Consider the following 144,179-nt stretch of genomic DNA (forward strand, 5'->3'; position numbering starts at 1 on the left):
CAAGTAATGGTGTATGTAAAAGAAAGAGATATATGCACGGGCACAAACATATAATATGAGATATCTGCATGGATATCTTCTTACTCGTAGTATACTCGTAAAGGTGGACATCACTATGAAACAGCTAACTAAGTGAGCAAAATAAAGTGCTCTTTCTGGTGATATAGCTTTTCCCACACTCCTCAGCTATTTTTTTTTAATCTTTGTAATATTATATAATCAAATATATATGTATGTGAAAGAATACCTTGTTTTTGCCTTATTCTGTTCAAGTGTTTGCAAATTGGTTGCTTTTTTGTTTATGTCCCAATTCATCGAAGAAGACCTGTAAAAGGGACGAAAGCTTGGCAGCAATAAAGGGCAAAGTGAACTCCTACTAGCAGCCATATTTCCTCTGTAGTATGTATGTGAAGAGTTTTAGAGATGCAAAACAGAGTATTTTTATCAATTTGAGATGCTTTGATATTAAAGCTGCTGAAAAACTACGTAAACAGTATATTCAAAAATATTTCTTGTTATTCGATCATTACAAATGTGGTATCATTGGAAAGAATCAATATTTCATTATTTGATGATGACCTTATTTAAAAAAAAAAGATGAAGATGGCATTCATCTTTTGTTATTTTTTGCATTAAAACTCTTTAAATAGTTACATACGTATATGTGGTAAAATTTCACAGTGTCTTCTGGAGTAATATAGGTTACACTCCGACAGTCTGAGGCAACAACATTACAAAGATGTTTAATCTTTGTATGTTTAATCAAGTATGTGCATCAGTGCCTTTCTTTCTTTCTTTTTTTTTGTTCAACTGTTGTCTTCTTGATCGAGTGCAGTTCCTTATATTCAAACGAATGTATTTTGAATTAAGATCCAGCAATCCAGCAATAGTGGCATAGAAACTTCAAATAATAATAAGTTTTGAACCGATTGTACAATTGTTTCCGTAAACTTTCAGTGATGCATGTGTTCTAATGACATATCTGCATTCACTTAATCCACATGTAAGGTGAACTTGTCAGTATTCTCAACATTTTGCACATCCTTCGTCTCCACTTTGTACAATTTATTAAGTTTGCATCATCATAGCAGTATTTTCTTTCTAAGGCTGTACATACTACTTATTCTTCTGGGGCATCTATTAAAGGGTGTGTACAGTTCTGGTCGAGGCGAAAATTTAGCCTTTAACATTTTGCAAGATATTCAGAAACCACTCTATGAGATGTCAAAGAACATGCAATTCTAAGGGGTATCAAAAGTTTATTTGATGAAAATCGGTTTTGAAATGGCTGAGATATCCAAAAACAAGGTGAAACAAAGAGATCCTAATAAAAGTGTGGCATGTCGCCTTTTATTATTATCACTTTTTTGGATATCTCAGCCATTTGAAAACCAATTTTCACCAATTAATAAACATTGAATCCTTCTTAAAATTACATGTTTTTTCATATTTCAAATGAAGTCTCTCATTATCTCACTTAGGAATGTTCAAAACATGAGTCCCCACCTCAACCAGTACTGTACAGTCCCTTTAAGATGATAATGGTGACTGTCACATGTGAGTCAAATGATACTCACATGACCAAACTGAATACAACAGAAACTCATTGTAAAGAGATGAGATATAACAAAATATCTGATATAACAGCTGATTTCTCCAGTCCCAATGAATTCATTTCCTTTTTTCTGTGTTGCTCAATGACTACTGATTTAACAAAATATCTGATATAAAGAACAAATTGTCTTGATCCCAAGGATCTTGTTATAGGTCCTTACTGAGTTTCTACTGTACTTTTCGAAGCTAGATGAGATGCTCATTCCTAAAACACTGTATGTTGTGTAATTTTGTGACATCAACATGGCATCCACCACTTAATCATCTATCCCCATTCTGTGCCAATGTTGGTGGATACAATGTATCCTGCTCCAGTGATGTGTATATATTTATGCTCTTCTTCAGAGCAGCAAGCTTTCTTTATCGAGTAAAATTACCAATTGATGCTCCTCTTCAAACAAAATCATCAAAGTTGTATTAAAAATATATATATATACAGCTGTATGACAGAATTTGCAGGGTGTTGTTAGCATAGAAATGGCTTTCTTTGCTACATATATCATTTAATTACAGTCACTCAACAGATTAAGCTTTATATGGCCTATACTGACGAGAGCATCTCAGATAACAAAATGACCACAAAAAAATTAAATAGCTTTAAGATGTGATGCCATCTTTATCTTCCACTTCCCTATTTAAACTCTATGTTTTAAAACATCATTTATCACTTGTGGAATGAACACACACATGGAACAACAAATATTATTTTACTATCATTTCATCTTTTATTGCACATAACATTGTACATGGTGTACTAATGGATTGTGCTGACTAACAGTAAACACTCACAATTTATCAATTTGTAAAACTAACCATCAGTATGAAAATCAAACATTAGCTTTCATTTGAACTGCCATAGATCAGCAAATTCAAAGACTCCTCTTATAATGATGAAAGTTGCAGAGAACATAATATAAGATTTTAAAGGAAATGAATTAATGATTTGTGCTATCAAAGATGATTTATGGTCATCTACTATAAGATTAGAGAAAAAGCTTCTACCTTTAATTGCAGTACAATTATACATATACCGCTGGTAATAACCCGAAGATGAATCATTAACACGCACTGTAATTATTTAGGTCTGAACATTTACATGGGATGTACATGTACTTCATCTTTAACAAACCTTTGACCTACATACATGACATCAACTCATGCAGAGTTTGCTGTTGTCTATTACCAAGTACAAAGTCATATAAAAAGAAGATTTGTGAAAAGCAAACAAGCACAAGGAGTGCATTTCTTTTCTTTTGCAAACCAGTGAAAACATTTACAGGCCAGTGAATATGAATTATTGTGTGAAAGTTAAGGTGAAATGTCATGCCTTATCGAAGAGGATGATTTTTAGCATATGCTAAAATATGATTTCAATACAGAATGAACAAACAAACGAGAAGAACGAATGAAAGATCACAAATGGATATTTCTCATCTTTCGAAATGTTTGCCAATGTCCATGTCACCTTCTTGCACAGACATAGTGAGCATTAAACTCAACACTCGGTTGTAACTCATATATAACTATACAAGGTCACATGCTCATGAATGCATATCTATTTTGTACTATACTTGACAGTATCAAACAAAAAGTATGAGTGGTTGCTAAGGTATCTCCAAACAACAGTCATCATGATGGAACGGTAATACAGTATGTGTGATTTGTACTCTTACAAACAATCGAACACTTCAAAACTTGGAAAAAATGTCAAACGTATGAATTGCTTTCATAAATTCTAGATACAGTGTACAATGGAGGGATAAGTTTCCCATTAAATTCATCCAACAAAATAAGAAATGAAGCACATGAGGTACATTTAAGCTATCAATTATACCCCAGTATTACACATTTGTATTATGGATATGAATCTGCAATAATATGCTAAAATTGTGTAAATGCATATTTATGTGTATTATGTGTATGTACGTATATGCCTACTTATTGGTGCATGGGAAAGGTGACTTTTACTCAATAACTGTGCTATTACAGTGAAAAAGGAACAGTAGGATACATGTGAGACTTATTTCCATATTTTTCAAACCCACTTAAGAATTCAAGATGGGGCTTACTCTGCTGCATGAAGCTGCTACAATGAATTTCCATCAAACAATGAACTGAAACAGGGATAATATGGTGGAAGTGTTCAAGAAGTACGAGTAGGCCTTTATAATGAGTAAATAAGTACAGTCATATTCAAAAGCTTACAGAAAGATAAACACATCAGGAAAAAAGCCAGTTAATCATTCTATGAATTTAGTGGAGTTCAGTTCATTCATTATATGGATTCAGTAGTTCAGTTAATCAGCAGTTTGTGGCCTACTGGAAAGGACTTGATTGCAACAGAGATAAAGTCCTCAAAAAGTTTCCGAAACATTAAGGGCCAAATCAAACCAGAGAAAGCATGCACAGACAAGAAAACACATGTCACATGCAGGCAAGCTGAAGAAAGCTGAAGCAGACAAATTTATAAAATTTCTGCATAAAGGATGTTCATTGTAGGGTCAGTAAGATCAGGGAGGTGAGACAGGGTGTGCTCATCAAGAGCAGGGATGCCAAGTTCAATCTTTTTTTACGAGTGAGATTTTCATGACTCGGCATCTCAGCAAGCGAATGTGCGCGCGAGCGAGGGTGTGGGCGGGGTTTTTCCCCCTGTGGCCTCCCACGGTAGGGAGCTTTTTCAATTTTTAGCTCATAATGGTGCGATCAGGTGCATTTTAAGTGACTGTTTTTTACTTATTTTGAAAGACAAAAAGGAAAATATACCTTCAATTGCAACTATCACTTTAATTTTTTTAGGTATGCTCATTATCATAGGCCCAAGTTGCAGACTTCGCCCGATACGTGAGATCGTGAGACGGCCCCTAAATGCTTGAGTCTCACGCAGAATGCGTGAGACTTGGTAGCTCTTCAAGAAGTGCAGAAATCACCAACTGGTATCGATGCACCCTCAAAGTACATGTAAATGAAGCAGTTAAACATCGCAGAGGTATTGGAGACAACTAGGGAAGTACTGTAAAAGTGGAAATTTTCGCACATTTCGCGCGACCAGAAACTAGAGCGAAACTGAAAGTATGTGTGTATTTTTGGTTGCCATATGTTCTAGAAGTTGATATCTTGATTCCACAGAATTAAAAACACTCCCAGCGTGAAAAATTAGTCGCGCAAAAATATCCACTTTTACTATAGTTCCTAACAGTTGGCACAATTGATCTAGGCCTACATATAAAAGCTGGGCAACAACATATTAGGACTTTGTTACATATAAGGACACACTACATCCATACTCCTAATTCTGGTTGCATACTGCACATATATAATTGTATATTCTTGTCCACTTCTCCAATAGGGGTGTTAGTGCAAGAAGACTCCCTATTTGCCTGTTATTTCAGTTGAAGTTGTTTTTCTTTTTTTCATCATCGGTCACCACAAATACAATGTAGATGAAAAGAGTACAAGTGTATAACCACTACCTCACCCATAAATACAATGGATCTCATTTCATTATAAGAAGGATCTAAAAATCATGACAATTACCCTGTTATATCAGGATTCTCACTATATCAGCATACAAAAACAATAAATATAAAGGGGTGGGACTTGCAAAATAACCTTGATGTAAGAGGGTTTTGTTCCAATCATATATGACTTTTATATATCGAGGATATACTTTACTGTAATTACACTGTACATCTACATAGCTCGATAGAAAACAGTAAGGTTGTATCGAATGGAAGCTGAAGAGATGTGGTATTAGGCTAATCATCCTCTGATTTATCACTGTTGCTATGTACCATTAGTGTTAAACGTGTTGAAGTAACTTCTGTTTCATCCTACTACAGGCTCAAGTCTAATCTCTCCTCAATATTGTGTGCATGAGTTGCACAGAAACATATTCCACACACACATACTGAATCAAAAGTGTGAGAAAATGTTGAACAAAAATATAGATGGTGTAAACACACTCAAGATCACTTTTCAGTCTACAACAGTGAACTATATAAGGAAGGCACATTTATGATAGAGTACCACTGTAACACTTTTCTATATGACATCTTTGTAAACATATGAATTTCATATATGAATATCACTTCAGTAAAGTATACAACTGTAATAAATATGTGTACATGTAATATAAAACACTGTGTATACCGGTATATACGCTGTAGTCTGAAATCGTGCCTATGATAATAATTTCAGGCATACAGGTAAACTCTTCACTGTGCATATTTGCAAGAATATCATAATTTCTGTCCCCTTACAAGTCACAGCAAAATTGATTGCAGAGATGAGAATCGTGATATGCTAACATACTGTATAGATACATATACACTGTAATATATATATAAAAATTTCTGAATTCTGTTACAAAGCAAAAGGATCTGATTTCCTTCTCTGAACAAATATTGGATTAGAAGCTTACAGTGCCTGTCAAGACCTGGCAGATTAATTTTGAAGGACAAGTTGATGTTTTGGTGAAATTTACATCTTTATGTGAGTTTAATTGTGTTGTACTGATTTTTTTTTACATCATCCATTGATACAGTATCTTAAGTCAAACTATGAGCATATTTCTGCAAGAAAAAGAGTACTGTCAACAAAATTACCATTACTTTAGCCAAGGTCTATTAGAAATACAGTGTACGTGTAACTCTTAAGATCTTGAGAAACTTACATGGAATACAGCATCAATACAAACTAAAATATATTCAAAGATAAAAAAGCTTGCTCATTACATTTTGATGCCCCTCGCTTTTTCAGAAAACAATGAAGAACAATCTCTTCCATCTAATCTTATCTCATTAAAAGACCAACATGCAACCTGCACTTCTATAATATTGCTGAGAGCTTCTCAACTGATTTTCATGTAGGCTGTCTAAGGTGGCACAGTAAGGAAAAGTTTTATCTAGACAATTTCATGTGTTCCCTACGCTGACCACAGTGAGATGCAATGCACCAAAACTGAGAGTGCTGTTTCTAGCAATGCTCTGTACACCTCACATAATCTTTACATCCATTATAACAGCTACAGTATATGAAATTTTCACTTTCAGTGTAGTTTTAGTTCACGTATACTACAAAGTAGGTATGCAAATAATTATGCAACGTGGAATAAACACATTACAATGGTGTATTCATACAATTGAAAATTGTAGAAAGAGGAAGATACGTTCGTGATGACTACAGACAAACTAAATTTAAGAGCTATCAGAAAGGTGGAAAGGTCACAGTAAATTCTATTTGGCTATTACTGATTAGAGTAACAACACAAGGTAAAAGAGACCTTTGTACAATATGAAACTTAGATCTCTGGTGTATGGGACTGTCAAACATCTACAATTTAAACAGCAGAAACTTTTCTGAACAACTAAAATAATTGGTTTTGGAAATGTGATAGTCTGGAGGGTTTCAGTGCTAGAGAATGCAGACAGCTTGCAATAACGGAAGTTCATGCATTCTCTTTTTCTATATTCTTTTGTTTGAAATTACTACAGAATATGCTCTGAAACAGACTCTAATCTGGAAAAAGCTGAACAGTTAAAGTGCACCGTATCAGTGCTTGCCTGGCATGGTGTTGAGGGGCTCAATCCTGTGCATGCCAAATACACTGCCAGAAATCTTCCCAAGCCTTTCATCGTCCTGCTGGGGTCCTTCCCTGGGGTGCTCCTCTCCTTCCATGTCCTGCCCCTGTTTAGGGACATTGACATCCACATAGAAGGCACCTTCATCTCTACTCCCCTCCCCCCTTTCTTCTCCCTCTTTAGGACTAGTGTTCTCATACCCCTGGCCAACCTCAATGGCACTAGACACACTGCTCCTGGGACTGGTGCCGGCCTGCCTGGCCTTGCGCAAGTAACACAGGTCATTCTCCCTGGCACGGTACCATGGGAACTGTCTCATCTGCTTTTTGCGCTCCCTCTGCCTCTGCCGCTCCCGTTCCCGGTAACGGGGGTCCTGCCTCCGTCTGCGGCGCTCCAATTTTTGCTTGAGAGCATAGGCAGCCCTCTCCTCTGGCGTCTGCATGAGGCGTTTCAGTCGCTGCCTCTCTCTGTTTCGGGCTCTTTCCATCTCCCGCTGTTCCACGGTCATGTTGGCTCTACTCCTCTGAGTGGACTCTCTGTTTCTCTTCCTGATATTTAGCAGAAGGGCTTCTGAGAACCAGGGGGCACAAATCGGCTGTACCACCTTGGGAGTCTGTTGATTGGCGATAACACTTGAAGTCTGACTGTGTGTTGGAGCATCAAACATCATTTTGTCCTCCTGCATCATACCATGAGGTCTATCCAACTCTGACTTTACACCAGTATCTGTCTGTTCGTACAGTTTGGCTGGTATGGTCGGGCCTGTTCGCAGGTTCTGCTCATGTAGGTTGCCATGGTCACGCTCTTCCTCCACTGGTAGATCCTCAAGTTGTAATTTAGCTAGATAGTGTGTCCGGGCTTCCTCTGCAAGTTTCATCCTCCGTAACCTGCTCCTCTCACGGTTCTTCCTCCGCTCCTCTTCTTTTTCCTCTTCCGTCTGCATGGCCCGTTTCAGGCGTTGCCTTTCCCTGTTCCTTATTTTTGTCTCCTCAATTTTTTGCCTGGCAGCATCATGATAGATCTGCTCACTCTGTGTTTCTAGCAACATCCTCCCCGTACCCGGATGAATATTTTGGTTTCTGTGAAAAGTGAGGTCAGGTCTAACCATGGGTGGTTGATCTGGAACAGCAGTGGATTGTGCCCCAGGCTCAGTGTCTCCATCATACTGGTAGTTGATCTCAGCGTGACCTCTGTGACGTTGCATCCTCTTATATTCCCTGCTGTACTTCCTCTCCCGCTCTTTTTGTTCTGGTGAAAAGCCAGCTCTTCTCGCTCTCGTTTCTTCCCTCTGCTTGGCCTTCTTGAGTTCAATGAGCTCCGTGATCAGCCCCTCTCGCTGTTCTTGATCGAGATCTTGCTGCAAGAGGTCATAGTGTTTCTCTGTCATGACGCACCTGAAGGCCTGCAGTGGGTTGTTTCTTGCTTTACGCTTATACTCCCGACTCTTCCTCCTCACTTCCGACTTCTTATCCTCCGACAAACGAGCTCGCCGTTCCCTTGCTTGCTCTCGCTGTATCCACTTCCTGATTGCAACCAATTCAGCGATGATGCCTGCTCTTTTCAGAGGGTCCAGATTGGGCTGAAGCAGCGATTTCCGTTGCTCGTCCGTCATGATGCGCTTGAATTCAAGCAAAGGATTTTGTCGCACCATGCGCTTCCTTTCTCTGTTCTTGACACGTTCTACCTCACGCTGCTCCTCGGAGAATCGTGCCCTGCGAGCCCTCATTGCTAGACGCTGCTTGGTACGAAGCCGATCTTGCAGCTCTTCCATGAGCATCAACATGTCTTCATCTGACAGCCCACTTGCAATCATGTTGCGATGTTCTTCAGTCATGACAGAGCGAAACTCTTTGAATGGATCACATTCTTCCAGTCTCAGACCTTTAAGACCTGGAACTGACATAGCATGCTGGTTCCTCTCCAACAATTGCTTTTTTGACTGCTTCCGCTCTTGTGCCGTGGCTGCAAGGCCCAATCTCTTCAAATCCTTGTCCTTCTTCCCAGTAAAGTCTGGAACTCTTGTAGACCGCCTCTTTCTCTTCAAGGCTGTGACAGAAGAAGCCTTTTCATTGTCAGGCAAGACACAGCCAGCCCTGTTGTCATTTGTTCCACCTGAAAGAAATGAACAGAGAACTTTAGTAAGATGGTATACTTTGCCCCTAAGCCCAAATTACAAGCTTGCTTTGGCTAGGGTGAGGAGGTCTTGTAGGAGATGGAAATGTGGATTGGCATCAAATTGTGAATGGAGATCCTAATTGCCACCACATTCACATGTTCATCAATTCATGGTAAAATCATACACATATTGTTTTGGGAGTAAGAATATTTAACATTGAAGAAGGACAGAGAGAAATTGACTACGAGTCAAATGTGGTCATGAATCATCTTGAGGTAGAAGAAAATAATGAAAGCAATGATAAGGAAGATATTCTCTCATAACATGACCATAAGATGTCTTGTCAAATCATTAAAGAAAGTTTCATAACAAAAGCTGCTCTAAAGAACAGTGGTTACAAGAAAGCTAAATAAAGAATAAAAAAAAGGATAGCTCACTTCCTTCCCAACCCGCTCCTCAAACAGGGTTCAACCATATGGTGTAAAGGAAAGGAAAAGCCACAGGTAGAGACAACTTGATCCTGGCTAACAAACATATCTACAGTCAACCTCGCGTAAGTCGACATAATCGGGACTGAGCAAAACACGTCGACTTACGCGAATGTCGACTTACGCGTAAGTCGACATTTTGTCGACTTATAAATGAAAACTAATTTCCCCTGTACAGATTAAGATTTGGATCACGATGCGGATCGCCACCCAAATCTAACTCCTATTGCCGCCAAAACATGCCTACTGACATCAGCAACAATAATGTTTTAGTTCATGCATAAATCTCGCGCGGGTTAGAAACGACAACGCACAATTCCCAAATCTCTAGAGAGATTTTGTGAGAGCGGGATCGGAAACCTAGGCCCGTTTCTAGACACTTCACGTTTTAAACTTGATTTGAAATATCAAACGCAAATTCCCCAAAATTGCATTAAACTTTGCGATTTAAATTCAAGTGCGTTGCTGCGAAGATATGCGTGTGATTTCGCATGATTCTGTCGAGATAATTTTTCAGTGCCGACTGACTTGAAATATGTTGATTTTCCTTCCCTAAGTCGCCATATTTGTTCAGTTTAAATTTGTATTGCCATACTCTGAAAATGAATTGTTCTCGCGCTCCGATTCGCAACATTACCGCTCAGTACAACGCGGGCCCGTCTGAAATAAAAAGAAGAAGAAAAGTTTGTTTGAAAACGACATCTTTCGGACTACTATAACCTTCGTAAAAACAAACAAATTTCAATTGTCGGACTAATTTAACTTTGGACTGAGATTTAAACCTTCGGCATAGCGAACTTTAACAATAATTCGTTGTCATTTTTTCATTGACATTTTGTGAAGCAGCATGCGTTTCGGCAGTTTGAAACGTGTGAATGTTGCGATGTCTTTCCCCTGCAAGTGCAGACGAAGTTCAGTCACGGCGAAAGTTCCGTTACGAAATAAAAAAATAATGCGAGCCTTTTCAACCATAACGCACTTCCGTAAATTTTTATGCGTTTAAACGCATTTTCTAGTTTCGGACAAAAATCGCAAGTCTTTTCTGCAACGCTCTTGCGTTTAAATACAGCGTTACGTGTGATTTAATGGACTTGCATTAAAATTGATTTTTAGAGTTGCGTTTAAACGCAATTGAGTTTAAATTTCATTCAATTCATTTCTAGTTTCGTATGATTATCAAACGCAAGTCTTTTCAGCGTTCCGTGTGATTTGATGGACTTGCATTTGATTTTCAGAATTGCGTTTAATTTTTAATTTTGCTCACGTAATGAAAAATAATCAAGTCTTTTAAACAATAAGACACTTCCGCAGATGTTTAGAGATGCGTTTAAACGCAGTTTCTTATAGTTTCGTACAAAAACCGCAAGTCTTTTCTGCAACGCTCTTGCGTTTAAATACAGCGTTACGTGTGATTTAATGGACTTGCATTTGATTTTTAGAGTTGCGTTTAAACGCAGTTGAGTTAAAAAAAAGTTCCCTACAGTTACAATTTTCTAGTTTCGTATGATTATCAAACGCAAGTCTTTTCAGCATTCCGTGTGATTTGATGGACTTGTATTTGATTTTTAGAGTTGCGTTTAACGCAGTTGAGTTTAAGTTTCCTACAATTTTCTAGTTTCGTATGATTATCAAACGCAAGTCTTTTCAGCGTTAACATAAATTTTAAAAAAAAAGTCTTTTCAGCTTTCCGTGTGATTTGATGGACTTGCATTTGATTTTCAGAGTTGCGTTTAATTTCTTATTTTGCTTACGAAATAAAAAAAAAATAATGCGTCTTTTAAACAATAACACAACTCCGTAGATGTTTAGAGATGCGTTTAAACGCAGTTTCTATAGTTCCGTACAAAAACCGCAAGTCTTCTTTGCACCGCTCTTGCGTTTAAATACAGCGGCGTTTCGTGCAATTTGATGGACTTGCATTTGATTTTTAGAGTTGCGTTTAAACGCAATTGAGTTGAAAAAAGTTCCCTACAATTTTCTAGTTTCGTATGATTATCAAACGCACGTCTTTCAGCTTTCCGTGTGATTTGATGGACTTGCATTGGATTTTCAGAGTTGCGTTTAATTTCTAATTTTGCGTACGAAATAAAAAAGTAATGCAAGTCTTTTCAACAGTAACGCACTTCCGTAGATGTATAGAGATATTTTTAAACGTAGTTTCTAGTTTCGTACAAAACCGCAAGTCTTCTCTGCAACGCTCTTGCGTTTAAATACATCGTTGCATGTGATTTGATGGACTTGCATTTGATTTTTAGAGTTGCGTTTAAGCGCAATTGAGTTTCAGGTTCGTACAATTATTTTCTAGTTTCATATGATTATCAGACGCAAGTCTTTTCAGCAACGCACTTGCGTTTAAATGCAAAAGTTACGTGTGATTTGATACAAACGGTATTTGATTTTTTTTTAGTTGCATTACTAGTTGCATTGTAATAAATTTTCTAGAAAGGGCCCAGGTTTTAATACCGCTTCGGAATAATTAACGTCAGAATATTCGGATTTACAAAAACATTTCATGTTCGGATAATGTAAAATTTTTTTTTGCGTTTTGAGAAAAACGAGAGGGAGAAAAAGGGTAAAGTGAACTGCCTTGGATATTACATGTAATACTCCATTGTAAATGAGTGTATGCCCTTTCTATTCTGGCATACAAGACAATGGACGCATGGCGCGAACGCTACCGCGCCGTACACTATAGCGATTACCAAGAAGAAATGCTGCGAATCGGAGCGGGAAAACAATTCTTTTTCAGAGAATGGCGATAAGATTTTGAGCGAAAAATTATGTCGACTTAGACGAGGGAATTAACAAGTATTTCAGCTCAGTTGGCACTGAAAATCAGGTCGACTTACGCGAGTTGTCGACTTATAAATGTCGACTAAGACGAGGAAATTTTCAAGGAATAACAAAGGCAAAAATCGGGACTTTTTTATTGTGTCGATTTAAGCGAGTTGTCGACTTATGCGATGTCGACTTAGGCGAGGTCTACTGTATATGCCTTCCCTACGTCTGAGTATTTACCTTGTTCACACAGAACCATGGCAGTAATGTCTGCGAATCAAAGTTTGAAAATATCCAAAAGTGATGACAGGCTATGACATCACACTTTGGTACAGTGTACTCCCATTATAACGAACACAGTTATAACGAAATTTATATATCATGTATAACAAAATTTCAATATAACGAAGGAAACCTGCCGGTTCCGAGGACTTCGTTATAAGGGGGAGTCCACTGTATGATAGATAGATATCGTATAGAGCAAAGGTTCAGTACTTACCTGCTGATGAACTAACAGCAGGTGAAACAGAGCCAGGCAATGGCTGGCTCCTTGCAGGTTGAGATGATGAACCACTAGCTTCAGGTGCTGCAGTCATTTAAGGGAAACAATGGTATCAAATATTAAAGTGAAATCACATAATTTTGTCAATTTGGTGTGCATTCTGATACAGAAATTCAGACTGTAGCACTCTCCATCACAGCACTTCGATGTATTCTCAGAAGTACAGTCATGCACATGATTTAATTTTGTTACAAAAGAACAATATTCTAAAGTGTGTTCATTGTGTATTCATCTTTCTGTAAAACCATTGACATATTCTAGGTTTAACTTTAATACTAGTAGTCATTCTGTGATCCCATCAGGGTCATGTCTAAAATTATCACTTTGAAAAAAAAAAGCAGGGCTGCCTGGTTTTGCAGAAAGAAGAACAAATGTCATACTGATACATATAACAAAATTGCATAGTCTTTACCCAGTGTAGCCTCTTCAGTGTCAGCACTACTCATCCAGAGGACCCTGCCTTTTTTCAGGGCTGCACACTAACCCATTTTCTCTACTGGTCTGACCTCTTTGTCTGACAAATAGGTAGGCCAACCCAATTTTTTCATTTTTTACTGGTCCATTCCTGAAAAAGTTACTGGTCCGACAGTGATTTTTACTAGTCAGGGACGGTCGGACCAGTGCCAGTGTGCAGCCTTGCTTTATTATTACCCCTAAAATAAAACAGATATCTCTAAGGCAAAAAAATATATATATTTTAATCAAAAGATTAAGAAAGTGCACATACCCTACATAATGTGCAGTTGTATCATTCTATGAGCATGCTAAATCAAATTTCAGAAAAAACAAAAATATCATAAAAGATGCTTTCTTTACTTTTTGAGGAAGCACTGTACACATACACGTACTACCACACATATTGTAACTAGCAAAAATATTATTTGCTGGCAGCTCAGAAAAACCTTCCCTGCGCTCACCTCCACTGCCTTGTGAGTAGGGTGGAAGAGCTTTGCCCTGTGCTCTGGAACTGTCTGGCTGGTTTGAAGCAACAGACTCTGGAGCTGGCCAGTCTATTGGGGAGAAACAGCATCAACAAGACAAAAGTTTGTTCTCACTGTGGTATTTGATATAGGGTGAGCAACCTTGAATTTGAAAAAAAAAAATGTATTACAAATCACAGCAATAGAATACGGAAGTGATATATATATATATAATATCCAGTCATATGTTTTATATGTTGCTTGGGTTGGAACCAGGTGCACGCACAAATGCTCAGGCCAGGTGAGGTTATTTAGAACCAGTTTCCATGGCGATGAATGGCTATGACACCACACTTTAAGAATGAATGGCTATGACACCACACTTTAAGACTCTAAAGGCCTACTCAAGATGTTTTTGTCATTTTTTTCCCACAAAATTTATGACAGAATTTATTTCAAGCATAATTATGCTAACATTAATCTATTTCAGCCAATGAAAGTGAAATTAATCATATCTTTTTAAATAAGGTGAGAAAACTCCATTTGCATAGACTTTGTACACAAAATTGCGTGTTTCAGCCATTTTTTGGTCTGAAAATTATGTATAAAAGGTCGTGAAGCGTCTTAACGGTATGCCCGATTTTTGCAAAAATGGTGTCATATTAAAGATGTGCGAGACTTGAAAGTAAAAAGTCAGCGAGCAGAATGGTCGTGGAAAATGTCGAGGGAGGGGTGATTCAACACCCCCCCCCCCCCCTCCCGGCCATTTTAGGGTTAAAACAATGAGGTCTCGGGTAATTCCATGGGGTTGGGACTGAAATTGTGACATACAAGTTGAAAATTCAAGTTGGGTAAATTGAAATTTCCTTTTTCCCCCTGATTTGTTACTCCCATTCTTCAACATATTCCACTAGAAATCTGTTTATTACTTCGCACACTTTCAGTCAGCATGGGTAAACAGGTATGGCAAAATACCTATGTTACACGGACTTCATTTGTTGACATCCTTCATCATTTTGTGTTCTGAAATGATAACAATGAACACATCCACGTTTTTTTTTCGTCCATAGCACATCAACATGTTATTTAACAGGCGCATGAGATCATTATTAGTAAGATTGTATGTTCTGATGTCAACTGCAAGCCACTTTTATTAACATGTTTTTTTCTACAAACCATTAACAATTTCAATCAAAGGTTTAACTTTTTCATCAAGAGTGATACAATGACAATATTCTTAAAAGCACCACAATTGAAGCAAGTGATTTGTATGGGTATTCAAGTGAAAACATGATTTTATTGTTATAATCAGGGGTTTTCAGACAACAACCTCGCCTACGGTGTACTACCTACGTTACACGGACAGTATGTCTTTGTAACATAGGTACACTACGACATATCAACTGATTTCCTTTATTGTGGTGTGAGATGTTAAAACCTACACATATAGACTTTATGTATGTTCCCACAAATAACACTATTGTAACAGTTCTTTGGAATTGTATCTACTGCACACCTGTGGAACAATACCTATGTTACACAGACTTCAATTCTTTGTAACTCTGATATGAAAGAAGGCAGACTTAATCAGAAGAAGAAGAAGAAAGTGAAGCTTTACACAATTTGACCTAATATACACTAACAACATCATCAACTAGTTGTCAACTAACTAAGAAAACTAATAAAGAGAAATCAGACAAGTCTTCTTGTCTTCTCCATGTTCTTTGTTTGAAATTAATTTCTGCTCTTTTGTCCAATGTCCATTTAGCCCACGATTTTTGTTTTTCTTCTGTCCATTTTCCCTCTGTGCAGTTTTCTTCTTGTCTAGTTTGTTACATTCGCTCTTCTTGGGTGTTGCTTTGTCGGCTTCCTCTCTGTTTGTGGAGTGCTGTGGATGTGTCCTTTTCACTCTTTCATGTAGTTTAACACGTAGCGGTGGTAGAGGAGGAGCCATGGCAGATTCATCAAAAAACTGAACAAAAGGTGTAAAGAGAAATAGAATAAAAAAATTAAAAGAAAATTTTTATCAGGGTTGACTATATATTCCTGTTGATGTATCTGTGTGTTTATGAATGGAATTAAATAATTTTAACAATTTCGCTTACATTTCTACCTCTTGGCATACCCATTAGTTAGAGTTCCATGTGTACATGTACCTCCCACCAAAATTGAAAAAAAAAATGGGTTATGCTTAAAATGATGTAAATATTAATAATAATAATATAGCATGTAAAACATAGGAAAATATCATTTTCATACTCTATGCTAAAAACTTGTTTTCAGATGCAAGCTACACTGTAGGAAGGGCAGGTCGCTGCCCCCAGTGTCCTAGCTAAGGTTAGGGCTAGGGTCAGGGTTACGTTTACGGTTATGGTCCTTAATAGACTCCCAAAATAATACTAGGCCCTATTTTATATTCATCCCCCATCGAAATTGTCGCCCTCTTTTTGAATGATAGTGTAGAGCAATAATAGTCCAATTTTGATTGGGGTTCATAATTTTATTGAAGCCTTTCCTACCCACTACCCACCCAAACTGAATAGGACACTGGCATTTTAGCTTTGAGACTTCACAGTGGGTGAACATGGAATGGAAATGGTGAATCCTTGTGAAATGTTAACAACTTCATCAGAGCATCTAACAGGTCAGTGAAATCTTGGAAGGAAAACATTGACATTTTCGAAGTAAATCTGTTAAAGAGAAAGAATTTCACAGCTCCTAGTTCCCTCAATATCACCAGCAAAATAAGGCAAACTCTATTTCTCTAGTTCAGATGCAGTCTGGACATCTACGTTTTCCAACTAGTATATAGTGATTAATACTAACTCTAGCACGTCTACCTTGGTAGATACCTAATGACAAAAGGGTCCAAAAATTCACAATAATCGGGAGGTAAAACAATTTTATATCGCAGTGAAGATACACTGATATACTTTTGTATGGTTTTCTAAGAGAGGAATATATGCTCCTTTTGCAGAGACCGGCATGGACGGAAAATTTGGCAATCAAAATTATGAACATGAACCTGTAACAAATATCTCAGTATGTGGGACTACAGTATCATCGTCCACAGTATTTTTGGCCAGTTCAGAGGTTTAGATGTCGTTTCTTTTCCTGTAATAGAGTTACAGAATATGACAAATGTTATTATTTTCGTAAAATAGCGTAAAAGCTTACCAATTGACATCAGAAACATTAAAACTCCTATACCTACGTTACATGGACAACGGCAGAAAAACAGATCTTGCGCTGTCCAGGTAGGTGTATATTGGCTGTGAGTAGTTTTTCTGCCATTGGGGGAGGACTGCCAGTGACATGAATATGATTGCTGAAGTTAGTAGCTCTTCTTTTTATCGCGAGACGAGTCTTTCCTTACCTACGTTACACGAAGAGGCCGGACATCGCACTGAAGTACAGTGATATGTTCCATATTTTCTCGTTTATTTGGAAGATTTTGCTGCTAATTTTTGGATAAGAATACTCCTGAAATATAAATCTCATTATAGAAATAAAGTTTCTAATCATATTATGATTGGAAGTGTATGTAAAACCATGCTATACCTATGTTACAACAAAAATTGCCATGGACATCGTTTGTAACATAGGTATGAGGTTGCTTGAAGATGCTCTGGTGTTCTTATTTTGTGACAAATGTTTATGTGCCTTATAGTCTTTGTAGAAGTCACCTTGCCTCTCTTAATTATGATAGGCATAATGCTGAAAGGTTGTATATTCCTGTTTTACATTGCCATGAAAATGGCATATATTTATGTCACAACATAAACCACAAAAAACCATGGGACATCATTAGTGAAACAGTCATAGACAAAATACATTTGTACACAGGCTTGTTTTTTTTTCATCAAATAATTCTTCACACATTTCTCTCCAAGAATAACTGCAAACCACCGACAATTATTTGATAAATTTTTCAGAATATGACTTTTATTCCCTACACAACATGAAAATCTAGAGAAGACCCAACCCCATGGAATGACCCTCTCATATTGGTAGGTGCTTTCAACAGAGAAAATGAGCAAACAATCAAAATGTTTGAGTGTATTGGGTACGGCTATCATGCTTCTAAGATTTGATATGGAATGTCTTGATATTTTTCCTGGTATGAACGTCACCATTACATTTCCCAGACCTCATATTGTGTTGAACGAGCTCATAAAAAACCAAAAGACAAAACTTATGCAGAGACTCCAACTCTCCCACCTGTAGGGCAACTTCTTCTCGAGTTTGGATTTCTCCTGCTCTAGCTATGTGTCTTCCATCAGGACATTAAATGGAGGTCTCGCATACCTAAAAGATTCCACTACTTTCATTCATCGCAAAGAGCAGGGTGCTAACCAAGTGAAGTGAAAAAAAAAAGAAGATATGAAATCTAGAGCTTTTGTCATCACCTTCTGCAGAGTACACCAACAACTGTTCTGGCTGGTTCCTGGCATAATACTCAATGGCTTCTTCATGCTGGTGACAGTAAGCTGGATGGAACTCAGACTGAATGGCTTGATACCCACTGGGACCATTCTTATAGACTGGTGGTCCCAGAGATCCATGTGGGGCCAGGGCGGGGCCTTGGGTGTGGTGTGGCTGCGCTGCCTGGCTATGGCTTTGGCTAATGGCCGGAGGCAGTGGGTGTGGTTGATGGATGGATGACTGGGCAAGGGATGCAATGGAAGGCAGGGCTGATGCTGACTTTGGCCCAGCCATGGAATGTGTGAAGGACCCTGCCATTACTGGTGCCGGTATTGACTGTTGGATGAGGGGATTCTTCGCGTGCGGAGTTGGCACTGTACCAGCTGCCACATAGGCAGCTGCCGGAGACTGTTGGTGAACAGAGGCCGCATAGGGCGAGGACAACCTTGGAGAAGGAACAATTGGGACTGGTGATCCGGAGTGAGATGAGATGGGAATGGAGGTCACTGGTGAAGATGAAGGCACACATGCAGCTAGAGCTGAATGCGTGGAAGCGGAAGAGTGTGGCATCATAGACATATTGGATATCACTGGAGTGTTCACTTCCGACATTGGGGTTGTAGAACCACGAGTGGCTAAGTCTTCCTGGTCAGGAATATTGAATGCTGCCATAATATCCCTCAAGCGTGGGCTGTTACGATTCACAGAACTCATAGTCTCCTACACCTGTAAACAAGAAGAAAAAAAAACAGTCACAGCACTCCATTTACAGACATGCATGTGTTCAATAACTTTAATTACAGATAGGGCCTACTGTAAAAGTGGAAATTTGTGTAGTGTTGTTGTGCAACCAGAAACTACGTGTAGCTCAAGAAAAATAAGCAGGTGAATAATTTTGCTTGCCATATGATCCAGTAGTTGTCTTGATTTCGAGGAATATAAACACATGTAACTCATCTTACCAGGCCAAGTGTGAAAAATTACTTTAAGTGCAAAAATATCCACTTCTACAGTGTACCCTCTATAATTGGCTGATATCAGTAATCACGTAAAATAGAACGAGTACAGTGCATTCTAGACAGCTGTACATGTATGTCAGCATGGCACAGTAATAGTGTACACATGGTTTATCAGACGTTAAGAAAGTGTCTCCATAAAGGAATGATGAATTTTAATAACTAAACAAACAAATGAATGAATAAATAACTTTGTGAATAAATAAACATAATATGCTATGTATATACACTCATCAAAAAAAAAAGTAAACACTTTTTCCAGTTCATATTTTTCATAGAAGATTGTGATGAAAATAATTGTGTCGTATACCATTTGAAAGGTTATTGAATTGGCTTTCAACTTTGTAGATCTACACAAAGGGAAATTACAAGCATGAGTGAACTCATTCGTTTTTATCCTCCAAGGCGCAAAAACAAAAAATTGCAGAAATTGACATATTGAAATTAATATGCAAAAGCCCTAATAAAGGACAACTTCACCTTCATAGACATGTGGGTTGAGTGAATGCAGCAATATTAGTAGAACACATCAGTGAGAGTTTGAGCATTTACATAAATCGGATAATCCGTTCAAAAGTTATGAATTTTTGAAGTTTCTGCTCAGTCACGGCTGGATGAAAAGACTACTATAGCTTGTGATGTCACATGAGTACAATGATATAAAGAAAGAATAAAGAAAATTCAACATATTTCCATTTTTCTCGCATAACAAAAGAACACTCGACTTCTCTCTTTCAGAAGGCAGGGGAATAATATTACCCTTAACATACAAACCTGTACGTCAGTGGCAGGTCAAAGAAATGTGCACTTCATTCAAAAAGTAAAGTTTTGTGAAATTCTCTTTTTATTTTCCTTATGTAGTTGTACGCATGTGACATCATACACTGTAGTAGTCTTCTCTTCCAGCAGTGACTGCGCAGATACTTAAAATATTCGTAACTTTTGAACGGATTGTCCAATTTTCCTCAAACTTTCATTGATGTGTTCTACTAATATTGCTGCATTCTCTCCATCCTTGGACTTGTCCTTTAAAGATAACAATGATAACAAAAGACTAATCAACCGCAATGAGAGACAGGAATGAAATAGCAGTTCCTAAATAAGTTTTCGTTCCCTTGTTTCTCTTTGTATTCTCAAACAAAAAGATAGTGGGGAAACTGAACTTGGGGGAACATGAGAATTTTCTGTCAACTCAATGTTTAAATGACATAGGGAGTAAGCCGCAAAGGTTATAGAATGGACAGAACTTCTTTATTTCTATTTTAATTAAGAAATTTAAGAATTCAAAAGACAAATTCAAGAACCAAATATTATTTCAAATTTTCTTTATTTGGAATAACATTTCAAATCTCTACCATCTTTGTTACCATTCCTCCTTCTCTTATGTCTTTTAAATATGGATTTGATAGAAGATTCTTTATTTTTCCTCCATTATTTTTTGCCTTTCTTTATCTTATGTTATGCTTTGTATCATTTTCTGCCAGGTGTAGGTATACATGTGTAGGCCTACAATAAACTTAAAACTTTATAAACTGATTTGAAACTTTGATAAGTAATAAATTTTATCTCCACAGGTACATTGTAGGATACACGAAGAACTTTCTTACGTTTGTTTTGTATCTTATTCATTTTTGTACACTCAAATGAGGAAGACACATCAAGTTGGTATTTCATAGGCATGACTTTCAACAACTTCCTAAGAATTTAATCACTTCAATAATAATTTGGAGTCTTGAACAAGTTTAGGTTTGTGTGTTCCTTTGATTTGCACCACTTAAATACAAAATTCTTCAATTGCTATTTACGTCCTATAAGCATGATCATTATTGTTTGTATCATCATGACATCTTGTACCATCAAAAGGCAGAAAATCAATTAGCTACCACACTGGAGACCAAAAAGTACTAATGTGCCTGTAAATGACGGACAAAATGATTAGTTTTATTGCCACACAGTGTATGGAAAATATGTTAATATAATTACTACTATGAATGTTTGGTCCTGAAGCAATTGAAGACCTGAATATAAGAACGACCCAAGTCCAATTTTTGGCCAAATTCAGTTTGATATGGGAAATTGTAGCTTATGCATGGACTCATCTTGTGTATAAATGATACAGCCTATAATTACCCCCGGAAGTGCCTGAAATGAATGAGTTAAATCTTATATGAATGTAAGAAAGAAGGACTTGGGTCATTCTTACATTCATATTATAGCGCCCTCTCTCGTCCTTCTCTCATCTCTATGGCAGAATATCATGTATAGGGCTCACACCTGTAAATAAAATGGACTGTCCCAGACCCCTTCACAAATTCGTACCAAAGATACCAAAATAAATGAAGAAAAAAAATAATTAAAAATCAATGATGTAGTTTGTCAAAAAAAACTGAATAGCTGTAGATATTGAGTATGAATTCCTCTACAAACTGCATTTTGGTTGGAAGATGAAAGCTTTTCTGATGGAATTTGAGGGGACTATATTTCATTGGGTACGTGTACGGAAAATAGGTGATTTTTTGAGTGACAAGAACTCGTAGTCTGGCTTTGCGGACCCCTGGACAGAATTAGAGCAGAACAACCCACCCTGGGAATCTGATGGATGAAAGGTAATATCTCACTTATTCAGGTTAGTGAAGATGAAACACCTCATTTCTCCCACCTATTTTACAGAATTTTTTGAAATTTGAATTTTAACACACGTCTCTATGGGGAATTATTTACCCGTGTGAGCCCTATAGAGAATGCACGCAATACATGCAAGTCTATGGGAAGTATTCATCCCATACAAGCTCTGCTGGTTTATGTCGATCTTGTATTGTGTCAGATCTCTCTTCCTCCCTCCCCCTTCTCCTCCCTACTCCCCCCCCCCCCCTCCCTCTACCTCTCTCCTCTACTCCCCCCCCCCCCCCCCAACTCTATCTTGCTACAATTTCTTTTCTTAATATTATGTTCTTGTGGTACTAGATCTTAGTAAATAGCAGTCATCAGTACCGTATCACACAACTTTGAATGACTTTTTGTATTGTCTATCTTGTATTGTGTCAGATCTCTTCCTCCCTCCCCCTTCTCCTCCCTACCCCCCCCTCTCTCTCTCTCTCTCTCTCTCTACCTCTCTCCTCTACCCCCCCCCCCCCCCCAACTCTATATCTTGCTACAATTTCTTTTCTTAATATTATGTTCTTGTGGTACTAGATCTTAGTAAATAGCAGTCATCAGTATCACACAACTTTGAATGACTTTTTGTATTGTGTATCTTGTATTGTGTCAGATCTCTTCCTCCCTCCCCCTTCTCCTCCCTTCCCCCCCCCCCCCCTCTCTCTACCTCTCTCCTCTACTCCCCCCCCCCCCCCCCCAACTCTATCTTGCTACAATTTCTTTTCTTAATATTATGTTCTTGTGGTACTAGATCTTAGTAAATAGCAGTCATCAGTATCACACAACTTTGAATGACTTTTTGTATTGTGAATCTTGTATTGTGTCAGATCTCTTCCTCCCTCCCCCTTCTCCTCCTTACCCCCCCCCCCCCCTACCTCTCTCCTCTACTTACCCCCCCCCCCTACCTCTCTCCTCTACTTCCCCCCACAACTCTGCCTTGCTACAATTTTTTTCTTAATATTATGTTCTTGTCACTAGATCTGAGTACATAGCAGTCAGTCATCAGTATCACACAGCTTTGAATGACTGTGTTATCTTAATGTATTTCTTTGTTTTGGCTACCACTGAAACAGCTCAAAATACATAAAGTTAGTCTGTTTGACAAAACAAAGTCATATCAAGTACTTTGTAGGCTATAATGTGATGATGACACCCCATAATCAAGGATGACTGCCTGGATTTATGTATTCATCTTATGAAGAACTGATCAAAACTGCAAGATTTATTAAAAAAAAACCCTGAAGGGCATGATTTTCCAAAAGTGTCCCTTTGAGAAGCTTTATAATCCTTGAATGTGTAATTTCTCATTATGATGTAGGGGCAAATATCATAAAAAACACATTTATGATGTTTAAAATTCAAATAAGAAATATGACCTCCACTATAGGGCTCACACCTGTAAATAAAATGGACTGTCCCAGACCCCTTCACAAATTCGTACCAAAGATACCAAAATAAATGAAGAAAAAAATTAATTAAAAATCAATGATGTAGTTTGTCAAAAAACTGAATAGCTGTAGATATTGAGTATGAATTCCTCTACAAACTGCATTTTGGTTGGAAGATGAAAGCTTTTCTGATGGAATTTGAGGGGACTATATTTCATTGGGTACGTGTACGGAAAATAGGTGATTTTTTGAGTGACAAGAACTCGTAGTCTGGCTTTGCGGACCCCTGGACAGAATTAGAGCAGAACAACCCACCCTGGGAATCTGATGGATGAAAGGTAATATCTCACTTATTCAGGTTAGTGAAGATGAAACACCTCATTTCTCCCACCTATTTTACAGAATTTTTTGAAATTTGAATTTTAACACACGTCTCTATGGGGAATTATTTACCCGTGTGAGCCCTATATGATTCAAAGAACGACCCAAGTCCATCACACAAAATGGCCTCTCCACAATTAATGTACATGTAGGTAAATGTTAATTGTCATAATACTATATGTTCTAATTTGTATATCAACAATGTTGCCTTCCCATCACAGTTAAATAGATTATTGGACAAATAAAAAAGATATGAAGTTTTTTGAAGTTTACTCGAAATGGTCTTCCATGGACTTGGGTCGTTCTTATATTCAGATACTCAATTTCCTTTTACACTATAGCCTGGCCCTACCATAAGCGGATCCAGAGGGGGGCACCCCAGGCACGTGCCCCCCCCCCCCCCCATTTTTTAAACAAAAGAAATAAAAAGAAAGAAAATGAAAGGGGCACAGGCACCCCCTTTAATTTTTGAAGAAAACCATCTTTGTCAGCCGATTGTAATGGCAGCAGAAAATTGCGCTGAAGTCTTTTATTTTTATTTACCGGCATTTATTTATTTATTTTTTTGCTACAGTAGTCGACCAGCCGATGAATCCCGGACGTGGCAAGAGGAACGGAAAAATTGCGTGCTGAAGCGTTTTGTTGTTTGTTTGTTTTTTTTGTTTTGCTTGTCAGCCAATGAAACCTGGAAGTGGAACCAGAAATATTTTTGGCACACCCACTTTTCGGAATTCCTGGATCCGCCCCTGCCTACAGACCTACAAATGTAGGCCTACATTTGATTTGTAGGCCTACATGTACCTAACAAACCTACAATTACATACAATGTATCCCATGTTTTAAAAAGTGTGATAATCCGTTTCACTAAGTGAAAAACACCTGTTCTCCCTATTTCTTTTATCAAGAACTTTTTTTTGGCACAATGACTGAACAAAGCTCCACTATAAAGTCCCCAAATGTTGCTATGCTAGAGAAGCAATTATCAGTTTACAGAGTCTAGTGTCAAGCAATTAGGTTCTCTATTTCAGTATATTCTCCATTTCAGTATGTACATATTTCACTATTTCAGTATGGTCTTGCAAATACTTAATTACTCAAAATTTCACTATTTCAATATGGTCTTACTCTAGATCTAGTCTTACTCAATATTTCTCTATTCGATTTATATTTATTTGCATATCATTTGATCAATCTATAATTCTACTACTAGGAAACACTGAACTCATTTTCCACTTCATAGGGCAAGACAGATTATTATGTATATCATTCTAAGAAACATATATAGATTTTGGAACAACGAGGTAGTATATATTTTGTGCGGGGTATTCTGCAGTTAAGCCCAGATTTTTTAAGATTAAATTGTCTAGCTACACACTGCATTTTCACCATTATTTTTATCTTTATGTATTTGAATCAGCGACAAGTAGCGTCCGGAAACGAAGACTAGGTAGCACACCAATCAGCTGATGCACAATGCAAACACACACGACAGATAGAGCGATCTCGTGGACTGCCGAGCCAGTAGCTTACCCCCATAGATTGTGGAACACACTCACAGTACGACCGCTGCGTATGTGTTGGTGGTCTGAAGTCGAGCCTGCCAATGCTGTCTGTGCTTCGTACGTACGTACGTATGTTGTGTGCGTGTGAAGCGGGTCGGTCGGGACAAGAGTATGTCTTCCAAAACGGTTGGCATGAAGAAAACCGAAAGATCATTTGTTTTCTCCGACATGCAGATCCTCAGAGCCCTCGAAATACCTCGTAATCACCACGCTGTAGATTGCACAAGATGACAGTCATTCGTTCCCATCAAATTTGAGGGAATTTGAATGAAAGTTTTGCGGAAACTTGCTATGACGATAGTGCGAGACGGACCGACAGCTTGTACGGACAGACGCCATTGCAGCATTATGCTTACAGCCGGTACATAATGTCAATAGACCATTCAGACGTTACGTGCATACATTTGCGCGAGAGACGGACTGGGTCTCATTGCCTATGTGAGATGTGTTCACACGCACGTAAACAGACAGACGGACACGTCACAGGGGATTCCAACCATTTCCAGACATATCACAAGTTCACAACACATCATTACCAGCTAGCATAGCGACCTATCGTACAGTATATATCTACCCTTCACACTCTCAAACAGATTCAATCTGCAATAGGCCTATTAAATAGGCCTATAAAACATTGCATTTAGTCAATTGATAAGTGACAGACGAGGTGAAAGACGAGCTTATGACAGACACGAACAGAAACTGACAAGCGAGGAGTCGAGAGCCCCAACCCTATTAAACTGGTGCCATTCTCGCTTATTTTGTGGTTAGCGCTTGTTGTTGTTCAGCATTCTTTATTATATCCATAAACAATGTATACATGAAAGGCCTAGGTTGTCTCCTGGATTGAACAGGAGGCACAAGGCAAAGACGTAAAGGACAATACAGAAAAACATGTAAATACATCATAACATTGTAAAAAAAAAAACACACTCAGTTACAATTACGTATACTCACAAGCAAATCGACCAAAGATACATTTATACACAAACGAATTAAGATATGCAATACATATATTTAATTTCAAAACATACCTTTATTATTAAAATAATACAACTTCATCTCATTCTATTATTTTCATTTTCTTTACGTTTTATATAAATCATTCTCGTAAAACTTTTCTCAGCTCTCTCCCTCTCTCTCTCTCTCTACCTTCCCCTGCTTTTCTTATACCTTTCTTTTACTCCATTACCATTAATTCACTTTACACCTTCTTAACTTCTTCTCCAAAAACTCTACTTTAACTTTCTGAGTAAAAATAACAACGATTAACAACACCAAATCCATAACATCACATCTAACATATACTGCCAATGAACTAAATCTCAAATGCTTTTTTCCTTATATAAACCTAAACATAGTAAAAGTCCTTTTTTTTCTGTATGGTGCCTACTTCCCCACTTCCCACTTGATTTTTCTCATCCTGTCCCAGCCCTACCTTCTGAAATACATCACTTTCACTTATCTACTCATCTCATTTTATCAAATCATCTCATCTATTCTTTTGGGCGTTGTTCAACAAAGTGCGCTTGAGCGGCAAATCCCTTCACAACATCTATGTAATTAGAAATGTTCAATCTAACAAATAGTGACGGATATATGCACTTTGTAATGTTCCCATGACGTACGTGGTGACATGTGTAATTGCTAACTTATACGTAAATGTTTGTGAAAATAAACAAACTGAAACTTAACTGAGAGAATTCCATCGATTTTAGGTGATGCGTCATGATATAGGCCCTATATACACGACCATAGCTGGTTAGTGACGGTCATGACGATGAATATTGTTGGACACCTGGGGACCGTTTCATGAAACTTTTTGTCAGTGATTTACACTGACAACTGTTAAAAGCTACTGAAATCCTTGCGTCTGATTGGCTGATAGCAAATTTGTCGGTGAAAACCTCCGACGAACACGTTGATGAAACGCCTCCCAGATCGGCACTCCTCTTTCCACTGCGTGACATGACTGTTTTTTTTTCTTTTTCATTGATTTATGAAATGAAATAAGTTTTATCAATGTTATGTTTAGAACCTATATTCAGAAAACAAACAAACACCGATTCTTCTTTGGCCTTTTTTTTTTTTTTTTTTTTTGATTATCATACGAAGGATGATAATTCGAAAAGCAACTTCTACAGTCACGGACTTTCGCCGAATCTCCCAACCATTATTACGGTCAACGCAATAAATGGGAGCCGCAGGGTGAACGGGAATTGGCGGGTGCTTCTTGAAAGGATGACCCCTAACTTTTTGGAATGAGTGCATGCGCATAGTACTCTTGGCGTGGTGAGACAGTAAGCAAATCTTTTATAGCAAACCACCCAACCCAAACTTTTGTACGTACATGACATGCAGATCTAGGCCTACGGTAGTCAGTCAAGAAGTTGACCAGAAAGTACTGCACCGCGCGTCAATATAAGAGTAACTTTGGTAAAAATCTGGATGTCGGCTGCCGTTCCCCCCCCCCCCCCGAAATTTCTAAACTCTTCTTTTTCTTTGAATTTGGGAATTACTTATACTAAGACGCAAACGTGGAACAAAATATGATATATATTGGGAGTAGACATTATGGTTTAACCATTCGCTTATAAATTTCCCTAATTTTTTCCCCTCTCATTTCTATTGCGATTGGTTATTTTTTCCAATATTCCAACAAAAAATGTGCACCAAATCGTGGAACTTTACTGCAGTATAAAATGCAACATGTCCCTACAGTGGATGAAAAAGGTACATCTACCCCTGATAAACCCTCCACCTCCACACTCTCGGTACACCCTCATCAAAGACTGGCTTGGCACCCATCATCGCAACAGTGAAGACGCACATGAAGAACAAGAGACGACACTATAACACGATCGATTTAGATAGTCAACTCATATGCTCCTTGAGTATCATTATGTTTATAAATATTGTAGACTTTTTTAATGCGAACATCGAATAAATGAGAAATCGCAACAACTATCATGGGGCCCTTCAAACAAGAAATTACTTGGTCTGTTTTTGTTTTTATTTTTTTGCTACTTAAATGATTATTACTTCTTCTTTTTTTTTGATTGAAAAGTTTCTGAAAAGCACCCTTCCTATCCTAAATTGTGCATCAGATTGTTGAATTTCGATTCTAATATCATGAAAAAAATCCCTCGTGTGATGGGAGTGGAGATGCTCTCTTCCTTGCTTGGTTGCTGGGCTTAGACGGTAAAAACTGAAGACTTGTATATCTACAATTATGAGAAACGAGCAGATGAGAATCTTGTATTCTCGAATTCCCATGAAAGATTTAGAATAAAATCTGTTAACAAACTTGTTGTCTTTCTTATCATTCTTATTACACGTCTTCATTCCTTTTTCATTTCTGGGTGTATGTGTATGCGGTGGTGGTGGTGGTGGTGGTGGTGGTGTGTGTGTGTGTGTGTGTGAGTGTGTGTATGTGTGTGTGTGCGCGCGCGCGCGTGTTTGTGTGGAGGGATGTAGAATTATATAATAATCAGGCAACCCCGAAAGAGGTCTGCAAACATAACCCCAATCACTGCATCATGTATCAATATAGTAGCTCGATTTTTTTTTCTATTTGAGGTATTAGTTTTTGTATTGTTTTGTTTTGTTTGTGATTTCTTTTTATTTTCATTGTGCTACACGCAACTCATTATTAATCTTCTTACCTTGCCTATGAGCTATCTTTTTTTTTCTTGGAGGGGGAGGGGGACCCTGTCAGTGATTGTTTCCGATTTGGCATTTCACGAATTCTGCGACACAACTCGTCATTTCCCGTTGCCGAGGTATTATAGTATACGGAACCTGTTATTAATCAACTTTGAATTGACGTTTATTGCATTCTGCAACTGAACCCATCCCCACCATTTTTTCCCTTGCAAAAATATAGTCGGGGAAATCTGTCATTATGTCTGTGTATCATGTGCGACAGAAGAGTCTGGATTTTGAAGAGCGTTGCCATTCTCCTCGAATCGTCCGGCCTCTGACACGCTCTGATTCTAAATCTGGTTGAGCGCCATCTTTTGTCTTTTGATTCTCCGCATTATTACAACTGTTTCATGTTCCGGACATGTGAAAATGCCAAACTGCATTCAAGTCGACTCCTGAGCTGTTCGGACTTATTATCAAATCTATAAAGACTGTAAAATAAATGAATCATTGATTTTTAAAGTAAACACGATCTTACCGAAACACTGCATTGGTTGCAACGGTTACCATTCTCCAGGCAGCTAAGAGATTACGAAAGACGATTATCGTCATCATCTTCATACAACACTCCCGTTGGTTCGTAAAAACTTGAAATCACATTTTTGAAAATCAATCATTTAAAAACTAGTTTACACATTACTACCCCCTTTCTCCAAATTTGCATTATGTTATTGCGATCAACTTCAGTATGCTTCTTGAAAAAGAGATCATGGTATATAATTATTGCTTGAGATGAAAGTTATTGATTCAGCTTTTAACTTTTTGCGAGATTCTGTCTTAGAAACCATTTTATTCTATAAGAGGAATTCAAAGTTTATTTGATGAAAATCATTTTTGAAATGGCTGAGATATCAAAAACAAAGTAAAACATCGCGATCTAATAAAAGATGGGTGCCATCGATTATTAGGAATGCTTTGTTTTGGATATCTCCTATTTCAAAGCCAGTTTTCATCAAATAAACCTTGAATTCATTGCAACTGATTGATAAATTGCCCTGTATCGACGTAAATAAGCACTGAATATTGATCAGTGTTTAGTAGTAGCCATGATTAAAAAATCATGGGCGTACATACTCGAGCGGGATTCGAACCCACGACCTCCTGATCACCAGACAGGCGTCATCTCCACTAGACCACCGAGCTTTCGCCCGACAGCAAGGTTAGCGTTGGCTCTAATCCTAATCATGCAGCGGGTACTGCGTAATATTGAAATTCATGAAATTCTTCCATCGAGATGCTTTCATTAGGCGTTTTCACATCAGCCCGATAAAAATCCAAGCTCGAGATATTTTTCGCGATCGCAAACTAGCGCGCTATTTCATTACCTATTCCCATCAGCCCGAACATTATCAAATAGCGCGCTAGTTCGCATTATCCTGCTATTTCGGAAATTTCCCGAGTTGGACTCAAGAAATTTTCTCGATCAATTAGCGCGCTAATTTGTGTTCACATTATCAAATAGCGCGCTATTTCGTGATCGGGTTAATTTCCCAAGTCAGAAAATAGCGCGCTATTTCGAAACATCGGGCTGATGTGAAAACACCTACCGCAAATGATTGACAAATTGCCCTGCATCGACGTAAATAAGCACTGAATTGATCAGTGTTTAGTAGTAGCCATGATTAAAAAATCATGGGCGTACATAGATAGTACGCCCATGGTTTTTTAATCATGGCTACTACTAAACACTGATCAATTCAGTGCTTATTTACGTCGATGCAGGGCAATTTGTCAATCAGTTGCAACTGAAAGCATCTCGACCGAAGAATTTCATGAATTTGAACCTTGAATTCCTTTAGTAATATGATGTTCTTTCATATTCCATAAGAGGGTTCTTATCTCACCAAAAAAAAAAAAGAAGAAAAAGTGGGAATGTGAAGCCGGCCATGTCAACCAAAACTATCATCCCTCTACAAAGGAAATCTAACCCCCCAAATAAATAAACAGTTACTTAAGATAAAGAGAAAAATATTCGCTATACAGAACGGTAAAAAAATGAAAGATAATAGGCATACTGTACTTTTGAAATTTCACTTTTTTTCGGGAACATTTCTTGCCCAGTCCTTCTGAATACTCAAATGAGCGAGTTGACGATGTCATACTCTCACAATTTTTCATGTATATAATTGTGTAATATATGAAATTAAGAAAAAAAAATTGTTATTTTTAGCTAATACAAGTAAATGCATGTTCTCATACCAAGATATATCAGAGTTACATTTAATTTGCTCTCTTTATTTGGGGTGGTTTTAAGGCAAGTTTCATATCTATACACATTGTAGATTCTAGGCCCTATATAAATGTTTTATTGTTGTGATTTTGATCATTATCACAGTTCTGTCCCTATTTGTTAATAAGGCCTAATGGTGCAATACCATGTACCTCGGGCAATTACATGTCCTGTCATGCAGACAACAACGACAAAATGAACCAATCAAATCGAGAAAACTGTGCGGCAGTATGTCATATTCTCAGTTGTTTTTTGTTTTTTGTTTTTGTTCTTTATTGGCTGATATAGGAACTACAGACTATAATCAAATAATGATTCGAAAAAGTCAAGAAGTTTCACCTATACTAAAATAGAAACCCTTATATTTAAACAGGTCCGTGCTATGTGGATACAATATACTGAGTAGTAGACACGGGCAGTTAAATTGGAATTTAGCACGATTAGTTTTAGCATCCAAAAGTTTTTAAAAAGTTACTGGTTCACACGGCTAGCACTCCCATATGCTCGATGCGGTATACACTCAAGTTTGTGAACCCAACATTCGCAAACGTAAACATGCATGCATTCTCCGCTTATTATATATTGGCATTAGGGAAAATGCACTTCCTTCTTTCTCGAATCTCCCCGCTACTAATTCGACTGGACCTCATCGGCCCCTACGCTAAACGCCCGCCACCGCACAGAAGGACCGTACATGGATTGTAAGTCGGCGGGTCTCTGTTCTTGAATTGGAGCAAAATTTAGCGAGGTCGAGAAAAAAAATCAGCTGACAGGTGGTGGTGGTGGTCAATTAATTGTACAATGCCTGTACAAACGCGGATATCAGTGGTTGTGACGTGATACGTGGAAAGTTTGTGATGCGAAACACGAACAACGTTGAAGGGCGACACTTCGCGACATGTCAATCCTCTGCAATGCGCATTCGGAGATCTCACTGACATTGCTCGTACTTTTTCACGATTATATGGCGAAAGATTCCAGGAGAAAATCGTGAATAACGGTGGAATCGGAAACCTTGGAAACCTTGGATGGCCTAGAAACTCTAGACACGCCGTTGGTGGGATTTATTGTTTGGGGAGTATCTTGGATAAGGACTTGGTCACTTGGATTGAATGAAGGAGCTCGCCAGAAACTTGTGCCGCAAGTAGTAGGCCCGATGTTCCGTGCAGATGATTGTGTAGTAGCTGGATAGTGGTGGTGTTTATTACCAGCAGCGGAATGGTCTTTTATCTGGATTTGTAGGGATTTTGTGTAAGTTGTGTGTGAAGATGGTGGCCTGCGCTTCGTGGTAGAATACGGTTTGTAGCTGTTACCATTAGACTGTAATCCCCTCTTTGGTGTGGAAACGTGATTACATTCCTTTTTGTTTTGACCTCTTTTTTTCCCCTACTAACTTGGTACAAGCCTTTCTCATTGAAAGTTTAGCGATCTATCGCTCGAACAATACGCCTACCAATGGGGAGCGAAAAGGGAAACTACCTGTGGCGGTGAGGTACGGTAGTCCGTTTGTGTCCACTACTGCAGTGTCTCTGGGCTTGCACCTTCAGCGATCGCATGTGTGTTCACTCGTTTTACTCGACGGTCAGTACCCATCGACAGAAAGGGATTTTCTTGTCAAACAAGGGAGATATACTTCTGGACTTGCCCCTGCAGCGTTTCTTCATATCTCTGCTCGATCTGTAGACTGTGTACTCAGCTTGGATGATATATTTGATGTTGGGATTACCATAATTTGAGTGGGTACGTGGGTAGCTCAAAATGGCTTCACCTTCAGCAGTGGAACAGAGATTAGCCTATTGGCAAAACTACAAATATTATGAAGGACATTTGAGCATCAAAGTGCAGAGAACGGTAAGATTCAGTTCTTTGGTTTTTGTGAAGTAGACGTAGACATCTACATGTATCTAGTATGATTATCTATAGTCTATAGACTGGTCTACATGGAACTGTTTGAGTCTATAAAAGATGAAATGTCTTGCGAAAACAATACATTTCAACCTTTGTTCTGAATATCTTCATACTGTGAATAAGGTGATGTAAATTTTTATCGTTCACTCTGTCTCAAATACATCTGAATGTGTAATTCTTAGTTTTATTCCTAATTCTTTCTTTTTTTGAGGGGGGGGGGGCAGATTGCTAACTTTTAATTGATAGCCATGTTTATATAAATGAAGTTAATGTACAGATCTGTGAATTACAGTAAGATTTTTGTTTTAATGAAGAAACATGATCTGTACAAGTGTAATTAACTTAGAGTAAGATACATGTAAGTTGTCATCAACCACAACACAGTAATGGCATCAATGTGTGATAGACTGAGATTAATTCGAGAATTGACGTGAAATTGGACAAATTATATTAAATTTGTTAAGTGTAGATGCATATGTGCATTGTATGGGTAAGGTCACCCACATGCATCACAACATTGACGAAGCACCTTTTCCCTTGTTTCGTCTGATGAAGTGACTGCAAAGTATCTTTTAATTGCTGAAATGATAGTCATTTGTTTGCTTGTCAGGAAAGTTAACAATGCTTGGAAAAAAAAAAAGGTTTGTAGTCGCTCTGCTCAATGCAGATTTTATTTTAACCCCCCCCCCCCTTCCCCCCCAAAAAAGAGAGAGAGAGAGAGAGAGAGAGAGAGAAATAACAGAATGTGCAAACAGGATGTCTCCCTTTCATTCCCCTGTCGCAGTTAGGCCTAAAGCATTGTTTCCAATGTGTTTTTTTTTTTTAATGATGATTTTTTGAGATAATGAGAAACCTCTCATGAACGCAAATATAATTCTACTAAGAGGAATTCAAAATTTATTTGATGTTAATTGGTTTTGAAATGGCTGAGATATCCAAACAAGAGCCATCCTAATAAAATGTGGGACCCACCTTTTATTTAAAAATTTATCATTTTACTTTGTTTCTAATCTCAGCCATTTCAGAACCTTTTTTAATCAAATGAACTTTGAATCCCTTTGATGAACATGCTCTTTAACATTCCATAAAGTGGTTTCTTAGTATAAATCTCACAAAAAGTTGAAAGCTGAATCCTTATCTCAACCAGTCCTATATCATCCTTTTAAACTATAATACTGTATACGCTGTTATTTTTGCGCGTGAGAAGGTCACGGACATTTTCGCGAGATGTTGTTTTCGCGAATTGACACGGAGGCCTTCATAAGCGCACTACTACCCTAGTGTATGGTGACATTTTCGCATGTTGTTAAATTCGCGGTCCAACTGTAATTAATAACAGCTTATACAGTACCGGTACTCAGTTTTACTATACATGCTGTACTGATAGTCTTTGTCAAAGGCCCTCTGGCTGTAGTGATTGCAAGAGGATCAAGCAGAGTGTCAGTAAGTGAGACTAGTCAGGCCACTCGCAATCATGAGCCATGAAACATAGCAATAGAGCCTTTTGACATATCTGTCTGAATTTCTCTACCACCTACTCCATTGAATATTATCAGATTTTGCTACCAGTCTGTGGTAAACAGCAAAAATCATATGGGTACTAATCAACACTGTTGTCTATTTAAAGCTCATGCATGTCAAGACGTGTATGTTTTGCACTTGAACCTTGAAGTAATAATCCCTTTCAGCAGCTCCTCGGAACTACATGTACATTTTGTATCCTTGACACCTGTACAGCAAATTGAGCAATTTCATTGGTCCAGGGATGCATTTAGAATTATTTATTTTATTCAGTGACTCATCGGTGCAAGAATATGTATTCAGTTGAGTGTAGCACAAGTTAGCCTTTCTCTGGCCATGGATAATAATAGTAACAATCTTAGATCTCGTTATAATCATGAATTATTTCAAAACAAATCTATACCTCACGATGTAAGGATTATTTCCAAAGAATAAAATCAGCTTCAAAATGTAGTTGAGTCTCTCTCTAGCTCTTTTCCCCATCATACTCCTCCCCACTATCCACTCCACCCCTGGGATGCCTTTACCAGGGAGGCAGTGCATAACTCCGTCAGTGGTGCGAGTGGGTGGGTGATCATACTTTTAAACCATGACATCATACTGGTGGGCACCAGTAATATGTTGTTACACTTATATCATCCAGCTTTAATGCCTCTCCAAAGTTCAGATTACATTTACATTACATGATCAAAAGATTAATTCAGATTTAAGAGAATAGTGCATCGAAATGCAATTCCACACTATGTCCAAGTTGGTCTTCAGAGAAAGAGTCAAAATCAGATAAACAGAACATGGCGTTTAATCAATGGTGTTTACGTAGCGTAGGTTCATTAGAATTAGATACTGTAGAACAGTATTAAGATATGAGCCACAGCTGCATATGGGATGTACATGTACAAACTAGATGAGGTGGCGGTGCCAATGCCTTGAAAATTGCGTGTGCAATTCAAGACCTTAGCTATTGTAAAAGAACTTTTTTTTAATGCTCAAAATAAAAGGAAAGTTTCATCCTAACTTGCACCATTCAATACTTGGTATGATAGAGTATGTATTTGTAGAAACCAATGCTGTGGACTGTTGAGGCATTTTATTGCCTTTTTTTATACTGCATTATATTTGGTATTAGCAGTGAATATAGATTTGTTGCTCGAAAACTGTAAAGGTACAATGTACATTGACATACAGTAGGGAACTTTGAATCACTATTCTACACTTGCTGCATTTGATTCAAATTTTAATGCAACATTCGTCACTTTGTTTGCTTGTTTTTCTTCTTTTAAAGAAATTGACCTGAATAAAGAGTGAAATTATGCTTCTGAAATAAATTAAAATCACGCCTGAAGCACAAAGCATTAAAAGAACTTGCGCTAATCTTATGATGTACAAATGTAGGTGAACAAATAAAATGAAAAGTTTTTGTGTGCAAGTACTGAGATACGAATGTATTTTCTGGTGCAAAAATGGAATTGGATGCAATGATGTGCATATTTTCTCAACTCTTCTGTCACTGTAAAAAAAGGAGTGTTATCTCAAAGCAAAAAACAAAAACAAAGATAAAAAGTTGATAGAACATTTAGGAGGCAGAATGAAATGACCAGTGGAAAATGAGTTGAAGTAATAGAATATAGAATACAAATTTACTTCTAATGTACTTTGATACTGATGGTCCCATCAAACACCAATACATGTACAACATTGGTATGTCAACTTTTGACTATCTTCATACTGTACTTTTTCAAAGTGCTTTGGCCATGTTGTTATCTCATCATTTGACAGTGTCACACCATTGTTCATAAATATGTTGTATGCTCACATTTACAAGGAAACTTCTGATCTACCATGTATAGCACATATTTTCAATACAAGAGGAATTTCCCATATACATTACAGTGTATGACACCTGCATGTTTTTCAATGTTCAAAAACAGATTGGCCATTTTTCATTTGAAGAAAACTCAAACTGCCTCTTTGAGACACAGCATCATTGTACTGTATGAATGCACTTAGAAATCCAGGTTTTGAAGACACGACATTTTTACTCACTTGTTGGAATTTCATCTTTTGTCTTTTGCACTGTGCCTGTTTTAAAGGCTTGTAATGCTTACTTTTCAAATTTGCATTCTATATGTACATTGTACGTGTACACCATTTAAGCGTAGGCCTACAGTATGGTTTGCATGTACAATGTACATCCTACAATTGATACAATTGTAGGATGTACATTGTATGCAATCATAGTTCAGAAATACATGAATCATATATATATATATGATTCATGTATTTCTGAACTATGATTGCAGTATGTGCACTCTCTTGTAGGAAGTATCAATCTTTCACCCCACTCTATAGACCCTCAATCTAAAATGCATTGTAAAATCTCACAGGGATGACTCGTGCCTATTCAAGTTGCAGGAAGGATATTCTTCAAGCAAAGAATTTGTCACCAGTGCCTTTGATAGTGACTTTGGAAAGGAAGTGAAAGTACCACATCTTTGAATACATATTGTATGAACATCAAGGTTTTGGGGGTAGTCACTATACATCCCAGTGAATAGCACAAGAGAGAATAGAGTATTAAAAGTGAGTGTGCTGTTTGTCACACAATGACAAGTACTGAGGCTGCCTGTATACAATGGATTAGTCGCCCCCCAAGAAGCTTATAATGTGATGATTAGGACAGGAAGCCTGCCACCCCTGTCTGAAAGAGCATTCAACTGACAATGACCTTATTTCACTTTCCAGCTATTGCTACCAGTCTCGTGGGTGTTGTACCAAACAAAAAGTACATGGTTCATGTCCATTGTACAGGTACCTGTGGGCCAAAGAGATACCTTCTCCCTAATCCAAGTCGCTCAGTTGTTACTCCTTTGTATCTTAGTACAAACCTTTGTAGACTTGTGCCAAACGGCAGCTTTGTAGATAAACTGTTCACTATTGCAGCAAGAAATTATGTGTGAAACTCTGATTTTCCATGTGATATGAATGATTTGGTTTCCCAACTATTAGATCAATCAAATCACAAGTCTGTACAGGAGACTACAAGATCCTCTAGGAGCTTTCATGTTCTTGGCAGAGATTGTAAAAAGGCAATAAAAGTGACAAAGTTGCAAGTTGATCAGTCACTTACATGTAGAAACATTATTTTTTAAGAAAACTTTGCTATTGAACAGTCTTATCTGATGCTCTTCAGCAATCTTCTCTGACATCAAAGTGCAAAATTTTGATTGCATTTTGTTAAGTTCTGTTTAATAATAGCATGATAGTCATACACGTACCATGACAATATATGAATACACCCCATGGTGGCCTGTACTGATATGAGCAAAGAAGAAGAAAATTCACGAATATAAAGCAAAGGGACACTTTACTGAAGTATATTCTTGGTATCTATTTTTTCATATTTAAGCATATGTACATGTGTACTGGTACACAGGCCTATAAATTATGCTCAAATGTATCAAAAAGTGTATGCAGGTAGTGCTTTTTTTTTGCAATTATTGATGTGTAAAACTACTTAAAAATAAGATGAATGTTAGGCATATCATTCTGCTCTAGAGTTTAGAAACATTGTTTTGTTATAATTTTTTCTTTGTAACAATTAGTTACTTAACTTTGAATTAGTTTATAATGAGTTGAAAGTCATTTGAAAAACTTTCTTGTACAGTTTGTATAAGCTTTGACTGAAATGTTGATGCAGTACTTTGTACACTTTGGTCTGCACGTTATACAGTGTAATTTAAATGGTCAGACATTGGACAAACAAAATGTGTTGTATAATGTGAATGCTTTCTGATGTTTTGTGAATATGCTGTGATTGTAAAATCATAAAGTCCATCACTGTTGTATTTTGCCTATTGCTGATTCCAGGGCAACAACAATTTAATAGACTCTGGACAGATATCTGTAGTCATGCCCTGTTGCACTGTATGATCTATAGTCATCCCACGGGACCACTTAGGAAAAAACAAAACAAAGCAAAACAAAATAAAACTTTACAGATTTTCATGAATACGGGCCGTATATAGTTAAGGTGTACCGGCAGGGTCTACAGAACGAATCTGTGTGTTGGTATTCCTGCATCGTTCATGGTTTTGCTGTCAAAGATACAATGTATACATTTGTAGGCCGAAGTGTCATGAAACTTCTCCCTTCGTTGTACTGTACTTTTTGACAGAGTGTACCTTATGTACTCATAGCATTACTTATCACGTTTGATCAAAGCAAAAGAAAAGTCACAATGAAAGTGGAAATCCCCTTCTGTACTGCAAGTGGTTTTCAGTCAGTATGGATTTGCATACCATACTGTAATACAATGTATTCGTGGCATGAACGTTTCCCTAATTGGAGCCAATGGCCTTTCTCGCAGCATGAAATTTTCGCAAATTGCAACTGTCATCTAATGCATATTGTATCTACAGTTTTGCAGGCAAGAACTTTCGTGTGCATTTTGATTTTGCGAATGTCAGGGCTTGCAAAATTCGCGAAATTAAAATGCATGCAAACATTTCTTGTTTTACACTATCCACTTGTATTGTGCAAAGGGACACTGATGTAACATGTACAATTGTAGGTCCTACATAGTGTACTTAACCTTGAAGATTTTTCCCCTATGGGCCTTGATCAAGCTATATTAAGAGGAATGATTTTTTGCAAAATCAAAAATTCCTTGTCCACAGATGGAAAAATGCCAGATTTTAGTCTGTTCTTTAATATAAAAAAAAGAGAGAGAGAGAGAATTCTGCACAATGCTGTTTTACAGTCATATGACCAAGTTTACTACAATATACTGTAGCTCAGATACATTGTACCAAAGGCATGCAAAATGATATGCTTGTAAACATTGGTAATGTTATTCCTTTTTTGAAATTAATTTTTGTTGGATTTAATTTGAATTTGGAGGGTCTTTTTTTTTTAATTTATCTCTAAATTCATTCAAAACATGTCTAATTTTGTGGTTAATTCTGCGCTGTAAACAGCAAGGCCGCAAGTGGGTTCCTATGAATGCGAAGAATTTTGTCTTTATGTTGGGCCTTTTTAAAGCCATAGAGCATACTGTGCTTTTGCTCATCCTTTGTCCTGATAGCTATCTGTCCTTGAGTGGGAGGTTTGGATTCAAGCCAGAGGTACTACCACTGATGGAGAGTTACATTGTACAAGTAGTACATAGTACACGCATGACAGAATGAGAGCCCGATCTTTGTAGCAATCGCTTCAGTTGCCAGGTCCCAAAGCAATGTGGTCCTCAATTTTACTGAAGCTAAACCTGCTTTGTGTGAAAGAAGGTGAAAGCAAGGAATATGGGTTATAGATCTGTTTTATGCCATGTTACAAAGGAGTGTGGGCTTAAGTCTGTTTGCTTCTCTGCTACTTACTGTAATTTGTAAAACCAGAAATTTTTACGTTCACGAGACTTTCACAAAGTTTGTGAGGAACCAAGATTCGCAAAAGTAAAATGCTGGCAAAAACGTTTTGTCTGCATAATGCATTAATAATAATAAAGGCAAGTTTTTATGTAGTGCATTTTAGACTTGAAAGAATTTTAGTGCACTTTTATAAAACAATTTGTAACCATGTTAATGGAACTTACAATGTACAATACAAATTACAGTATACTTACTATCAATTATTTTACATCTTGTAACAGCTCAAAGTTGTTTACACATCTGACTTAATTATCTTGATTCACATCTAAAATGTACAGTACATGTATATGCTATTTTATCCATTGAATTTTGAGTTACTGTTTGCCATTGTCATTGAATGGCAGTACTTTGCATTTCACAAAAGTTTAATGATACGAAAAAGGTTGTCAGCTTTCAATCCACAAAAGTTTTGATAATGCTGTGTTTCTGGTTTTACAGTTAATCCCACAGTGAGCTGTTCAGCCTTTGTTACAGAATTTGTTGCTCCAAAATCCTTCATAAAGGTCAGAGAAGCCATTTGAAATTTTGAAAGCAAAGGTTTCACAAAATTTTGTATTTATATATAGTTATGATCTAAGGAGGTCATGTACATGTATTAAGAGTACAAATGTGATAGCTTTATGAGTACATTGTACACGTGTACCCTATTAGATGAGTTTTCTGAGCTCAACACAGAGACATCATTTTGAAATATCCAAATTAATGCAGAATCCTGTGTTCATTACAAGTGGCACTGATGTTGACATTGTGTAGCTGAGAGATTATTTTCTTGTGCTTGTGCTTTTTGATATCATCCCATATTCCATTTCACTAGAACCACTATACAAAGGGGACCAGCAAAAACAGTGATAATGGCAGTCTCTGATGGAAACAACTGCCCTAGCATTCACACATCCTGAGAGTGTTTAATTTCAAACATGATTGGATTGACACATCACTATAGAATCGCATTTCAATTTAAGCATTCTTGCTGTGTGAATGCAAACTGAGATCGCGGAGGGTGATTACATGATTTGAATCGTAATTACAATGTTTCAAATGATGGTTCGGAGGTGTTTTTGCAATCATGTTTCACCAGAATTAAGCAACAAAACATCTGTGTGAATGTAATTGAACTCGTGTTTTAGGGCAGAGATGACGATGACCTTGCAACAACTCTTGCAGAAAGAATGCTCAAGAGTGATTGATGGGAACTTGGACAGAAGCCAAACCTTCCCTCCTTGCTTTGAAATTAAAAAAAAAATTGTGTTGCCTTCCTCTCGTGTGAACGAACGATGATTCGAATCGTAATTGCAATCGTGTTTGTAATTCAGCACTCAAACTAAGCACTCTTGATATGTGTATAAAAAGCATGGACTAATGCACACAGCTGATACTACATTGTAAGTAGTGATTGCCAAGCTAACATTGTACAGTAGAACTTTGCCATAGAAGAAGATGGATATTGACAACACCCTCACAGTGTTGTAGCAAGGTGATTTAATTTGCTCATGAATCCAACTCCAGCATCTTTGTTTTTGGAGCCTGATGTAACAAAGTATTAAATCCAGATCATCACCGTTTTTAGCTTCTCATTGTAACAAGATTCCCCTGAAGCTTGAGTGTAAGTACTGGAAGCACATTGTAGCATCAAGGACGTGATGTCAGGGCGTTGTACAGATTGATAATTTACCTAAACTGAAGTTTGTTGGATTAAACATAGTTGAATATCAAAACCACAACACAGAGAAATTACTTCAAGCCGTCCTTCAAATCTGTGAAACCGAGTGATTGAAAAGGAACCTGATTTTGTGTTTTGTGTTTTGTTAAGAGGTTTGCAAATAGGCATCACAGTTCATGAGTCACAGGTTTCCACTGGTGTCGATGCTAGCTTTCAGAACTTCCTCTCTAGACGTGCACTTCCCACACATCTAGTGCTGTCACTTGCATTTGTTATACAGTATTCTTTCACAAATTTCCTTGTGAATTCAGCAACTTTATAGCAAGACCCTACCAAAAGGGGTTTGAGAGCATATTACTTTGTATTTTATGTCTCCGCCACAAATTATCGCCGGATGCATGGGGCCTATGTTTTTGGGTTGTCAGTTCACTTTTCCTTCTGTGTATGTCTGTTTAATACTTTAATAACTTAAAAAAAGTTTGAGGTGTCCTAGTGAAACTTGCCATATACTGTAACACACAATATTTTCGCGGCATGAAATTTTCGCGAATTGGAGCCGACAGCTTTTTATGCGGCATGAAATTTTCGCGAGTTGCCTCTCACATGCAATGCATTATAGTGTAGACAAGAACTTTCGTGTGCATTTTAATTTTGCGAATCTCGCCTCTCGCGAAATTTGCAAAATTAAAATGCACGCAAACATTCCTCGTTTTACAGTAGTGTGGACAGAGTTGTGTATAGGGTGCACATGCTTGAGGGCAAAGGTCAAGGGCAAAGGTCAAGGTCAAATTCTTAAAATTGTGCCATTTCCCCCATATTTACAAAGTATACAGTGCCATATTAAAGTATTTTCTTAAAACTTTGTACTTCACATGTGTTATCAGATAAATATTCTCTAGGAAATGTTATGGACCATGCAGTCAAATGTCAAAGGTCAAGTTTCAGTGCTGCCCATGCTGGATGGAAAGATTACACCCAATAGTAGGGAGCCTACAACTTAATTCAAGCCTAGGGCTCAGGGTCACCAATAAATGGAAACATTTTTGAACATTGGATGCAGCCACACATTGCAGCGCCTGAAAGAGCCATGTTTTTAGGGAACTTTTCTCCTTCAGTCCTTGTCTTTCAAACCCTTTCTGTGCAAGGGACTATGGACAGTATGTACAGGTGTACAAAACTATGGGGTCTTCAGCACTCAAAGCACACAGGGTTTACAAGGTGATTTGGAAGTAAAAAGTCACCACAAACAGATAGAACACAGAAAGTATAAAGATCAAATTACATAAAATTAAAGTCATGAGAAAAAGCAAACTGTTGTTTGCCTATTTTTATTTTATTTATATTTATGGGGGTGTAAGATTGTTTGCACTCTTGTGTAAGTTTGATTTTACCATAATTGATAAAGTTTATTTGAGTGTACATTGTAGAGTGGATTTTTTTTTCATGTGAGTACAAGGTGTGTGTGTGTGTGTGTGTGTGTGTGTGTGTGTGTGTGTGTGTGTGTGTGTGTGTGTTTGCTAGGAAAACCCAGGGGGAAAGACCACATAAATTATGTCATTAATCATAGACTATTTCAGTTAGACACCTGTTAAAGCATGCATACATTGTAGTACTGATACTAGTGCACAGCTGAGGAAAAGGTCATCATTCTGTGCATGAAATGAAAAGTGGTATGAAAATGTGTGGAAGTTGTCCTGGGTTGTACATTGTAGGTATGTTGTATAGCAAGTGCCCATGTCCAGTGTTATACTGTATGTCCCACAGGGCAGCAATTTGATTTTTGTGAAGTGTAGGCCCTACATGTATAATGGGCATATGGTCCGCCATGAGAAGAGTACTCAGTACGTCTCTGGCAGTCACATACACTTTTTATGTATGTACATCCTCCTGATTCATTCACACATACACCCATGATATACTAATTTTGTTTGATATACATTTTAAATATCACATGCACAGTACACATATAGGTTTGTGATGCCTTGATATAAGAGCACGTAGACAGAAATCTTTAGGCACACTTGTCCAATTATGGAAGCTCCTGTCTTTTGGGGCGTTTGCTCAGTAAATACGGTAACATTTTTCTAAATGGTACAGCTGTACATACTGTAGCTGTCAGTTTTCTATGAGCATGTTTCTACTGAGCGATGAAAATTTGAGATGATGTAATGTGATTCGCAGTGATATGCAGCGATGCGCGGTGACACCTCGAATTTTTCCTCAGTAGAAACAGATGGGGTAATGGCCGATGCGCGGTGATGCGAGGTGCTCCGTCGTCCACCTTTTGAGGTGGTCAATGCGCGTTGATGCGAGGGACGATTTTCAGTAGAAACACACAAGGTAGTGAAATTTGCGGTGTACCCAAGTCTCGAATTACTGGGAGCTTTTGCCCCGCGCTTTTCAATCGGTTCATCGCACACTCCGACACTTGTGTTTACACAGCGTCTGTAGTTTCGCAAGCATCATCCCTTGTACATTGTACACTGTACCAACTCCTACTAAATATATGAGGTGGTGGTACATATGTGAATTGCGTGCTTTCATCATCTATTGTTTGCGTGCCCAACAGCCTATTATACTATAGGCTCTACTATACTCTGCTCTGATTTTACACTGCGTTCATTTTCCCATAAAATCGTATCGTCTCGAAGTTGTAGATTCCCTAATTCGTTTTCGCTGGAATACTAACGTTAGTATGTCGGAGCCCCGGGAGAGCATTAACTGGACCCTCGACCTGCAACAATTTCTAATAACCAAGTGGCAGGAAATGTTGGTGAGGGGCATTTTGGACGAAAAGACTAAACGACATTCAGTGGCCTACCACAAAATGGCAGAGGCAGTGGTAGCGCAGGCAGGGCTTGTGATTACTGTGACCTGAAAATATGCGACTTCCGGATTCACCGCATTTTGCATGTCACCTCGCATCACCTCGTACTGTATCGCTCAGTAGAAACAGCTCGAGTGGTCGTAAAATACGAGGTGATGCGAGGTGATGCGAGGTGCTCTCAGTAGAAACACGCTCTATATTGTCACTTGGTGTGTTTTTTACGTGGTAATACAGTGATTTATGTAGCATACTGACTAATTTAGGACACCCTGTGTAATCATCAAGGTTGCAGTGAATGTACGCTTTATAATATTGACAAATGAGGAGATGGATAGAAGAGAAGGGTAGTGTATTGAGACAGGATGTTGACATCTTCCTTTAAGACATTAGCCCAATCTTTGGTACTTCCTGCTGGCAGACACTCTAAGGAAACTTGCGGAGGATGTAATTAATTTCTGCTTGGATACGCTATTACAAGTGTGCTGCGGGGACAGCTCCTCTGTGAGCACTGAAAGTTAAACACAGACTTGCGACAGTTTTGCACCGAGACGAAAGCTGACAAATTTATTGCGAGTATGTCAACCAGTTGAGTTTCATCACAGCAAAGTTCCTCGTAATCTTGTCAATGCGTACTGAAGACAACCCAAGAAATATCATTACGTTGTATGATCGACAACGACAGCTTTAATGGTACAGGCTCATTTAAATTCATGAACTAAACACGTCTAAACTACCACACTTGATTTGAAGGGATGCATGTGTACCTCACTTGCTTTTGACACAAGTTGACATTATGATATTATCTAAATAGCCTGCTGGTAGTAATTTTTTTTCAACCTTTGAATGAAAGTGAAAAAAAAAATGAAACAATGCCTTGAGCGGTACAGTGTATGTATGACTACAATGTGTATTTGATTCTTTGTGACTTTGCTCTGTAAATTCCCCCTCAAATTTAAACTATTGCACTTGGATTTTAAAGGTGTGTACAATTGTACCTCACTTGCATTTGACACAATATCCCATACAACGTAGACTATCTGAAATAGCCTGTACATAGCAACTTTTTTACATTTGAAAAAAAGTAAAAGATTTGTAAAAACATTTACTGATTACATGATAAAATGCCTCAAGTGGTGTGACTATATTGAATTCTTTGAGATTTTGTGCCATGAGTTTCCCCTCAACATTTCAAACCCATTACAACATGGTGTGAAAGCCATTGAAATATGTAATGAATAAAGTTCAAGTGATTATTATCCCTTGCCCCCAGTCATACAAAGTCGGTCAGAGCTTCACATAGACCTATTCTCTCAGCCACAAAATATCTTGATTATTTTCACTGCGATTTGAATCGCAACGCAGAAAAACATTTTTTTTTTTTTTTTTTAAATGTGTGAAGGCATGATAATCATACTGGGCCCCGTTTTAACGAAAGATATAATCGATTATAAATTCCCTTAATACCACACAGGCTGCCATAGACTTACCATAGAAATCAAATATAAAATCAGTTACAACTTTTCATAAAACAGGGCCCTGGTCTATTTGATACATGTAGTGAAACTGAAATTGCAATTAGTGCAACTTTAAAAAGTGTGACATTTCCAAAATAGTTGCTACTTTTTCTGAATAGTTTTGGATTATTTGCAGTGTGAAACGTGAATGGCGCGTGAATGGTGTGTGAAATTGTACCAGTTCTTGTAATATCTCATAATGCAAGGCTTGTGTTGGACATAGTCTGGTCAAACTCTCGAGAGTCACGTTTACAAAGTACAGTTTGGCCTCGCTCAAACCAGTGACAGTTGGTCCGTGATTTTTCTTCCTGAACCGATGTGACTTGGACCATGATTTATTTTAGGTTAGCATATTACAGGAACTCCCAAAAGCATGATATGATTGTTTGATATGTACATACAATACTACAGCTGCTGTTTGATTCATTGATGTTAAGTTCTGAGGCAAGATGCCGCTCAAAGTGACTGTTATAAATGGGGTAAAGTCAGTCAAACAGAATGGTAGTACTAGTTTAAAGTTTCGCTAAAATTGTATGAAACATTTTAATGAAACAGTGGTAGCTGTTTGCAACATTCATTTTTAATGGTAGCACTAGACTAAAAGTTTCGCTAAAATTGCATGTAACATTTAATGAAACAGTGGTAGCTGTTTGCAACATTCAAAATGAATTAACAGGGTAAGGATGTAAACCACATCAAGTTACTCCCGTAAATTTGTCCACAAAAAAATAGGATAAAAATAAATTTTGGTCAACAACCCAGCAACTACCACCTGTACCACCACCCATTGAGGACGAGTCCCGAGTAAACTCGGGTAGTAGTCTATGGGAAATGCTTGTTGTAGCAAAATCAGCCCATCCTCAATGGGTTAGCGATGTAGATCGGTCATCACAGCACTGGAAAGCAAAGAGTGCATACACTTGTTACTGTATTTATACATGAAAGGGAAAAAAAAATGTGTGTGCTACAATGGGCTATGATATCATACTTATCGTTTATGAGGCTATGCCATCATCATGAATTGCATACTATGAACAACTGATTGCAATCAGTATTCAGTGTATAATCATCAGGCTTAACTTTAAAATCCAACTTAAACTTCTTACATGTAGATTCTATGGGTATGTCTAATTGTAACAAACTTTGTACCATTCTGTGTGATATTAATCTCTTAGTAAAACTTAAATAGTGTAGTTTACACATTGTCTGATTGTGTAAGTCAAATAAAGTGAGCCTGAAATAGGTTGTCGAGAGCTTTTAAAAATGCAACTCCACTTCCTGATATAGTTGACTTTGATGAATAGATTGAAATCAAACATCAAATAAATGTAAACAAGCTGAGCTGATTGTGTGATTCATGCACAGATCACCTTTGAAGTGTCTTCGCAAAAAAAGATTGCCATCGTAAATCTGGTGACAGATTGGTCATTAATCTGGTAACATATTAGCTCATTATTAAAAATGTCTGAGATTAAAGTGCCGTCTGCTTGCATACCAGACCAGATAGAGAATCATTGAACAATAGTCAACATAATTTACTCCAGACATGCTGTATAGCTGCATATTGTATTTATATGCCATATTTACTGAGTCTAATTTTTCTTGAATCGAGACTTACTGACAGTTTCATGAGTGGTTAAATTTGCAATTGTGGAGTACTGAACTGAAAGGAGAAATGTATGTGTGCATGTCACATGTTATGTCGGGATCAGAGTTGATATTTTTGTGTGTTTTTAAATTCGCAAATAGCACCCGACTCGCGAAGTTTGTGACAATAAATACAATGTTCCTTGCAAAATATTTGGCATATCAACATTCTCATGACGTTCCTATAAACTTTTAAAGATTAGCTTGAAGTTTGAATCTTTGATGATTGGCTCATAATTAAGCCTTGTGTAGACACACCTAGAATTAGCAATCTTTTATAGATAAATCAATGATCAGAACTACAAGACATACAGTGTAGGGTTTACACTCTATTCCTGAGCCGTGGGGGGTCAGTACTCGTCATATACTTGTAGCATTGTGTGGACAGGCTGATTAACGAACTCGAAAGTTAGTTTGACCTCTCGGTGAACCCTATTCCCCCTCAACTTCGGTTCAACTTCCGGGTCAACCTCCAGTGTGTGTTGTACACTGCTGTACCATTGCACATTATCAGGTTTATTGCTAGCACCATGTTTGGTTCGAGTGAGACTCTTGCTAAAAAATTCAGTCTTTAAGATCAGGTGCCGTGTGGACGTGCATCATAGTTTAAAACTACATGCTAATCATTAAAGTTTAAGACTTTAAGAACACAAACATGGTGTCAATGTACAGTACCTGTAACTATTGTTACTGTACCTATGATTGTTTTTTTTTTTATTTGATTTTTGGCAAATTTTTTTAATGTAAATGCATTTCCACCTATTGAATATTGCTGCAATGAAAGATAGATGGTAAAATTCAGAGTTGCAAATTTACACATACAGTGTAGGCCAAGGTGATAAATTTCTGTGGCATAGATATTGTGTAACTTTATTGTTTCTTACTTTTACCAAATTTTTCATCTGTGTTGACTTTGCAAAATGCTGATGTTTGAATCAATGAAGAAACACCAAAGCATAAAAATTGTGATCAGCAAATCTGGTCACTCACTAATCCTTAGTTTGTTTGTTTTCTTATTTGAAAGCATTTCAGTAATTTACAGAAGAAATGATTAATCAGTAATCATATCACTGCACTACATATATATTGGTATCATATAAAATGCTTTACAACTCAGAATTAGTCAAGTGGAAATGATTACTAAACAATACCAGCTGTAAATTTTCTGTGTGTATTTGAAGTGGGAGTAGACCAATAAATGTAGATCCCTATATTTTTAATGTAAAGTTTGGGAGATACACTGTACACATGGTTTGATACAAAGTAAAGCAGTGAATCTCCTTTAAATACCAAGTAGTAAAATTGATATAGAACTCTTATTTTATGCCTGATTTTGATAATTTTCCTCTCATTCTGTGTATTTGATTTTGTTCATTTTGTTTAAGAGTCAATTTAAAGTTGATGTCGCATTGCACTTTAAAGGAAATCAGTTGATTTATCTCCTGCTTGTTTGTCACTTATCAGTAAAATTCCAGACGCTATGTTACATCTCATGCGTATCAGGGATGAGTGGTTGATATGAGCACAGCAAGCACCCTATATTGACCCTGAAGATTGTTCCACAATCACTGCCAAAGTGAAGGGAAAACCCCTTGTTTATTATCTTTCTTTTTTTTTCTCTCTCTCTTGTACATTACTTCGAGTCAACAGCACTGTGTATTATGGCCACCATCTACAATGTACGTGTATATTGTCTGTGTGTAAATGTTGCCTATTCCATCATGTTGGAACTTGGACAAAAATATTTCAAAAACATGAGGCATAGGTGAGGTACGTATGTACACCCCATGTACATGATAGAAGTTAATCACTGTAGCTTCTAGTGAACTCATTGCTGAGTTGTGCAAGTTGTATATGGTGATAAGCACAATCAGGGTATGCAATCATGACTTTCTCACTTTAAAAAATTGTAACTTCTAAAAGAATGCACCAACTGACTTAAAAATTCACATGCAGCATGCTAAGACATCAGTTATCACATGTGGTAAGACAATGGCTAATTTCTTCTCATTTACTGTTAATTATTAAAGGTTAATTACCAAAAAGTCCCCCAAAACCCACGTAATGCGTCAAAAAAAGCGTTTTACAACTTACGTAAAATCAAGATTTGAGGTCCATATTTTAAGTCTACCCCTATGTGTTTGGTATCAAATTAATGGATTTTTTCCTGGCATTGCTTGCATGCAATAAAAAACAGTGGTTCTTTCAGCTGGAGAAAGTTATAAGGTCTGAAGTCCCAACCTGGTAGGAGTGTAATGCTAGCTTATTTTTGTGACATTGTGACCTTTTAACCCATGCTGTACAGCTATACATGGAGAAACAGCTTATTTTTCTGCTTTTCCTGAAAGTACTGAAGACACACTACAATATGGTGCGCTGTTTGCCAATTAATGTTCAGCCAGTTTTGAGTTTTGAACCATTTTCAAATGCTGAGTAAAATAAGTGCAGCCGTTTTTCAGTATTTTCAGTGAGGTATATCCTAATTTGACTACTTTAAAGACTCTTTTCCCCTTATTGAATATCCGTGTTTTTTTAACCATGAATTGTACATATGTAGAAATCTATTGTGTGAAAATTTTAGCAAATTTGAGCAATAGGAACTTATTTTTTTATATTTTTACAAATTGCTGAGCATAAATAAGTGCGATACACGCCCATGTTACACTGCATGAAGGTCATATGATAAGTGCTCAGTGTTCATATTTCAATGCTTGTTCAATTTCTAAAGATATCATAAGCAAAAACATATTATTTTGGCTTAATATGTCATTGCTTGACTGTCACAGCTTGGATATCAACTCAAGTCATCATAAATCTCACATTCATTCTTCTATCTGTGTGTACAAATATGAGAATTGATCCAAACACTGTGCGCACATTCAAGGTCAAACTGTACAGATAATTTTTTGATGAAAAATATAATATCTTCCAGAGTACCAGCCCTAATTTCATAAAAATTTGTAATAATGGCCACTATATGTCTGTTACCTATTCCTGAAAGTTTCGCCTCTTCACTCTTTGGCAAAAGTGAAATATGATAAAATATGTAAAAGTGGTTTCATTTGAATTCAAAATAATGCCTACAAAATTGATCATCCATTTCGAGAAGTGAAAATATGAAATTCATTCATATTTTGTGATATGTCATGGCTATGTGCTGGTGGTGAATGAAAGAGATATTTATCAGGAATATCTAACAGCATTATCAGATGAAAAAAACATTCTCCTTTTTTTTAATGAATTTTTCAAATATATTAGTCATTTCAATGTAATTCGACACCCCTAATTTAAATGCTAATATATGCGCAGTTTAATGCAAAATTTTGACTCGTTCTTTACATGAAATGAAAATTTGAACACTCAGCTACATGTACAACAAACAACAAAAAAAGCATTTTCACCAAGTTTTTTCATTTTTGCCCTGTTACACAATTGCATACCCTGATTGTGCTATTGACCATATCATTATCAACTCTTATTTCATAATTTGAGGAAGTGTTGATATATATCAAGTGTAATTCTTTTAGGCCATCAGTCTCTATTAAATAAAAGTTGCCTTCCACACAAAGTACAATTGTAAATGCAAAGAAAATATATATATTTTTTTCTATATTTTGCTCTTGATAGTAAACTGGACATATCGTGTACTGAATTGTCCACACTCTTTTCTGCATACATGTTGAAAAAGTAGTACATTTCAAATGAATGTTTCTGCAGCCTTGATTCAATAGTTTTATATGACTTCCAAACTGGCCAATTTAAGAAAAATTTCATTGGTGCGAAGTGGTAATATCTAGTCCTGTAAAGTGCTGTGATTCTAATGCATGCAAAGCAGACGTAATGCTTATGCATCTACAGCTGTAAATGTTTCAGTCACTTTGCAGTTAGTTCTGCATTTGATAGATTTGATCAATAGAAATATTATCCTCTCTATCCATAGGAGTTCTAAAATATTGGTTAATGTTCTTTGTCAGTTATCATTGATGACAAAAAACAAAATGATAGTAGAGCTTTAATAGATTATTTAGTTTAGGCATTGCTAGTATTCTAATCATAAGAGAAATTTGCTTATAATATTATGTCTAAAGATTACACTTTGTAAGTCTGCAGTTTAAGTCTAATTTGTCATTAACCAATTCAGTGACCAAGTAGAACTGATATTTAGGACATACAGAGTGTTGTACCATCAGGGTGCTATACATGTATATTAAAACTCTTTTTTAGTACTTGCCTGGTCGGGCAAGCAGATTTTCAAATTGTTGCGGAACACTTGCCTGAACGTGAATTTTACAAGTCCCGAAAAGAAAGTGCAAAAATACAAGAAAATGATATATAAAAAAAATCACTTGTACGTCAAGGGCTTGATAAAACACAATCTACATGTACTGTATAACAGCACATGTTGATTCACCCGCTCAAACACATTGCTTGCTGAAATGAAATTGTGTATGTTGCATCCGTAAACAGTCATTATCATTGGGCTTCTGTATGGTTGACATTGTTGGTTTTTGGTGGCTTCAAAACTTTTTGCTTGCCCTATTCGGGCAAGGGTTTTTTCCCATTGTTCCAAAACACTTGCTCAACCTTTGATTTTCACATGCCCCGGCAATTGAGGAAGTGCGTATCACCTTGCATATATAGAAAACATTTCCAAATACTTTGTCCACACAAGATACTTTTCTGACAAGCCGCAGTGCTCCCAATCAAGCAACTGTTTTAATGCATGCAGTCTGATATGAGTCAAGAAAGTCTTCAATAGACAGATCGATTATGAAATTAGGGGGTCTGCACTCAGGAAGAGAAAAGCGCCACACGTTATTTTGCCACAGAGCTATGATACGTCCTCACCTCAGAGTGCATTGAAACTTCATTTGTGTGTGTGCATTTTTGTTTACAAACTTTCTACAGAAGATATGAATCTAACGTTTCAAGTCCTAGAACACAACATGAAGCTATTACACAGTCACAGGCCGCAAGTCATCATGCCATCAAATGAACATTTTATTCAGAATTCTTCAAAATTATTATGTGATATGTGTACTTGGTACTGTATACACCATATATTTATCAAGTCTTAATTTTTTCGTGGATTGGGACTGCCCACCAATTTTGCGAGTGGTTAGATTTGTGATTGTGGAGTACAGTACGGAACAGAGAAGTGCATGCATACACATCAAATTCTTGTCAGGATAGGAGTTAAAGTTTTCGTGTGCTTTTAAATTCGTGAATATAGCACCCAACTTGCAAAATTTGAAAAAATAAAAGCCTTGCAAAATATTTGGAGCATACAGTATTTTGATATGCAAAAAGATGTCAAAATATGAGTGTACCTCTTCCAGAACAAATCTTGCAACTCAGGGTAATAAGTTCAGGTAGTGTGAAGCTTCTTTGGCTATTTTATACCTGTTGTAACTTTGCCGTGCTGTATCGTGTAAGAGATGCATTCAGACTTCCCTGCCAGAGGCGCAATCCATGGGAAAATGCCAACATTTTGACATTTTGACATTTTGACAACATGACTATTTGACATTTACTGCACATGAAGAAAACAACAACAAGTTGAAATAGAAAAACAGGGTTTGTGGGTGCATATCTGAGCTAAATCTGAGTAGAGTTTACAAGGTGGCGTAAAAGTCTACGGTACAGTACATGGCGTTTTCATATGTTTAACGATAGTAAGCTAAATAAAGGTGATGTAGTAATGATTAACAGAAGAACTGACAGCCCAAGTGTATTTCAAACTAAAAATGAATCCTCATATTAATATTTCTCCACATGCCATGATTTGTTTTCTTTAATATCTTAACATTCATTTCTCCTCTTTCTTTCCACAGGGCTATGAGAAGAGGTGGGTGGTATTACTCGGCAATGAAATCCATCTGTATACCACCAAGATACCACAAAGGGAGCAAGGATCCAGTAAGGTAAGTTGGCTAATTGTGGGGAGATGCTAATCATCAATAATCAGCAGCTTATTTATAGTGCAAAGTCTAAACTTGTTCTCAATTGAAGTATTTGTCGAGAACTTGCTGTCTTTAGTGTTTGACATACCATCTACAACAACACTTGGTAACAAATTAACATGTTCCATGTACAATGTGTCTCCCATTTTTGATATCATGTTTAGGTTAATACTAATAGATAGTAATGAAATGTTAATATGGACCAAGAGAATATTAATTCTAATCTGTACTGTTGTGCAAAGGACAAGTGGAAAAGATAGGTCAATATCAGTTTATCATGGAATATTTGTCAAATGTCTGTCCTTTTTGGTGGGGCTCATAGGCGTGTTATGCAATATTGACATTACTCCCTTCTGCCACTAATAAACTTCCCTTCTAAAGAAGCCTTACAATATTGATATGTATTATCATGTGTTCACCGGAGTTTAATAGAGTGAGATATATTCATTTGTTTCTTTAATTCATCCATTTATACTGCACACAATGCAGGCCTCATGTGAAATATGTCTGGTGTGTTGTCAGCCTGATTCACTAAAAGAAAAGAGAGGATGAATAAGGCATGGAAAATGGTAGTTCCGAATACTGAGAGGGTTTTGGGTGGATGTCAATCATAATACTGTTCAATGCATGAAATGGAATGGGCTGACTGGTACTCTTTCAGCATACATTGTAGGTCAGTGGAATACATGGATAAAAATACACAGAGTGTTGGATGTGTCATGGTCCAGTGGATTGTACATAGTTCTTTTATTATAGAAGGTCCACAGTCCAAATGCAGCTAGGTCACGTGTCCTGAAGTGAGACACTGCACCCACATTTCTTGTGTAAATGCAGAGTGTACCTGCATTAGGCCAATGCTATATACTGTTGTAAATAATTTTTCTGAGATTTGTTTTGTTTCTTGCCGTGTGTGCTCATATTCAGAACATAATACAGTAGATATCCAGGCTCTTTTGTTCAAACATGATTAAGTTTCATAATGAATTGGTTGTGTCAACAGTATTTCAGTATGTCTTTTCTCTGATTTGCCATGAAATGTAGGTATACAATCCCTGCATTTTACATGAATAATTCATCTGTGGATGAAGTGTGTAAGCCAGAGGAAAGTAAACTCTTGTGCTGCATCAGTACAGTGTAGTTACTCGTGTATTTACAAGATTGTGATTGGTCGAATTACTGTGACATAACATTCACTGATTTGTACTTAGTTCAATATCTTGAACTAAACTTCCATCATTCTTTGCACAGGGAATCCCTTGTTAAACAATTCAGAAATCAATTCAGTGTTATCAATACTCCTTATATTTACTCTGACAAGTGGCACATGCTCTTTCACACACTATTTTAGCCAATATACACTCCAAATATCTCGCACTTGGTGAAATGGAACTGCATGTTGGCTCATTATGCATTTGTTGTGCATATAATAATAATCTACATAGTTCAGTGCATTAAGGATCTTGTACTATTTCTAAGGGCTCCACACTAACTTTTTTTTACATCTCTTGTGGCCTGTTTGGGCTATTCAAAGTTTTAAATCCAAAATTTTGGTGGCCAAAAAGAAGAAGAAATTTAATGGCCCCAAATGAAGGGATATATGAAAATTCAGTTTGAATTTTAGCTGCCCAATCAGGCCACCAAAAGATATCCTTTTGGGAAGTTTGGTGGCCCAACATCAGTTTTTAGTGGCCCCTGGCCACCACTGATGTCCAGCTTATGTAAAACAAAATTTAGTTCAGTGTAGTGTTGGTGTTGCATTGCATTGGGGCTTCTGCACATAAGTGTTGGAAAGTTTGCTGAAATGAAATTTCATGTGTTGCATCCCTAAACAGTCATCTTTTGGCTTCTGTGTGGTGGACATTGTAAAAAATGTATTCTGTTTATTTATTTATAATGCATTTATCTGTTGTTTTACATCATGGTTCCAGCCAATTCAGCACTACCCTCTACATGCGAGCACTGTCATCCAACTGGACTCAGACTACAAGATGTACATCAAGTGTGATCTCTGGTCCATCAGAGCTCAGGTAATACCAAAGCTATGGTGGAATTTGTATTTTCTCTTCTTCATGATGAAATGGAGAACAGAAATTTATAGGTTATTGTATGCTGCGGATGTAAGGAAAGGAGAAAATTATGCCTGATGTTGATACTTCCCCGCAAGTCTCCCATTGTCCTGGCTATAAATATCCTCTTGAAATGAAATCAGAAACTAGTCTACTTTATCCTTTGTTTCAAAGTATTATGATAAATTGGAAATCAAACATAGCAGTAGGGGACGTGAAATTAAACAGTTCTCATAAAATGGTGATTTTCAATTCACTTTGCTGATGTATTCTGATATTTTTGTATTCACTAAATCAACATGTATATTTTGGTTTAATTTCCCTTTGGATAATAAATAATGATAGACAGCTTTTGTAAAGCGCAAATTACATTTAAGTCTCTGATAAAGTGCTTTTTTTAGAAGCGAGAAAAGACAGATACATGTAAAAGAACGCACAAAAACAACAGAAAAGGAAAATTATATATCAACCTGAAACACATCATTGAATAATTTACATAACAATGAAAATTATTTTACAAACAAATGAGATTTCAATAGAGACCTGAACTGATCTAGTGATGAACATTCTCTGATATCATTAGGGAGCTGATTCCAAAGATGAGCTACTGAATATCGAAAGGATCGTTGACCTTATGATTTAGTTACTACATGATAAGGTGTTAATAATTGTTTGGTGCTAGATCAAAGTGGTAAGTGGAGAAGAGAAAGTCCACTCTGCTTTCAAGTTGACTTTTATGAACATTGTGAAATCACATGGACCAGCGGAAGTCTAAAGTCAAGTCGGACATATTAAAATGAAACAGTTTTTAACGAAGAGTGATGTCTGTGGCTTTTACACAATGCATTTTTTTTTAATGCGGTGAAGATCTCTGCCTACAAATCATTGAGAGATGTTCTCTTTCAGTTTCAATTTGATATGATTTGATTTTTTTTTTCATTTTTCCTTCAAAAGTGTACAAAGTGTAAAAGAGATAGAAATATATACTTTTGAAATAACATCTACAAAAATGTGCGATATCTACATAGAAGTCACAATTATTTTCAAAACATTTTAACTCTTTTATGTCAATCCTTCGAAATTAAAGATTCATTAATACAATTCGTTCCCATTTTAGAAGAAAAAAATGCAGGAGTCTGCCATCTTTTGAAGTGATATCAGGAACAAACAATATCCTTTGCATTTAAGTATTGCAGAGTTTTGATTTTAATTGAGTAAAGATAAGCTCACAAAGGAAGGGATTGTTCAGGATGACATATTGTCATCTATATAGGACATTTTTAATAGCAGTGCATTAAAAATGCATGTATATTCTTGTGCACTCTATTTTTACTGTGCAGTAGAGGACATATTGATGAAAACGCATCAGCCAATGTGTTAATTCCCCATAGGCTAACTTTGTTAGTGGCCGTGTAATAATACACAGTGTTTTGTCTCATCTGTTGCGCAAGCACTTATTGAGATTGCAAACGCTTGCTACTGTCCTAGGTGTGCAAACTCTTGTTACAGTTCACAAGTGCGCAAACATCTTGCTACATACGCAAGTGCAAGTTGCTCCTTTTTTAGTGCAGAGTTGAATCTAGTAGAAGTACAGCACATTTTACAGTTTGAGACTTCTCTAGATAATGATTATAGATTATAATAATTATATTGCATGGCTTTAATTCATGAAATACCAGGTAATATTACACTCATCTTCGATTCATGCAACATTGGCCCTAACTCATGCATGATTCCCTGGCATCCCATTCATTGCCATCCAATATAATATCAATATTTCTTAATTTGACATACAAACCCACCATAAAGGTGTGAATAACTAGCATTATTGCCAAATCTAATTACCATGCATGGGGGTTGTGATAAATATACCTTTTCATGGAAACTTGTTCAGCTTGAAAAACCTGAACTTCATTCATTATGCACATGTATTAACTGTATTGAAATTTCTGTCATGTTTGTTTGATCAATTTATTTTGCTGTTAAAGTCAACTTTAAAACAAAGTGGCATTTTATTGTGAAGACTGTCTAGCACTCAACCAAAACACTGATTTTGTGCAGTTTAATGTAATTACTGTCTGGCTCTCAACTTTTGCACTGATATTTTTTTGTTCTTCCAGTGTCACTATTTTTGCTTTATATCCACTGGATACACTAGATATGTACTGTGACTCATGTTCATGCAACAGAAATTTTCAATTTGAACTTCCTCTCTCATTTCATTTCTCATGTAAAAGTCTAGGTACGTACTCTTTGCACAGACTTGGCGATCAATGGTATCAACAAAGGAGTCATATTATTTAATAGACCATAACCCCCTATTTTCTTGCATTTTAATGGGTTCTATTGTTCAGGCCATGGCTTGAAAATCTCATTTTCACAACCATTGTTCCAATTTTTTTCTCTCACATCATACTGTAGATGTTTTGTGTGTGTGTGTTTGTGTGTGTGTGTGTGTGTGTGTGTGTGTGTCTGTGTGTGTGTGAGTGTGTGTGTGTGTGTGTGTGTGTGTGTGTGTGTGTGTTTTGTTAATTTTGCTCGTCTACAGTGAATATCTCTCTGCATATCATGCTGTACTATGGAATGGAACACAAAGGGAGATAGATGAATAAATAGAAAGAAAGAAAAAAAGAAAGATAGGTAAATAGCTAGAAAGGAAGATGGATAAAAAGGAGAGGAGAAATAATCAACATCTTTTCCAGGGAATATTTAGACCAATTATTTCAGAATGAATTGAAAATAAACAAGGAAAAACTCTGCTGGTAGAATTTGTAATTTGTTCTATTAATCTATAAGATACAATCTCTTAGATTCCATGTATTTTGAATAATTCATTTTGCAATTGCTGTATTGCTCTGATATATCCAGTGCCTGTCCTAAGACAAAATATCTCACATCTGGCATAAACAGATCCAAGTAGTATTAGATGAGCAATCATTCTGTGCTGTATGTACAATGCATGTACAGTATGACTTCGAAAGGGTCAATTATGTCCGAAAAGAGTATTAGTGAAGGGTATTGACCCTTCTTCAACCATCAAAATTTAGATTCCTTTCATAAACTGGTATGTTGTAGAGATAGGTAAAGTCAAACCTTTCATCAGAATGATAAAACTGGAAGCTTATTTATGGTTTGAAGAGAATTAATATAGATTTTCAATGAATATATTTGGACCCCCCCCCAAAAAAAATGCAACCATTATTATCATCCGTACAAACCTCCGTGGGAGCATATTCTCAAGTGATATATGGTGTTAGTTTTTCATTTCTTTAAAAAGTGTTCTCATATGTATTACCATAAGATTTCATACACAATATTGGGGGACATGATTCTGCCACAATGCAAAATTCTATGCCATTTGCCAAAGGGATATTGAACTTTAAAAGGTATGTAGCACTTTTCAGAGTCATCCTAAGTTTGTCTTGACCTTTTTTATGCCCTTTCTCTAGGTAACGTCAAATGAAGAAAGAGAAAACTGGAGGATTCGAATTTTAACTCTTGCAAGGGTGAGTAGCGCAAAATTACATCAGTGAATACAAAGTTTGTTCATGTGAGTGAATGAATCAGTGCCTGGTATTGTTTCTCCTTTGCTTGAAAAAGTTAAGAACTAGCATGCTATACACTGTATCATACATTTTGTACTCATGTTTTGCAGGGTTTTTATTTATTGGGAATTTCATGACCTGTGCTGTTTGCGAATTTAACACACTGATGAAAATATCAACTATAATCCCAACGTGAATGCAATGTACATTAATTCATTTCTCTATTCATTACTGTACTCCACGATCACAAATTAGTCCACTCATGAAATATCGGGAAGTTGCGATGCGTAAAAAATCAGGCTCCCTAAATACAAACTATATGGTATAGGCCTATACAGTATACCATGTGTGTGTGTGTGTGTGTGACAATTCGCACACATATGCACATACACACACAGTGTTGATTGTAATTTGTGACCAAACAAAACAAAACAGCAACAAACTGTATGATAAATGAGACCAAGAAACTGATACAAGATTTACAGTACTCTCCGCCTAATTGGGTACTTTGCTTAATCGGGTAAGAAATATTCTGCCAGACACTAATGGTATGGTATTGGTCGAGATGGTGATTCAGCTTTTGACTTTTTGCAAGATACCTAGAAACCACTGTATGACATGTAAATAGAGCATACTATTCTAGGAGGAAATAAAAGTTTATTCGATGAAAATTATTTTGAAATGGCTGAGATATCTAAAAACAAAGTAAAACAAAGCGATCCCAATAAAAGGTGGGTCCCACCGTTTATTAGGATTGCTTTGTTTTGGATATCTTGGCCATTTCAGAACCAATTTTCATCAAATAAACTTTAAATTCCTGTAAGGATTAGGCCTTCATGTACATGATCTTTCATATTTCAGGAGAGGTTTCTCATTATCTTCCAAAAAAGTTAGAAACCTGAAACCTCATCTCAACCAAACCTATACCATCCCTTTAAAGCGGAGACTACTGTACTGTAATGCAATATGAGATGCATGCTGTATATTGGATGATTTTGAACAAATTCGGTAAAGACATTATTGGCTGGTTTCACTTTGCATGTACCCGTAGGATTCATGACAGTAGTCATTTATCTTTACGTTGTACTCTCAGGTTTTCACAATCTTCTAGCTGTATGTGCCAGTGGGAACCAGTTTGTGGCATGAATTGTACACAGCTGGATATCTCTGCTATTGTTTGGTACCTATGCGTGAAAACTTGCTGATTCTCTCAGTAGACTGGGCAGGAAGTACATTGTACATGTAGATCTAGAAGAATATGTTGACACTGAACCTTGACCAAAATGACTGTTGGTTTTGTTTTGTTAGTTTTTTTTTTCCTTTTTTCGGAGGGCACAGTTTAGAAATCAAAGAACTAATATAATTTTCTTTGTGATGAAGTGGGTATGTAGGGTACAATGTAGTTGAAGAAAAAGGTGTCTGTTAACAATATGATCTAACGGTATACTCCTCACTTTATGTAAGCATTTTATGATAATTGTTGAATGGTTTACATAAATACTGGTCAGTGATTGGTCATAATGCAATCACATGACTAACAGTACTGCATTATGTTGCCTGCAGTGATGTCACTTCAGGCAATTTAGTTCCAGACTTTGACTGGCTGCTGACATGATGGGGCTAGAATGAATGCTTATATTACTTCAATTTTGTATGTTAAGCATATGATATTTATAGCAAGTATTGCCTTGTCCATTGTGTAATATAATGCTTGACAGTCCCTTGGGAGTTATATTTTCCCCTTGATATGATATTTTCCCGTTGAGACAATATTTTCCCTTAGCACTGTGTGGTTCAGGAAAATTAAATCATGTACTTGTAATGTATCTTGAGGAAAATATAACTCCTGTGGGAATGTGAAGTGTTTATATTATACTGTTTTTACCTCTGAAAAGGCAATATCTGTAGAATATATAATACATGTGGATACACTAACATTCATTTGCATTGTTCCATTGTTCATTGACCCTTTTTTCTTATCATTGCTGCGTGCCTAAGTATGGATTTGTGTGACTCTGCATTCTTTACATTATTACTTTACTGTATTAAAGCTCCATTACAAAGCTTTGTACCCCTCAATTTCAAGAATGGATTTGTATGTGCTGTCTTGATACCAAAGAATAATTTTTATGAAATGTTTTGGTTGATGCCTATTTGAAGGTGTCAGAGAAAAAGATCTGATATGTGAGGGAGGGGAAAACGTGTACGGTATCCCAAGCTTCATTGTACAATGTCCCATATGACATAGAAACTAGCTTGACTCATCAATGTTACTGCTGTGAGTAATTTCCATTAATGCTCCTCCTTGCCATCGTTTGAGGAGAAGGATATTCTATTATCAAATGGTCTGTCAGAAGTACATTCATATACTTGAGAAAACAATCAGCTTAATAGAACTGAAACATGCAGAAATTTCCGTGTTTGCTCGTGTTGCACAATTTTTGGCAGTTTGCTCAAATTCCAAGTAAAACCAATTCACTTACCCCGACTTCTTACAATGTCTAGGTTCATCACTTATTTTCTTTTGCAGCAAATACAATAATTGTTGTTAATTTGACAGGCCATTAAGGAAAGCTCAAATAATCTGTCCTTGAAATATGCATGCTTGCTGTAGATTTTGCCATACATAGATAAACTGTGTGGAAGAAGGAAATGCATGGTATTCATAAACCAGGCTGGTTTTTGACCATGTTCAGGGCAGTGCTGAAAACTTTGTTTACCTTCTCTGTCAGGGAGAACCACCTACATGGTACCTGCAGTTACACCCCAGCAGACTGTCCTAGGGTAATTGTACATGGTGAGAAAAGCACACACAATAGAGTTTGTGTCAGGTCACGAATTCCAACACAAACAAACTGTGGCAGTAAGTAGCTGTACACCTCTTCAGGGCTCTGAGGGGTTTACCCCCATGAGACTTGCGCAAGAAGTTGATTTTACTCAAGCTTTTGCTGTGTGTGACTAACAAAACATGTTACAGTGTCTGAAAGACACTGAAGTGAGTCTATTCAATGATCCCCAGCTTCCAATGACATTCCATGTAACAATTATTTCCCATACTCGTCAAACTTGGGATTTTGGCATAAATAGTCAATTAGTATTATGTATCTTACTGTATGAATGTATGTAATAAGTATGTATGTTCATAATGCTGTATCCAATGTTCCATGTGTGTATTTTATATGCCTGTATGCAGAAACAGTATTGCTACAGGTACATGTCAAACCCTGATGTGTATGTACATTGTTTTAATGTGGGAAAAGAGACTGCACTGCCAAGTTTTGTAGCCCCATCTCCTTTGTCGTGCTTACAAGATGGACCCTGTTCAGACTGCAAACAGGCATTTGGTGCAATGTGTTTCTAAACACATTCACAAATTAGACTTCTTGCCAGTGTGAAAGTGCTCTTTATGTTATGCATTGGAGGATGTAAATGTACTGTAACTCTCTTTTCTCTAAAAGTGCTCACTTCATAAACCAAAATTAAAGTGAGTATTTTTCATGCTCTTCAAATAGTGCACACCAGATTTCAGTAGATCGACCAACAAGTTTAAAGAGAGATTTTGTGGGCATTTCTTGAATTTTATTTCATTTTAGCATTAGAACGGATTCAGTTCAAATATGATCTAGCTGATATATAAGAAGTGGCAACTTGAATTGAATACTGTTGAAAAACTGTGCATTCAGCAAAGGTTGAATTTCACTTTCATATTACTTGTGTTACAACTTGTTGTAATGCCTCACACGGTCATGCTGTATCAGTGTTGACTGGATCCAAACAGGAAGTACAATACAATTGACGTACTCTTTGGTTATGGTTTTGTTTTCGTTTGATTGGTTTCCTGAGCCTTATGAAGTACAGATTGCTTTTGCTTTATGGCAAGACAGAAACTTCTTTGTTTTTAAAGAGCTTATAAAGCCATCACATACATTGTACTACCCAAGTGACCATTCTAAGGTTACGATTATCTGTCTTCCTAGCAACACATTACATTTGTAAAGACGTCACATATAAACCTGCAATTAGCATATTAAATGCCAAGCTAGGAACTGCAATTTAAAGGTGAATGCCCCCGGAAATGTGTTTTTAAAGTACTTTTAAAGAGGCCTAGTACAACTGTAAAGTTATAGTTAGAATGTTAGAATGAGAACAAAGAACTTTAGTAGAATATTTGGAGTTAATTCATCTGCGTATACAGAGAGCCCATGAGTGGTTGTGGGAGTTTCTGAAAAGTGAACATAAAAGTACACTTTGCCAAAGACTACATCTCTTTTGATATTTTATGCCGAAGGAAGTGAAAAAAACACCCAGTGATATGAGCAAGCGCTTTATTTTGTTTTGAATGAAACTTTACCAGTTATCTGGTTCCTAAATTTGATTTAAAAAATGTTTGAGTTATCACATTTGATGCCCATATCACAAAACATCTTACCATATAACATTTTGCAATAAAACCTAAAATATATGGAGATATCACTATCTTTCTCACTAAACCATAACTGTAGACAGTTAAGTCTAGAAACAATTTTATTGTAACTAAATTGTTCACATATTGTATATTTAACAATACTTAGCAGTAATTATAGTGATTAAAACTTTTACATTGGTTATTTCTATTCCTTAATTCACATTTAAGAACTATTTTGAAGCACTAAAGGTGGGTTTTTGTTTCATCTGCAAATGGTGAATGATGCCTTTAATGTATAGGTGCCATATTGAACCCTTCCATTAAATTCCAAGCTTTATTTTTCTTCTGTGTCATGGCAAAATAGATGGATAACAAGGGTCAACTTCATATCAAGCATTCATTTAGATTAAGGCAGCCATTTCTAGTTAACCATATTTGTACATGTGTGTTAGTTCATTACTTTGATAGCACGTATTGGACAGAATCCAGTTTTATGTTACAGAGTGTATCATAATGTGTTTTTGTCTCGCCCACCGGAGGTGAAGGCGAGACTAAGGGATCCAAATGGCGTCCGTCCGTCGTCCGTCCGTCGTCCGTCCGTCGTCCGTCGTCCGTCGTCCGTCCGTCGTCTGTCACAAATGTTAAAGTTTACCTGCAAGACTCTCTTATGATGCATAACTTGGCAACTGTTACAGCAATGGCAGCCACACTTGGGTGATAGAAGCACTAGGGGTATCTTCATGTTATGGTGTTGTCAGAGGTCATGTGATGAGGTCAAAGGTCATTTGAGGTCATATATTAAAGGGTATGTGCAAGACCCTCTTTTCCATGTTAAAGTTTACCTGCAAGACTCTCTTTTGACAAATAACTTCACATAAGTTGCTTGGATTACAACCTAACTTGGGTCATAGATGCACTGGGGGTACCTTCATGTTATGGTGCCATTGGAGGTCACAGGATAAGGTCAAAGGTCATTTGAGGTCATACGTTAAAGTTTACTTGCAAGACTCTCTTATCACTCGTAACTCGACACATGTTGCTACAATAGCAATCAAACTTGGGTGATGGATGCACTGGGGGTACCTTCATGTTATGGTGCCGTAAGAGGTCACATGATAAGGTCAAAGGTCATTTGAGGTCATACGTTAAAGTTTACTTGCAAGACTCTCTTATCACACATAACTCAGCACATGTTGCTACAATGGCAATCAAACTTGGGTGATGGTAGATGTCTCTTGGGAAGTTGAAGGTAACCACAAGGTCAAAGGTTACAGACAGGGGTCAACGAACTTTTAGGGCCCAGTGTTAAGTCTTTAGGGTGCATTTCGTTTATGGCTCATAACTTTTGATCCCTTTGTCCGTTTGTGACCAAACTTTAATGGAACATGTCTCTTGGGGAGGTGAAGGTCGTCACAAGGTCAAAGGTCACAGACAGGGGTCAACAAACTTTAGGGCGCGTTTTGATTGTGGCTCATAACTTTTGATCCCTATGTCCGTTTGTGACCAAACTTGGACGGTAGATGTCCCTTGGGGAGTTAAAGGTCATCACAAGGTCAAAGGTCACAGAAAGGGGTCAACAAATTTTTAGGGCCCAATGTTAAGTTTTTATGCCGCGTTTCGATTATGGCTCATTACTTTTGATCCCTTTGTCCATTTGTGACCAAACTTGGATGGTAAATGTCCCTTAGGGTATTGAAGGTCACCACAAGGTCAAAGGTCATAAGCAGGTCAATTAACTTCTGGGAGTTATAAAAAATATTAATTCCTTGTACGCGAATGGGCGAGACACAATTTGGCGATTGCCTTGTTGTACATGGTGAGCTTATCTTGGCCCTGCCTCACTCCATATGTTGTCGATGCAGAATCTGTGGGGTGAAAAAAAGTGTAATTAAAAAAACAAAAAGCCCACACGCAAAGTCATACTTGCGAAGCAAATTTTCATGCCAAATCTGAAGTCTGCGTCTGTTTGTAAAGGCATCAAATGTCTCTGCTTTGGTCAACTCTCAGGGACTGTGATTTCAGCAATGTGTGGACGAGAAAAATTGAAGTGAACTTTAAGGCATTTTAATAGCCTTGTGACAGAAAAAAAAGTTTCTCAAATAATTTTGATAATGACCTTGCCACAATTGTGCATTTTTGTTAGGTTTAAAACTTAAAATTAGCAATAGGCTGCATTACATTTGTACATGTTTGTTTGGTGATATTTTGCTAAACTTACTAGGAGCTGTCTTCTTGCTATTATGAATTCTTCCTGATGGTCTTGGGCTTATAAAGATCATAAATCACCTTGTTAAAGACCGGCTCATGTTTTGTAACTGCATCTATCCAAACAGGATTTGCGTGCAACTGTATGCAATTGGCTGGCTTCATACAAGTGTATAGAGATATCACGTGTCTCTGAAGAAAAAGAGATCACTTGATTATGGCAATGACACTATTGACAAAAGAGGCATGCAGACTCGTTTAAGGTTTTTGAGCAAAAGTCTCGCAAATGATAAGAACCCCCCCCCCCCCCCCCCACCCTGCGCGTAAATCACCTGATACATCAATGTACAAGTGTAAGGGTTCTTCAAGGCAGCCAACTTGGTCATGTGATTGTGACTCCGCTGATGTCAGTACCTTCTCAAATCAATCAGCAATCAACTTCAGGAGAAGTCAAGCACTGGTATCAGCCATCTCTGTCTTGAAAGATCTGTGAATGAATGGAAGTTGTAGTTTCCACCTTAAAGGTCCTTTTTACCTTTGGGAGAAGTGATTTTAAAAATGTTCAAGATGTTACATTTGATGCATATGTGTAGGTCAGTTGTATCACAAAACATACTACCATCTAAGAATTTTCGCAATAAAGCCTAAAATATAAGGAGATATCAGTATTTTTCTCATTAAACCATAACTGTAGACAGTTTAGTCTGGCAACACTTTTATTAAACATGTAAGTATTGTTCATATTAAATTTGTGTATTTAACAATACTTAACATTAATTATACAAATTCAAATTTTTATAGTGGTTATTTCTGTCCCAAACTCACATTTTGGAACTGTTTTAAAGCACTAATGTTGGTTTTTTGTTTCATCTGCAAATATGGTAAATTATGCCTTTAACATTGCTGTGCAGATTCAAAAGTGACATTCTTTAAAAAGCATCTTTGGCTATCTATTGGAAAGAAGAAAATGCAATGAACAGATAAGGAAGGTGATAAGGAGACAGTATGGAGATGTGATATGATATCAACATAAAAGTAGTAAATATTGATATGGGATCAATTTTACCTAGGGGATTTTTTGTCATTGAAGATTACTTTTGATGTGGTTCTTGCGCGGTAGTGATATTACTGTACGACAGCAGTCTCTCACCTCCGTGATGACAGCTACATGTACATGTAAGTCTGTATATTAAAGGCATAATTTACCATTTGCAGATGAAACAAAAACCCAGCATTAGTGCTTTAAAATAGTTCTAAGATGTGAGTTAGGGATAGAAACAACCGTTGTAAAAATTTGAATCTGTATTATCGATGTTGAGTATCGTTAAATACTCAAACGTGAACTATAGCTATGATAAAAATGCTTCCAGACTAAACTGTGTACAGTTATGGTTTATTAAGAAAAATACTGATATCTCCTTGTATTTTAGGCTTTATTGCGAAAATTTTATACGGTAGGATGTTTTGGGATACAACAGACCTACATGTGTCAAATGTGATATCTTGAAAATTTTTTAGATTACTGCTCCCACAGGTATAACTGGACCTTTAATGTATAGAACTTTGTTCATGCACACAAGTATTCAGGGTTAAGACCGTTTATGTACAGTGTACGTGTAGCTGAACATCTGTTAGTCCTGATCAAAAAAAAGATGAGAAGGACTGAAAAATGTTGTGTAGAGATCTGCGGACTGCGGTAGAGCTCTGCTCTTTCTTTGTAAGGCTTTGGAAGGCACTGCAGAGACTTGTGGGTGGAATGTGTCATAACTTTGGATTTGTCATACTTCATTTCCCAACCTGGGAATGAGGCCTACTCCTGTAAGATTATTCTAATAATAAACAGTGAAAGTTGCATGATATGCCCAGCTGCCAACTAACTGTAAAAGTGGATATTTTTGCGTGACAAATTTTTCGCGCTTGAACCGGTAAGAAGAGTTTCATGTGTTTTTAATTCCGTGGAATCAAGACATCATCTACTGGAACATATGGCAAACAAAAATATTTGCGTGCTTTTATTTTCACGCAAGTTTCTGGTTGCGCGAAATGCGCGAAAATTTCAACACCGCGAAAATTTCCACTTTTACAGTAGGGTACATATTTTGTATATGCATGAATTTTTTTTTCTTCGTCAAAAATGAGGTTTTTTGAATATTTAAAAAAAAAAAATTATTGAAGAAATACACTGTAGCTTGCAAAGTATGATGTGCAATTTCCCTTTTTTTTCTTTTTTTTTTAAAGATTAGAATGTGATTTTGTTTGGCTTCAAAATAATGTTTGTGTGTTTGCTTGTTTGATGTGCGTTTGCTTGTTTAATGTGCATCGGTACGTTTGATCTACAGAGATTGGCAGTCCCGGTAGAGTTTAATGGTTTATTTTTTATTTTTTTCTTTGGAGAGAGAGAGAGATGAGGGCGGGGCTAAGAGAGATATTTATAATAATAATAACAATAATGAGTACAGCATTTGTAATGCGCCATCGATCTAGTGGCCTATTCTGAGGTGCAGAGGGACATATGAAGAGAATAACATACATTGTATCGTTGTACATTAAGAAGGTTGAAGAACTAGGAAGAGATAGAATACCCGGTAAGCAATGTGATAAAGTGCATACAAATTGTACCTAGTACTGTGACTGATTTTCTGAAGAGAGCTATAAGAAGAGTATTTTACGAACCTATTAAAATGCAAAGCTAATTAAAACTCTAGTACCTGATCTACAGATGTGTGGAATGCATACTATACATACAGTATAAAAAGCAGTGACTTGTCAACAGACATTCTTCGTCATTTGAAGTGCTCACCAAACTTTGAATGCAGATGTTGGTGAAGCGTAGAATTCAAACAGGTCCTGTGACAGTGTGTACATAATGTGCAAGGTGCATGGAAATTTAGTTCATTGATTGAACAGCTTTTCTGGACTTGAGCGGGGGGGGGGGGGGGGGGGGGGGGTGTTCCTCATTGCAAAAGTGACATTTAACTGATACATTATAATGATCACTGTCACTCATTACCTCAGGGTGTGTTCAGACTCGAGATTTCAAAGCATGTACATGTATAGAGCAAGCCAGAGTTGGAGCCGGGGCATTACTGTAAAGCAAGAAATATTTGCCTCATTACATTATTGCAAATTGGAACCGATGGTGGTCCACATCATTGCCAAAGCAAAATGTGCCATAATGACATTTCACATCATAAAGCAGACTAAATGCATCCCTGTGTTGACTTTGTGTGTGATTTTAGTACATAGAATTGTCACTATAAGCAGTTGTTTCATATCAGTGCATTAAGATAAGTAATAACCATGTTTTGTTTTGTTTTGTCTATATTCATCTTGTGTTGAATATATACCTGACAACAATATTTACTTGATAATGAAAATATGTTCCATTGAAAACAAGTAATGTGAATACCAGCTGGTGAGTAAATTTTTTACATACCCGATGGGTACATAGGAGGTCATCCAATAATTTCAAAGGAAAGCACTTGAAGCTGAATATGATTTGACAGGACTGTGACAGGACTTCTATAAAAATGATTGAGGGAATATGACATCATATGTGCTGATTTCCTCCAATGATAAAGTTTCACAAAACTTTGTAGACATTTTTTTTTAGCAAGGTATCCAAAAGAATGCCTCAGAAGGCGTGCCTCAGTAGAGGAAACTGAAAGCTTCCTGACAGAACCACCCCATACCACCTTGGCGTGGTCTGGCTTGTTGTGGCACAGTTCAATCTGACCCCTGTTTTCTTTTAACTTGTTGAGGTCGAGTCCCAAGTATACTTGGGCAGGAGTCTATGGGAAATACCTGTTGTAGCAAAATCAGTCAGTCCTCAATGGGTTGAATTTTAACCTGAATGTATAGCTTGTGAGATGGAACACAGCCTTTAAGAGCTGTAACATAACAATCCAATTGCTCATCAATAATTCCCATTTCTTCTGTCTAATCCTTTTCATTTTCTCCTGTTCTCTTTTGTTCGTTCCTTCCGTCTTCCCTCTCTTGTATCAACAGGGCGAGGCTCCAGACCAGGGGAGGCTGTTGCCGGGGCAACAGGAGCTGTTGGCAGACATCGTGCAAAAGGAGTCGATGCGAAAGCACAACATTGGCAAACCGTTGCGGAGTAGGCGAAAGAGCTCTCCGGGTCACCTGCAGCAGTACTCGGCCTCACCAGGCGGTCCGATGAGCCGGAGAAGAGGGGACTCGTTCACCGACTCGTTACATGAACAATACACAGATAATTCACACGTAAGTATTGCACATACATTGTATATGCAGAATATCCAGGTTTTTTCAAGTTTAAAGAGAAACGTCAAGAGAAACTATACATATTCTGGGTGACTTTGTGACACAGAGTACCATACAACCAGAAATTTCTGCGTGCATGAAGCTTTTGGCATGGAGACCCGATACATGAAAGTAAAATGCACATGAAAGTTTTTGTGGACACAGTGCACTGAATGCTAGTCGCCAATTCACAAAAGTTTCATGTTGCAAATGCTTCTGGTTTTACAGTAAATTTGAATCTTCGGATAGATTAAAACTGGATGCAAAGTTAGAAAATCATGAATGTGAAAGGTTTGCACATTTTGATATCAAGCAGTTAATGTAGAGCAGTAATATCACAGATGCAAAAACAAGAGAAGATTATGTCATCACTATATCTTAAATCTCTCCAGTTACCTACACATAGATATTCATTTAATTTCCCTTTTTGGTGTGAAATCAAAGAGGGCAATTGATGTAGTAAATCAACGTTGTCAGTCCTAGGGAGGAGGGTCGTTGTTAAAAACTGTCCAGCAAAAGCATGATATTTACACAATTTTTTTGGAAGAACTGATGGAATATTTGTTAGGTGGTGACATCATCTATTTTGGCATTGCATCATATGTGTTGTTTTGTGACTGATCATGCTGTTCTGTGAAAACACATAAATCTTCAAAATTCCATTCTATCTTATTTCTTGTGTGATCTCAGTGAACATTCAGTTATTCCATTCTGCATTGTGTTCCGTTCTATGAAAATTATGCTTGAACCTAGCATGGTCTTTTAAACCCGAGAAGTCATTTGAACTCCGGATGTGGTATATCAAGTGAAGCTTTGATGGAGGATATGTAAACCTGGACATCCTTGTCATTCCAGTCAGTAATATGTTATTGTAATCGGTCTTAATCTCTCGATCCATCTTAAGTTCATGGTAACTGTGTTTGTACACACAAAATCTAATGTGGCACACTTGAAACTTGGCATCTCCTTATATTCAAGTCTGTATGAAAAGTGACACTCTTTGTCTATGTGTACATTATGTATTATCAATAATGGCTCTTGCATTCTTAAGTATTCATTATTAGGATATTAAAGTATGTTTCCCATGGCAATTCAGTTGCTCAGAAAGAAAAAGAAATTATCATTTTGTGGTAGAGAAAAGAATAAGCAGGCAGTATCTCATGACATTACACAACGTTGTTGAAAGTGAAAATGGTATTCATGAATGCATGATTTATTACAATTTAAAGAAAGAATTAGAAGACAGCTTATTGTACATAACAATGTGGCATTCATTGCACAGTGAGCCATGTTTGTACATTGTGCGAGGACGGTATATTAGTTTTCTGTGCTCCACTTATACTTCAATGATGTAGTTTGAAACTTATTTAGACAGGGCTCGATTTCTGCAATGAAAATATTTCCACTTACGCTGGAGCTCCTTATGCTCCGAAAGCACGAGGCGAGAGCCGTGAACAAACACTGATAAGAGCGGTGCTCATCCTGTGGATGTTACACATGGCGTCGCAAGAAATCTCAAGCCGCAACTGGAGGCAAACCGTTGTCGAGTCCGTGAGAAAATGTTTGCCTTTAACGATCTTGAGCACCAAGTGTTTTCATTGGCACCGTCTCCCAGCCAGCGCCCCTCTCCAAGGATGAAAGTGTCCGTCTTCTTGGGAATATTATATCGACTCTGATCTTACCTACGCTCAAGTACTTGAAAATATTCTTTGTAATCTCTTGACTGATGAGTCCTTGTGTGCCATAACACACACAAATTTTTTGCAGAATCGAGACTTTAAGAGAATAAAAAAGAGAAAAATAATTCTGAGTAGGATGTGATATAACATGCAATGGGGCCAGAATATAATGTAAGAAGGCCAATGAACTCTATATAATGGTCACAGTTTAGTTCTATGTTGACTAACTATTAAAGCTGGAAAGTTAAACTGAGCTTGCCCTCCTCATGATCTGCCCAGTTACACCATGCTTGAACGAAGTTTTGAAGGTCATATGACTCATTGCATTGATAATGATAATGACAAGAAAACACTCTTGTGGTGTTTTGAATTCTAGACTGTTTCTCTCTGGAGCTGGGCTTGCTGCATCCCTATTTATTTAGGGTATAAGTACATTGTGTCAATTCATGTTTGGGGATGAGTATTGTAAAATAAAAAAAGACAGGAGGGCTTATCAAGCTACAGAGAGTGGGGGGATTCAGTCTATATCATTAAGAACTATGAAAACAACAGCAAGATCATCAAAATTGCTGAAAACAGTCAGTTCAATGCATGAACATAGATTATCTGTGTCAAGATAACAAACACTGGGGCCTTTTGTACATGGGGGGGGGGGCATTTCATGAAGCATTCTGTCAGATTTTTTTTTTTCTGACATACTATTAGCTAATAAAATCCTTGCATCTGATTGGCTGAGAGCGAATATGTCAGAAAAAAAGTGTCTTGCAAAATGCTTCATGAAATGCCCCCCTTTTCAGTGATTAGTCTTTACCTTCTTTTTTCTTCTTCTTCTTCTTCGTATGTTTGCAAAATTCCTGTGTATGTACATGTGCTTTTTATCATTTAGATTGTTCTGTTCAAATTTTGTTATCCTTGGATGTGAAAATAAAGGAATGATATGTTGGGCCTATCAAATGAAAAGCGATCATGCACAGTACTCTTGATCACATTATTTATGTGCACAAAATATGAAAGGGAAAACAGCTTTTAGTCATAGTTAGCACTTTGTACAATTTGTGCGTGACTTATATCTCTTCATGAAAACAAACACAAAAGCCACAGAGTTTATTTACTGAAAAAGAAGCTTGAATGTATCAATGTAAAATAACACAAATGATAGCGGAAGCTGAGTAAATATCTGCTCTCTGGCTTGTTGTTTCAGGAGCTTGATAAACCAAAACAAGTGTGTGCCAAAAAATATATATCACAGTAATATGATCTAGTTTAGTACCACAATAGACATATGTGGCAGTGTAGTAGTTGCGTGAGGGATGATTATATAGAAGGCAGCAAAGAATGAAAGAGAAGAACAAGAACGGTTTTCGCTCGGAAGTTGTGTTGTTCATCAGAATCTAAACAGAGTCCCTCAATGAAAGGAATCAAGTTATGCGTGTGAGGATTGCTCTAGCGCCACAGAGTAAGCTCACGCAATGAATGGAATTATTGGTGTATATTGCTCGTTCATTTGGGTTTGGCTGGTTGTAGTCTCTTCTCACTTCACGGCAGCATTTTATGAGCTATCATCATTGCAAATATAGCACAAACATAAACTGTCAAATGGAAGAAAAGAAGTACGTCATAGTGTATGCCTTCCCCTTGGGGTGAGGGTTTATTATGTTTTGAGAAATGCACCTCCAAGTTTATGTTTAATAAATCCAGCCATTGTGAACAAATGTACAAATGTAGCATAAAAAATCCTCATTGTGGGAAATGAGTCACAAGATTTTTAAATGACACCTTTTTTTTTATGGGTGACACAATGATATTATCAGTATCTTTGGATATCATTAACTTAAATTCTTGTTTATTTTATTTCAAATGGAAATTTAGTGAAAAAGTTATTACTCCACCCCCCTTCTCTTTTTTTTTTTCATTTTGATGAAGGGACTGTATTCTCCCGTCACCTATTAATGAGATAAGTTAAGGCGGATATTATTCTCCATGCCATCTTGCAAAGCTAGGTCAAGTGCTTCTTCCATGTCCCAGGAAGTGATATTTTTCGAAATTCATTTTACATTTTCTCTATGACCCCGTTTACAGTGCAGGGCTAGGCTGAGCCCGACCTCAATTGCGGTACTCGGCCGCGCAATTCTGTCTGTTTACAGTTGAGGGCTCAGCCCGGGCTTTTAATTAAAAACTTTCAATATTTTGTCATAGTGGCGCTCTGCTTGTAAACAAACCATTATTACTGGGAGTGCGCTGGTTGCAATTGGGTACCGCATATGGCCCAGTTTGTTTATAGCGAGAAAAGGCCAGGCCGAGCCGCGGCCGATTTTGGTACCGCATTTGGCCTTTTGCGCGTTTACAGTAATTTAGACTATCACAAATTGGTGTGGAGACATCAGAGCAGAAGACTGCGGCACATGGACTTAACCAAAGCTATGAACGGATTGCCAGATTTTCCTCAAACTTTCATTGATGTGTTTCACTAATCTGTCTGTCTGTCATTCTCTATTTTTTTCCCCCTTTTATTTGGGGGGGGGGGGGGGGGGGGGTGGGGAGGGGATGAAACTCCCCCTTTCAACACATTTTTTTTCTTTCTTTTTTGTTTAGTTTATAAAAGCTGCATAAAGAAAGTGGTCACAGTAGATTAAAGGGGATATTGAAAAAGATCAACAGTTAGGTATAAGTGAAACAGCTATGGCATCATGTATCACTCTTACTTATTAATAAATGAAGGGATTTTGATGATGAACCACTGTGATTTTGATAAGACCCGGAGACACCATTTAAACAAAGTCTAAATGGGGAAAAAAACCCTCAAAAGTAATCTGACTTTCCGTGGCAGGACCAACGCAAGAGAGTTTGATTTCATAAAGAATAGTGTTGCATATCCCGTGCCAAATAAAATTAATCTGGTCAGGGTATTAAAAGTGTATATTGGATATCTTGATACCCTACCATTTCAGGGAATTGTTTCTACTTGTCGAATATCATTTCTATGTTTTTTAATGTCCCTCATGCTTTTATAAGCACAGATAATCATATTAAAAGCAAAACCATCTGAAGCCAGGCTCATCAGTGTCAGAGCCTTTTGAAATCTCCAATTGTGATAATTATTCATAAGCCACAAGAAGGCTTTTGCAGTAAAGGGGAATGAAACCCAAATAAATACGTAGATCGAGTGAGTGCAGCAATATTAGTATCTAGTATCACACATCTGCAAAGTTTTAGGAAAATTAGACAATCAGTTGAAAAGTTATGAATTGTAAAAGTTTTGGTGCAACTGTTGCTTGATGAGAAGCTATAGCTAGATATAGTTAGCTAAAGGGATGGTATAGTTTTGGTTGAGATGGGAGATTCAGATTTTAACTTTTTGCAAGATAAGTGGAACCACTTATGATATATTAAAGAGCATACAATTCCTAGAGGAATTAAAAGTTTATTTTATGAAAATTGGTTTTGAAATGACTGAAATAAAAACAAAAAACAAAGTGAAATAAAGTGGATCTTGCCTTTTATTAGGACCTCGTTGCTATTGGACATCTCAGCTGTTTCAAAACCAATTTTGATCAAAGAAACTTTTAAATCCTCTTAGAATGGGATGCACTGTCATATTTTGTAAGAGTTTTGTCATAATCTAAGAAAAATAAAAATCATCATCAAAAAATGTTGGAAACCTGAAGCCTCATCTCAACAGAAACTCTGTGATCCCTTTAAGGGTGATATGCCACCTGCATTCTGATAGAATTAAAGTCACAAGTGATCTTTGATTTTGCCAGGAAAGTGAAAATATTGAATATTCTCTGTATTTTCTTTATATCTTTTCCATGGTGATGTGGCATCACAAAGTGTTGTAGTCTTCCTTACCAGCAATGACGGTGCCAAAACTTACTAAAAATAATGTGACTTTTGAATGGCATGTCTGATTTTCCTTTCCTTCTGTGTTCTACTAACATTGGCTGTATTCCCTCAACTCACATGCATTATTTAGGTTTCATTCTCCTAGCCAGGCACACCTCTTCGTCTGAATTTGTTGCTTCCATCAATGAAATTGATAGAGTTAACTTTTGGCTGTCAGTGCAAATTGTATAATATATATCTAATGCATGCTCTTCTCAAACTATTAGAGCAGGGCTGATTGGTAGTGATTTTTGTTATCAAATGCAGGGACTAACATTTGGTATTAAATTCAAAGGCATATATTAAAGAAGCTGTAGTGGGTTATAAAGAGGTACTGTAAAACATGATATATTCGTGGCACGAAATTTTTGCGAATTGGAGCCGACGGCCTTTTTCGTGGCATGAAATTTTCGCGATTTGCCACTGCCGTTCAATGCATTTAGTGTAGACAAGAAATTTCATGTGCATTTTAATTTCGCGAATCTTGGCATTCGCGAAATTAAAATGCACGCGAACATTCCTCGTTTTACAGTATTGAATTCAAAGACGTAAAGTTAAGAAGTTGTGATGGGTCGGCAAAGGGTCTTCTGGCTAGGGTTTGCCTCTCAATAGTGGCTTCTCTCTGTCTCCAGGGAGGACCCTCGGCTCACTTCTCTTCCAGTTATCATGGCGAGGGAGTCTTTGACAAAGGCTACACTAATGGAGAACTCAACCTGTGAAGAAATCACAACCAGCACTAACTAAACAAGTAGGCTTTGGTTGTGATTAGGGGTTATTCAGTGAGGCAGACAGAAAGATAATATTACACTGTTCAGAGATAGAGTGATTTGTACAGTTGAGACTGCATGTAGCAAGGATAATCATTGAGATGAGTCAATGCTAGTATTAACTGCTAGGGGAAGGGGGTGGGGGAAGGGGATGGGAAAAGGGGTAGGGGTAGGGGCAAAAGGGGTAGGGTTCAAGAGAAAGAGTCCAATTCCATCTTGAAAAACAGGATGTCTGTCATAAAGCTCCGTTGTACATGTATGTATGCATGCTGTTCCTTTAGGCTCACAGGGGAAGCGTGCGGGGAAGTGACGTTGCTGAGGGGATTTAATTAAGAGACTACCCTGGCAGCTTTTTGATACGCATTCCAGTCATGTTGATTTGTCTGTTTGTCAACATGGGGAATGTCATACAGAGGCATTTGTCTGTGAACTGGTGCACAGCTAAATGTAGTTTGTCTGCCCTGATTAAATGTAATCTCTGCTGCGGGCAACGTGCCATGGTGGTTGTGATGAGACAGCTACACTCCCTGCCGCCATGTTGATCAAGATCTATGCCCATACTGTTTGCGTTAAGAACACATTATTAACCAAGTTCATAAATTCATATGTTGATCCTGCCAAGTGTGAAACAACAGCCATGCCTGTTCGATACTCCAGCCGGTATCATAAAACTTCAAGTGCAGCAGTATAATATGATGTTACATGTATGAGCAATTAAATCCAGAACATAACTGTACTGCATTCCGTGCACAGATAATGAAGTGCAGTGTATGATAATAGTTTCAAGTACATCAATCAAATCACCATCATGTTGCTAAGAATGTGATATCTCTGTGTAGTAGATATATGTGTGATTTGCCTGTAGTTTTGTGAGGTTTGTGGGTGTTATTGATCAACTGCATTTTGCTTCCTGTAACCTTGAACTGTATTTCTGAGATGTGAAAGCAGTATTAAAATAAGTTTGATTACTTTCGATATGATGAATTGAGCTTGAAATGATATTTGGCAGTTCGTTTGTGGCAGTAGACATTGTGCTGGTTGTTTTAAATGCAATGCATCATTCCAGTACTGAGTAATCTGGCTTTTTTGTATGATTAAGAATACAAAAATCTTTGCTAACTTGTATGTATTTTATCATATTTTATGGTGTGATGTTGACATGAAGAAATTAGTGTAAAGTATAATATGACTTTAGTGTACTGTATGTGTGTCAAATTCCCAAATGTGAACCTTTCATGGTATGTAAATTATATTGTAGTATTGTTACCAGAATCATAATTTGTGTGCAATAGTAGGAATGATAAGACCTGGTCTGATGCACCCTATGTGTTAGATGTCCATTTTGCTGTTTTTGATAATTCAATTTGTACAATATTTTGCTCTTTGGTGTTAATGAACAAAAAGTCATGCCACTATTTCATCCATGTGATATTGTGATATTTTGTGTTTTCCACTATAAACATCTCAAAATGACTGACCTACTAACATATTTATTTTTTTCAGTGTTTAACATTGCTGTGCCAATTAGATAATATCCTACTGTGTGGGTATATTTCGATGCATGCTTGCCAATATTTAGAAGGATATAGTGGACGCAGGTATATGTGTATGTGTCCCAATTTCTTGAAAAAAAAAATGATTCAATAAAACCATTGCCAGTGGAGTGGTTAGTCTTCTTTGCAGACTCAATTGATGACTGAATATTTACCTTTCTCTTTTCTCAGCTGAGCTGAGATGTACATTGTATCCCTCAAAAACATGGTACTTAGAGATATCAGGGTCAAATGGATTGTCAAGCGTGTTTTCGCGTTTAGGGTTCAAGCCCAGCTATATCACTCTATCCACAAGACTTCTCCTAAACCTTTTGTGTGCTTTTAGTGGTGATTGGCATGGAAAACCTCATAGCATTGTACCCACTGTCCAAAGTTCCTGGTACGGAAAGGGTTACCAACCAATTATATTTTAGTGAGTATGGTACCTATAATGACTGCATGGTTGAAATGATCTCCAGCCAGGGGCAGCAGGGAAGTGTAGGTACAGATTTGAGTTTAATCCCTCGTGTGTTGTGAGTGCCGATTAGCACAGAAAACGCCATAGCATCATACGCACTGTTCAGAAGTTCCTGACACAGAAGGGGTTAGCCAGGGACCAGAATATTGAAAAGCACCTTAGGGACCTTGACATGGTCAAATAGAGCTGTAATAATTGACATGAAACTGTTAATGCCATCATTAATCCTTTTTCTCTCTCTGCTTGTCCTCAGTATCGGTTCCTCCCTGACGACATAGCGTACAGCCAAGTTCTGCCGCCCGTCTGGTTCTTCGGGAAGCTTTCGCGAGCCAAGGCGGAGGAGGTTCTCCACCAGTCGACGTCCAATGGCGACCTCCTTCTCAGGGAGAGCGAGGCACACCCCGGTCAGTACACGCTGTCCGTCAGGCAGGACACGGACAGCAAGAGCCTCATCCGACATTACATGTTCAAGAAGCTTGACCACGGCAATGGCTTCCTTTTACTCATCGAAGACAAGGTAAGCAGAGTTTCATCGCATCGAGGAAGATGCACTCCCTTTTCAGTATTGTATATCGTCGCTGGGGTGACAAGACCTTGTATCTCAAATTTTGGTGAAAATGACTTTTTTGGATTAATGGTCAGATAATCAGTTAAGCGATGTCCTGTCCACAGCGTAGCTGTGTTACCCCCCAAAATGAAGTGGACCATGGAATGTCAAAGGAAACAAGGCTGTCCCATTTGATTACTGCTTTGGCTGCCACATTTTTTTTTTTTTTTTTTTTGAGGGGGGGGGGTGCTCTCCTGAACATTTGACTTTTTAAAGATATATTAGGTCTTGTCACCCCAGCGACGATATCTGTTTTGAAAAAGAGCTGTGATACTACATTTGACTAGTCCATTAAAGTTAAGTAATAAGTAGTTATTGGCCTATCTGGAAAGACACATAGCATTTATTTCTAGGTATGCGAAAATGTTGAGATATATTCTTATGAAATTCTCCATTTTTGGAGGCTGTAAAAATTCTGGTATCAAAAAATGATGAGTTTTCCCTTATGTTGCAAATTTTACCTGTAGTTTGTTCAAGTCAATGAAAATACATGTAGTTTGTTTCACCTACATAGTTATGAATTTTCTTTCCAAATGTGGATATGAGTAAATATTGAACATAGGTGTGATGGTGTATTATGTCACACTGTCCTGCTGTGACAAACATATCAAGTTCAATCTATGATGTGTGAGTCAAGGCTTCTACCCCAATCAACCCCTCAACCGTCCCTAGACTGTTTTCCTGCCTATGAGCAGCCTTGAGTACATGTCAAGCTGAGATTCTGTCAGGAAAGCCGTGATGTGAGCAGAGTGTTGTCCTCAAAGGTTACTCATCTGAACTTCCAGGCTGTGGGGAGATGGTGAACATTCTCCCCCCTCCCCCACTCACTTTTGGCAAAAGGGGGAGGCAGGGCTTTGTCCAGGTTCAGTGCGGTTCCATTTGAAGAGAGGGCCCTTGGAGTCACACACTCCCATCTGTCAAGCGAATACCACGGCCTCATGGCCTCGCACGGAAGGTCGCTATCGCTGGCATGCCGTCGAAAATATCCGTGCGGATTTGGCACGTCATGGCGATACAGGTTGCCGCTGAGAATGTTGCTACTTCACTTGGAAGATTTCATCATCTCCTCCCCACTCCCCTCTCTTTCCCCTCCTCGGTTTCTCCTACCCCTTTTTCGTTCTATTTTTTCTTTCCCTCCCTTCCCTCTCTGCCCCCTAAAATAGATCCGTGATTAAATGACGAGTGGGTGCCGTCTTCAGCGTAAAGTTGCAAGGATTCTGTTGTTACATTCATCATGATTGTGTAGTAATCATGCAGTCATAGAAAATTTTACATACCTCATCAAGTATCGACAATAGTGGTGGTCCGTTGCAATAGACCACCAAAAATTGATGTTCAGCCACCAAATTTCTGAAAAGGTTATTTTTTAGTGGCCCAATCAGGGAACTATGATACAAAATGGATTATTATATTCACCTTCATTTCGTCTGCTAAGAATGAGAAGGCCGTTAAGTTGTATCGAACACTATGGGTTTAGTGGCAACTTAACGCCCTTATCATTTTCATCCGACGATTTCAGGTCAATTCATTACTTTTTTGGGCCACTAAAATATCAGATTTAAAGATTGTACAGGCCTGAACGGGCCACTAGAGAAAATAAGTTAGTGTCGTGCCTGCTCATTTGGTCAATCTTTTTTTTTCTGATTTTTCAAGACTTGGGGCATAAATTCACCAGTTGCCTTCAACCTCATAGTGCCCAAACTGCCCCAGAGTGCAAAACTGCCCTCTGGTAGTGGAATGTACAGTGTATGTACTGTCAACGCTTGACTTTCATGGTATAAGAGATGACCTTTGTCCGATGCCATCACAATGCAAACGTCTATGAAAGTGCAGATGTGTGATTTGGCTAGCGTGATTGCGACCGACTATTAAAATAAATTTTCTTGTAGTCATGTTCGGTCTATAAAACAGATATAGACTGCTTTTATTGGGGGGCATTGTTGATTGGGGTCCCAGCATGGAGGTGAGATCCTTAGGGAATCAAGGTAGTCCATGCCCAAAAAGCAGTTTATATTTGTATTATCTTGCACAAATGTTATGTTGACATACTCTACTGTATGGTAGAATATTAAAAAGCTTTCTGAAAGAAATGCAGCAAATATTCCCATAATTTTGGAGCAGCAAATGCAAAGGCCTGTTTTGCTAAACAAAGCTTTGGGAAGGTGTGAAGGGTGTTTATTAGTGTGTGATCTTGTGTGGTCGTGAAGTGGTGTGATGACTGTATAAGGGATCGTAGTATCATAGGCTGCGTTTATCAACTTTCCCCCTGTTTAAAACGACTTTCCAAAGCCCTTTCCAAAGCCCTTTCCAAAGCCCTGTACTATTAGTGTGCCGCTTGTTTTCTAAGAAGGGACAGCAAAAAGCATTTACCATCATAAAGACATATCTTCCTTTGAGAGTGACGAGTCGTGATGCAATGCCACATGAATCAATTGTCTTCCTATCTGTGAGGCAGCTCCAGTTTAGCACATACTTCAAATATTTCTGAGTGGCGGCATGAGACTTTGGCTGCATTTATCAACTTTCCCCTGTTTAAACGGCTTTCCAAAGCCCTTTCCAAAGCCCTTCAGAAACGGCTTCCAAAATAGTTGCATTTATCAACTCTCTTCGCGAACACGATAACTGGCCTGTCACTGCACAGCTGCATTGCACAATTCGACCCGAGGAGAAGAGGTCATAATAAGGCATGCATTGTTGGTAACTGCAGTACAATACTACAAAGCTGTTTCAAAACAGCTTTGCGTTTATCAACTTCAAAAGGCTTTTACAAACAGGTTTCTGAAAACCTGTTTAGGAAACCTGTTTGGAAAGCCACAAATTTGCGGCTTTCGAAAAGGCTTTCCGAAAGGGCTTTCAAAACAGCTTTGCGTTTATCAACTCGTAAAAATTCCTTGAAAGCTGTTTGGAAAACCTGTTTCTGCCGAGAAAAAGAGTTGATGAACGCACCCATAGAGAGATACTGAATGTCTGACATGATGTTAAACCATGCTTCCAAAGTGATACAAGGAGGCTTTAGAATGATACGCCGTATTCACACATGGGAGTTATTGGTTTAGGCATCCCATAATACAAAAATTGGTTTTATCTACCACGGCTCAGACATGGACAAAAAACCAAACAAACCAAAAAAGCCCACTCTGCAAATGAAGGACTGTAAATCTCCAGACCAGGCAAACCTAAATAACAACAACAGCGTGACCCTGGGCACCCATGTGTGCGGACCTAGAGTGGCCAGGTGCATTATGGGATTTTATAAAACTGGAGGTTTTTTTTTTTTTTTGTGTGTGTGTGTATGTGTGTGTTTGTGTGGGTGCCATTTACTCATGTCCAGCAGACGATTTATCACAAGATTTTTTTTTTTTTTCAATTCAAGCATTATTGATTTTTGCATTGCCATAGATATTTTATGTGTGTCCATACACAAGAATTAACTGTTTTTGCATGGCATTCCAGAAATTGATCTTCAGAAACTATTAATTTCATGTGTGCTTGTGCATATACATTTGTATGTGACTGGAGCCATATTCTTTTCTCTGATAGTCAGTGTAACTTTTGCCCCCCTCTCCCCCCCCCCCCCCCAAAAAAAAAAAGAGATAACTTTTGTCCTTATTGTCCAATATTCTACAAACTTTCACTGATGTGTTTTATTTTACTTATTTTGCTGCATTCACTTTTGATAATCAACATATATATATTTGTGTTTCATTTACATGTAGCTTTAAAGAAAAAGAGAAAGTATGACAAAGTTTACTGTTTCCTTCATTGAGAAGCATACATGATATATCTGACTATTAAACACTATATGAATACAAATTTAAGGAGAAAAAAATTAAAGTACATTGTACAAAGATAACCTTATATTAAAACGTACATGTCAGATTTTTGTTATGCAATATAACATCCAGAATACTGACAAGTTAAACAACATGTCATGTACTCTTTACAACCAACATTCATTATGTTTTGAAAGCACCTGTATTTGCAGAGTCATATCACTTTTTTTTTAATGATGATACTCTGGAGTAAAAATAGTAGGGGTATTGGTTGAAGACACTTTATCAAGGACATAAAACAAGGAGAAAGCAGAGTATTTGGAGTTTCCTGTGGCATGACCAATATGGAATAATGTTGAATTATGCAGGGGCATATTTTAACATTATTGTTACGATAGAGTTTGCAGTGCCTGTTCTGTTTAGGGAGTTATTGTAGCAGATGTTTGTTTACAGTATTCTCAAGCTGTAGGTCCAAACATCCGTTTACAAATTTTTCCTCTTCTATCAATCGATAGTCTCCTCCCATTGCTTTGATTCATGATTTATTAATAGTAATTTTATGCCAGACCCCTTGCTTCTTTTGTTAAATGTTCGTGGATAACACAGTCAAGTGTGCCTTCAAGTAGATAAAAAGCGGACGTGCGTATAAACGCCATGACGCGGGTCGCCTATTGTAAAGTGTTTTGTTAGTGCAGTGAGTGGGTGTTGAGCTAGTACCGCGAAGTCAAGATGTTGTTGTGAATTGGCCCACGCAGGGGAGCTTATTGCACGTCCAGCAATGGCGGCTTATTAGCCTTTGGAGATGTTTGTTGCCATGGTGAAAGCGTAAATGTGTTTGACGTGTCATCGATGTAAACTATGCCATGGTCTAGTTGATAATACTTGAAAAGTATGTGTTAAGAAGGAGAAGTATCGTAATGTGCCAATCCAGATATGACTCAACAAGTACTTACATTTTTCATTCTTTTGTTTTTGTGCATTTTTTTCTTAATTCAGTTGAAACTGGTATTGTATTGGATGATTATGTTGTAGTATATGTCCATTGTTATTTTCCAGATAGGGATAGTGAAGGGCGGTTGAGTTTTTTTTTCTTTCTTGTCTTTTTGTTCACAAAGACTTACTTGATATAAATGAAGTATTAAAGACAAAGTGGGTGTGTATCACACATTAGTCCCACCATTTGAACAAAATGAATGCATCATGTGAAAAGACTTTCAAGGCAGTTTGCATTAAAAAAAAAAAAATTGTATGAGGCTTTGAAACTAACAAAAAAATGATAACAGCTCCGTAGCTGTTACATTAATCATGATTTAAAAAAAAATATATCTTCATGTATAACCTTACAGGGACTGTACAGTACTGGTTGAGGTGAGGATTCAGCCTGTAACATTTTGCAAGATATTTAGAAACCACTCTATGAAATGTTAAAGAGCGTACAATTCTATGGGGGCTCAAAAGTTTATTTGATGAAAATTGGTTTTGAAATGACTGAGATATCCAAAAACAAAGAGATCCTGATAAAAGTTGTGACCTGTCAATTTTATTAGGATCAATTTTTTTGGATATCTCGGCCATTTCAAGACCAATTTTCATCAAATCCTTCTTGGAATTACATGCTCTTTCATATTTCATAAGAGGTTTCTCATCTCACCAAAAAACTGTTATAAACCTGACGTTAGGTCTCAACCAAAACTATATGATCCCTGTAACATTGGCAGTAGGCTGTAGCCTTGAAGCAAATAGAATAATGGTATTACCTGATTTGTGTCAAATCTAAAGATTTAGAATAGACTAACCAAGCATTCTGACAACTTCTTGAAAGGTTTTTCATTTTACACATTTTGTGTGCCTTGTGAGCAGAAAAGGGATATCAGATGCCAGAAACATGGGTGTGTATATGTTTGTATGTGCATATCGTCGCTGGGGCGACAAGACCTCATATCTACGAAATGTCAAATGTTCAGGAGAGCCAAAAAACATGGCGGCCGAAGCACTGTGGCGAATGGGATAGCCTTTCTTTTGACACTCCATGGTGGCTTCATTTTTGGAGTAAGGCAGTTGGGATTTGGACAGGACATCACTTAACCCATTATTTGACCATTAATCCAAAAAAGTCATTTTTACCAAATTTGCAGATACAAGGTCTTGTCACCCCAGCGACGATATGTGTGTGCGTGTATGTGATGTGTATCTGTTTATTTACAGACAGACTCATACAAGTATGTGAATCTTGCATGCATACCCTCCCAAAGCAATACAGACACTGCACATTCACGCACTCATACACACACACCCCTCAGAGGAAAAAAAAAAGAAACAACAAATGCAATTATAATATAGTTTGTCAGCCAAGTTTTCTGTTGATTTGCTCTGATCTTTTGCAGCCACCTGTGCTGGGGTCCATGTATGAGCTCATGTGGTTCTTCATCCAAGAAAGTGGGGGTCACTTGCTCCCCCTCCAGAAGGATCCAAACCTGCCTCCTCCAAACTACGACATCAGTGTACATGGTAAGAGAACCTTTCTCTATCCACCCCCTCCCTCTCTCTCTTTAGTTTCTTATCTATCTATCTGTCTGTCTATCTATCTATCTATCTATCTATCTATCTATCTGTCTATCTATCTATCTATCTATCTATCTATCTATCTATCTATCTATCTATCTATCTATCTATCTAACTAACCATCTATCCATCTATTATATATCTTTCATTTTTTACCTGTTTTTCTAATTTATATTTTAGTTAACATACATTGTAGATCTACTATGAAAGAAAAGGGTAGACATCCTCAAATTGGCACAGTATGTTGCAACCTATAAATAGGATCATCATTGTTTAATCTTCGGAACAAAATTAGGTTACTCCTTTATAAACTCCTCACAAATACGAAGCCCCTCAAAGTGCTTCTGTATTGTTGTTGTTCTATCATTATGTGAAAAAGTGTATGGCTGAATAGTGATTTTTGTTTGAGTCATCTTTTGTCTAAGAGAAAACAAACACATATTGTATGTAGGTCAGTCACCATTTTTGACTGACCAGCAGTTTGACTGACCTTTGCATATTGTGAAAGTGCTTCATATTTGCCGCAGTTCTAGTTGCAGTAATTATTCTCTTTAGTTTTCTATATCTTCTGCCTTCTAATGCAGCGTAAGTTATGTGCGTGTTGCACTGAGTATTCCACAGAGAGAGTTTTTAACCAAGACTGCTCTGAAGCATTCAGAACAAAGGGCATCTTCCCTGGGTATCTTTAATAGTTGAGAGCAAATGAAGCAAACAGTGTTAAAAATTTGTGGTCTCTAAAGAAGTGCTTTGGTCTTGCAGCATTTACAAGAGAGTATTTCACATTCAAAACAAAATGGAAGGATTTTGAGTGTCAACACAATAACATTCAATGTCATTAGTGTGCTGTTTCATCCACCCTGCTTCTTCAGAGGCCTGTTGACTACAAGTTTGTCAGATTGTTGTCGATTTGCCAACGTTCTGGCCAAATAGTGGACATGGGGAAGATTGACTTTCCAGAGAGTGAAAATGAAACAAGATGTTTGGCTGTAGCATGGGGATTTATCTCAGACAGGAAGTGTCTCTTTATAGTGGGAAAGATCAAATTAAAACATCTCATTTGAAGAAACGGAGCAGTTCTTGGACAGGTTTTGAAGACAATCATGACATGTGTGATGTCAGTCACTCACCCTGCTAATGGCAGTCCTATGGGGATCTGAGAAATTGGTCATGTGACACAATCATGAAGTAACTTGAAGTAAAATCTGTGTGTAAATGCAAAAGGAAAGTGAAATCTGTGTGTAAATGCAAAAGGAAGTTATGTTTGATTGTTCTGTGAATAATGTACCTGTCTGTACATATAACTTTTAGCAAAATCGTCAATGAGAAATCTAACAAGCTTCAGCTTTTATATTTCTTCAGCACTTTCATTAATATCTGGTATGATAGAAGGACTCTTACTAAGAAACAATTTTTTTTTTTTGCAAGCCAAAATATAAGTTGTTACATAAGATTATATAAGCTATTTGTAAACATGAATGATCAAATTGAATATTCATTATGCAGTGAAAGATCCTTCAAATGGAGAGATGGCGGACAACAGGCGATTAAACTTTCACAATAGCTCGTGGCGGAGTGCAGATCCAGTCTTACAGCAATCTCCAGGGGCTATGAACCAGCAGCCGCAGCCTGCCGAAGACGAGTACCTCGTTCCAGATGCTGTCTTGCCACGCGGTAAGATGTCGTCATGATATGAAAACATCTCTAAAGGAAAGATTAATATCTGTCTTCACAAAAATTCCTGTCCAGGCAGATCTGGGCCCCGTTGCTAGAAACTTTGCGTTTAAACGCAACTTGCAACTGATTGTCACTGGCCAATCAAAATCATTGTTGCATGCATGTCTTCTTAATAGGGCAGACCCTGAGCCAATCAGAATGGTTGTTTCAAAATTAGCAATTATTTGCAATTGATTACAACTTTCTTGCAACGGGGCCCTGTTCTGTACAAATGCAGTGTGATACTGAGGGTATGAGATCGGCTGTGCAGTAGAAGTGAATGCCAATGTTCTGGTGCTAAAACTGGGGGATTGCTGGGGAATGGAATGACAAGCAATGAAATGTCTGAGTTTATTGCAAAAATTATAACTGTCAGAATGATGTTTTTGAAGACACACTGTATGCAATTCAAGATTGTACAAGTTGGGCATTTGTATACTACACTCTCTATTCTATGTTTGTAAAATCCTTTGTGTTGGCTGTGATCACGTTCTTTTCAATGCATCAATTGGAGTACAGAAGGTTGCTAGTTTCGGTTGGTTTGGAAATGTGGTATTGCATTGCTCAGCTGCTCTATTCACCACAATGCTGTGACTGTTACAAAGTGGTTCCCTAAGTGAGATATTCAGATGAGCAACTCTCTATATGTGTCTATATGAATGAAGTGTTCTTTGAAAGATATGCAAATTATCAGAAACCGTACCACAAAGGAAAGCCATCACTCTGTGGAGGAGAAAGTCCTTCCTCATCTTTCCCTGCCACTTTGACCCTTACCACCTGAGGTAAAATACTTTCCAACTTGGTGGATCAAACCCCATCCTCCTGTGGTCGTGATATGTTTTTGTTACTGTTTGTTTGTCCATGTGCAAAATAACTCAAAAAGTTTGGAACGGATTTAGATGAAACTTGCAGGAACGGTTGAAAATGACAGAAGAAACAAATGATTAAATTTTGATAGTGATCCGGAAACTTTTATGGATTTTATGAAGGATTTTCAATATTTTGGCAGGTAGGGTCAATGAACTTCGAGTTCAAGCTGTGCATTTTTTACGTTTTCATACGCGCACAAATGTGCGTGCTCTAGTTTCTGCTAGGGCGAGGCGCGCCACGCAGTAGAGGGTTTATGACGTAACAAAGGCTTCTATATTGGGAAATCGGGTGATTTTTCAGCATGCATATGTATGGGTGGAAGGAAGAGCAAGATCATCGGTGGAAAGTCATTGCTTGGCGGAGGTCTGCGCTCTCAGAGTGCTTTTCTAGTTTGCATTATATCCCTCTCAATTCATTTCTTGTTCACTGATTGGTTGAGTGCATTGAAAGTGACAAAACATATTTCCTCCGTGAAAATCATAGTCCAACTATTTCCCCAGGGAAATAGCAATCAAAAATATATCCCGCTGCCATGGCGATATTTGCTAAGTGCATGTGTACCTCTCTACCTACTTGCGTGTATTCTAGTGCATGAGACGCCACGTCACAGTACAGTTTTTCACCAAATGCATCGCGAGAAGACAGTAAAGTGTATCACGCAGTGGATGCATACACTTTTACACGTAATTTTGTGCATTAAAAAAAGAACTTTAAATCAGTCAACCACCCCTTTTACTTTGTTGTACTCTTAAAATCAATTGGGAGGGATATAAAACAAATATACCAGGCCATCATTCCAGGTTCTGGTTAAACTATGTGCCTTTGGTGACTTCAGTAGCACTATTTCTTCAGGACTGCACCCCTCAGAAAATAATACTGTGGAAGTCATCTCATGCTCGTAGTTTCAACCAGGACCATTCAGACCTGGTATATTTGCATAATGTACAACCAAATTGTATCTCAGGATTATATATTAAGGTTTTCCAATTGGAGCAGGTCCTTCTTTAAATCTCGTCAGCACATGATATTTCATCATCGAGAGATCATTTTTTTTTTTTGTGAACTCCAGGACGGCTTACCTCTACCAGCTCCTCCCAACTGGGGAGCCTGTCGGAATCGTTTGAGGAGGGCCTTAACACGTACGATCCGGGCGACAGGATGCCAGACAGAGAGGCCCCTCGGCCCCCTCTGGAAGCAGGTGAGACGAGGCTGCTTTGCTCGCCATGGTTACAGACACACGCCAAGTGGTGTCTGTTTCCAGTGTCGGTAGATGGGATTTTTGTAAGATCTTCTCAGTGGTCTTACAAGAAGGGATCATTAAAGCTAGTACTGTAAAAGTGGAAATTTTTGTGGTGTTAATATTTTCACGCATTTCGCACAACCAGAAACTAGTGCGAAAATAAAAGCATGCAAATATTTTTGCTTGCCATATGACCCATAGTAATTGCAGAAGTTGATGTCTTGATTCCGCATAATTAAAGCACGTAAAACTCCTCTTACCCATCTGAGCATGAAAATAAGTCGCATGAAAATATCCACTTTTACAGTATATATCTGATGCACAAAAATGTAAATTGTGAGATTTAGTAACAAAAACCTAAGAAAGAAGGAAAGTATTTTTGTAGAGTCAGAGTCAGAAGTGACAGTAGACAATTCATGAAGTCTTTTTGAAATTTATTGTCTTTTTTTTTTTTTAATCACAACATGATTTTGGTGGCTGTACTAGATTATTGGAGCTGCTGTGGTAGCCTGGTATGGTCAGGCAGTGGTCTCACATTGTGTACAACACAAAATGATAGGCCTCTCAGTGTGCAAGAGTCGATACTAGTGCATACTGTATACGCCATATATTTCGCAAGTCTAAATTTTCTCGAATCAGGAATCCCCGACGATTTTGCGAGTGGTTAAATTCGCGACCGTGGAGCCTTGTACTGAATGGAGAAGTGCACACGTGTATGTCACATTCACATCGGGATCAGAGTCAATATTTTTGCGTGTCTTTAATTTCACGAATAGCACCTGACTCGCGAAATTTGCGAAAATAAAAACCTCGCGAAATATTCAGCGTATACAGTATGTGTTTTGTGCATATATGTCTGTGTGTCTGTCAGTCTGTGGTGTGTGTGTAGGTTTGTTTGAAGTCAAGAGACCACTCCAGGTGAGATTTATGTCTTCCAGATGCCACCTGACACCTTTCTCCATATCCCTTCCCACAAGCCAGCACTGTGTTTAATCAGAGGCTCACCATGATATATACCATTTGTTATAATGGCATGGTACAAATGTAGATTCGATTGATGCATCTTGCCATATGGCTACACATTTTGCCGCTTATCACACATGGTCTTCTGTTACAACATTGATTTCTTTCTGCCTTGCCAATAAACTTGTACTTTCTTATTTTTTATTTGCTACAAATTGAAAAATCCTACCAAAGCATGTGCCCAATTCACATGATAGGTAATCTTCCTTGTTTTGATAGTTATTTTTCAAATTTGTGGGCTTTACCATGCTAAAAAATTGAAAATAAAAGGTATGTAATAATGTAATGGGTTGTCACATGTGAGAATGAAGTAGATACTGAGAATTGTGATACTATTATTCTGTTCAGAAGTAAAGTAAGGGATGGATTTTTAGCCACTGAATACAGGTATTTTGATAATGTAGAGTTGAATGCTTTCATGCATGACAATGTACCCTTTCCTCTGGCTTTTCCTGATTTGCTTTTCAGTGTATTTTTTTTTTATTTTTGCAATGTTTTTTGTTTTTGTTTATATCTTAACGAGTTCTGTGTGTACTATTTTTTGTTGGTTTTGTGTGTTTGTAAGTGTGTGTGTGTTTTTTTTTTCTGTGCGTTTGTGTCTGTTTCCTTGTCTGTCTGTCTTTATCTGTCTTTTCCATGATGTTAATGTACACTGTTATGTTTTCTGTTTCTATTCTGCATTTCTAGACTTTAGTTCTCCTTTCTCTCGTGTCTTTGTCTCTCCTTCTCTTTTATCTATCTATCTATCTATCTATCTATCTATCTATCTCTTTCTTCTATTTTTTTCAATCTATCAATCTATTTGTCTGTCTATCGATCTCTCTTCGGTCTATATCAATCCATCTTTTAATTATCTATCTATCTGTGGATCTATCTATTGATCTGTCTGTGGATATATCTTTTGATCTGTCTATTGATATATCTGTAGATATATCTGTTGATCTGTCTATTGATCTAATTGTGGATATATCTATTGATCTGTCTATTGATCAATCTGCGGATATATCTATTGATCAGTCTATTGATCTATCTGTGGATATATCTATTGATCAGTCTATTGATCTATCTGCCTCCTCTATCTAAATATCCATCCATCTCTTCTATCTGTATATCCATCTATCTATTCATCCATCCATCTATCTATTTATCTATCTTTCTATCTACCTACCTATCTATCTATCTACCTATCTACGTATATATCTATCTATTAAACTATTTATGTTTCTGTCTATAAATCTCTTTACTCCTATTCAGCTGTCTTGTATTACTTTTTGAAAATATGTTTCTTTATGTCCCATTAATACCAGCTATCTGTGTTTCTGTAACAGCTCATGGTAAGGTCATGAGTATGTTTCTACTTGTCTTTTTCTCTCCGTTTTTATCTCTCTTTGGTTTCCCCCTCTTACGAATGTAGTCTGTTTGTCTTCTTCCACCTCCCAAATAAGAACAAAGTGAACTCGGTTTAATAGTTACACACACACTCTCTCTCTGTAGCATAAAACACATTTTTGTTTTCAATGAAATATTCAAGCCTCTTGATACTCTGTCTCTCTTTTAATACTAGATTTTCGTTCAATCAACTTGATCCAATGTTATGTCTCTGTGTGTATTTGTGTCTGTGTCTGCCTATTTGTTTGTGTGTTTGAGTCCTTTTAGCCTTTAGTTAAAATCAGCTTCTATCTTTGTTGCCGTCATCACACACACTTTTCCCATCCTTCCCTCCCTCCCCCCCTCCCGCCTCCTCGGTGCATGCCCGCGTCCCCCCACGCAGCCGCCCACCGGGCCATGCCTTCCTCCCCTCATCAGCTGGCGCCTCCCCAGTTGCCGGACAACAACACCACCACCGGCTACGTCAAGATGCGCAGCTTCACCACCCCGTCTCCCAGGCAACCGGGCAAGTTCTCCTCCCCCGATGATGTGGGGTATACCAATATGCGTCGGCTGGATGGAGATGAGGATCAGGATGGTAGAGGGCGGGTTGGTGGGCGCGATGGTGGTGGAGGGAGCCCTAATGGTGAGATGGCAAAAATCATTTAAATCTTCTGGGTAAAAAGTAGCAGCCCTCTGCAGCACACCCTACCAGTCTGTGTAATATTCGACAGGCAACTCCCATCACAATGAAGTCTTTGTTACAAGCAATTTTCTTTCGTTATATACAGTGTATTTTATTCAAAACTTTTATGTTATATCAAACTTTCATTATAGTTGAACAAATCAAGTCTATAAAGATATATAGATAATGAACTTATGACTTGAATTTTTACTTCCATGTAACCAAATTTCATTATAACCATGTTCATTGTTAAGGGAGTTTACTGTATCTTTGGTAAGGTTTTTGTGACATTTTGTTTCAGATTGCCTCACTGGAATCAGTGTGAATCAGAAGAAGCTGAATGATTTTTTTGAGAAATTTTGTGTTGATTTCACAAAGTATCATTCATCTACCTTATTTTTGTTAGGGTTGTGTCTTGAACATCTATGAACAATAGCCATATTGGGTTTCTCATGAGGGGATTTCCCCAAGTGCAGTCAATGACATTGGTTTCGTAATGCTCAAGGCTTCATTTTCATTTTATTTCAACACGATAATAAAAAGGGAACTCGCTCAGCCATCGGCTGTTATTCTGCAAGTCCGTGCATGTATGCAATATAACAGAATGAAAACATTGATTCAGTAACGGCATTTAACAATGATTGAAATAAGAACAACAAAAAAAGAGAAAAAAAAATCACAAAGAAAGAAAAAAAAGTATATCTACATATGACAGCACATGAAAAAAAAAATACAGACATTGTACTGTGGATGAACGGCTAGGGAAAATTAAGTTGCATCAGATAAGATGATACATGTGTCACCCTTTTATCAGCCCCAGTCTACTGCTGTGCTGGAAACAATTTGAAAAGTTAGCCCTTTAAGTAGTGATGGGATTATTATTATTATTATTATGTTGTTATTGTTATTATTAATGATATAATAATAATAATGATAATAATAATATTATTAATAATAATAATAATGATAATAATAATAATGATAATAATAATAATAATAATAATAATATTAATAACAATAATGATAATAATAATAATAATAATAACAACAACAGTAATAATATCATTATTACCTTTGCTGCTGCTACTACTACTACTACTACTACTACTACTATATTGTTATTTGCGGGAGACTGGTCAGAATGGTGTGCATATGAGGGCGGCTACAAAACTTGTATATATTCAAATCCATTTCCCTGCATATTATTTGGTGTGGCACAGGGCTGCCCACTGCATGTCAGAACAAAAGTGCACATATAATCAATGGCTGAAAGCATGCAAAGAAGCCCTGCACTGAAGCCCTACTCAATTCTGTATCCCTGTATAATGTGATGTCATCTTCTGCATGGTTTCCTTGTCTCTGACAATTCATAATTAATGTTTATTAGAATTGTTTGCATTTTAATACTGTTGGATGTTGGTCTTCTTTCTTCCAAAGAATTCTATAAAAAAGCAAGCGATGGTAGTTTAAGACAGTTTCGCTGCTTATATATCATCATTAGTAGCCATTTTTAATCCCACTTCTTGGTGTATTTCATGTGAAAATCCATCTACCTTTCTTTCCTTTTTTTTTTTTTTTTGAACAGAGCCTATGAATATTATTAACTCTCTTGTGATGGAATGATTTGTGTTTTTGCCCCCAGATAGTTAGAAAGGTATAAAACAGTGGCTTTTATGTCCTAAATTTTGTTTCTTCCTCAGCGTGAACATAGATAAATGCATCTCCTAATTGTGAGAGAGATATTGACTCTACTGTGTCCAGAAAAAAGGAGCATCAATGTTATCATGCTCCTTGCAGAAATGTGCATCAGTTTACATCATTTTTTTTTCAGTTTTGCCTAGCATTTTTACTTCCAAGTTTTGTCTGGAGGGGCTTCAGAGTGTAATTATTTTGTAATCAAGCCTCAAAACATTAACTATACAGAAGATTAGGTGTCTCTTCATGATCACTTTGTGGACACAAGGGCCCCATTTCATAAAAAGTTGATACGATAGCAACTCTTGCTGGAATGGCAGTTGTCGTGGTAATGACAAGAATCCAGCTTCCTGATTGGCTGTTGCTATGGGAAGTTGCCATTCCAGCAAGAGTTGCTATCCCGACATCTTTTATGAAATGGGGAGTTGGCCTGCTTTTCGCCTGTACATAGACTACCCAACGCTCTGGGTCCCACTTCATAGAAGATGTTAGGATAACAGCTCTTGCTGGAATGGCAACTTCCCATAGCAACAGCCAATCAGGAAGCTGGATTCTTGTCGTTACCATGACACTTGCCATTCCAGCAAGAGTTGCTATCGAAGCAAACTTTTCGTGAAATGTGGCCCTAATGTCTTATCGGATTCATACTTTTCAGTCGTGAGATTCAGTTTGCATTTGTCCCATCCCACCACATCCAATTCAGAAATCGGACTGACCTGCCTCCCTGGTGATTATATGAAGAGTTTGTTTGCAAAAACCGATAAGTCCATTTTTGAAGATTTTGAGGTAAGATCTCTGTCATAAAGTACAGAATATTACCTTTTAAATGGTATATTGGTCACTACATATAAAGGTACATTTTTAAAGTTATGGTCTAAAGAAGCAAAAAAAATTCTTATTATTCTCTTTATTTTTCTTGACCTTTAATCGCAAATATCTCCATTTGGCAAATATGGACATATCGGTTTTTGCAAACAAATTCTTCATATCCAGAACACGAGGCAGTCGTGGCAAAGTGGGAAAATGTATAGTAATTTCAAGATTTTGACTTCATTCTCAACTTTGTAGACATCTCTAATAATGTGGTTTTTGTGAGAATGAACACAGGTGTTGGTGCGAATGTATTTGTGAGAGTGTTTTTGTGTACATGTGTATAGGTGTCTGTGTGTACCTGTGAGTCTTGTCTCTGTTTTACCTGCTCTAGTATAAAGATGCAAAGAAAAAAAAAATGAAAGAAAGAAAGAAAAGGCCTAATGAATTTAAAGCTGTAATGCAAAAAGCAAGGTAACGGTCATTATTATCATCATGAAAAATTAATCATTTCATAACATGTTTTCAAGGGATAAAATGTTAACTGCTGGTGTGCTCTATCCCCTATGTTACAGAATGTATGTCACTGTGCATAGTTGGGTATTCTGATCCAATTCGTGATGTATACAGTATACAAATCATTTTCAGTCAAACCAAACTTTTTCTTCCGTTAGATTATTATGACAGGTATCTTACAATTCTTAGACACTGATGATGGTTATGGGCATTATTGTCATAATAATAACTTCTGCAGTTGCCATTGATAGTGGTATTAAAATTATAACTATTTTTGTCATTGTCATAATTATGCCATTGTGCTTGCTTTGATATCATGTATATACAGGAATGGCAAACATTTTCTCATGTAACCCCAACAATTATCTGGTGTGTATCAGAAATGATCGAGGTGATTCATCCTGCAACTAATACTAAATTCTATCAAAACCATTCTTCTCTCCCTCTGTTGTCATGGTAACCATGGTTGACACGTTACTTTGTCAGCAGGAATTCAAATTTGATGCAATTGGGAGATTTTTATTTACTTGAATTGCATTTGCTCACAGGTCAAAAAAAAAAAGCATTTATCTATAAACTGCAGTATATTTCAAAATTTAGATGAAAACAATTACTGTAGGCAAAGAATTTAACCTGTGTCATATTTGTGAATTTGACTTTTTGTCTACTGACATGGTTATATAGTAGCTGATTGGCTGCAATGCACAGAAAAGATGATGAGTCTGGTTGCCATGGAGCTGTCTCCATCTTGAGAACAATGAAGTAAAAACAAACAAACAAACAAGCAAACAAGCAAACAAGCAAACTCTCCTAAACTTTCTGTGGTTGATTTCAGGGGAAGCATTTAATCTTGTGTTCTGTCGTTTCTACCGTGTGTCATCTTAGTAGTTTTATACTAACTTTGATCACCTGTAGTTATCTATCTCTCCGTTTCCATTCTCTCCTCTTTCTTCTTTTTATCCACCACCCTACCACACTTTCCCTCTATCCTGCCACACGTTGCATGAAACGTTTCTGCCTCATTCCCCTTTGTTCTCTTGACCCTCTTTGATTCCCACTCTCTACGACTGTGACTCTTTGCAACTTTTCTGTCCAACTCCCAACCAAAATTTTTGATGTCTTTTTTTTGTGTGTTCTATAACAACCTTCCCCATCTGCCCTTTCCCCCTAAAAAGGCAAGACCCTCACCCCGCCCCCACTGCCCCGCAAGTCCCGCAGTCACCACGGTTACTGCACACACTTAAAATCAGTTCCAGAAGAGCAGGCCGAGACAGGAATCACTTCTCCGATGGTACACCACATAAAGAGTGAGTTGTCTTTAGGTGGAGAGATGTGGCATGTGTCTCTCTCCCATCACCCCCTGTGTCTGCATGTATTAAAACTGTCTTCATAACCAAAAGCATGCAATTAAAACAAAAAAAAATTTTGATCACACATCAGTACTCACAATAACATTGTGTGTCTGTCGTCATAATATTCTGTGAACAATTTTACCCCCTCCCATATTTCAATCATCTCCAAATGATGTTGCACAAAAACTCGCATTTCCAAGAGTCAAGTTTTTTAAAGCCTCACCTGCTTTAAACTTAAAAAAATGATGCACGAGTCTAAACAGTTACCTTGTATGAAATCATTTTTTTTTTCGCATGCACATTTTACCATCATCACAACATTCTTTACATTTCAGTGTATGTATACATATATAACAGTTAGCATTAGAATGATATAAAATCCATCAACATTTTTCAAAATCATGTATATCTAACTTGATATGTATGTATGTATCATATATAGATAGATATTTGTTTAAGGGTTGTGTGGTAACTAATGAAATGGATATCGTTCACCATATAGCCTTCTATATGCTCATAGCAGAGCAGTGGTTAACCCTAATCAGGCTGGGGGGCGGAATCCGCCCCCCCTCGACATTTCGCGCAATATCTTCACAGCGCGATAAGCTCCCACCGCGATGTTTCATGACTTTTTTCTTTCAAGTATCGCGCAACTTTTGAGACCAAAATTGTTGCGCCCGCACGTACCGTTTTGACGCGACACCCGTTCGAAAAAAATTTGTCAACCCCAAAATTGCTCCAAAACGTGATTTTGTGTACAAATCCAATGCAAATTGTGTTTTTTCAATTAATTCACATAAAAATTCATACCTTGACTTAGAATGGACAAAATTAATTCATTTTAGCATAATAAAGCTTCGAAAAATGTCTGTGACAAATTTTGGCCAAAAAACAAACAAAAACAAAAGGTCGAAAAACAAGGAAATACGTTAGAAATTCAAAAAACAATCAAATACATAAGAAATTAATTTCGATACAGATTTTTTTTTATCCCATGTCTCAGGAGAATGATACAAGAAACATTTTAAAAAAGAAATTAGCTTAATTAAAGCATTAATAAGTGATTTAGAGCCCAAAACTTATTTTATGCATAAATTACAATAATTAATTAATATAAAATATAAGAAAAATTTTTCGGAGATAGCAACCATACATTTTGATAGTATACGTTGCGGGCGTCGCATGTGCCGATTTTCGGCGCGATCACGCATTCCATAGGCGAGATCTGAAGGGGGGGCGGAATCCGCCCCCCCAGATATAGCATAGCCAAAAAAGCCCAGCCTGATTAGGGTTAAGGTAGTAATTTCTTACTGGTACGTATTCCTGAGCCATAGATTGTGTAGTCAAGAAGAACACAAGATGTCAACCACACATGATTTTGCACACAACATGTCAATGTTATGTCAAAGCAAAAACCAACAACACAGAACAAAACAACCAGAACCCACCCAAAACAAAAAAGATTACCCTGAAACAACTACAGGATGCACTTACACGTAACTGACTAACCAGCAATTTTGTTGTATTACTCCATCAGTGGAGACCAACAGGTAAGAATTTAGTTCATTATTTTTGCTGATCAGAGGTCTTTTTTTTCTTTTTTTTTTTGGTAAGCTAGGCAATGTTCTTTTTTAAAGGTTGCTACGTGATACTTGAACTTCAGAAACTGCAATATTTGCCATATGAATTATAGGTGTATTGAGTGAAGTGGCTAAAGTTACCAACAAAACACACCAAAAAACATACACTCCACAAGTGACAACAATATATAGCCTGCTGGGTCTTGGTGATGAAGACGAGTTATTTTGACATAATTTTTTTTTTTTTTTTTGCTTGTCATAACATCTTGGCCACTTGTGTATTTTTACACCTTTCTTTTCTCTTTCCTTCCTTTTCAAATTCATGAAATTCTTCCTTCAAGATGTTTTCATTGCAACTGATTGACAAATTGCCCTAATTACGCAGTACCCGCTGCATGCTGTAAGGATTAGAAACACCACTGGCTGTCGGGCGAAAGCTTGGTGGTGTAGTGGAGATGACGTCTGTCCGGAGATCAGGAGATTGTAGTTTCGAATCCTGCTCGAGTATGTACCCCCATGATTTTTATGCCTCTGCCACGAAGTGTCGCCGGAGGCATTATGTTTTCGGGTTGTCCGTCCGTCCGTCCTTCCGTCCGTCCGTCCTTCCCTCTGTCCGTCCTTCCGTCTGTAATCAATTTTGTGGACAGTGTATCTAAAAAACTGTTAGAGGTATCCTAATGAAACTTGGCATGTATATGTATGAGTGGGCGAAGTTGTACCTATCAACTTTTGGGTGCGCATGTTTAAGGTCAAAGGTCAAAAGGTCGAGGTCAAATGCTCAAAATTTCACCTCCCCTATACCTGTGCAATGCCTGGAGGTATTTTCTTGAAACTTGGTGTATACATCAACTACCAAGTAAAGATTCCCTAGAGAGAGCTTTGAGTCATGAGGTCAAAGGTCAAGGATCAAAGGTCAAGTGAAAATGTAAAAATTTTACTTTTTTCTCCATATCTCACAAATATTTCAAGGTATCTGCATGGAACTTAGTATATATGCATGTACTGACTGGCAGTGATCATGTAGGGAATTTAGGGGTCATGGGTCAAGATCAGGGGGTGAAAGGTCAAGGTCAACTCATCAAAATGTCATTATTTCTCTCTTATCTATGCAATGCCTGCAGGATTTTTTCTTGAAACTTAAAAGTGTATGCATATATTACCCAATACAGATTCTCTTGGAAGTTTCTTGCCTAAAGGTCAAAGGTCAAGTGAAAGTGCAAAATTTCACTTCTTCTTTAAACTTATAAAAGGATCAAAAGTGGGGTACAAATCCTTAAATCCCCAAATACCTGCACTCTTAGACAGTATAGCCATTCATCCATATAAACCTAGTACAAGGATAGTGAACACTCAATGCATTTGTGACAAACCTGTCATTTTAATATTTTGCCAATTGTGTGAAACTGTCATCACACATTGTCAAGACATTGTGCTATAGACCTATTCGGAGAACCATGCATGATGGCGGAGGCATACCAGTCGCCATAGCGACATTTCTGGTTTATCATGGCTACTACTAAAACACTGATCAATTCAGTGCTTATTTACGTCGATGTAAGGCAATTTTTGTCAATCAGTTGCAATTCCTTTCTTTTGTTTTCAAAAAGAAGAGCTCTACTAATACTCTTGTGGCGGGGGCTGTTTAATACACATTGTGCGAATCAATCCTAACCATTTTACTGCTACTTCATAATGATGTTAAACTTACATTCTATTTTGTCAATATAAGAAATATTTTACACATATAATCGCTGTATACATACTAATATTGATGATGAGTTATCAGTGCAGTTTCACTGTAAATGATACAGTGTCCCAGAATTTAGTGCCAGCACGTTTGTATTGCCGTATGCAGAGCCCTACTTATTGCTGTGAAGAAGAGGTTACAGCTCGTTATTCTGAAGGTTTGTTATTCCGAAGGCTCTTCAGTCCGAAGATTCGTTATTCCGAAGGTTCGTTATTCCAAATTTCATTTTCGGATTAACAAATCTTCGAAATAACAAACCTTCGGAATAACGCCACAAATGCTCAGATTAACGAATCCTTTTTCATTTTTGGATTAACGAACCTCTAGTTATAGGGAATTTGTGTGTTTCGGATTAACGAACCTTTGGAATACAGACCTTCGGAATAGCGAACTCTCGTAATAACGAACAGTACCCGTAGAAGAAATCATCAATGTGCAAATGTAGAATTTTTGCTTAAATGCAACTGGTAATGCACTCATATAAATCTTAACTTTATTAGAATTGATGTGTTAGGTTATTAGACTGATTACCTTGATTCTGTTGTAATATGAGTTTATTGGAGTCAAAATCAATCTATTCTAAACGTTGTTATGGAATATTGTTGTCATTTCCATTAGAGCATGCAGCATTTCTGCCACCTCTGAAGGAAGGTAAAAGATACTGGCCTGGTTTTTATATTCCAAGCCCTCATTCATGTACAGATTTGATTATGCACTCTTTGTTTCATTTGTGTTGCTCGGGGATGGTTAGGAGGGGGAAAATGCATTTAGGGAGGTTATAACAATGCAATTGGTATAAAAGTATTAAGATATGAAGTTAGATATTTTTTTATGTGCCATCTTCTATTGATGGAAGAATTCCGCTCAGTGAGAATCATAGATGGGGAAGTGGGGTTACTGTTTTGAGATATCATACCCTATGTCCCCCCCCCCCCCAAAAAAAAAAAAAAAAAAAAAAAATTACAACGGGACCCTCCGCAATGATAACTTTTGAAATAGTGAATCAATCCAAATATAATTTCAGGGTATGAAACGATAACTCATTGCCTACATCTTACAGAAAACCCCATTTGATTTGCTTCAGTGGTCAAAGAGCAATGAGGAATTTTGTAGAGCATGTCAAGATTCTCTTCCTTCCAAGTTCTGTCTATTGTGTTTACACATTGATTTGCAGTTCCAAGAGCATCCAAGTGCTAAACTTGGAAGAATCAGACTCATGACATGCTTTACAACAATCCACATTTCTCTGTAACCGCTTAACCAAATTGAATGGGGTTTTCTGCAAAATAGAGCTAAGATGTTATATTTTAAGACCCTGAAGTAGCATTTGGACAGTTTAATCATATTGGGAGTTATCAATGTGAAAATCTGATTGTAATTTCTTTGCGGACATAACTGTAGATTTAGTGTTCAGTAAAGCATCTGTGCAATCGCCATGTGCAGACACATACATGCATCATCTGCATAATTTCGAGTCTTCTTCTGCCATGTTACTGTGAAAACCAGAAATATTCATGGCATGAAATTTCCATGAATTGGAGCTGATGACCTTTGCCTCGGCATTTCATTTTTCCATCAAATTGTCACTGGCGTCATAAATGCATAGTTTGGACAAGAAAATAATCTTGCAAATCTTGGCTTCTCTGTCAAATTAGGGTAAATTTCTGGTTTTGCAGTATTTGTATGACTGTGGGAGCCAACCATGTGGTAGCAGCTTGCTTTCAACATCAATCTTTTGCGTGCATTTCTTAAGATAAAGGATTTGTTTGAAAGCAGCTTGCTTTCAACATCAATCTCTTGCCTGCATTTCTTTAAATAAAGGATTTGTTTCAATATCTTTTGTTCAAGTTTCGCTCAAAAGCAATTACAAGTATTGGGATAAGGCAATAAAAATTTATCTGCTTTGCTTCTTTCAGTTATTCTGCTCTTAAAGTAATTACAGCTGTATTGTGTGCATTTACAGTAAGAAGAAAAGGTGAAGCAGAAAAAAAAAGATCACCTGAGGTAGAAATGCTCTTTTTATCTTTTTGTTATTTTTTTAAAACAAAAGTTGCTTTAAAAAGGCTTGAATTGTGAAATTTGTTATAAGCAAAGTGTAAAAGTTTAGTTTAGGTCGTCAGGAAGCCATATCCTGTTAAAATTCAAGAAATCTGGAACTGAAAGTAGCATTTTATTATTTTTTTCCCCTTCAGCCAATTCTTCTCATAAAGGGTTGCCATAGGACCCGGACCGGACATGAATTACATACCTGAATGTTAAAGTAGTAACAGTTTCACTTCACAATTTAAAAAAAAAATCAAAAACAAAAGGAAACAAAGGCAAGACAAAGGAATCACTTACACCATAAAAAAACCCTGTCTGTGGTTCGAGTATCTATTAGCACAGAAAACCCCACAGCATTCTTCATACTAAAGACATTGGCACAGAAAGGGGTAAGGGAACTTTAATGGGAAAGTTGATCAGAAAGTGATAGTGTTATAACTTATTGTCATCATTGGAGCAGATACTGTTTCAAATTAAAGCATTTTAGTATATTTCAATGACCGCATTTAATTACATATCAAAAGTCATTATAGGAGACTTGAAAGTAAGACTAATTCTATGTGTGTGACAAAAAACATAAACTTTGTGCATACATCTTTCTTTATTTTTGCTTGTGTGTTGGATGGACAGAATCAAAAGAGTAAGGTGTGTTTGTGTGTGTGTGTGTGTGTGTGTGTGTGGCTATGTGTCTGTCTGTGTGTGAATACTGCGATGCGAAAGGGTGCATGGTTATAAATGCAGCTACGCGTTAACAACACGTGTCGGTTAAATCTGAAAGCTTTCAGCAGAAATTGGCTGTCCGACAAAACAAAGCAAATCTGATCGACGTTCATTCACGTCAAGGTTCATTTGAATATACAGTGTATACAGGAATCAGATGAAAGAAAAATTCCCCAAAATTGTTTTTACAAGAATTACTTTTGCATTTACTTTGCATTTTTAAGGCAAGTTTTCAGCATACTGTTCATTGGTAGATTAGTTCTTCAGCTGTAAAAGTTCTATGAACGACAAACATGAAAGGGAAAAAAAAAGAAGAAAATATGCAAATGCACTACCATATCATTGCTATTACTTCATTTTATCCACTGGGATTTTTTTTTTTGAAAGCCTAGTATATCAATTTTTTTTTTAATAAGGTCAAATGATAAGATTTCATGACATTCAATTCTCTCCACTGGCTAAATTGCAACTATCTAATAAACTTATCACAAGCATGCTGCAGCATTCCAACTCTGATATACATAGGAAGTAAGTGTAATATTTCATTATCTCTGCATTTTGAGAGAAAAAAAATGCCCCCAACCAAAAGTTAGTTCCTAGGCCGTTTTCTTATTCAAAGCTTTCATTTCTTTTATAATTTGTTACATTCTATATTATGTAATTTCATATCTCTTCTTTTACATGGTCACGACGGCAAAGAACAGATCAAATAAAATGTTATTTATTTTTTGTTGTAAGTTTCTATAAAGTAGTTGTTGATTTTCCCCTATCTCTTGGGTGATTTTAAACACCAATATAACAGGTCTGCTGCATTTCGTATAATGCCAATATCTGAAACCACTTTAAAACATTCCATTGAAAGAGCATGTCCCACTTTTTATGTGTGTGTATGGAGTAATCCCCCTGTCCTCATTTAGTGTCATTCTAGTTTGTTTACAACTGCCATGCTTATACATTATGCTGCATACCAGCCTTGACAAACCCCCCCCCCCAAAAAAAAAAAGAATGAAAGAAGAAAGAAAAGAAAAAAGAAGAAAAAGAAGATTAGACCCATTACATCTAAATTACTTTCAGGTGTCTTCTATTTGACTTTCGATATAACAGTATGTGCACCCCCAAATTGCCATTATTATTCTTTTTTTTTTTCTTCTCATCATTTTAAACTCCGGAAATATGAAGTGCAGGTTGGGAACTCTTTCCCTTGTCATATGTAGCAACCACAGCTAACCTCTTTTGTTTTGCTTTCTGCTTGAAAGGCTGTACATAACTTCTTGTTTCTCTTCACGTTCTAATCTCCCTCCCTATTGGATGTCATTTATGGCGTGGGGTACCGTATTTATCTTAGTATTGATGTACACGTATGTGGGAATTGTCGTTTTATTGATGGAGACAAGTTTTTTCCTTTTTCATCTTGTCAGTCATGTAGAACTGGGTTAGTATTTACTTCTGACATGTGTATCACAGTGAAATTAGAAAGAAAAGCAATGGCATTTTATGATTATTCATGTTGTCACCTTGGCAACTTGGCGCACATTTATGGAAAAGTATACAAGGAGCCAGTACAGTCATGATTTTGCGGATCATGGTCGCTTTTATTTTGCAGATATTGGCAGCTTTTGTAATATCCAGTGTTGGAGTATATTACTTCAGGGTACCACCAATATGCAAAGCAAGGTTGTAGAGCCGTGCCACAGATGCACTGTGGGATAGCTCGGTAGCATTTTTGTTTCCCGTTTTCATCCGCATACGATGCAACACAATCAATGCATGCATTTCTAGTACTACTCTTTTCCTCATTTTGAATTTGGCATGAAAAGAGTTTTAATACAGGTTTTCAGTTTTACTGATTTTCGGCCATTAAAGTTGTCACTGTGATGCTGTAATGTGTTGGACGCATGATGATACGCAATTTCAAGAAATCTTCAAAAATACCCCTGGATGAAAGACGTGACCTTGGTTGGTTGGTTGGTTGGTTGGTTGGCATACTCTACCACACACAGTTCTTCTTCACCTACTCATCCTGCCTGGCCAGGTAATCCAAACTCTGTTCGCGCTGGTCTAGAGAGCAAGATCAGCCCAGACTAAATCCAACTTTGCTACAGAGCCATCCCACAATGCATCTGAAACAGGCTGGCAGGGGTTGGCATTTGCATATTGGCAGTACCCCCAAACTGTTGTATGCCATAGCACCATCATACAAAAATGTCTTCTTCTTCTTTTTTCGGTTTTTTTTTTTTTCATTCTTCTGCCCACAAGCTAAGCCAGGCAACCGATTTCTGTCAATGGAATTGTATAATGATATTAGAAGTTGTATTCTCCTTCTTTCCAGTCTCTCACACCGAGCTACCAAAATGACAGGGACAACTCGTTTTTAGACTCTAGACGGTGTTGGTAAGAAGCCTTCAAAAGTGTACTACCTATTTCGCACAAAAACTTGTCACACATTAACTTGTCAAATATGTACTATGATATCAAATTGCCATAATATTTTGCACTCAATATCAATAAGGCTTCTTCATTTCGGCAAAATTCACTTTTACCTATTATTTTCAGGTTATTAGGTAATTTTTTAGTTTTTCGGTTCAGCACTATTTCTTCTGTAGTCACAGAATTCTTGCATCCTTTGAGTGCTAGATTTAGACTCCTGCACCAGTCTACAGTTCTAATTGTGTGGGGGGGTTTTCCCCTAAGGTCCAAGTTCTGTCTTTCTTTTTTCACATGGTTACATTGAAATCTGAGTGAAGTACACTGAGTATGATGGCGATCATATGTAGAATGCAATGTACAAAGTGTCCTTTGGCAAAATTCACTTTTACCTTTTATTTTCATGTTATCAGGTTATTTTTCAGTTTTTTGGTTCAGCACAAGTTTCTCTTCCATAGTCACAGATATGTATCAAACAGTACAAACACAGATCCAGTACTGTATGATACTATGGGATGATTTGAAATCAGAATATAAAATGCTCTTATTTGATCTTCACATGATTCTCTTGTCCAGGCCAATGATATGTGCACATACAAATGTGTAGTACATACATTTTATCGCTTCTTTGATTTGTTTAATGAAAGCAAAGCTTTAATTCGTAACTACTTGTGATTTCCTGTCAGTATACACTGTCAGCTGTGCTGACAGTTGTTAGATTTTAGTTAGAATGCTCTGTGATACCTGAACTGAATAGTTTAGTGGGATTGCAATGCACTGTGTACTGAGATTTTACTTGCGAATAACAACAATGATGCATTCAGACCATTTTATGGTCAGTGTTCTTGCTTTTAGCACATCAGTGGTAGCATTGGGCAGTCTAGAGTAGAATGGTTACCAGTGGCTGCATGTAGAGCCGCCAGGAAAGACCATGAAGTCCAATTAGCAATCTAAAATGGATGTAGTGGGGGGGGGGGGGGTGCTATGCAAACAATTCAGGTTCTGTTTTTTCTTCTTCTTCTTGTGAAGTACAGTCCACCATCTGGTACATTACATACTGTTTGGCCAGTCAGCGTAGTGCATATGGTGCATTCAAACCAAATAAAAAAATATAAAGGACTACTCTACGTGTAATGCTTGTGCAACTAAAAAAGCAGCTGCTTTCCTAGGTAGATGGTTAGTAAACATAATGCACACACATTAATTTCATTTGTATATGCATGTAGGAATATGAATTTGTATATACAATGTACACATAGATACACACACATGCACACATATAATGCACTTTTTTCTTTCTGCTTAAAGAGAAACGGGATTTCCGTTCAAGACATGGACAATTTTAAGTAGTCCCTGGAGCAAGAGATGGTGATATGAGCTAGGTGTTGTTGTAAAGAGGCACTGAATTTGTGACTAATCACATGTACTAGAATTTCTTATATCAAGTTGCTGGTTGATGGTGTCATATAGTGTATATGGGGTTTATTTCAAAGTGTTTTTATTTTTGCAAATTTAGTGAGTCATGCAATGTTTGTGAAATCAATAACACTTAAAGATATTGCCTCCTGTTCCACAAATGTGGTGTATTATCGTCCCCCAAGGTAGGAAATTGGTAATGTTCTCTTGAAAAGGCATGATATCTCTTTCTTATTACAAAAAAATGTACATCTTTTATTGCAGATACAACAAACGGCATAGGATATTGCCTTACAAGTCCCAGTTTTTTCATGATACTTGTGATATATTTAGTATGTATATTACATCATGGTCTATATGATATGGCAGTGTGACACGATCCAACCAGAGCCCCATTCTGTAGGGATAATCATTTTCTGATTTCTATTTCTGTTTCCTCTTGATTGTCATAACTGGACACATATTTGTTTACTCATACAAAGAAAACCTAAAGAGATCAAGATTATCTTTCTTTAAAAAAGAAAACACATGCAGGTACCATGGCTGTCTATTACTTTGCAACCACTCTACGATACAGGTTGGAATCCCAGTGAAGTGGTCAAAAACACAAAAACCGGCTGATATCTGCAAGAATCTTCAGAATTAAAGGAGGCAGATTCTTAACATGAAGAAGAAGAAGAAGAAATAGAAGTGCTAGACATGATTGAGCCATTGTTTAGTTGGCTGTCTCTTGTGTTGGTCTTCAAACACGTCGCGCTCGTATTTCAAGTCCACAAGGAATGCCATCCTGTCAATCATCGGATGTCCATTGTGGTCTCATTGGGCAGAGTGTCAAGTTGTTATGTTTAATGTTTAATCTGACCAGGGCAGTCTGCAAGTGGACATCAAGGACCACACGAGATTTCCTGAGAACACTTTCCATAGTCTTGTGCATTTGCCATTATTTGGTATAGATGGATAGAGAGATACAATGTAGATCATACATAGCTAGATAAATAGATAGATAGATAGATAGATAGGTAGATAGATAGATGGATGGGTGGAAGGATAGATTAGATAGATAGATAGGTAGATAGATAGATAGATAGATAGATAGATAGATAGATAGATAGATAGATAGATAGATTAATGGATAGATAGATTGATCGTCGGCTCCAGCTCGTAGCCGAGCATTGGATTTGTTAATTTTTATGCTGTCTCCTCGGTTGATATTTATGTAAAATGTGACTTTAGAGACCACACCAGTTGTGAAAGATACGTGTGCAGGATTCGTACAGGAGAGAGAGATATAGATAGACAGATAGATAGAGTGAGTGAGAGAGAGAGCGTCAGTTTTGTTGGTATCAGTGATTCATCATTGATGGATCTTCAGAATTTAATGACATTCATTCCCTCATTCATTTCCCACCTCCCGCTCTTGATTACCAAACATCCTTCCATTCTGTATTGTATCGTACAATGAAACCAACAATGTCTCAGTCTTGTGTGAAAGAAACATTCAGCTACCTCCATCTCAAGCATTCAAGCAAACTCACCCTCTCTGTAACTGAATGTAGGCAGTAATTCTTCCATGTCCATTCCAGCCTTGTCTTGTCACATGTTTGCGAACCATTGCCAGAGACTCCAACTCTCCCGTTTTCGACGGGAGATCTCCCGCCGAAAGCCCATTTTTGCACAATCTCCCGTTCTCCCGTTTGAGATTTGATTTCTCCCGCCCTGGCTCTGTGTCTCCCGGTGGAAAGGATTTCTAACTTATTTCTATCGTATGTTGAAAAAATAAGCCTTAACAGTTAGATAGCAGCAGAGAACATGATCTAGAATCCTAGGAACTTCGCGCTGTGCACACATCAACTTGGAGTCTCCCGTTTGCTAGGGGTTTCGGGCGGGAGAATCTCCAGATCAGAAGGTGCTTGGGGTTGGAGTCTCTGCATTGCCCAACTCACAAAAACTTCATGCTTAACCCGTTGAGGACTAGCAGATTTTGCTACAACACACATTTCCCACAGACACATGCCCAAGTGTACTCAGGACTAGTCTCCAACGGGTTAAATCTTATATGATTGAAAAGTGCATATTGTAGTTTTGTACTGTATCAGTTGACATGACTGTGTTGGATATTTCATGCCTTGTTGAAGAAAGTAATTGTGCTCTAGAATCCTAGAGGTGCATGTCTTGCTTCTTGTTACAGGGAATATTGACTGTGCATGTTATGATGCTAGAAGTCTTTATGGGTACAGGTACAATGTATGTGATGAATTTACAAACATACTGATTAGGCATGGAGAGTAATTTACTGTCTGAAACTTATCTAAGATATGGATAGAGCAATGCCAATGTGATTATATTCTTAAGCCCAGGGAATTGCTTTTGTTGTTGTTTTTGAACAATTCATCAGAGTCATTATTTTTTCGTTGCTGCTTTATGTCAGTTGTGCCTTCTTGAATATGATTTTTTTTCCTTCATATGTTTTATATATGTTTGAAACCTATTTTGCATCTTGTTGTCATTTTGTTACAACCACCATGCTTTGTTTTGCCAATCGACAGTGGCAAGAATCTCACTTCTGCAAGTGATGGCCTGGACAATTACCTGCCTGTATTGAAATATTTCTTTTTCTTTTCTATCAAGGGCAACTGTATTACTACACATGTCTTAAAAGTATGTGGCTAGATAGTCAGGGACATAGAAGAACAAGTGGTATTTAGTATATTCTTTGCCAATAGAGAGCAGACAGCCTTTTGTAAAATTTACTAACTTTGTAACACATTTACTGATTGCAAGCCAATAAAACATAAAAGCAGCGCAATGACCAAAAATATGGAAAGGTAAGCTTGGTGCTTGTAGAAATATTTCACAAATGTTCAGTAATGCTCTGATGAAAGCGAATAGTTTTCTCCACACTTGATCTTGTAAAGGTTTTGGGGTAGTTTGAGCTATGCATGCATTAATCAGTTGCTCATAGGCAATTGTGTTAGAATGGATTAATCCTGTTTTTTACTCAAGGATGGTACTAAGAATGGATTAATCCTGTTTTTAACACAAGGACGGTACTAGACATATTTTGTTGACCCCCGAGGTCACGCTCTTGCCACAGAGTCATGTGTACAACAAATACACAAAGTTGTTTGTCATGGAGGTTTTTTGGGGATATCTGATTGCTAAAATGATCAAATACATTTTATGCTGCTTTTTGTGTAACACTGTGGGTTGTTGGGAAAGTTTTACCCAAAAATTTGAATGTGCCGTTTGTAAGAGAATGTTTCTTACAAGCATAAAAGAGGCATTCCTGACAATTTTGATTTTGAAATGGTGAAATGCAATCACCATCAGAAAAAGCCACTATTCTATTCTGTGCATGTAAAAAAAAAAAAAAAATCAGGTTGCTTGGGTCAAGCTAAGGGTCAGCTTGCTCACTGACTTAACAATTTGTTTAACCTGTTGAGGACGAGTCCCGAGTATACTCGGGCAAGTGTCTATAGGAAATGCGTGTTGTAGCAAAATCAGCCCGTCCTCAATGGGTTAATAGTGCACCACAAATCACCACAAATATTGTGTGGTGATATACTAAAAGGAAAGCTGTTGTAAGGGCACACAACTGGTTGAAAACAACAAAAAGAACACTCCAGCTCTGTACTGACCTGTAAGATTTAAACCTACAATTAGATAAGATGGGTGGGTAGTGAATGTGTGCTATTATCGAGTACAGAGCTCATAGAGGCAGAAATCCCAAAGATATGGGGTCACTTTTCATCAGGTTTTTTTTTTCTTTTTCTGAGGTTAACCAAAGTTGTAACTTTAATATCATTACAAAAGTGAATGCGTCATTTGGATGTAAATGTTAGGTATCAAGTGTTGTTCTTCTTCTTCTTGAAATGTGTCTCATGGTTTCCTTTCTTCCACCACTGGTGTCCATGACAAACACTTTGAATTTCATTTCTCATACATGTGGAATTGTTTTTAAAGTACAGGTGATTCATGTGTTGTACAACTTTTTGTTGGATCCAGAGAGTTCACGTATTAATTCTGTGTCTGTTGTGTGAATTTTTCCCACAGCTCCCCTTAGACCAACCAATTCCTGTCCTCCTGGCAACATCGCGGAACTTCAGAGGGCCTTCAAGAAGTTTGGGATCAGAGAGGAGTCGAGCGCATAGCCAACGAAAACCTGACACTCTGCCCCCAATGGGATGTGGAACTTGTAAAGTGACCCGTTGATGTTCAAACTGGATTATAATATAATTTTTATCTTGACGGGAAAGCAGAGCTCTCTGCGAATGTAGGGAGTGCAGCTAAGTGACAAATGTTTGATTGCCGCCTAAAAATGTGTGACTGGTGCAAGGAGGTGTTCTCGAGAAAGGCATTATACAAGGCGTCCACGGAAACGACACCATGTGATCTTCAACAGAGAGTTAGCCCTCCACCAAGGGGCTGGACGCAAGAGGGGCGAAATCAAGGGATCGTGTCTTAAAGCAGCTAATCAACCTTAGTCTTTCCTGTGGCTAAACGTGTAGGATGGTGCGCGTAGCATCACAGACAACTAATATGATCCTATGCAAAGAAATCAAAGCTTTGTTTATGACGTGTGACGAATATGCCAACCAACACATAGCTTGTTACAAATTAGCAGACAACAACAAAACCGCAGTCTTTTCGACAAATTTTGCTTAGCTTTTCTGGGAAGCCCATGGTTACTTGTTTTGTTTTTTCCCTCTCTTCTGTGAAAAAGCGTGCATCAAGTAATCCAGTGTGTGAGTGACATACAGACTGTAAGGGTTGTCAGAAATGGAGGATTTGGAGCATTCTTTCCATTTTGCTGCAAAGTGCTATGTGCTGAGATGACCAGCTGAAGTGGTGCTTGAAGTTGACTCTGAGCAGCGAGTGATGTATCAAATAATTTATGATGACAGACTCTCACCGCTGACAACAAGAGAGTATGATCTATGGAAAAGGTTGTGTAGCTGCAGTGTAGTCGATCCCAGCTTGAATTTATAGCTTTCAGTCACATTACAGAAACGTGTAAGGTTGATTCTAGAGATGCGTGTGATATTTTGTATACCAAGGAGCTGTGTGAAGAGAGTGCCTTAGTTTTGATACACAATCGTATTGTCTTAATCTAGTTTTGATACACAATTGTATTGTCTTGATTGTGACAGACTTTTATTCATTGATTATAGTTGTGGGTGTGTCAAATGATATCAATATTACCACTACGCATGAATATATGATCCAGATTCATTGAGACATCCCTTATCGTTGGGAGACTACAGGGATGCCAGTGTTCGGGACTATTCAGTTTTCAGTAACATTACTGGATGTGAACCACAAATTTCAAATTCTGGTATCTTCCCAAATCCCAATGTATACCATAAGATGAGTGACAGGTGATTAATTTACCCATAATATGTGAAATGTTGTCTATGCATGACCCAGCTATAAACTTTGGGGTTTGTGAAATAGTATGCATCTTATCATAGACTGGCATTATCGAAGGGTGCGTTCGAGCACTCAAAAGCGAACCAAAGCATACCATGCTAAACTGTGCCAGATATGGAGTGTTTGAGCGCTCGGAGAAGAAAGTGCACCTCATGAGTTATCTTTAGAGGAGGTCACACATTGTGTAGCAATAGGGGCATTCACCTGGCAAGCTTTAACTACAATGTATTTTATACAGATGTCCCAAACAAAGAGAATGAACTCTTTGCATTATGACGTATGTGCATGTTACGCACATTCTTCGCATGTGAACTTTTGGTATGCTTTTGGTACTGTGTTGGAGCGCATTGCTTGGGAACTGGTCCACTTTTGGCTCGGTTTGGTATGGTACACTTTCATAGGAGCGTTCGAGTACTCTTCTGGCGCGGGTTCAGTATGGTACAGTTCGCTTTAGGAGAGTGCTCTTACGCATCCTAAACGTCCATCCTCTGTTGGTCCCTTCACGGGGGCTTGCAAAGCCTGTCTCCTGCAAACTTGATTACTTTTCACCAATGAGGATAAGTGTGTGCTGGCACTTTTTGAGGACTCTCATAGCATTTCTTGCATCTCTCCTATTTGATAGAAGCACCCCAAGGAGAACAGAGTGTAGGAAAGGAAGTGTGGTAGTCTGAGCATTTTAAAAAGATGCAGCATGTATGAACCGTGGCCATGTTGCAGTGCGTGGTTGTCATGATAGTCTGTGTCAAGTTTTTATAGGAGAAGGCTCATGGTCAGTATGAGCTTTTATGGAGTCTCACCATGCAGAGAAGGAGGTAGAAGAGAACTGAAAGTGATATGCGAATATCGAGCATCCGCCAGTGATCGCTACAAGAGAGATTTATGGGAAATACCAGGGTATTTCGTTGTGGTGTGTGTTTCTCTCGGTTGTCAAGAGTGACAACCATCCATACACAAAATGTTTTGGCTCTTGAATGAAAGCCAGTCTTCTGCGATGCTATGATAAAGATGGTGACTTTCGATGTTGAGTAAGCGCCACTGCATTCTGCATAACTGTCACCATGTTGTGGTACGTAAAAGATGAAGATCAATTATGTAAAACAATTTCCAGAAGATTCCTTGAACCGTCAGGCACTTCAAGCATCATTAAGGTCTTCAAACTGAAGTGAATCCATCACAAAAAAGGCAGTTAACTCCCCAAAGAGAACATTCCAGAACATTCTGTGCATTGGCTATGTTTAATTCTCGAGATACTGGTACATTTCATTTGATTGTGAGGGAATGGTGCATCAGCAATTCAAAGACAGTTGAAAAAACTCAAAGATTATGTAGGAAACATTTTTTTCTAATTCCCAATGGTAAACCAGAAAGCAGTCTGTTGAAACACTGTAAACCTGTTACCCTCACCCCAGTGCCACTCGCCCACCACATTCCCATTGTCATTCTGAAAGGTGCACATCCATGATACTTACTTTAACACACTTGACATTCTTCCCTTTATCTCCAGACAGCCCCAGGTCAATTATCAACATATGCTAAGAGGGCTTTACACAGATGGTAATTGCACCTCCTCTACCTTTATTGACAATAGATAGCCTGGAGCTTCCCAGGCATATGCTTTGGATCACTTGAAGCAAACTGTAAGTCCATTATTACCTCATCTTCCATGGCCAGACTATGTTCCTTCATACCCTCGGCACTGCATATGCTTCTAGAAGTGTCTGAGATAAAATTTAGCAGCCGCGAAATGTGCTTTGACAATTACCTGTGAGTTTGAGAATTTGGAGACGTTAAATCCATTTGCTCCCCAGGAGGAAAATACATTATCCAAAGAGTGTACAAGTGATACGTGTTTTTCTTTCCCCCGTTCATTTCACTTTTGTCAACCCATTGAATAGTCCCAAGAATACTCAGGCAAATCTCTGTGGAAAATGTGTGTTACGTATAGTAAAATGAGTTTGTCCACAATGGGTTAATAGTTCATTTTACTTGAGTTCATTTGAGAGAGAAAGCAATATTTGGACTGTTTACACATGCCTCTGGGAACTGAACACGTTTCCAACATCTGGAACTATGGAGTGCCCTTTTGTGACACAAGTCGGCTTTGAATGAGCTAAACAGACTTGTGTAAAATGTACATTAGCAGAGGTCTACACCACGTTGGCTCTGATGGAAAGAGCAGGTTGGAAACTTGTCTGAGTTGTGCAGAGCTGCCAAGTTTCCCTGTAGTAATTATGCAGGAAACTTCAAAAAAAAAAAAGAAATTCACTATCTCTTCATACAGCATATCTGTAGATAAGAGAGTATAAAAAATCTCTCTGATTCAGGAGTTTTTTTGCCCTTTGAGATGCTCACAAGTATCTACCTGATTGTCTTGTGAAATCTCCCAAATTTTGTCGGATAAATGTTGGTGACAATGGTCATGTTACTGCTTCCTTTGGTTTTTCTAGTGAAAATCTCCTCACAGATCCCTCCTGTAATTCAGTAGAAAAAGATATGATGTTAGTCCCAGTTGCATAAGTTTATGTATTTGTAGCCCTCTACTTTACCCAAGAAGGAAAGCAAAAGAATGCGTGCACTGTTAACTTTATCTGAAAACCATTCTAAATATATAACAGTTGCAGGCCTTTAATTTTTATTTCACAGTGGTCATAGAGAAAACATCCAGCTTGTTTGTTCAATGAAAATGTAGTCAGGCTATTTCATTACTGAAAGTTTAATCATTAAATTATTTCATATGCAAGTTCTTCAATAGTTTCAAGAAAAGAAAAGAAGAGGAAAAACAGGGACTCACAGAATGTTGGTCAACATGGGAGTATGCATTCTCAGATTTCTTCATTGTTTGATCTGCAGCATGCTTTGTGGTTCAGATTACCAACAAATTGCTCTGTAAATCACACGTTCAAGTTTTCTGCGCATTGGCAACGCCATTCATAAGGTAGTACAGGCAAGCTCTGTTCAAGGTATGTCTTCGTAACCGAAACCATGCATGGGCTTCATACATTCACACATCACTTCAGTGTAATGACATTGGACAGCCCCTGGCCAGTAATATGCAAGGATTTTGTAGTAGGAGACTTTTGTTATTAGAACACACAAAAGGCGTTCTACATGATATCCGAGGTACCTTGGTGCAGTGTTACAGTCAACATATTGTTTCCCCTTTCTTCCAGACTATATTGTTAGTGGTGTTTTTGATTGTCAGTCAAGCAAGCTGCAAAGCAAATGTATCATGTGACGATAAATATAATTATCTACTTTGCAAAATGCTTCAGCACTTACAGGTACAAATAGAAGAAAGAAAGAAAACAAAATTGCCAGACAACTATAGGCCTAATGTGTAAAAAAAGAGAAATGTCAGAAAAGTGATTCCAGACACTCCGTAGGAGGTGGTGTTGCTGTTGCCAATTTTATGCTCGTGAAGCATGATTGGTTTTTGAATGAGGTGAAATAAAGTATATTCTTGTTTGTCTTTATCTACTTCATGATGTTTTGATACGTGCACATTTCAAGATGTTATTGCCTTGCCGTAATATGTGCCTTTTACGAATTCTGCATCTTGTGACGTGTGTAGAATTATGCGTGAAGTAGACAAAAATGAATTGGCTTTGTGGATTCGCACTGATTTGATGTCACTGATTGGGTATGAGAGGATCAGACTTGGAAGCTGTAGGCTTTTTCTTGCAGTCTCTTTTCTATGCAAGCTACCCTCACAAGAACTTGTATCGCACTTTGATATTATTTTTGATGCTTTTCTTATGCCATTACGTTTGTCACAGAATTGAAACAAAGAGTTATATTTCTAACTTGTCTTGTTGAAATGGTAGGAAAAAATATTTTCAGTCTTGCCAGTATCTGCAAGATGATTTGGTCAAGTTTGCATCCCTGTGAGTATGTTAATTGGTGTGTGTGTGTGTGGGTGTGTGTGTGGGTGCATGTGTGTGAGAGAATTAGAGAGAGAAAGAGGAAATAAGAGACAGAGATTGGTCGATTAATGCAAAAACACACTTAACAGCCATGCTTTAATACCACTGATACTTTCATTACAAATCGGTGATCCTGTTCGGACACTTGCTATTGAAGTTGTCACAAATATTAAAAGTTTGCTGCTGACGTTCTGATGGAACTCATTGTGAAAATGGATAACAGAATTGGTTATGTCATGGTCTGAATGCTTTGTGCAGTCTCATGAATTGTAACAGCTAGAACTCTGTAAAGGTAATGAATTTCCAGTAAATCTATAAAATGGTGGAAGAGGTATAGACATGTGTGTAAAGGCAGGTTAGCTTTAGCTCAACTGAAACAGAGATTAGGCACCACACTTCATGAAAAGTGTGAAATCACATGATATAATGTCTCTCAAATCAATACCCGGTATCTTATTCCCTTTCAGTTACCAATGAAAATCTTCCACTCCAAAGTCAATCTGTGATTTAATGGTTCCTGAATTCAGTATCATAGTGGACTAAAGATACTGTAAAACTAGTAATGCTTCACAGCATGAAATTCCCATGAATTGGGAGGCAGTAGCCTTTTTCACAACATAAAATTTTCGTGAATTGCCGCTGGCTTTCAATATCATAGACGAGAACTTTTGTGTGCATTTTAATGTCACAAATCTTGACTGGCAAAATTTTCGAAAATTTCATGCACGCAAAAATGTGTGGTTTTATGGTAGCTTTTGGTGCCAAACCTGTGACATAGTTACTACTGCTAGGTTATTAATGTCCTCAACCTGTGTTGGCATGGTAACCCTAAGGTCTCTGTAAGAAGTGGAGAATAGTGCATCACAGTCATATGATCATTAAATGCTTGTGTCGGTATGGATGTATTTTGTGAAGTAAGGCATTTTTGTATTAAAGTGTAATGTATGAAGTGCTGTCAAAGCTTGTAGATGAACGTGTGAAGATACACATTTGCCCCACCTTCAAGTATACCAGTACGAACTGAGATGTGCTTATGAGTAGAGACTTTGAGCCGCACCATTTTACCTCCACAGTGAAACTATCAATGTGATGCCATGCAAATCTTAACGTCGGGTTTAGAGGAGAATTCTGTACCACTTTAAAGTTAGTCTTCAAAGAAAGATTGAGAATTTTGTATGTGGAAACAAGGAAAATTTGGTCAAAATCGGATGAAAATTGGGAAAGTCATGAAATCGTGAAATGTCACTTTATCGTTGCTAAACAGTCCTTGAACAGCCCTCATGAATATGCATATGAGTGAGCTGGATTAAAGAGATCATAATTTCCATTGATGAAGTTAAAAAGAAAATGGATGAAATTCAATTTTTTCTACTTAAAAAGTATTAGCAATGTTATTCCTGTCTAAATAAGTTCAAAATAATGATCAGTGAGATGTATTAGGATATGAGACTGAGGAATGATTGTGTTTGAACAAAAAAAAAAAAATGAATATTTCAAGAGTTTGTGTACAAGCTGTGGAACAAGTGAGGTACATGTATGACATCATCAACTCACTCATTTGCATATTCATAGACTGTTCAAGAAGTGTTTTGTGAAAAATTAGTGAAACTTCATAATATCATGACTTAAGTCGTTTTTATCTGTTTTTCAATCACATTTTCACTGTTGTGCTTGTAAGATTTTACTCTTTCATATCAGACTGATATTTGACTGTTCTGCACAGAATTCCCTTTAAGTGAGTTATAGATGATTTAGGTTTATAACTGATATTTGTATACATACTTTGAGGTGTTTTTTTTTTTTTTTTTTTTTTTTTTACTTGATTTGCTACATATGCAACGTCATTTAGAAAAAAAACAACAAACAAACAAATGTGAAGGTCAGTTACCAAAGTAGAGTTTGCCAGCAAAACTTTTACAATGTTAGCCCATAACAATAAGATGTGAAAAGTGTTGTAATTTATGAGATCACTGAACATAATCTTGATGTGTAAATTGGTGTGTTTATATTCTCAAGCATTGTAATTATACATGTACATGCTTTCATTTCAAAGTGTTGTGTAAAGAATCGAAGAGAATCAATTCTTAATAGCATCATTGTATTCAGAGCTCTGAAATCGGAGCATGTGATATACTTAAAACAAGTTTGTAGAATACAGTCTGACTATGAATGTATGTATATATAGGGCAGCAGATCTGAATCTCACTTAACACACTTGTATAGCAGTCTTGTTCCTCATGTAAAGACACTAGACCACATGTCTTTGTGTAAAGGCTCATCTTCATGTTTTCACCTAATGCTCTATAACAGTATTAACAAATAGAAATACATTGTATGTACACATGGATTACAAACCAAAAGAAAAATATGCACACTCCACCTCCACATGCTATTGCAGGGTTTTACTTTATACATGATTATTCTCCTTTTATGCTTTGATATTACTGGTACGTTCATGTACATGTATGCCCATTGCAACAGGGTTTTGAGCATCACAAATGATGCTTTGGTGAGGGCGTAATGGAATGAAGTGGCTAAAAACTTGCACAATTTCTCACGTGTCTAGATGGAGTGAATTATTTTGACTCTCTTTATGTGCAGTTTAAGGGACATATGGTCAAATCTGTCTTAAGAGATCACCTGTGTATAGTGATCATAGTGAATTCCCTTGGCAACAAATTTGTGTTGAAGACATTGTGTACAGCAGCTACAAGTTTGTAACTCTCAAGAGTCAGCTAATGATCACGCAACCCTGTGTGTGCTTTTGCTTGCCTATTCATTGGTACAGAAAACTCCATAGCATTGTACACACTTTCCAAAGTCCCTGGCACAGAGTAGAAGGGGTTAAACTTGTCTCCCATGTCCCGTGGGCAATATAATGGCTGTGCATAGTGGCGTCAGATTCCAGTTTTAGCCCTATTTGTCATTATACTTCTGAAGTAGTCTGTATACCTTCTGCCAAAGTTTCTGCATGGTACATGTACATGCACACAGCAGCCTTTTCAGGATCAACCAAACTTGTCAGAAAGACTGAAAGAAACTAAAAAATGCTGCACTATTTTACCGTCATTCGTTCATGATATTGAATATTGAATAAGTCAGAATATCTGAAAACCTCAAATTACCTCTATGAGCTCTATTGGATGGCTATGTTTAAAAGGCACCGTTAAATTGTTTCCGGTTAAAAACAAAACACAAAAAATCTGGAGAAAATCTGAGCAGCGTGATCCTGATCCTTTGATACTGTGTCAATATGAAGCCAGGAAAAAATAAGGTTGAAAAAGCAATGCTGAACATTTCCAAAAAGTGAAATTTTCTGTGAGGAACCATATTTACCATACTTGGCTTTTTCTGTAGACAGTAGTGCTTGATAAATTGATAAACCCTATCAATAATGGATTATTAATGTGGTGATTTTTCATTGATCTATTAATAGTGATTGCATAATACTAAAATCCTTTGTATCCTGGAATAATTTTTTCTTTAATTTGAACATCATCATACAGTTCAGTCAGCTATGTATGTTTGACAATTGTTGAAATTGAAATTGAGCGTGTATGATATTAAATAGTGTTTATGAGTGTAAGACTGTGGGATGAGTCTTTTTCAATCTGAATTGCATCAATTTTTTACATCAGAAATGTTTGTATTTTTTTCTTGCTTTTTAACAGAGCAACTCATGTATTCAATCACTCTTTCAACTCTTGTGAACTCTTCTTTAAGAATGTTGTGCAAAATCTTGAACTTTGTGTCATGGGTGTGATGGGTCTTTTTTCCTCAACTTCTCACCCTTTGCAAATCGACGTCTTGCAAAAAATTATTGCCACAATATCAGCCGCTGTGTGAACCCTGTTTTTATATGTGTCTCCAGTGTGGAATGAAGACATTTCAATTGCATGGTGGTGATTTAATCTGGAGACATTAAAGGTTCCATGAAGGTACACATTTTTTAATGTGTAGATATGTTTGTTTGTTTTTAGGTTTGTGATATATGTGAAAATGTCAAAATTATTATCATTGTATGTATGGGATTTGTTCTTCCTGAACGCTGGTGGACCAAATTTTAATGCAATAGTTTGACCAGGGCTATGACGTTATTGTATTTGAGTCACTTTCAAAAATTGAGACCAATTACGTTCATTTTTTTCTTTCACTTGTATTCACCAGTTATGTAGTATTTAGCAACATGACCAACTATATATATGCTGTAATAATCAATGTTTTCTTATTATCATTCCCTTATAATATTGAAAAAAGAAAGAAAGAAAGTGACTATGGTCAATGGTCATCAATGGTAGATTTCTTGTTTTCACTAATGCTGCCGCTCTTCTGTGGTCAGAATAATTTACCATTACTCGTATGGGCATGTGTATCTTCTCCTGGAATTTGTAATCTGTGTAAGATAAGTACAGTACTTATATCCAGAATTTATCTCATAGAACAAGACGAAAAGAAGTAACAAAGAATGGACTTAACTGAGAAATGACATATATGAATAAAGTGGAATACTTGTTCAAAACACAATGTGTGAAGCATTAGTTTATTGGTCACTAAAAGAACATCATTGTGCTATGAAACTGTAGCTTTGATTTTAAAGAAAGCAGGCAGTTGTGGTATAGTTTTGTTTTTTTTTTACAAACAAAATATTCATAAGTACAAATGTATATTTAAAAAGAAGAGAAATAGAGGTTGAGCGTGCAGACATTATTTTGCCTGAACTCTGCTACAATGTACATGTATTTGATAATATACACCAATGTTTAACTGGAAAGTATCCATTTGAAGAATTTCTTCAATTGCACATCAGAATGGTAAACATACAGTTACAACATTTTTTTTTTTTGTTTTGAAATAATATTCATTCACTTCCATTCAAACGATATAAAGAAATAGCAATCAATTTGACGTTGCTATACATCATAACAAAAAAAGTTCCTTTAGTTTGTAGCATTTCCGCTTTTGAAAATAAAAAAAATTACTGTATCGTTACAAGGTGATGTCTGTCATTCCTCCCCTTCCCCCAACACACACAACACCCACACACACACACACACACACACACACACACACACACACACACACAGTTTGTTCATTATGGCATGCTTATTCCCCCTTCCCACTTCAATAGTTTGCAAGGACACAAGTGTTAAAGTTCGTGGAGTATGTCCCTTTTTGCCAACCTAAAAATTACATTCCTTTCATAAAGCTGATGCAGTGTATATATTGTAGAGGTAGGTACATTGTAATTCTGACCTTTCCTCAGAATAATAAAACTGGAAAATTCTCTGTGATAGAGGGGGGAAACAACAATATAGATTTCCAGTGAGTTTTCTGTTAGGACCCAGAAAAAATTCCAGCCGTTATTCTCGGTACAAAAGGGTAGTGTGTTCTCGAATGACACAAGTTTCGTTTTTCATTTCTTGTATGAATACTTTGATATGTATTACTGAAAGCTTCCATACGATATATTGGCGTACATTCTCTTCGAACCATGCAAAATTTTGTGACATATGCAAAAGGAATATACAACATACTTTAAAGGACTCTTCGCCAGAAACACTTCAGTGCCACGACGTTCACAGTCTGATGTAGCCCCTGAAAACTGATCTTCAGCAGCAGACGCAACTAAACAGACAGTTAAGACCCCCCCCCCAAAAAAAAAAAAAAAAGAGATAATGAAAGAAAAACTGTTGTGACAGTTCCTAATGGTGAATTCTGTTCGAGAGTGAAACTGCATACTTCCGAGTGTCCAAGCCATTAGCCATTTCCACCTACCCCACCCCCATGTCTAACTTTCTATATATGCAAGGTCTCTCCAAGACAATTCGTCCTTTTTCCCTCCTTTTGTATCTGCCAATTCTATTGTACATACATGTATACCAGGAAGTATTACATTTCTTTGACATGAGCAAAGTAGACAGGGTCAAATACACTGGTCCTGCATTACTCTTGATAGTACATTCAAATTATTATGTTTCACTGGACAATCGAGTGGTTTATTGCTTTATTTGTAGAAAACTTTTAAAGGCATAATTGACCATTTTGCAGATGAAACAAAAACCCAGCATTAGTGCTTCAAAATAGTACTAAAATGTGAGTTAGGGATAGAAACAACCAATGTAAAAATTTGAACCAGTATAATCGACGTTCAGTATTATTAGAAATACAAAATTTGAACAATAGTTATAATAAAAATATTTCTACACTAAACCATCTACAGTTATGGTTTAATGAGAAAAATAGTGATATCTCCATATATGTATTTTAGGCTTTATTGCAAAAATTTTATATCATAGGATGTTTTGTGATACAACTGACCTACACATATGCATCAAAAGTGATATCTTGAACATTTTTAAAATCACTGTTCCCAAAGGTAAACAGGACCTTTAATTATGACACCCACAGATTAATGCCCACTTTGTTATGCTGCCACGCTGTCTCTGGATGTATGTAATTACAGAATGTGATATTGCAAGTTTTTATATCAATCTCGTAGAAAGTTTATGTCATTGTTCTACATGCAAGATTGAATTTGGGGAACAAAATGCTGAAGCCGAATGGCTGTACCTACACTTCGTTCTCTTGCACAAGCACACGTACATGTACCTATAGTGAGCATAGTGTGCGTAAATCTGCGTCTCTGTTTTTGTATCAGTTTGTTGTGTGCATTATATACTTTCATCCATCATGCACCTTTCAAAATGCAAGCAGACATTTCTGGTTTTACATTATATGATCACCCCTGCTGCTTCACAGGATGACATGGCATTAGCAAACTGTCCTTGTCATTGTGATTTCAACAGTAATTGCCACACAGCCACAATACTTTTAAACACGATATTTTCGCGGCATGAAATTTTCACGAGTTGCCTCTAACATTCAATGCATATAGTGTAGACAAGATCTTAAGTGTGCATTTCAATTTCACAAAATTCGGCTCTCGCGAAATTCGCAAAATTAAAATGCACGCGAACATTCCTCGTTTTACAGTAATACTCATACTCATCAAATGGAATTTAGACCATCAGTTTTATTATGAGGTGAATAGACTGTGCAATGAGCATTTAAATACTGTATAACAACAATGAGAGTCCAGCAATATGTTGCACATTCATTTCTTAATGCTAATTGCACACAATATTAAGACCTGTGGTAAGACACATGCAATAGTCATGCCAATGATGCCGACCCCTCGTGGTTCGCCCTTGACTACAGTAGCAATAGTCAGCAAAAGGCATCAACTAGGCACATTGTGCCATACGCTAGAAGAGTCATGCCAGCAAAGAAAATTATACAGTACCATGCACTGAACATAAATGCATCATGAGGAATCTGTGAAAGTAATCAAATGTCCTTTCAACTTTACTCGGAATAACACTTCACTCCTAGAAAAGCAAAAAACAAAAACATGTCTGCAGTCTGCACCAAATGTTATGCCAATAAAACCACATGCACACTCTACAAGCAAAATGTACAGGCTACAGAAAGCTTATATCGATAAACGCTTCAAGCAAGCAAATGTGACCCCTTGGCTTTTCTGTTCTGCGGAGAACTGGTCTTAAAATAATTCTCTCTTCTGAGAAAACAATACACGACACTGAAGAGATTCATTTCATTAACTTCATGAGAACAATATTGCAGAGGACATGCCTCATATACTTTGTGTAATGCCTCACGTAAAGTAGAAAAATATACTCAAAATTTCTTATATAAATTATTCTAAGAATCTAATAAGAATCTAATGCATTATTGTTGGAAAGATATACAAGAGACCCGCGGGTCTAGCGCTCACCTGAGTATCGCAAGTTCACCTTTCACGCAGTCACTAATCTAAATCATTCACAGCTCTACCAAAATTTGACCAGGCATTCTCAAGTAGAAGATGAAAATGTACAATATCAAGGGCCCATTTTTTAAAGATTCCTTAATTTGGGGGGATTGGGGCCCCCTGGGGCCCTCTGGGTGGGGCATGGTGCCCATTTTGATAAATTGAGATATTGACCCCTAGGGATGCTACCTGCCAAGTTTGACAAAAATCCATCATGAGGTTTTCAGGAAGAAGATGAAAATGTACAATTCAGGCCCCCATTTGGACCCTTCCAACCACCCCCCCTCCCCCCCCCCCCCCCCTACCCAAGAGGGGCACCCCTGGATCTCCTATGAACAAACTTTTAGTATTATCTCAGCTCTATAACTTTTGATTCTAGAGAAGATTTATAAAGATTCCTTCATTTGGGGGGTTTGGGACCCCTGGGGGCCCCCTGGGTGTGGCATGGTGCCCATTTTAACAAATTGAGATCCTAACCCCCTAGGGATGCTACCTGCCAAGTTTGGTGAAAATGGGTCATGGGGTTCTCAAGAAGAAGATAAAAATGTACAATTTAGGCCCCATTAGGACCCCTCCTCACCCCCTCCCCTGGGTCCCAAGGGGGCACCCCTGATTCTGCCATGAACAAACTTGAAACTACAGTCATCAATGTACTAACTCATAGTATTAACTTAGCTCTATCACTTCTGGTTCTAGAGAAGAAGATTTTTGCAGATTCCTTCATTTTGGGGGGGTTTGGGCCCCCCTGGGGCCCCCTGGGTGGGGCATGGTGCCCATTTTAACAAATTGAGTTCTTAACCCCCTAGGGATGCTACCTGCCAAGTTTGGTGAAAATGGGTCATGGGGTTCTCAAGAAGAAGATGAAAATGTACAATTTAGGCCCCATTAGAACCCTTCCCCACCCCCTCCCCTGGGTCCCAAAGGGGGGCACCCCTGATTCTGCCATGAACAAACTTGAAACTACAGTCATCAATGTACTAACTCATAGTATTAACTTAGCTCTATCACTTCTGGTTCTAGAGAAGAAGATTTTTACAGATTCCTTAATTTTGGGGGGTTTGGGCCCCCCTGGGGGCCCCCTGGGTGGGGCATGGTGCCCATTTCAACAAATTGAGTTCCTAACCCCCTAGGGATGCTACCTGCCAAGTTTGATGAAAATCGGTCCTGGGGTTTTCAAGAAGAAGATGAAAATGTAAAAAGTTTACGCACGACGCACGACGCACGACGGACGACGGACGACGCACGACGCACGACGCACGACGGACGCCGGACGAAGGGCGATCGCAATAGCTCACTTGAGCCTTTGGCTCAGGTGAGCTAAAAATGTTATGATCACAAAGTACATCGATTATTACATTTAGTACTGACAATTAATTTACTTATCCTTCAAATAGCATACATACTTTAAAGGGATTGTATAGTTTTGGTTGAGACCTAACTTCAGGTTTCTATCATCATTGGTGAAATAAAGACAAACTTCCTTTTTAATATGAAATACGAAAGAGCATGTAATTCCAAGAGGGATTCACCATTTATTTGATGAAAATTGGTTTTGAAAAGGCCGAGATATTCAAAGCAGAGCAAGATAAGAATAAAAGGTGGGACCCACCTTTTATTAGGATTGCTTTGTTTTACTTTGTTTTTGGATGTCTCAGCCATTCCAAAACCGATTTTCATGTAACAAAATTTAAATTCCTCTTAGAATGCTATGCTCTGCATTATTTCATAAGTGGTTTCTTGGTATCTCACAAAGAGTTATTAAGCCCAATCCTCATCTCCACCAATACTATACCATCCCTTTAACTGTTTTGCTGATTACTGGATAATAAACAGGGCATTCAGACACTTGGCAAGATTGTGAACTGAGATAGCAATACAGTCTGTATATTTTGCATAAAATGACACGAGAAAAAGACTTTATGCCAAATGACATTTGTAGAATCACTGTCTGTTAACAAAGAAAGTGATACTATAGACACCTTATTACGAGAATTATTTGTCGTGTTGGAATGTTCAGCTTCCAACAATCAATACACTTTCAAAACTGCTTAACCTGCAATTCTATTCATTTCATTTTCATGGTACAATGTAATCATACCTTTAAAGGCATGATTTACCATTTGCAGATGAAATGAAAACCCAGCGTTAGTGCTTCAAAATAGTTGTAAAATGTGAGTTACGGATAGAAACAACCAATGTAAAAAGTTGAATCAGTATAATTGATGTTACATATTGCTAAATATACAAAATGTGAAAAATAGTTTAATATAATAAGAATGTTTCCAGACTAAACCGTCTACAGTTATGGTTTATTGAGAAAAACAGTGATATATTGCAAAAATTTTAAACAGTACGATGTTTTGTGACACAACTGACCTCCACATAAGCATATAATGTGATATCTTGAACATTTTTTACTGCGCATGCTCCCAAAGGTAAACAGGACCTTTAATGTTGTCTGGAATTAAAGGATAGTGACAAATCAAACACCCATTTCATATCTTTGGCTCTTCATTGGCAAATACAGAGTTTGTGAGACAGATTCCCTCCCTCCCCCCATCATTCACAGACAAATCAGGGGCTACAAAGATTCCCCTCTCGTACCAGCAAACACTGTGTAGGACATTTCAAAGCATTTCTAATATTGCGACATAATCTATAGAAGCATATCACACAGATCCATGTATGGTCTTTCTGTAAAACATGATATTATTATATGCAGCATGAAATTTTCACAAATTGGATCTAATGGCCTTTTTCACGGCATGAAATTTTTGCCACTTGCCACTGGCATTCAATGCTCATAGTGTAGACAAAAATATCGTGTGCATTTTGATTTCGCACATCGTGGCTCAAGAAATTCGTGAAATTAAAATGCATGCCAACATTCTATTCGTTTTACAGTATGTGATGAAATGAAAGAAACACTTCACTATGGATATATCGATGATGATTGCATTCCAAGAAAAAGGTCACATGACAAGAGTGAAGTGTGGTTGGAAGTCATTGATATGAGTCCACTTTAACATCACATGTATCAGTTTAGATATTGAAAGCATCGTCAAACCCGTCAAAGCTACTCCATGTGAAACAAATTGGCCTTTTTCTGAAAGATTATTACAATTATTACAGTGAAAATGTAGGAACTATGATCGGTGAACACATCTGCACATGTGTCATCTACTTTCTGGTGCTCTTTTCCTAATTTCTCTGCCCACACAAGGAAGACCAACGACTGCTAGGCCATTGACTATAATGACGCTCTTTATGACATTAATTAACTGAATCAAAGGCATAGATACAAAATTACCAGAATTTTCTGTTCATTCAAATTGCGTTATGTACTGAGTATTTGAAATCTTCAGGTAAGAAAGAGTCTGCCTCATGTTGGAATCATACACAGTATCAATTCCAAGATGGCAGCTGGAGAAAACATGGATGAGTAATCAAAGCCCTCTTCTTCAAAAACAGCTGTGATATGCAGCTACGAGACATTCCCAGGGTCCCTCATATTAAGGTTGATGTCAGTTATTCAATAGGGATGCGGAAATGTACAGGTAAAGCTGCAGGTAGTGATATTGAAACATAATTGTATGACACCTTTCACAACAGATAAATCTTCGCTTTCGCAGGTATGCAGGTCCAGTCTCTAAATCATTAAACACCAGTGACACCTTGACAGTGCTTCAAGGTTGAAAAATGTGAGCTACATGGCTCAACATGCAACCCTGGTCTCTATGATGTTGAATGAATAAAGCCACAAGAAAAAGATGGGTTGAAAATAGATACTTGGTGCTTTACAAAAAGAAAACAAAAAGTGTTCATTTTATCATCCTTGGCATTTTCCCCTGCATGATGGAAGTATTATTTGTTTACAGATCTGTTGATTGTGATGGTATAATGTAAAAACTTTGTGTGGTGGAGTGTATTTTTTTTTCATGCATTGCAACATCATCATACAAGTCAGAGGGCAAAATTTGATGATTTTCAAAATCCAGCCACTGTAATAATAACAATAATAATAATAATAATAATAATAATAATAATAATAATAATAATAATAATAATAATAATAATAATAATAATAATAATAATAATAATGATAATAATAATAATGATAATAATGATAATAATGATAATAATAATAATAATAATAATAATAATGATAATAATAATAATGATAATAATGATAATAATAATAATAATAATAATAATAATGATAATAATAATAATAATAATAATAATGATAATAATAATAATAATAATAATAATAATAATAAAGGGCATTTAAATGTACACTGTGCAGCAACTACGACAGTTACTCTATTGCGCATTACTACAAAGTAATGTACAGCAGAGTAACACTAAATGAAGCCATTGAGCTTTCAAAAGACTACGCCTTCCGAGTCATTGTATCGGAAGATATGAAAGTACTTTATCACTTATACTTCCAAAACTGCTTATTTCATAAAGTTTACATGGTCATTTGACTCACCCCTACTTCAGCGACTCAAAGACTTGAGATGATGCGTAGGCTGCAATACAATTCATTTCGCAATGTGCTTGATTAATACTTCATGCGATCCATTACAATCATTAAACCATCTACGTGTACTACCTATCAAAAGCTGAGACATGAAAGGAACTCTTACAAGCAAATGCTCTCCAAATGAAACACAATATATTTCATGGAACCAGACAGTAGGATTACAGTTCGTTACACTGTATTCCAAAGGTTCATAACTCCTACAGTCGTAGGGTTCATTAATCTGAAAATGTAATAGGGTTAAAATTCGTTATTCCGAAGGTTCATTAATCTCAAAATGAAAATATGATTTGTTCAATACTCCAAAGATTAGTTAATAGTCCAAAAACAAATCATGGTTTGTAATTCCAAAGGTTCCTTTGCACTTATCTTCTTTTCATTTTTGGATGAACAAACCTCATTTTGTTTTTGGATTAACAAATCTTTGGAATAAAGAACATATTTCATTTTTCGGATTAACAAACATTCAGAATACCAAACCTCATTTCATGCTCAGATTATTGAACCTTAGATCATTTTCACAAAAATCAATGTCTGGAAAAACACCACAAATGTTCGGATTAACGAACCCTTTTCCATTTTCAGATTGACAAACCCTATTCTTCATTTTAGGATTAAGAAACATCTATGTATATTTATGGTAAATTTGTGTGTTTCGGAGTAACGAATCTTCAAAATAGTGATTATCTCATTTTTTGGATGAATGAACCTTCAGAATAGCGAACATCACCTTACAGCTGTATGGCTTTTGCCAATTGGGACACTTGGGGATAAAATCCTCTCGCAATAATGAAAGTTCTTTGTATCTCTGTTTGTTACATTGTGGTTCATCTGTATGTGTGCAAGTGTACATAGAAACATACTGTCAATCAGGGCTCGACATTCATCTTCTTGGGTGGCCCATTTGGGTCCCTTGAATCTTTGAATCAGAAATTTTGGTGGCCCGTTTAATTGGGCCACTTGAATCTTTGAATCTCAAATTTTGGTCACCCATTTAAATGGGACACTTGAGTCTTTGAATCTGAAATTTTGGAGGCCTGTTTAATTGGGCCACTTGAGTCTTTGAATCCGAAAATTTGGTGGCCCAAAAAAGAAATGTAGTACATGTAACCCAAAATAAACAGAAGCATAACAATCGATTTTGAATCTTAGCTGCCCAATTGGGCCATCAAAAGATAGATTTGGTGGCCCAAAACCAATTTTCAGTGGCCCTAAGCCACCAGGCCGCTCTTTATGTTGAGTGATGTATTACAAGCACATCCACACAATCCCCACTTCGAATATATTATACATACACATATAGCATAAGAAACAACAGGCAAGGAATATGCCTATGTGTTTGAAATATAACATTTATATAACATGTTTTATTTTTTTTCTTCAGTGTAGCTTTGGAAGCCGTCTGATTAAACTTCTCTGGCATGTCAATACCATACAAAGGCTTCTCAGACCAGTCATTCACATCTAAAGGCCACTGCACACTATACAACTTTGCCACGATTTACTGGTCATACGACCTTAAGACCGGAGGTGTAACATCACCAGTCTTGCCAGTTTCCAGTCGTGTGACTGGGTTGCAGAGCCAGTTGTAGAGATATGACATGTCAAATCTTTACAACCATTCATAGACTTTCAGCCAATCACAGTACAGTATACACTTGTATGTACTGATGCTAATGCAGTTGTGATCCCAACTGTGTAGTCTGATCGCATAGTGTGTAGTGTCGAGTTGTGCGACCGGTCATGGTGCCCGGTTTGCCTCAAGATTCGTGCAACTGGTTTGATCATAATTATAGTGTGCAGCAGGCTTTTAGAGACCACTGACCTTTGGAAAAAAGAAAAGTCATAAGCAGAGAGAAAAGATAAGTGCTCATGACAGTGACTGTCATATGTATCAAAATTAATCTTTTTATGAAAGCTATAGACTGAGAGAATTTTGATGCTCTTTAAACTGTAAATTGTATTTGTCCAAATGATGCTGTCTTTGATCTTGGAAAAGATTCAATAGAACATCATGAAATTCCCTCATGTCCACACAATGCAAACTTACTCTACCCTGCAACAAAATTGATTTAGGAATGAAGGCAAGCAACATGCATAATATACAATTATGTTCAAAAAGTGGAACCTATTCCGTTTACTGCTACATATTCATGGATCCCCTCCCCCCAAAGATTCTGAATTACTATTCACGTCATAATTTTTCTTCATATTCAATAATCTTTATATAATAAAGAAATAAATAGACATATTTTGGTAATTTTAGAAATACAGGAGAGGAAGCTCCCGTTACAACAAACATGGTTAAAATGAAATTTCATTATAACTAAAATCTTGTCATAATGAAGGAAAAATAATGTTTGATAAGCATAATCATTAAAGTCTATGATGTAAAATTTCGTTTGGTTATGTTGAAATTTCCATATTATGTGGGGGGGGGGGGGAACCTGCTGATCCCAAGGACTTCATTTTAACAAGAGTCGCCTGTATCAGCAATACCTTGTTTGTAAAGCTCTCCAGTTTCCCAAACTTAGACTCTCTACATTGTCGATTCTCAACTACCTGTGTAATGATACTTGTATTTTCACTAGACCAGTTCTATGAGTGTGGGGAGGATATGATTCACGTTTACAACTGGACTTTACAATACTGATTGGATTTCTGCACATATAATACTTAACTTTTCTGGGACAAATGTTGGGCTACAATTGTACAACTGACCATTTGACAAAAAGTACATCTGGGCAATTCCGCGGTTAGTAACGTTACATTTGAACAAATTTAGATATTTTTTTTTACTACTAAATTACCATTTATTCATTTCAAGCCAAAATTATGTCAAAAACATGTTCATCATTCCCGGGTTTATGAAACAGAAAAGAATGAATACAATCCAAGAAATAATAGCATTGCTATGGCAACTTAAAGGGCTGGTTAGTAACGTTACGAAAAAAGGACATGACAAAAAAATCAATGTCTTGTAACGAAAAGTGTGCAAAAATTCAAGTTACTTCAAACAAAGTGTTGCATTTATTTCAATTATTGCATCATGACAAATGTTCACACAATGTTTTTTAGCAGTGCGACCAATAATTTCTTAGCTAGACCCCCAAAAGCACGGTTAGTAACGTTACGGTTAGTAACGTTACATTTGTCCGGAGTAATTCCGCAGGTCATTTCACCCTTTTGTAATTGACAAAATGTCACATGACTTCTGGAGTATTTAAATGTATTTATCTTTTACCCTTTAGCAAAACTTTGAGGAAAAAATTTCAAAGGAACCCACTGTAATTTGCATTTAAGTGAATTTCAGCATCCCCAGTCCCACATGTACATTTTAAATGATGGTTTTAGATCTCGCGAAATCAATCAATACGAAAGATAAAATCTACTGAATTTGAAAGACCTTAATGATTGGTGAACATCCATGACATTAGTTGATACCTAGATTAAAGAGTAAGATAAAGAGGCACATTTCTTTTATCCATGTCATGTCCACCTAACTGCGGAATTGCCCATCTGACTGGCGATCATGGAACTTACTGTGAAGCTTTGAACAGGTTAAAAAAGAGGAGATGGAGAGTCAACATTAAAGTTAATATTTCATGCAGTGAAATGTCAAATAGCTTTGTACATAGTAGCAAATAATTCTCCATCTCTTTACAGGAGTAGCAAAGGAGATTGCATATCATAGTTGGCAGAGTAAAAAGTACACATCACCAGGAGAGTTTTTTCCCTCCTTCTCTTTGGTTTCTTTCAGAGTCTGTCTATCTTCGTGACAGTCCGTCTGTCTTGTGTGTCTGTCTCCTTCTCCTAGAGTCTATTTCTCTCTCACGAACTTTCTGCATGCCACCATGCCAGGGCTGCGATTAAATCGCCACAAGACACTTTGTGTTGTTGAGTTTGGAGGGGCAGTATCTATGAAACAGCCATTATGAGTGCCATCATGAATGGGGGCAGGACGAAGTTGTCGATCTGAGCTGTGAACGCCTCCAGGAGCGAGGTGAGAGTGATCGCCCAAGTCAGGGGCAGCCAGGCACTGCTGAACGCCGGCTCCAGCCCTAGGACGGCCGACAGCAGGATGCAGGCCACCAGCTGGGACGCTATGGCTGCCAGCGTTCCCTCCACTGTCTTCCTGGAGCCTTTAAAGAGTAGTAGCAAAGAAAACAAAAAAGAGTTGTATTCAGGTCTGCCAACAATGACACATCAATATCGGGGAGACTTTAATGTGTGTTGCATTTATCTCCATATCCAATGATACAATGTAGTTCTCAAACGAAGAAGGCTCTTATATTCTTGTATCATGACACAAAGTGACAGTTCTCTTGCAGGGAGCCTCCTGTAGAATCGCTGAGAAAAGGCACGTCTGTGGGTTGGTTTTTTTTCAAGAAAGTATACATTTAAAAAATCTATTCCAAGACTGAAAAATAGTCAGACAAAAATACCCAGAACAGCGCAGAAAGGAGACAAAGAGAGTGTGAAAGAGACTTGGGCGAGGTATGCACAAGTCAGGTTTGAGGATAATCAAACACAGGCTTCCTGTAGAACTTAAAGGTGAGTGAGAAAAGGAGAGAAATTTTCACAGTATCCTACAATTTGGGAGTTTTATACAGACACCAGTTAAATACAGAAAGGGAAAGGGATGACAAAACAAGTTTTTTGACTACCATAGTCATAGTTCATCATACTGACACAATTTCATTTGTTGTTACATGGCTAAAAAAACAAGCAAACACATAAGATGCCAGCAGGTCTAGCATTCACAGTGTAGCATAGTTTGCTTTTATAGCACTCCACCAAGGTAAACTATTAAAAAAATCCTGAGATTTGAGAATTGCAGGTCCCTCGGGTAGCACCCCCCCCCCCCCTTTTGGATTATTGGACCCTGCCATAGGGCCCAAATACCTTCAACCATTCAGCTCAGGTGAGCTAAAAAGACCAATGCATGAAATCACAGCAAGTGTAAAATCATTTAGAGAGATAATTTACCAGGCCAGTGGATAGTCCCATATGTGGATCCAACCACAGAGGCTGCTGTGTCTCCTATCCCAATGGAGAGTACACCACTATACAGAAAGAGTTTGGACTCTGTGAAAAGACAAAAATATACAAGCAAACAGTGAAATATATGAATTCTGATTAGACAATAAACACTGAAACACCAACATAACTACAGAGTAGGTTGCCTAGATTGTCGATATTACCTTACTATGATCGGTTAAATATATATATTCTGATTAGACAATACAGTGAAACACCATAAATAGAGAGTAGGTTGCTGGGATCGCCGATACTACCTTGTTACATCCAATTCCTGGTCGTAAATGAACTAAAAAGAAACCAACTAGATACAGTAATGAAAAATCAGGACTGCACTTTATGATATAGTTTCCCTTGAATCTACCTTATGGACATTAGTGTCAATATTCTTTCCTACAAATCCCAAACCGTGTTGAATGTATTTATCACTCTATGATAAACTGCTCACTCTATCAAACACAACATACAGTTAGGCAGGGCTGCACATTGGCGCCGGTCCGACGGTCAAAGACCGGCAAAAGTCACCGTCGGACCGGTAACTTTTCCGGAAATCCACAAGTTACCGGTCCGACATGACCAGTAAAAAAAAGCATTGGTGGGGTCAGTAGAAAGAAAAAGAGCAACCCCGTTCAGGGAGAAACAGAATGCAAGATATCGCACTGTTCAACAAGTTTTACGCAAGTTTTCGTTTATGTCTACCGGTGCAATTTGTACAGTAAAACATTAGTTTTGAGCACTAGCAGTCGACCAGTTATTCGCGCTCGCTTGCGCATTTGGCGCTGCTCACGCACTGCCATGCAATGCAATACATGCAAAGCACACGATGCAAAGCATGTACAGTGTAACTGCGTTTCGTTTGCTTGCGATCGGCGGTCATGCCAGACAAGAAAATTCATTGATAGAAGCGCACGCATTTCTGGGTCATTTTACGCATGATTTTTTAACGCAAGATCGATCCGATCCCGGCTTCGCAGCAGCGTGGCAGTTATGTAATAACTAATTTACTTGTGTCGATTTTTAGAAAAAGTAAAAAGACATTCGATATTCAGCGATATAGTAAATGGATCTGATTGCGTTTATTTTCATTTTACACAGTCATTTCACAAATGAATATTTTCATTCGTTCAGAATGGTCTCATAATGAAGATAGGCGCAAAAAGGATCACGAAATCGGCCCTTCCGTGTACTTTTTAAGAACGCATGCACAAAATGTGAAGAGATAATACTAGGGAGAAAAAAAAAATCATGAAATCATCGCAGTCCCGCTTACATATTTGAGGTAGAAATCGTCCCAAAAAGGATCATGAATTCCACCTGCCGCGTCGTATCTTTCAAAAGCTTACTTACGAAATGCGAAGAGATTATAGAGGAGAAAAAAACAGAAACAAATAAAGGACACATTTCGTGAGTGCATCATAGAAGATAACAGCTGAATAACAGTTCATAAAATCAACGCAATCCCGTTGAAATTTGAGAAAATAATAAGTGAAAAAAGGATCTTGAATTCAGTCCTGCATGCCGTGTTGGTTATCAAAAACGCATGCACAAATCCGACAAAATTATCGGGAGAAAATAAAAAAACCCACATTTTTACCCTTCTGGTGCGTGCATTATACAAAATATTACATCCGAAGTTATTCATGAAATCGCCACAATCCCGCTGATATTTGAGGTAGAAATAGGCGCAAAAAGGATCGTGAATTCGGCCGTGTCGTATACCTTTTAAGAACGCATGTAAGAAATGGGAAAAGATTAGCGGGAGAAAAATAAAGGACACATTTTCACCCCTTTTGGCGCTTAAGTACCGTATCATATAGATTACAGCCGAATAGTAATTCATGAAAATTTCGCAATCCCGTTGGAATTTGAGTAAACAATAATAGGCGCAAAAAGAATCTCGAATTTGGCCCTGCATGCAGTGTATAATTTTGAAAACGCATGCACAAATGTGTAGAAATTATCGGGAGAAAAATAAAGAACCCATTTTCAACCCTTCTGGTGCATGTATCACAAAAGATTACATCCGAAATAATTAATGACATATCGCAATCCCGCTGATATTTGATGTAGAAATAGGCGCTAAAAGGATCGTGAATTCGGCCGTGACATATAGGCATGTATACGCAATGCGAAGTGATTATTGGATGAAAAATACAGGACACATTTCAACCCCTTTTGGCCCGTGCATCATAAAGATTACAGCCGAATGATAATTCATGAAATCATCCCAGTCCCGTTGAAGGTTGAGGAAACAATAGGCGCAAAGAGAATCATGATTTTTGGCCATGTCATATATTTTTTAAGAACGCATTTACGAATGCGAAGAGTTTATCGGGGAAAATAAAGGACACATTTTCAACCCCTTTTGGCACGTGTATCATTACAGCCGAAGTAATTCATAAAATCATCGCAATCCCGCTGATATTTGAGGTAGAAATAGGCGCAAAAAGGATCGTGAATTCGGCCGTGTCGTATACCGGTACCTTTCAAGAACGCATGTACGGAATGAGAAGAGATTATGGGGAGAAAAATAAAGAACGCATTTTCAACCATTCTAGCCGGTGCGTGCATCACAAAAAGTTACATCCGAAGTAATTCATGAAATCGCCACAATTCCGCTGATATTTGAGGTAGAAATAAGCGCAAAAAGTATCATGAATTCGGCCGTGTGGAACATCTTTTAAGAACGCACTTACGAAATTCGAAGAGTTTATCGGGAAAAAATAGAGGACACATTTTCAACCCCTTTTGGCGCGTGCATCATAAAAGATTACAGCCGAAGTAATTTATGAAATCGTCACAATCCCGCTGATATTTGAGGTAGAAATAGGCGCAAATAGTATCATGAATTCGGCCATGTGGTGCATCTTATAAGAACGCACTTACGAAATTCGAAGAGTTTATCGGGAAAAAATAAAGGACACATTTTCAACCCCTTTTGGAGCGTGTATCAGAAAATATTACAGCCGAAGTAATTTATGAAATCATCACAATCCCGCTAATATTTGAGGTGGAAATGGGCGCAAAAAGGATTGCGAATTCGGCCCTGCATGTCGTGTACCTTTCAAGAACGCATGCACAAATGCGAATAGATTACCGGGAGAAAAATAAAGAACCCCTTGTAGCGCGTGCATCAGAAAATATCACAGCTAAAATAATTCATTAAATCGTCGCAATCCAACTGACCATCAAGATCAGGTTACGCAGCAAGTTCGTGCGCCGATGTTTAGAAAAAGTCACAAACGCATTTGATACAATCTGATTTTGTTCATTATCAGTTTACACTGTAATTCGCAAACAAACATTCTATTTTTTCCTTTTTTTTAATTTCTTGTGCAACAAATAATGCAAGTTTTACCCAAAAAAAATATTAATCTGTAAAATGTACATGGGTTTGGGTTGGGGGGGGGGGGGGTAAAACGTCCATAAAAAACAAGAAAATAAGTTTGCGAGTCATTTATTGTTTTTTTATGTTGTCGTTGTTGACCGGTAAATTTTCTGTTCGGACCGGTAAAAAATGGTAAAACAGAGCATTTACCGGTCCGACAGAGACAGGTTGGACCGGCAGAAAAAATGGGTTAGTGTGCAGCCCTGAGTTAGGCCAATCTTTCTTTCTTCAGCCCTCTTTCGTATATTTCCTTTTTATGTACGAGGTGATATTGCACTATCTGAGACAAATTCCTCTCAACAAAATATTGATAATCATAAAGTGTTATTATCTTTCTTTTTACCTAATACCCACAGTATTCTATTTTTTTTTTCTGAATGAGCTTATCAGATAAATGCACATCTGCCAAGTGTTTGTAGGTACATCCACTATACTCATAAAATTATTCACAGAGCTGCTCTAGATAGTATACAAGCATGTATGTCAAATATACAAGTTATAAAGTAGCCATCATGATGGGACAAGCAAACTGATATAAAAACATTCTATTCACAGACACGTAAGTAGCACCCTTTCACATAATAGTTGTTCATGCAACTTCTTAACTTCATTCCCCCCCCCCAAAAAAAAAATCCTAAGTATCTGTAACTCAAGAGAATTCAAAGAATCATACGTGCAGAATGAGAGAGAATGCAAAAAGAAGCAAGCCTTGAACTTACCAAAGAGAACTAATGTGGTATCGTTGCAGTAGTTGATGGGCTGATACAGGCCATACAAGAGGCAGAGGGGTGTAAGGATTGCCACGCCCGAGTCCTGGTCGTCGGTGAAAGGCGACAGGGCATCGTGAATGAGTTCCCCAAAGGGCTGGATGCGGAATATTCGGAGGTACTGCAGAAGAGGACAGAGAGGAGAAGTCAAGAAAATAACACCATCAGCAGTGCATGCTTCCCTTTTGAGTTATTTGACTATTCTTTTCACAATTAGTTAATGGTATATATTTCAATGATATGTCATAATGGTATATATATCAATGGTATAAGATAATGGCGACCGTATTTAAATATATTTCATATATTTCACCTCCTCGAAAAGAATGAGACAGGAACACGATGAGACTCAATGGTATATCAAAATGGTATATATTTCAGTGGTATAGAATAATGGTATATATTTCAATATATTTCATATATTTCACCTCTTCGAAAAGAGTGAGACAGGAACACGATGAGACACAATGGTATATCAAAATGGTATATATATATATTTAAGTGTTATATCATATGGTATATATTTCAATGGTATATAATGATGGTATATATTTCAATATACTTCATATATTTCACCTCCTCGAAAAGAGTGAGACAGGAACACGATGAGACTGATGTCTGATCATGTACAGCATTTGCAAAACCATGAGACACTGTTTTTTTTTTTCACTTTACTTCACAATCATCTTGAAAAATATACTATTAACTTAGATTATTGAAACAACATAACTTAGGAAAAAATAATTCATTCTTACGTTCCTGACAGGAATATCATTATTCAATTAATGAATGAATCAGTACAGAAGTAGAAATACTTGTGCTAATTACAGCCACATTCAAATATTTGCATAATTGGTGTTCTACATTTCAGTGTTTAGTTTTTGGTTTAAAGACAACATAAATCAATGAAGAATATGCATTATCACATATTCAGAACATAAGTCATTTTCACTCGATTCATAATCTATGAAAGCAGTACTGGGACTTTGAAAATTCACTGATCAAGTTCCAAGAGAACTTTACTGCAGATATTGTCATCCTGTCTTGTCACCTCATTCATTTGCACATAGCACAGGGCCAGCATACGGACCCCACCATTTGCGACAATATGCTTACATATATATCGTCGCTGGGGTGACAAGACCTCGTATCTGAAATTTTGGTGAAAATGACTTTTTTTGTATTAATGGTCAGATAATCAGTTAAGTGATGTCCTGTCCAAATCCTAACTGTCTTACCCCCAAATAAAAGCCACCACGGCATGTCAAAGAAAAGGCTCTCCCATTCGCTATAGTGCTTTGGCCGCCATGTTCTTTGGCTCTCCTAAACATTCAACATTTTGTAGATATGAGGTCTTGTTGCCCCAGGGACGATATGCAAAGGCGAGAATTTCATCTGTATATCAAATGTAGAGCTAACAATGACTGATAATTATCAAAGCACATGTAATTATAAAATACATGCAAAGAATGAATATGAACAGAAAAGCAGAGGAATCAAAACACTGGGCAGCCACTTCTCACCTCCCCCAAGATAAAGAGACACGTGAGACCCGTGGCAGCGAGCAGCAAGAGATGGAGATCCAGGTACAGTCCGGGGATGAAGACCGCCACGGCCAGCACGTGGAAGCTCTTCCGGATCTGGGTGGACGACGTCTGGTTGAACATGACCACTCCAATGCCGATAGTCATCAAGATTATCCAGATATTAATCAGGATTAACTGAATGATAAATCAGAGAACACATGTTTGCATGTTTGTATGTACGTTAACCCGTTGAGGACGAGTCCCGAGTATACTCGGGCAAGCGTCTATGGGAAATGCGTGTTGTAGCAAAATCAAACCGTCCTCAACGGGTTAAGTACAAACTGAAGGCCTACACAGTCATACAACTGCTGTATATGCCACTTGATATTTGATTTGATTTGATTTGATTTTTTTTTTTTTTTTTTTTTTTTGGGGGGGGGGGATAAATTCTGCAAAATTTGTGAGTCTGGTGCTATTCATACATATATAAGAACGTGAAAATATTAATTCTCGTCTAGACATGAATGTGACATGCATGCATACATTTCTGCGCAATTTAGCCACTCACAAATATGGGAAGTCCCAATTCGCTAAACATATGGCATATACAGTATATTTAAAGACAAAAGCTATTGATCTCTCTCATTGTGTTCATAAAAAAATATTGTATTTGCTCATACATCTCTTGGGAAATCAACACTTTATTTTCTGTCTTATTCAGGGATGCTAGCATTGTAATGAGCCCTGAAGTATTCTGAGTGCTGATGAAAAGGTGTATTTTTTAGTGGAAAGACAGTATTTTTACCTTTGCTGCAAAAGACATGTGTAGAAGTACAACTTTGGATAAATAGTATTTTCCATGAAGATACAGTATTTTTGGCAAAAAAAAAATACACATCATACTACACAATACTGCAAAAGGAAAAAAAAAGGTAACAGCTAGTTGGCATCTCTACACAATGCAAGTGGAGTTTATCCATAACTGCAGCATTTCATAAGCAACACAGGCAATTGGCAATAATGAGGTAAAATAAACAACACAAGCAGCATGTTTACAACTCATGAAGAAAGAAATGTCACAGACTGCATCTTACCCTCTTTCTGGAGGCCAGGATGAAATCAAGTAACCATAGCAACGGATTCTCCCTGATCTTCAGGTAGATCCTGGGCAGTTCGAACAGGAGAACCTCTGCAGCCACACCGCAGTAGAAATACATGCTCCATTTCCAGCTTTTCCTCTTGGCTGTGCTAGAAGACAGACAAATGCTGGACAATCACATGGCTGAAAAACTTACTAAGGCATAATGCAGGAACAAACACTGTCTATGAAATAATTATACAGGCGCACATAAAGCATCTATGATGTACATCACTATTCCTGTGTTTCAAATCAGACTCACCTATTCAGATGCCAAATGTGGCAATTTATTGGTCACGCACTAGGGTAACAGCTTTTGAGATGTACTTTTCATAATCACAGACATACACATACATATCATAACATAGCTTTAAAAGCATGTTCACAGTGTTAATCTATTTGTGATTTAACAAATTTAAGGCAACTTTTATTTTTCATATACATGTAAAATATCCTAACTTGAGAAAGATACAGGAACTTGTTTTTCCAATGTGACTTTGTTTGGTTAACCCATTCAGTATATAATTCAAATTTTGGCCTTCTTCAGGTCATACATATTACATTTACTTTGATTGCAGAATGCCGAATCATCAAAGGCTACTCAATCATTAAAATCTATGACTCAAATTGAGAACACGTTTTAAAATGTTATTGCGTTTCTCTCAAATTAGCAAATTTGGGTAACTTTTTGTTTTTCATTTTGTTAAGATTTTAGTGCATTCGACAATTTCCATTTAATCTTTCTCCAATGTAGAATACACAGTAGAATTCAGTGTTGCTAGGGTTATCGGTAACAAATCAGCCAGGGATTCAGTGATTTAATCTCTTTGTGTAAAATCCTCCTACCTTCTGTCAATGCTTCCACTCTCATATGCCGCCTTGATTTCATACAGTTTGTAGAGAACGGGTTTTAACAGGATCCCAATGTGGATACAGGCAGTTATGCCAACCTGAAATGAAATCATTACAGACACTAATTTATTAAAGCATTTCATACCATTCATCTACATTTCCTACCATATGCTCTTACTTTTTATACCTCAAAACATCATGTGAGAAATATATTTTCACAGCCATTCATACACAAATCACATAAGTCGTTTTAGATATACCTATAGGCAAGCTACTGTGATTTTAAGATGTGCAAATCACACCATTAACTCTCACTGTGCTTAGTTCATCAATTAGCACATCCACCGGTATGCTTTGTTTATCTATCACAACAGGGCCCCGTTGCAAGAAAGTTGCAATCAATTGCAAATAATTGCTAATTTTGAAACAACCATTCTGATTGGCTCAGGGTCTGCCCTATTAAGAAGACATGCATGCAACAATGATTTTGATTGGCCAGTGACAATCAGTTGCAAGTTGCGTTTAAACGCAAAGTTTCTAGCAACGGGGCCCCGGTGTCCTGATGATAACTGATATCATTGGTCAAATAACAGTTAACAATTGCATAAACAGAATCACTACACTGTGGATGATTTGTCAATATTCCCTATACTGTAGGTGGAACATATAAATATTGCTCTTTTAGAGGTGTAATATTATAACACTTGACATCCCCATGGGATCATATTTTCCACGAGAGATTATATCTTTCCAAAGCACTTAGCGCTGAGGAAAAATATTGTAAGTTTCAAAGCGAATATATAACTCCAAATGGTCTGTCAAGTGTTATATTTCACTAAACAAGCAATATTTGTTATATCATATGGTCTACAATATATAAATACATATCATTTCATTCCAGTCCATCGGCAGCCAGTCAAATTCTATGATTATATTACTTGATGTAACGTCACTGCAGGCAATACAATTATTCTGATCCTCGTTGGATTTATAGTCACATGATGACCTTGTGACCAATCACTGACCAGCATTGTGTTAACCATTTAATATCATGAGAATGCCCTCCCATGGGAGGAACACATTTGGATAGGTCTTGAGCCCCCAGATCATGTCATAGAACTTATAACCTCTCTGAATGACATTTCAAACTTTAAAGAAGTTACAGTCTGGCATTGTTCCCTCCAACACCAGTCATTATCAATATGCTGACATGGTTATATAATCTACTCTATTCCCATTATACCATAATTGATTCTAATGGGGCTATCACTTTTAAACACTTGAGTGGCTTTGTATCAAACTTACACTATTGTGGCTAAAAATGTCAATAAAATAGCTGGGAGGCTACAGGCACAAGCATGATCACATACACTGTATTAAAATTTTTGAAGTTAGAAGACAGCCACATTTATGTTACCATAGATAAAGTAAATTACAGTTATTAAAAATTACTTGCTTTCACAGGCATCTTCCACACAAAATTGCCTGCTTTGTCAAAAGAAAAAAACTATTATAATAAATGCTGTGGATGCTTTGCATACCTTTCGAATTAACATTACGTGTCGATTTGGAGAAGGCACAAAGACAGGTTCTGATGACAATTTGGTCAAAGTGGTGAGGAGCTGGGTGAGGAAGAGAGCCTCGCCCGCCGTCATGCTGCCTGGTAGATACGTCAGGAGGGCACTGAAGAACATCAAGGCTGTTAAAACACACAGAAGACAAGAGAAGCAGGGAGAGTTACAATGTATTGCAAGACTGGGTGGACACATTTCCTAAAACTCTTATACACTTGTAGCTGGTCACTTTCCATGTCGACGAACCTCTAACCCTTGTGTTTAAAGCCACATAGTGGAATGTGAATTTTGTGTTTTCACCTGAATCAGAACATTACCATTGTCTATACCTATTTATCTTTATGAAACCTTATTGCAGGATGACGAACTGCATTGTTTAGGAAATTCCTCATCATCATAGTTTTACTTGTTTACCAATGAAGAAATCTTTTTTTGCTGGACTCAAATTCCCTTTATATTTTCTCCAAGTCTCTAAACAAATCTGGCACTGGAAGGTAAACATGCTCGCACTGGCTGCAAACTACTCTGGCACATGAACGGTTACACTCTCAAGTTCAGTTTGTTTTGATTTGTGTGACATTCACCAAGTACTGAAATACAGTACAATGATACTTCTCATACATTATAAAGAGGACTTTTCCATGGCAAAATCACAATTTTGTAATATTCCCTGTTCTCAAATTGTAGTTTGAACTGTAAGTATTAAAGGTATAAGAAAAACAATTTTATCTTTGTATACACAAAAAGAGCAACTAGGGTGTGATTCATCACACTTTTATGTCAGAGGGTCAGCACAGTGAGAAGGAGTGAAAGTTACTGCTGGTAACTAATGTATTCAAAGAAGATACATATTATCATCTTTGAGATGAAGGCAGCTATGAAAAGAGTTGTTTGTTCTGAACAAGAACTAGCTAGCCCCTTCCAAATTTGTCAATAGATTATTTGATGGGCATGAAGCAAAAATCTATAGAGTGAGGTTTCTCTTCAGAGATTTACATTTTGTACCTCGACCTAACCCTAACCCTAGTCGTCATTCACATGCTATAAACCTGTATACAGAATCAACATGTGATGTCACAGCCATTCATCGCCATGGAAACTAGTTCTAAACAACCTCACCTGGCCCTGTCTTGGAACACTATTGTGGCTATCATAACCATGCTTGCACCTGGTTCCTACCCAAGCTACAGGTATAACAAAAGACTGCAACATCATCACTTTGGTACTCTATAACTTGAATCTTAAAGAGCTAGCACAAAAGTCCAGCTGATAGTTGAATTTCAATATGCAATTCAGTG

The 144,179-nt window shown here is 37.4% G+C and overlaps 2 protein-coding genes and 1 non-coding gene across 5 annotated transcripts in view; 1 reads left to right on the forward strand and 2 right to left on the reverse strand.

Annotated features, from left to right (window-relative positions):
• Nucleotides 1-30,259: 30,259 nt before the first annotated feature.
• On the reverse strand, nt 30,260-30,332 carry Trnat-ggu (transfer RNA threonine (anticodon GGU)). The gene has a single exon. It is a non-coding gene; the product is annotated as a tRNA-Thr (tRNA).
• Nucleotides 30,333-32,030: 1,698 nt separating this feature from the next.
• Nucleotides 32,031-111,617, forward strand: LOC139743524 (uncharacterized). Of its 3 annotated transcripts, none has more exons than XM_071654002.1 (12): nt 32,031-33,270; nt 53,754-53,843; nt 55,811-55,909; nt 59,398-59,454; nt 70,112-70,345; nt 78,976-79,239; nt 85,487-85,610; nt 87,168-87,335; nt 89,317-89,445; nt 92,282-92,524; nt 96,760-96,891; nt 110,920-111,617. In XM_071654002.1, exons 1-12 carry the CDS (start codon nt 33,178-33,180, stop codon nt 111,015-111,017), a joined length of 1,731 nt encoding a protein of 576 aa, XP_071510103.1. In that variant the 5' UTR covers nt 32,031-33,177; the 3' UTR covers nt 111,018-111,617. The 3 variants fall into 3 exon arrangements, with proteins under 3 accessions (XP_071510103.1, XP_071510105.1, XP_071510104.1); XM_071654004.1 differs by lacking the exon at nt 96,760-96,891 and adding an exon at nt 105,356-105,417; XM_071654003.1 differs by lacking the exon at nt 96,760-96,891.
• Nucleotides 111,618-132,341: 20,724 nt separating this feature from the next.
• LOC139743518 (dolichol kinase-like) overlaps nt 132,342-144,179 on the reverse strand; it is a 15,461-nt gene continuing 3,623 nt past the window's right edge. The window contains exons 5-11 of the mRNA XM_071653997.1: nt 142,849-143,006; nt 141,302-141,405; nt 140,412-140,565; nt 139,315-139,512; nt 137,744-137,912; nt 133,586-133,684; nt 132,342-132,738 (exon numbers count right to left, since the gene is read on the reverse strand). Of these exons, the coding sequence (XP_071510098.1) occupies nt 132,515-132,738; nt 133,586-133,684; nt 137,744-137,912; nt 139,315-139,512; nt 140,412-140,565; nt 141,302-141,405; nt 142,849-143,006 (1,106 nt within the window). The 3' untranslated portion in view covers nt 132,342-132,514. The remainder of the gene's footprint in view (nt 132,739-133,585; nt 133,685-137,743; nt 137,913-139,314; nt 139,513-140,411; nt 140,566-141,301; nt 141,406-142,848; nt 143,007-144,179) is intronic.

The sequence above is a fragment of the Diadema antillarum genome, unplaced genomic scaffold (assembly GCF_040938485.1).
Source record: "Diadema antillarum isolate AM-2024a unplaced genomic scaffold, OU_Dant_1.0 seq00001091_RagTag, whole genome shotgun sequence".
NCBI lineage: Eukaryota > Metazoa > Echinodermata > Echinoidea > Diadematoida > Diadematidae > Diadema > Diadema antillarum.

Coding starts and splice junctions, on each gene's coding strand:
- LOC139743524 (XM_071654002.1), top strand. CDS start 33,178: ATGGCTTCACCTTCAGCAGTGGAACAGAGATTAGCCTATTGGCAAAAC. Junction 59,455..70,111: donor GAATTTTAACTCTTGCAAGG/GTGAGTAGCGCA, acceptor TTGTATCAACAG/GGCGAGGCTCCAGACCAGGG. Junction 79,240..85,486: donor TTTTACTCATCGAAGACAAG/GTAAGCAGAGTT, acceptor GATCTTTTGCAG/CCACCTGTGCTGGGGTCCAT.